The 144,179-nt window shown below is 36.0% G+C and overlaps 1 pseudogene; it reads left to right on the top strand.

Moving 5' to 3' along the window:
• The first annotated feature begins 46,844 nt into the window (after positions 1–46,844).
• LOC111758249 (ribosome production factor 2 homolog) lies at positions 46,845–141,281 on the top strand (annotated as a pseudogene).
• The last annotated feature ends 2,898 nt before the right edge of the window (positions 141,282–144,179 follow it).

The following is a 144,179-nucleotide window of genomic DNA, read 5'->3' as shown; positions in this document are numbered from 1 at the left end:
TTGAGATTCATACATTTTTTCAAGTACATAGATTATGGTTCAACAGTAGGTCTACAAATCCTGTTTGCTCTAATTCCTTGAGTTGCAAGTCATTCTGAGCAAGTTCTATCTGAAATTCTAAAATTGCTGATCCTCGAAATAAATTTCATTTCATTTGTGGGTTTTTAATAAATAGTGATGAATATGAATCCCCCATTATTCTCCCCCCAGGAACAGATAGCTCTTATTGAAGTATAGAAATACAAAGCTATCTTTCTACTCTCAAAAACATTTCTTACTAACATTTCTGGAAAAGCAATAAATGCTCCAAAATAATCTTCAAGATAGGCTTGCAAAGGCTACCCTGTTTAATATCATAACAACAACAAAACAAAAATGAAAAAACAAAGGAAAGAAAGAAAAGACATTTCAATATTTTAGGTTAAAATATGCATAAAAGACAGTAATGGTAGTTTTTTGGAAATGATGTAAATGTCCTATTCTTATCAAATAATGTCTTGCTTAGTAAATTCCACATTAAAAGCAAGGATTATTTCTCCCATTTTAGAGGTGATATAGTATTTCATGTACAACTGCCTGAGGTCTGGCAGTTTGAATCCATGTAATTGTGACTCCAAATTTGCTCTTCTGCTGTATTACGTTGATTCCTGGTCAAACTCTGTCTTTTTTCTCTTGTTCCAGCATTCTTCCTGTGTTCCTTCTTCATCCCTCCCCCCTCTCTCCCCTCCTCTCCCCTCCTCTCCCCTCCTCTTCCCTCCTCTCCCCTCTCCTCTCCTCTCCTCTCCTCTCCTCTCCTCTCCTCTCCTCTCTCTGTCTCTGTCTCTCTCTGTTTCTCTGTCTCTCTCTGTGTCTCTCTCTCTCTGTCGCTCTCTCTCTCTCTCTCCTCCCATCTACCTTTTTCTTCATTCTTACCTTTTTCATCATTTTCCTAAGTTAAAGAAGTATTTTTAAAGTCACTTTGTGATATTCATTAACAGATCTCAGTTCTAATACTTGGGAAAGGGAGCTAGGATACTTTCTAGATTTGGCATCATTGCTTTCTGAATTCTTGAAACTAAGGTGTTTATTTGAAATTGTTTTGGGTATGCCTTTGGATAAAAATAACCTAGTACATCTTTTGGAGACAGACTGGAGTGACAATTAACTACGTTCTTTTCTTTTCAGTATCAAGTCTTGCTAAAAACTTTTTATTGTTACTTAAATGTATTAACTACCTAATATTTTCATGCTCACCCAAACAATGTATACCCTTTTATGGTTGCAGAATTACAAAACACACCCAGTAAAGACCTAGTTGGGCTCATTCATCTTCATGTATCTCCGGCCCTCCCTACAAGTCAGCACCGTGCCCAGCATATAATGTGATCAATTAATTTATTTAATTTAAAGACTAGCTGATTATTGTGTAACACATGATAAGAGGATTTCAATAAGATAGATTTTATTTGTGCAGTACTGTATACAATTTTATACCAATATTATAATCTTAATATAAATGGTTCTTAACTAGTTTCACATTAATACACAAAACCTAACTGCGTTCCTCAATGTCTGAAGACATTTTATGCTTTAACTACTGGGAGAAGATTGCTATTGGCACCTAAATAGCACAAGTCAGGATGCTTGTAAATGTCTGGAAACAGTCACCCTACACAAACACAGTGGTGACTATCCAGGAAAGAGTGTTGACAGGGGAAATATGACTAAAGAAAACCTGATGTAAGTGCATTGCTGTAAAAGAACCCTGTGAGACTTTGGACTCGATCAATCCTGAGATTGTGCGTCCTGCACTCTGTTCCCAAGCACACTGCCTCTAGCCCAAGAGTCACTGGCAGGTGTTTTCCAGGAAGCACAGGCAGCCTCCCATATCCTCACTCATCTCCGAATCGGAATGTGACAGATGCAACAAATTTTGTTAAAAGCCCCTGGGATAAGGTGCCTGCCACATCTTCAAAGGGTACAGTAGTGCATTTGAAAAGTGTGCTCCCTGACACAGCTAGGTCGCAACCCCAGTGCTGCCACTTATTTAGCTGTGGAGCCGTGAGCAAATCAAAGCCTCTGAGTCAGAATTTCCATAAAATGGGAATGATATCCCCAAGGCTCCAGGATTGCCATGAGGGAAAAAGGAAAATTCAGGTGTCTGATACGAAGTAAGTATTTGAAAAAATGACAGGTAATATTTTATTTAATTCTAACATTAAAACGCACTCTTCTGTACAAATTGGCACCTGTGTGTACACTACAGTCAAGTTTAGCTCTCTAAAATTTTGTACGGATTTCATCTAAGTCACTGTGGTTGATTTTATTTTGCTCAGTATATTCACTGCCCCTTCTCAAAGCAGTGTGAAACATAAAACCGTGTTTATGCTGTGGCACACACTGGGATACGAATGGAAGGGATGAAGACCCCTCCCACTTTCTGGTATCTCCTCCGTGGTGAATCCCTGAGAGGTACCGTTCCTTCCGTTTAAGGCCTGATATACTGATAAAGTCAGCATGAAGTCCATAACCAGTCCATGAAGTATGCACTGTGAATGAAAAACAAATCTTTGTTGTTGCAAACATTGGAGGCTTCAGAATTATTTTTAACTATAAGACTAATTTGGCTAACTTGACTGATAACTGCCACCAGTTGCTCAACTGGAATATAAAATTCTGTTCTAGTCTGGGAAATTAGCCACTAGGTGAGTTTGCCACTAAATAGGTGACACTTTACTGTGAGCCTAAATGCCAAAGGCTGAAAGGGACTGATATAAAGTCTTCTCAGAGCCTAGGGTGAATTTTAAACTCAATTAATGGGAATAGAAAGGATGCTTTGGTATTGAAAATTTGGCTGTAAAGCCAGAATCTGAATCTGGCACACAGCTTTGTGACTGGTAGTTTATTCAGGAGTTTCATTTTTCACCTTCTCCAAACTTAGTGTTTCCCTTAATAATCCTTGTTAGTCCTAAATGGACTACAATATATGGAGTAATTTAAATAATTATCAATGACCAAAGCCAATATATTATGCACAACAACATCTGCATAATGTGTCTACTCCACATATCTGTGAGTGCATAATCCTCTAAGCAATCTGATCATTTGATTGTTCTCCAAAATACTTATTTCTTGAAGAGTCCTAATTAATTAACAAATTCTGAACTACCCATGATTGCCTCACAGAAAATGTCATTTTTTGTACATATTCCTCTTCCCAACATCCACAACATGATGAGGAAAAATAAGTTTTGCAGATCCCTTTTTCCCTACTCTCTTGCCAAAAAAAAAAAAAAAAAAAAAATCATTTTCCACTCTGCCAACTGATTATGCAGCCACGTTGTTTGAAAGCTTGCATAATTTACATTAGCATGCTTAAGATCTCAGGTGACTATGCCTTTGAGGCCAGCATGCTAACCCCAGTGGGCCGATTTGATATTCTTCCCAATATCTGACCCTTTTTTCCTTGTTAATTACAGGCAGACTTTCCTGGTCTGGCCCTGGATCTGCACCTGTTTCCCATCTTTGAGCAGCTGCTAATTAGGTTGAAAATGGTAGGGCTGGGCAGTGCAGGCCACACACGCCTCATCAGGCTATTGATCAGACTAGCATATCCTACGTGTAGTAGCATCTATCTGCACAACCCAATTCCAAAATAAAAGCCATTCGTGGAATCACATGTTTGAATCCAAGAATACTCTAGGACCTATGCTGCATGTTACAGCAAGTGAAAGAAGAAAAACTGGAGTTTTAAAGTAAAAACCTTTTCGTGAGATTTCAAGTGTGAACCCAAATACCCCATACTTCTCATTTGATTCTTTGTATTCAAAGTAGGAAAGAAAATATTTTACAAAAGACACTTATGCATGTGTATATGGAAATAATTTCAAAGATTATATTAGTTTGAATAATATGTTTGCTAACTATGAAAGCAATATCCCTGTTCTGAGTTCCCACTCAGCTTTTTACATCAGATAGTTAGAGTTTCATATCCCTTTGTGATTTATAGTTATGAACTCTAAAATACCTATTATCAAAAATAACATCAGAGTTATCTATGAACACTGGATATATCAATGGGGACATTTGGCCTTGTCATTATTGTTAAGGATTGTTCTGGCAATGGGCAGATGTAATATGTTCATGCAATAAAAATTTCTCCAACATCTCTTACAAATTACAAACAACAGACTAAGTTAAAAATCTTTTTATAAATATTTGTATCTAGAACCAAACACTATTTCATATATAAATAAAACCACTTTTGCAACTTTAATATACTGAAACTTAATATTTGGAAACATTCATGAATGAATATTCAGTGACAAGCTGGATATGGTGACACACACTTGTAATCCCAGCTCTCAGGAGGCTGAGGCAGGAGGATTGTTGCAAGTTTGAGACCAGCCTGGACTACAGAGTGAGCTGAAGGCCAGCCTGAACTGTATGGCAAGATCTTGTTTCAAAAAGCAAGCGAGCAGGGGTTGGAGATTTAGCTCAGCGGCATAAGCGCCTGCCATGCAAGCAGGCAGTCGTGAGTTTGATTCCCGGTACCAATAAAAAGGAAAAAGACAAAAAAAAAGAAAGTTCAGTGACCATTAAACTTTAGTTGGTCTAAAACCGCATCACCAATGCAACAATGTACCAACAATTGAGTTACTATTACAGATACTACTATCTTTGTATATTTATACCTCCTGTGATCTTGACCCATTTTTTGTTGCCCTGAAAAAATACCTGAATCATGATATTTGTAAAGTACAGAGATTGATTTCTTAGAATTTTGCAGCCTAGGAAGTGTAAGGTAGAGAGGCTCTCATCTGCGGAGGGCCTCCTTGTAATTTTACCCCATGCTGACAAGTGGAAGCATAAGATGAGATCTCTTAGTGCAGAAGAGTCATCCTTTCATCAGGAACCTACCCCGGGATAATAGACACATTCCAACAATATTGATACTAAACCATTCGCTTAGGCGGGAGCCCTCATGGCCTAGCCACTCTTAAAGATGCCACCTCTTCAACACTATAGTATTGGGGATTAGGTTTTCAACATGCTCAGGTGGACTTTGGGAGACAGATTCAAATCGTAACTGCATCTGTTCCCCTTAATGCATCAACTACATAGATGAAACTAAGCTTTAATATATTAAAATATATATGCATATATTTTTATAATTTATTCTTAATATCATAAATAAATTAATGTATTTTTAAAATGTACATGCATAGTTTAACTCCCTGTGACTTTCTGTTAAGTGTATTAAAGGACAAATGAGATATGCAAGCTTGAATATCGCATGGTTTCTTTTACATGAGAAACCCAAATTTTCAAGAACAAAATAAAAGATATATACTAGGAAATATAGAGATAAAGCTTTCTTGAATGTGAAAAGAATTAAGAGATGGCAGGCGGGGAAAATGGGAAGGAAAGGAATTTACATGTGTCATGTTCATGTACCAATTCCATTCAAGGAATACAAACATTATGTACTGGAAGCATGTACTAATAATAAAAAATACAGGATGTACTATAAAGTATGTGTTATGAGAAGAGGGTATTGGTTTCAACAGAGTAAGTAGCACTTTTCCAGGGTGATATGCATGGGTATAGTATTTATTTGTACATATTTGTCATTGACTTTGTGCCTTTGATGCCTGGCATGTGAGACTCTATGATTTGTTTTTTCAAGTCTATTCTAACAACAGCAAAAAAAATTCTATTCTTCAGTTCTCTCCTTGAAATTGTCACAGTTCTCCTACTGTCTGAAAAACCCATGACCCAACAGAGCTTCCGCAACAGCAGCAGCCAATGCTTTAAATTCAGAGAAGTCTCTGGTATCCCAGAAGTAGGTAATACTTTATGTAAGTGTGACCAAGGCCAAAGAGGTGAAGCATTCATCTAATCTGATACAAAAATCTATTACTCTTGAGCCTACTGAATTCTGCATAACTCTGTCTGATTATTTTCACATGGTTCTTTCAGTAGATAAAAAGAATTTACAGATAGCCGTTACATTCACTTTTTATGCTACACTTTATCTATAATGTGCTAGTTGGGAAAATTTTTAAATGGGATACTTACACATGGACACTTTTCTACAGCAAATTACACAATTTTCAAAGTTCTTGACTAGAGTTATATAATCTAGCACACAAACTGACTCTCCCTATATATTAAATATAACTTAATTGCATTATATTTTTCTTTAAAAGTATCACATTTTTACCTTTATTAAATATTAGAAAGTATTTGCTAATAATTTCTTTTTCATAGTCAGAATCTTGAATTTGATAATCACAGACATGATGTTTATATTAATAAACTATGTTATTAAAGACCAGACTGGTATTAAGAAACAATAGACTATTAGTTGTCAAATGAATTTGCTGATATATTTGGAAATGTGTAGGAAATGAGACTCAAGCATGTTCATAAAGATCCAGGCCTCCCTGGGTTGACATGGTGATGCCACAAAGAAATCATGAGTTTTCTCCATGAAAGCAAAACAGGTGAACCCATTCTAGTTCTCATGTCTCCCTACAACCTCACCATCCAGGTTTGACTCACTTATTACTCTTAGAAATGAAAGGAGTGCTCTCTTTCTAGAAAATGCATTTAACTGTCCTTTGCAGTCTGGGTTACTCACAAAGACCTCACTGTGATCATTGTTGCCAGGGAGAAGGACTTCAATAATGGCATCATTTTAATCAGGGTGCATCCCTAGTGTGGGACGTGCCTCACACCTAGCAACTCTTACTGCAGAGGAAGGGCAGCTTCCAAAAGAAAATTTTTGCTAAACAAGGTTGTATGAATGCTGACTGACAAAACCAACAGATGTTCACTGCAATGACTTTCTCTAATTGGATGATGATTGTTGTTTTCTCATGTTTCAATAAAACATGGAAAAAATCAAGAAAATACATAATTCATTCCCTAAAATATCTTTCCAAATTCCAAATAAAAACAATGCCTCTTTCTTCTTGAAATTTAAATGTCCAGAAATTCAAAGAATTTCTCAATCTTTGACTTTTATTAGCATCAGATAAATCATAGAATTTCCCCTTCACATACACTGACATTAATTATTTAAATATATCATGTCCCCCACTTACCCAGCTCATTTTAAAATTTCCCTATGAGTTCAAATAATAATGAATATTTTATAGTCTTTTTTTAGAATTTGAAAAAAAACTCTCACTGCAAGTCATGTTTGCAAAAGGCAGTATTTTTAATAAAATAGGATTTTTTTAAAAAAATGTATACCTTAACTAGCTATCAACAAATGCTTTGACCAGATCATGCATACAAAATAAGAAACTACTAATTTTCTCCTTCTATAGTTAAGAGTGATATTTCAAAATACATAATAGAACTTCTCACCATTTCTTTTCTAGATTATCATGAGTTCGTAACAGGTGCACAGAATATAGTCTTAAATATGTCCATTTCTTCCGTAGTCCTAAATTCATATCATCTCCTGCATTGGCCTTTAGCATTTTCCTCTATATTTGGGAAGTGATGCTCTAGATTTTGTCTCTTTATACTGGGATACCTATCAATGTTTATCATTCACACCAAATACACTTATTGGAAGTAGATATCCTGTAACACCATATAGTCATAGATTTGGAATCCTTCATTGAACCAAGTTAAGTCATATGGAAGACTTCCTAATGTTACTACCATTTATCCAGTCACATAAGGGAGGTACTACATAATTTTTCCTATGCACTCTTCATTTTCTTATTCTCTTTATGTCTTGTTATTTACTTTATGCCTCTTGAGTCTTTATTTCTACTATTATACTATATAAGTAATCTCATATCTAGTTTTTCTGCATCTCAGCTTGATCTGAGCATTCCCAATTCTTTCTACATTTTTGTCTAGCGTTAGGCTATGAAGCACAAACTTGAGCATAATAGGCTTTCATATTAAATCTTTCAAATCTATGCTAAAGGTAGGCAACAAATCTCTCTTTCTTGCCCAGCATCACTATTCTCCTTCCCTTTTTGGAATTAAAAAATGATTTTGCAGCATTGTAGAACTACTCACAAGTTCTCTCACAGAGCTGTAATCTGTTTTGCTTTTTTCTCCTGTTATTTCTTTTGTTTATAATGCTCTCAACCTACTGTTCTTTTACTATTAAGTTGTCAGTGTCCAGCTGCTGTCCACTTTGTCTTTGTTTGCTGCTATACCAGATAGTGGGTTATTTTAAAAGAGCAAAATTTTCTTCCTCATAGCTTTGAATACCTGGAAGTCTAAAATTTAGGTACTGGTTGATGAGAAACAGATCTTCTTGCTCACAAGATGCTGCCTTGAACTGAGTCCTCCAGAGGTGGTATGAGGGACCGAGATCTGTGTATTCCCAGACAGAAAACAGGGAATACAGGGAGGAATTCCTCCCATTATGCTTTTTTATAAAAGTACCTAATCCCATTCCGGTGGAAGAAACTTTATAGCTTAATCCTTATTAAAGGCACAACCTGCTAATAATTATAGGCAGCATCAGTAGTTTGGAACAGTCACACTAAAATCATAGCAATCAAAAAGAAAGAGACCAAGAAAAAGACCAAGATGGAGATTTTAAAAAAACTTAAGGAGTGTATTGTACATGTACCAACTCTTCATGAAGAATGCAGTAATTATGTACTATGAACACTAACAAAGAATAAAAACATAAAAGCATAGCAATCTTCTTGACTCTTCCTAACAGATTCTAGGTTTTCTTTGTCTCTTTTCATGTTATGAGATGTTATATTTCTTGTTCTGCTTGTCTGTCTTTTATTGGACTACAAACTGCGGGGGATAAGGTTTTTTCTTTCTTTTTATCCTCAGAACACAGCACAATGACTGCAGTATAAATACTTCATGGATGTCACTAAGCTGGTTGTATATAAAGATAGATATTACATCAAGTATAAATCTTCTACCTGGACTTGAAACTACCACATTACATCTTTTTTTTTTTTTTTTGGTTTGGTTTCGTGGGAGGAAACTGGAAATCAAACACATGACCTCATGCTTGCCAGGCAGGCGCTGTGCTGCTGAGCTCTATCCCCAGCATAGCTTATCCTCCATCTTAAGCATCTTAAGATGTAACATTTTTGTTTGTTGGTGTTTATTTTTAGTGACACTGGGCATTGAAACTGAGCTATATCCTAACCCTGTTTTACTTTTATTTTAAGATAAATTCTTAGTAAATTGCCCAGATTTGCAATCCTCCTGTCTCAGTCTCTCAGGTAAATGGGATTACAGGAGGGCACAACCAAACCCTGATAAATCTTGTTTTTTACCTTTCCTGATCACACAACTTGTGTTTAGTTGCAGAAGTTACAACTGTCATTTACCATTGCATTATAGGTTATGGTTTATATTTTGTCTAATGGTGATCTTCTAACTTGTAATGCCTCCCTCCCTAGAAATCTCCTAATTAAAATAATAATGATTTCCAAGTTGCAACATATGTGTTCCTCATTATAAAGATATTCTCAACATTAACTCCTGTGTAATGGTTTTCTTATGTAAGTTGTCTATTCTGAAAGAACAAATAATATCAAAAAATTACTAACAGAAATCTTAGGTCAAAGTTATTTTACTCTTCCTTAGCGCAGGTTACTTCACTTAAATAATATTATCATAAATCCTCTGCAGGGCTCTACTGAACGTATACCCTGTCATGTAATAGTAATTCTATATGTCTGTTCCTTTCCCATCCTCTCTTATCTACCCCTAAATGAGCAACCTGTAATAAATAAAGGCCATATTTTCTTTATATTTTCATCATTGTACACTACATGTAATATATAGCAAATGCCTAATAATTTTTTAGTGAAATGAATAAATTTTCTTATCTCTATAAATAAGGTAATAAATTCTGTTAATAGAAAATTTGTTTTGTTTTGTTTTTTCTGTTTCTATTACCTGGCATAGAGACAAGCGTACAGTAAGATAAATGGGTAACTATGAATGAATAGCATAATTATGTGTAAAAAAATTACCTATCAGTACTTCCTGTGTGTTTTCATGAGCTCAAGACCTTCCACATTCCATCAGGAAGGTGGAATTTAATTAATACCTACAGTTTTCATGTATATACAGACATATACATAGGAGTGGCTTATAAAGTGATGAGTATAGGCAGGAGAAAAACAGACACACCTAGTGAGACATACACTTTACTATTACAAAGTCAACATTACATGATTTACAGATAGGGAGACATCACACCTTAATAAGTGCAGTGACTCCACTTACCATTCCAGAGGAACATGGCATATTTCAATCTCAGCCTCCACTTCCCTGTCTTACGATAATATTTGCTTTGTCTTCCATGTTTCTCATCTTTATTTACTTTTTGAGCAATGTGCCCTTAAGAGCAATTCACTAACTCATACAAACATCAGTAATGAATAGGTTCAATAATAAGGGAAATAAGCTTATTGAGACATGGCATCTTGGTCTTCAGTATGGCATCTTCTTAGGAAATGTTCATGTGTAACTCTGGCTAGCAATAAATTTTTGCCTGAATACTGCATAGTATATTACCTATTTTTCATAGAGCAAGAAACACAGCATTCCTTAGAGAAAACTGTATGGATTGGGAAAGAGATGCTAACAGATACTTAGAGAAAATAATCAGAGAATTATGAGGATAATCAGAAAATACCTGCATTGTAAAAGATAAAAATGATTGAGAATTTGTAAGAAAAAAATAACTAGTGAGTTTCAAATATACCAACTGAGCAGTTAAATTCACCAGCTCTTATTCAAAGTAATGTTCTAATTTATCTCAGCAATAGTAGTATCAGTAAAACTACAGATTATTTATTTTGCCAATGCTAGAAAAATGAAATTAATACACATATATGAAAGAAATAGAAATTCCTGTAAAATTGAAGTTCTTCAGACCAGAAGATCTCAAATATAAAAAGGGTTTATTGAGCCTTTAGAGATGCCAACAGGATATGGACTACACCCTGAGATAGGGTCCCATAACTTTTAACAGCCAGTCTAGGAACCAGTTAGAAATGTCTGCTGGATTGAATTGAAGATATTTTCTAATAACACAGCTGTGAAGGTTGACTATTTACACTGAAACTGTATTTGTGATAGGCAGTTAAGTGTGAGATTCTGTCATGTGTGGAAAGCTTTGTGGTAGGAGCGCGGTCCACAGTGGAAAAAAATTGTTACTTCTGTTTTGGTTGTGATTGTAAACAAGATGTGATGACATCTAGGAAGTCAGACCAGTACTATAATTACAGTTTTAATATACTTTGGGAATGTCGAAAAGTTGTTTTTATTTTTTTATTTTTTGAAATCTATAAATAACTGATGAACTTTACATTACCCCGACCCTCCATCCTCTGATGCTCGTAAAGGACATCTCAGAATGCTTCCCTTATTATTCCTTAAATATAATACTTTGAAAGTTAATAAAAAATAGACTGATTTCTGCCTGGGGAAGAGTTTAAATTCCTCAAGGTAGGATTCAGATCAACTCAGAGACATAAGGCAGTTTCAGGGATCTATGGGAAGAACTGGACATGGTGCCAGTTGAGAACAGGAAACTAATATTGTAATGAGAGACAGTAATTTCTATTCTTGACACTGTAAAAATGTCTGCAGGCTTCATGATGAGAGGAAGTATAGAATTTAGGGAGTTGTACTAATGCCTTTTCATAAACTGATGTGTGGACCCCAAAGAATGGATTAGGTTTGCTAAAATGTTGGTTCATTGTCAGCACAGAATTTCAAAGTCACTTGAAATGACTGATGGGAACAAAAAACTGAAGGCAAAATTTGGACTCAAGCAGCCATGTTTTCTTATCTTTAGTCTTGAATGAATTGGTGTTTAAATTGAAAGTGCCCTGCAGGCTACTTTAACTTACCAGACCAGACCTCACCCTAGGGATTGCCTCAGGTCCTGCTGACCTAGGCAAACATTTGAGGGTCAACCCCCCAGGAAGCAAAAGTATTCAAGAAGAAGCCCTCCTGTGGATTCAAAGATACACAGCATGCTTTCCTCTCTCGGGGCCTTGTTTTCAAAATTGTTTGTTCTTCAAGAACTAAGATTCATTTTGTGCTCCGAGTAAAGCTAACTCTTCCAGAGGGCGAATTAGGGCAAGAATGTGGTGCTTAGTATTTCTCTCCCAGGCCAGTAACAGGTGCTTTTCTGTTTATTTATGACTTTCTTGGAGGTTATCTGCTAAAGTCTAGCTTTTTAACTTGTCAAATTGACCTTTAGTATTCTTCAAAATCAGCATACCAATTAATAGCACATTTTTTATTTAATGATCAATGCTATTGAGGTGCTTGTTTGATTGTTTGGTTGTCCTTCAGTGGGAGTGGGCAGTGGGCAGAGTGGAAAAGGTGAAAGAAAGTTATCAGGACAAAATCAGGCTGGGAGAGTCTGCAGTACAAACTCTGGCCCTAAAATACAAGGGTCATCCCCCTTGTGTTTTTATACTAAGCATTCTTAACATGAATTATTTATTAAATATACTTTTTAAGAGGGATAACATTTACAAATCTAATGCTATAACAGTCACTCTTGGAGTATGAGTAGAATAATAAAATTGATATACACAAAAAATCTTAATTGTAGCTATAACACAAAATACAAATTCTGTGGGGTATTGCACTTCAACAAGGAAAACAATAATGAACAGTTGTATTTCTTTGCACCAGTTACCTTGATTCATTCCAAAGGAATATCCAACACTTAATACGGCAAGTAGATTCATATACTCTTATTTATAAGTATGAGAATACAAATCTATCACCTGTGCTAACAAAAAGAAGACAAGTAAAATATTCCCAAATAAGTGTGAGAACACAGTGAAGCCTATCATTTCATGAAAAACCACTGTTTGTCCCAGTTGATCTGGGAGATCCTCAACTCACTGTCCAAATATTGCTGTTGATAAAGCCACTAAAATTTTCAAACATGATGCGATTTAGACAATGAATTGTAGCCTCGTCCTCCAAAATGCAGTATGCTCAAGTGACTATAGGCATCAAAACTTTCAAGAGAAATAAAGTGCACTTTGGGTCCATTATCTTTGCTTTCAGATAGTTTCCATGAACACTTTCACATTCTATGAGGTAACTTCTATTAATAAAAGTCATTGTGAAATTTGTACAGTTCTAAATTACCTTCATTTAATTTTTGAGTTAACAAGCTATTGCCAGTTAGTGTGGAGAAGACAGATTTTTGTGTACTGGTAGGAATGAAAAAACAATGATAAATTAACATATAGTCACTGTATAACTCCTGGTCAAGAGAGATTAAACCATGTGTCTGGGAGAGATGATTTGTAGTACTATGTATAGTAGGCAAATCACATTGTTTGCAGTAGCCAGAAGGAAGTTTCCCAAGTGCCTATTAACTGACGAATTTTAAAAATGCAGTATACATGTAATGGAATATTAATTATTAAGTCTTTATAATTGATGCAATAGCGTCCCAAAATGATGCAGCTGTAACAGTAACTCACCTTCTCCAGGACAAAGTGTCTGGAGCCTCAAAAACAATAGCTCAGAAAGAAACTGAAGAAAGTAGAGGTTACCTGGGAACTGTAAGGCAACTGACAGAGAATAAGAAAATAGGACTGCAGTTGTGATTGGTTCAATGTTTAGAGCTTGGATTGATGGGGTGGAACCAGAATGTAATGTAACGGCAGGAAGAATGTGTGTCTTGCTCTTTTGCTGGTTTCGGCCTAGTGTTTGCAGCTGCCATGAACTGCAGCCCCGCCATGCCACCTTGTCTTGGAGCCAACTGAGTATGGACTGCAACCTCCAAAAACTGAAAGAAATAAACCTTTCCTTTCCCAACTTTGGGCATCACGTATTTTGTCTCAGGGACAAGTAAAAAGTAACTAAGATAAGGACTAAGTGGTGCAGAAGAAAGACTCCTCAGAGGAAAGACTGTGCAGTATGGGAGGCAAAACAACACTGAAAACGACTCCTTTGCTTATGGAGAACTGGAGAACTGTATTGGGACTCAAAGAATCATCAGTAGTTGGAACCAGAAAGTGAAACCCAGGACACTGCTTCCAGAGCATGCTCCGCAGTCAACAGTTGGTGAGTAATCTTGGCACAAGCGCCTGCAGCCATGATCACAGGGCTAGAGGTGGCAGGGTTGGGAAGGGTTGAGTCTTTGAACTTGGGCCCCGGAGCAACTCCTTGGCTGCTACACACTGCCAGGTTCCCAAAGTGGCCGAGGGAAACACACGACTGGCAGTTCGAGCGCAGACTGGTGGAAATCCTGCTGAGGCAGGGGCAGGTGAACACACACCCGGCCCCACAGGCGGAGGCCAGATTAGCGGAGTTGCACAGAACTGGAAGCTCATACTGGCGATGTGTTCACACTGGAAGCAGGTGTCTACACAGGCAGACTGCCGCCTTAGACGTCCAGGATGAACTGATTTGAGCTCTACTCCTTAACTTCAGGCTGAGGAAAAGAGCCATACACCCGAAACAATAGAAAACTGAATTATTCTTTATTTGATTGTATTAGTTTTTTTCATTTTTTGGTTTTTTCTTTGCTTTTTCTTCCTGCAGTACATTTCCTTCCACACTTTTTTTCCATTGCTTTACCATTTTTCTTTTATGAGAGTGTCTGTGTATGTTTCTATTATTCTTGCCTCTTTTTCCTCCCAATATAGTTTACAGAGGGCAGGAAATTCTCCCTGGACCCTTTATATTCCTCCTATTTTTACCTGTATCTCTTGGTTTGATTTCTTTCTCCTGTATCTCATTCATTCTCAGTTTTTCTTTTCTTTCCTTTCCTACTTTTAATTTGTTTTCCTTCACTTTTTTTCCTAATCTTTGTATCACTCATCAGTACCTTTTCTCATCTCTGTTTTTTCACTGCCAATTTTATACCCAGTTTCCTCTGTTACCCCTTCTAAATTGTATTCCCTTACCATTATTAGCTTCCTGTTTCCTCCTTCCTATATCATAGAGCATCATAAACATTGATTTTACAAAGTATACTACTTTTTTGTTTTTTCTCTCTTCTCTTTCCCCTTCGGCATTATCCAGTTCCCAATCCTCACTCTAGGTTCTAAACAAATGATTCTGTAAGATTACTGTTCAGTGTAGTTTTACACCAGTAGAGGAGACACAGCCATCATAATTAATGTGAACCCACATTAACTGTGGGCCAATGCGTGGATTGTTATGATGCTTACACTAGAAATGTCAGTTTCTTCTCTAGGTTAAAGGAAGACCCAAACCAGGATCACATGGTGTGTTATTTATCCACCAACTCTGGAAGACACCACTGTAATGGATTAGCCTGTTACTACTGTAGCAAATTTGATTGCTCAGGAATAATCCTGACTCTGGATAATTCTGTGCCAGTGAACCTATCTGCCCAATCTATTCTCACACCCAGGGAGAGGGATAGCAAAAGTTCTTATCCCAAGAACTTGGACTGGATCAGACTCAGCAACCTGTGAGAAAAAGTCCTGGATGACAGTTAGCTTTAGTATTGCTGTGCAGGGATCAGAGAAGTTATTGGGGTGGTGGGCACTCAGACTCTGGAAAAGATTCATATACACACTGTCTCATTAGAATATTTAATTTGTGTCCCCATCAGATATCTTACAGGTTTAAGTTTTTGTGTGTTTTTGATTTATTTAGTAATGTGGAGCTATGTTATGTTCTTTTTATGCTTTGCTCTGTTTATCAGGTGTTAACTTTTGGCTATTTGTTCTTTAATTGGCTCAGAGTTAATAGATATATAGGTTCTCTCCCTCATCTCAGTTCTTATCTAGCTCTTCACCTCAAAGCCCTGAGATGATATTATTAACATTTTTCTTTATTCATTTCCAAACACATAAACTCATCCTCCAAACTTTTTAATTTCTTCATACTTAGCTCCCTCAGACACTTCTGTCTTCTCTCATCCTGTTCCTTGTTCCTCCCCATCCTAAGAGTTTGGCTCTTCCATATCCTACATAACTAATTATCCTCCCTTTCAGCAACTTCTGTCAATCATGTAGCTTTCTTTCCTCAATCACAAAGTAAAACTCCTTTTTCCCATATATAACCTTGCTCCCATAAAATATCCTCTGAAAACTAACAGTACTAACCTTTCAACACAACTAAAAGTACTCCAGTAAAATCAGGCTCCATATCAAGCTTTTCTTCTTATCTACCGCTATACTCCCCTTTAAACTCCCACTTGGTAATTAAGAATTGACTAACTTAATAAAAAAAATCCCAGGACCTGACAAATTCACTGCTGAATTCTACACAACTTTTAAGGATGCTATATCACCAATACTCTGCAAGCTCTTCAAATAAATTAAGAGATGGAGTACTCCCAGACTCACTTATGAAAGCTAGTATCACCTTGATCCCAAAACTGGATAAAGATCCAACTGAAAAACAAAACTCTAGGCCAAGCTTCTTAACAAACATAGATGCAAAAATCCTTATAAGATATTAGCAAACAGGCTGCAGCACATTATCACAAAGATCAAACTTTATGATCAGGTAGATTTCATCCCAGAGACGTAAGGATGTTTCAACACACATAAGCTAATAAGTATAATATATCATATAAACCTGAGCAAAGTCAAAAACCATATAATCATATCAATAAATGCAGAAGAGTCTTTTCATAAAATCCAAAAACCCCTTCATGATAAAAACCTTGAATAAAACAGGTTTAGAAGTATCATAAATGAATATGATAAAAGCTGTTGTGACAAACTATAGAATTCCGTTGAGAGAAAACTAAAAGCATTCTTCCTAAAATCAGGAACAAGACAAGGAAGTCCATTATCCAACATAGTAGTTACAACAACAGCAAGAGAAATTAATCAAGAGAAAGAAATAAAATGGATACATATAAAAAAGGAAGAATTAAAATTATCATTATTTGCAAAGAATATGATAGTGTACATAGAAGACTCAAATAATTCCACCAAAATCTCTTAGAATTATTAATAAACAACTCTAGAAATATTGCAGGACACAAGATTGACATACAAAAATCATTACAATTCTCTATACCAATAAAGAACTCTATGAGGTGGAAGGTATGAAAATAATACCATTCACAGTAGCACCATGACATATTACGAGTTAATCAAGGAAGTGAAAGACTTCTATAAAAAAAACTAAAGTACTCTGAAAGGGAATATTGAAGCAGACAACAGAAAATGGAAAGCTGTCCCCTGTTCCTGGTTAGGCAGAATCAATATTGTCAAAATGACCATACATCCAAAACTGCTATCCAGTTCAGTGCAGTTCCAATAAAAACATCAACAGCACACTTTGCAGAAATGGAGAAGATAATCCTAAAGTTCGTATGGGACCTGAGGAGACCCAGAAGAGCAAAAACAGTTTTGGACAATGAGAACAAAGCAAGAGAGGCCATACATGACCTGACGTAAAGCTATACAACAAAGCAATAGTGACAAAAACAGCATGATACTGGTACAAAAACAGATATGTGGATCAGTGGAACAGAACTGAGGATGTAGGAACTTCCCCTAGACACATTCAGTTCTTTGATCTTTCATAAAGTGGACAAAAGTATACATTAGAGGAAAGATAACCTGTTAACAAATAATACTGGGAAACCTGGTTAACTGTGTGCAGAAGACTGAAAGTGGATCCTTATCTTTCACTGTATACTAAATTAAAATCAAAATGGATTAAATGTCTTCACATTCAAACAGAAACAATAAAACTACTGAAGGATAAAATAGGTAAAACACTTGAAAACATAGGTGCAGGAAAAGATTTTCTAAACAGAACCTCAATTGTACAAGAAATAATAGCAGCAATCAACAAGTAGGATTATATCAGATCAAAAAACTTCTGTACAGTAAAAGAATCAATCAGTATTGTAAGGAGATGACCTACAAGATAGAAAACAAAATTTTCCAGCTATTACTCAGACAGGACTAGTATCTATTATACACAAAGAACTCATAAAATTTAAATGACCTGAAATTAAAGATTCAGTCAAGAAATGGACAAGAGAAATGAACAGACAATACAGAGGACGAAATATAAATAATCAAAAATACATGAAGAATGCTCAACATCTCTGGACATTAGAGAAATGCAAATTAAAACAATGCTAAGATTTAATTTAACTCCATCAAGAATGGCAATCATTGAGAAGTCAAAAAGTGACAAATGCCAGTGAGGCTGTGGTGAGAAAAGAAACACTCTTTCATTGTTGCTGGAAATGTAAACTAGTAAAACCATTACGGACATCAGTGTGGAAATTTCTTAACTGAAATTAGAAATTTCATATCACCCAGCAATCCTCTTGCTCAATATCTTCCCAAAGAATTTAAGGCATCATACTGCAGTGACATATGCATATTAATGCTTGTAGCAGCACAATACATAATAGATAAATCCTGGACACAGTCTTTGTTTTTATCAACAGATGACTCAGTAAAGAAAATGTGGGATCTATGTATAATGGTATGCTACTAGGCTATAAGGAATGACAAATTTGAGATACTTGTAGCAAAATTAATGCACCTAAAATGTATAATCTTGAATGAAATAAACTGGATACACAAACTCTCAAATGAACACAATATTTTAGTTTATGTCATATGAGAGATACCATATAGTATTTAAGACAAAGTATTAAAAAGGGAATAATAAAGAGTATATAGAAGAGGAAAGGGAGAGGAATCTATTGCAATAGAAATGTGGTCCAAGGATAACAGTGTGAGGAGAGTGGAGGGCAAGAGAAATAAATAAAATAAAGACATGCCATCTACAGAAACCTAATGACTCAATTAATGTAAACATTATAGGCCATAACATGAACTAAGATTAATAATATCAATGAGTGCAAAATAGCATTGGAAAATTGGAAGAGGCGAGATGAAAGGGATTTAAAAAGAAGCTGTGGTGTATACAACTAACTACTCTCCAAGATGTTTGTAAGCTGCATGAACTGCAAATACATACTAATAAAATTGAAAACTAAAAGATATGTAAAATAAATAAAATTGATGCAGTACTGACACATGCAGGATTAAACTTTGAAAATATATTACTAAATGAAAGGAATCAGACTCTCAAAATGTATATTATATGATTCCATGTATATGTTATATCAAGAATAGGCAAATTAGGAGCTTAGTGAGTGTGGACGAAGGAGAAAGAAGAATAATAGCTAAAGAGTACAGGATTTGTTTTTGAGTTTATAACAATATTTAGTAACTGTGATGGTGGTTATACATACCTGTGATTGCTCTTGAACTTTTGCCTTTAAATAGTGAATTGTGTAGTGTGCAATAATTTATCAATAAAGGTGCTTAAACAAACAAACAAAAAGAATAAAAAGATTTTACCAGTCAACGTACCAACTAATCATTACTCATAGGTAACACTTTGGAGAACTTACCCTCTGACAAGTACCATTTCTATTGCTTTATGTACCTTTTCCAATGAGTCATAAAACGATAATTAAATTGACCAAGGCACTAAAGTAGCAAAAAATGCTTTGAGTTTATGCCATTTGGAGATGATCAAAAGTAAGTTTTAAATGTGTCCCACTTACCTAGGGCCATCTCTGTGACTGAACATTTTCATACCTACAGAAATTTGCCTCAGATTGGAGCCAGCCTTCCAGCAGTAAGCATACTGAAGCCCGCTCTTGTCTCTGTAGGTTGGTGAGAATTTGAAGTTTCAGTGCACTCTAAACCTGAACTAAGCTCTTGAGCTAGCTTCCTTTATTTGCCAGAATGGACTTTAATCCACTGACATCTTCCATGGCCAGTGTCCTCAGATACTGTTATGGTTAATACATTGTGTCAACTTGAGAAGATTAGAAGTTTAACTAAGTGACTCAGCAGGAATTTAGGGTATTCACTTTGCAAGCATTCTCATCCTGTCCAAGAGGAAAGCAAGGAGATTTTGTGAGTGCTACACCTACCCTGGAGGGAGGGTTAACTGTGTACAATATAAAGGAGAAAAAGAGGCTTGCTGTGCCCCCATTTTTTCTCTTGTTGCTTTTCTATCTTCTGCTGCTTGAAGTGTTGCCTCTGTTCTATGCCACCTATCTTGGAGCCAGCTGAGTATGGACTGAAACCTCCAAAAACTGTAAGCTAAATAAATCTTTCCTTCTTTCATTTTGGGATTGGGTATTTTGTCTCAGCAATTTCAAAAAAAATAAATAAATAAGACACATACTTTATTGTTTGAACTCCCCGTCACTTTTTTTTTTCTGTTGCCCCTCTATTTGGGTTATATGGAAAACATTATAACTTAGGTCATAACTTTAGGCTTGGTCCTTGTATCAGGGATATACCCCTATATTAGGTAACATTTCAAATATGAATTTATCATAAATAAAATGAATCTGTCCTTTTGGTCAATTTAATATATATAGACCCAAGTGATCCTATTGCTCATCCTTTTGAGAAACTAAGACTATAAACACATGTATTGTGCCTGAATCCTTTGATTACGTTAAATGACAATTAACAGTAATGCAAAAAATAGAAAAGATACACTTGAAGAGGTTGCTCCACACATGACTTGGGAGAAATTCAGTCAAGTCACTTAGATTTATACAATACAAAAATTCACCTTTGTTGTTTTGGAAGCAATAATATACACACATTATAAAAATAAAATCAAGGAGGACAGGTGGTTTTTAAACAGCTAAAGCATCATTGGTGATTAAAGTATGTAAATGAGAATCTGAAAGGAGCAAGTTTACATACTTACTCAGTATGCCAGACCTCAATGTGATAGTCTTCAATCCCTTTAGAAATTGTTTCCCAAAGTGAGTTTCAATCAATAAGATGATCAGATATGAAAAGGATACTGATGGCCATTCTACCAGAAATGTGTGTGAGTATATGTGAACTATAGGGGAGGTGGAGAATGTATTTTTTTGAATACTTTTCTACTTGACAGTTATGTAACAGATTTTAAGTTATGGATCTAATAGTGCTGTTCAGCTGAGAAAATGACGCTTCCTTTATCAAGAAAAACTGATTAAGAATTTCTTGTAATATAAAACATAAATATACCTGACAATTCTGGTGGTTGGTGGCTAGCCAAGAAAATTAAATACATATATGCAAAGAAGTATTTGTACTGCAATGGTCATAGTAACAACCCTTATAACAGCAAAAATTGAAAAGAAGCTAAATTCTCACCAATTTGTGAATGGATAAACAAAACGTAATCATCCATACAATGTGATACTATTTAGTAATAAAGAAAAGGGACCCACAGAATTGTGCTACAGTGGGGATGAATAAAAAATCCCACCACAAAAATGCAACATATTATATGATTCATATATGAGAAATATACAGGAAAGGCAACTTTGCAAAGATATAAAATAGATTAATGGTTGCTGAGGTTTGGGTTGAGTTTAGGCATAACAGTAAGTAGGGTTTAGAGTTTTTAGAGTGTTGATGGTTGTACAACTCAATAAATTTATTTTAAAAATCACTGAATTATACACTCAAATGAATTGCAAAATATGTATTAATCTAATGGGTATGTTCAAAACTCAGTCAATAATCACTTAAAAAATAATCACTTAAAAAATAAAAGAAAAATTAAGAAAATCAGAAAAAATAAATGGTAAAATTCAAATGTTTATTGAGTGGTTTTCTTTTTCCCTAGGAACAAGATTCCAAGTGAGTCTGTCAGCTTTCCCATTACTGTGTTTCAAAGGAGAAAATGGTGTATTTGGTTTCTGGTTTCTTGGGTTTCATTCCATGGTCAGTCAGATCCTGCTGTGGGTCTGAGGTTTGGCAGAATATCATGATGATAGGCAGAGTGGAAAATGGCTGCTCACTTTGTGGCATTGCGGAAACAGAGAACATGGCAGAGCACCCTGAGAAAGGAGCCAGAGACCAGATTTGGTTAATCCATTAGTGAGGTTAGTGCCCCCACAAACCAATCACCTCTCCTGGAGTCTCGTAATTCACTTACATAACTGATATGTCATGCAACTGGAAGCACAGTCTACCCATTAGGAAACTATGATACCATGATGGACAATTTCTAAATCTGTGTCTTAGCAGAAAAAAGTCATTTCTCTCTCTTACTGCGTGGCCAGCAACTGTCATCAACCAGGCTTAAATAAAACGGTGAGGTGACATATGCTACAGTGTTCTAAAGCCAGGCCTCTTTTAGTTTTTAATTATTATTTTTTATAATAGAGACAATATGATATTTACAAATGTGCGTCTGATTTATTTCACTTATAAGGATATCTCAGGTTTCCTCCATTTACCTATAAAAGCCTTAAGATCATTCTTTTTATAGCTGAGTAATATTGTAATAATGAAAGGGAAAAAATGCTCTAAAGGATATAACTGTATGTATGTTTAAGTGTGCAAGGTAGATAACCATACTACTAAGCTTTTGTTAGTTTATCAAACAGAATAGTTTGTACTGTCATTGTTTGATTGTCCATTTTTATGCCTTGAATTTGTAACTTAAACAACTACTTCTAAGATATCAATATATAATTTATCAACTAGTGATTTCTTACTGTTATTTTTTGACTAGTCATTTCTTACTGTTTTTTGAAATTCTGTATTATTTCTACCCTTTTTTCTGTTTTGTTTTTTTTCTCTAAATAATTAAATAAAAGCCTCAAGAAGAAGCTATGTCTCAATATGTGTTTCTGAGATTACCAAACAAGAAAAAGGAACATGAGAGATCATTCCCTTTTTGAAGCATCATGTGTAACCACATTTCTTTGGCCAAAGTAAGCTGTATAATCATAGCTAATATTAAAACATAACAGAAAATGCAATGCATGAATGTATTCCTAACATGTATATAGAAAAAAGGGAAAAGAAATATTTATAATAAGGAGCCCATAACTGCCACGACATGATACACCCTAGCCCTTTATTTCATTGGCCATATTTTATTTAAGAGTGCAAAGGTAGCCCAGAACCTGTTAGCAAACATGGTAGGTTAAGAAAAGTAAAAATGGTGGGATTGAAGGCCAAAAGATCAAAATCTATATTTAACAAGTTTATACTTTAAAGGAAAATCTGAAAACCACCATGAGGTCCTAGATATTAAAGATTTAAGCGAATGTTTTAAGATGGACTTACATGTTAGAGCTTAAAAGTTATGCTCCAGTAGTTGTTAAGAGTCTAATGGAAAAAAAATTCTACAATATTAATGGGAAGACTAGTACTGCAGACAGTAGCATGCTTTTGCCCGGGCAAGTCCTGGTTAGACATAAAAATTAGAGTTGAAAAAATATGGAGCCAAGAATTTTTTAAATATTAAAACTATTTGTTAAATGTGTTTTACTTTACAATAGTATCTCTCTCAAAAAGTGAATATAATTTTGCACTCTTTTTTTTCTTTGTTACTTGATAGTGATGATCTATCTACTTCCAAGAACCACCTGTATGGAAAAGCATGTCCACTTGTATTTTTTTTAGCATTCAGTGGGAACAAAAATGCATTAAAAGAAAAAGAAGCAATGCCAAGAAATTTTCTATAACAGTGATGAAAGAGTAGAATACTAAGGGTAAACTTTTTAAAACCGTAAGTAAAATACAAATGAACATAGGGTACAAAGTGATATCAAACTGTCATATGCTCACAAACTTATTTTCAGTTAATTCCAAGTTTAATTCCAGGGTTTTTCTGTGTTCATTCATGTGAATCAATATTTCAGATGTATATTGATAGATGTAGAGTTAGGTTAACATAGATACCACTGGAGTCTTGTTACATATTTATGATCACTTAATAGTTCGATGGGTGTGTAGTGTGTGTGTGTGTGTGTGTGTGTGTGTGTGTGTGTGTATGTGTGTGTCTTTTCTTAAATAATACAATGTATAATACTAGTGCATCTTTTTTTTCATGTCTTTTCAGTACTGCATTTGAACTCAAGACCTTTACTCACATTATATCATATATATGTAAACCTTTTGACAGGGTCTTGCTAAGTTGCTCACATTGAGTTCAAACTCGCTACCCACCTCCCTCAATGCCAGGACAACAGGCTTTGTGCCACCAAACCTGTCTACTTTTAAAGTTCTTTAAAGATATAGTACATATCCAAAAAGTTTCTTCCAGACATTTAAATTAGAGAATATTTAAGACCAAAAAAAGTACAAGACAGTACGATTTTAAAGTCGTTGGGCAAACTGATTCTGTCAAGAAAACTTAGTTTCATTCTGCTTGCTACGATAGCTTTTTTTTTCATACCTCTCTTCTTCTTGTTCTTGTAATACATTTGGGAGGCCTGTCAAGGCCTATCCACTCTGTAAATAGCTTTGCAGATTAAATTTTTAACTCTCTTCTCTTCATGCAGATGTAGATTTCTGACAAAGAATTGCCCTGAGATGTCAGCTTCCATTTTTCTCACTGGAGAAAAGGCATATGGGTGCAAGTATGGATTCTTAAGTTTCAACTCATCAGCAAACACAGGCACATATATCGGTGCTCCTCTCTAGAACCAGCATCTGTGCCTGTGCCATTTCCCCTTGCTGAATTTCATATTTTTAAGCTTTTCTTCCTCATTTTTGAGGGGAGTTGAAATCTAATAGTTTGAGACAAAAATGAGAATTAAACAAAATTTTTAGTTTTAAAAATTAATAACCTTAATGAAGATGTGCCATGATTCTAACATAGTACCAAGAAATAGTGTATAATCAAGCCTGGGACTAAGTCATTGGCTACTTTTTGCAGGTGATGCTTGAGATGAACTTCAAAGAATAAGTTTATAGGAAGAAAAGAGAGAAATAAAGGAAAGGGAAAGAGTCATTTTAAGCAAAAAGCAACAAAAAAAATCCCAATAATTTGTAGAAACAGCATGACCTGTATAATGATCTTCTGAAACACAAGGATTGTTGAATGCCAAAGAATATAAAGAACATAGCTTGCAGAGACATGTCCTGTGATGTTCTGTAGAGCTGACTTGCATTCAGTCCCAGAAAGCATGTGAAATTCTTTCAGCAACTGGCAAGATCCTCTTTGGTCACTTCTTAGGCATTGTCATATATTTATCTGTTCATGAGGCTTAATATCTAGTTTATTGAAGCAGTCTGCAAGTCAAGATAAGCAGGTTAAGAAGCACTTCCATTATCAAGAGTTCGAAGTAGGCAGTGGGATTTTTGGATCCAATCTGCCTTTAATCTAAATTAAACTATTACCTAAAGAAGAACAGTGATGAAATGATCATTTGATTTATTAGAAGACACATAGTTTTATCTTAGCTTATTTGACAAACAATTGTAAGACCATAAACAAATAATTTTAATCTCATTGCTCATTTTTTCTATTTGTAAAATAGGTAAACTATATAATTTTCTAAAATCTTCCCATATAAGAGCTTTTGTCATCATGTGCAGTATAAGTATTTGACTAATGGTCATAGAAAAAGACATCTGTGCTAAAATAAAATGGAATGTATGTAGGTAATGAAACAAATATCAAATAAAAATTTGCATAATTTTATAAACGTCTACATGTAACACTACATGCTGATGATATGGTCTCTGTGTTTAATGAGAATCTTTTTCTGTTTAGCAACATGCAATGTGAATACTATGAATTACATTATATGATATCTGAAATTGATTTCATTAAAATCCAGCAGTGTTAGAGATGAATGGCAGTAGATAGAAAAAAAATAAATAACAGTAGCCATTAATTAATGGCTATTTAGTTAAGTAAAAGGCGCTAGGGAGTTCATTACTCTCCATATTAGAGTGAGCTTTAATGCCACATGAAAATGATTTAAAGTTTCTGTGAAGTCAATGATGGTGGTTTTAAAACATGCTTGGCATGCTTTTCCTGTCTCTGCTCTGTATCCCTCACTCTTTCTCTCCCTCTCTCCCTCCCTTTCTTCTCTTTCTCCCACTCTCTTCATCTGCTCCTCCCATTTATGGAAACCTCAGGCTACCATTTAAGAGCTATTTTGCCTCCACCATGCTTGTTCACCCCAGCTGTGTCAGTGTTTTCCTATACAACTATACAATTAATATGTGAGTCTAGAAAACTTTGGCATGAACCTCTCATCATCCCTACCAGCTACCACCTCTTGAGCACTCTGAGTCACCAATACTTGACTAAGCCCTTCCTGAATTCTTAACACTCAGCAGTGATACATAATGACTGCTATTTTAAGCACTGCATTTTGAGGTGAGGGGTGATGCAGCAATAAAAACCTGATTCCCAGAAAGGAAAGGAGACAGAGAGAATGGAAGTTGGGAGCAATTGTGCATTGCAGTGAATACAACCATCATACAAAGGATCATTCTGAGCCCCAGTGAGTCTATTCAAGACTCACAAATGTAGCTTTTCTACTATCCAGATAAAAGATCAGTTTGAAGCTGCTCATGTCTGACACCAGAACAGGCCTAGGCGAAGTGAGTAGGACAGTGATAGCAGCTCCTGAAAAAGCAGTCAAACTTCCACAGGACTTATAACCTATCTCAGAAGCTCAGTTATAGATGTATGAGAATCTTCATCCCTCTCTCCCCTGAAGCCTGGATCACCTTATAGCTTCATCACTTGCTAACTTCAGAAATTTAGGCAAGCTACTAATGATTTCTCTTATCAATACCTTTAAAAAAATGGAGATAATAATACCTATCTCACAAGTGAGGCTGTGAAGATTAAATGATTGTTCACATGAGAAATGCTTTCAAAGTGATCAGTGTATGCTGGGAACACAGTATGTTTAAGCCCTTTATTATTTTAACAGGAATTTGGGGTGTAAAATTAAGAAAGTCAGTCTAGGGAGAAGAATAGATCTCTTGGTAATTAGGTAATTTTTTCCCTTTTTTGGTTTTTGTTTTTGTTACCAGGGATAAAACTCATGACTTTGCACTTGTGAGGCAGGAAGTTACACCACTGAGCTAAATCCCAAGCCCCTGAGTAAATATTTTGATTTGGAGTACTGCTATAAATGTGGTTTTTTGTGAAATACAAGAGATTTTCTGGTTAAAGAAATTAGAGGAATGCGTATCAGAAGATGCACAAGACTTTTTGTTGCCTTCTGACAAATATTTGTGAAAATATAATCAATAAGCCTATGAAACTGGAGTGAAATGAGTACACATGCAACACTAATAAATATCTCAAATACAGTATTTTTATTAGTATCCACCTAACAATAAGCAGAAAATATCATAGTGATATCTCTAACTCTTACACAGAAAATACATAGTCATATATCTATCCTAAATAAGTAAGTAGGCACTCAGGAAAATGCTTAATATTATGATATCTTTAATTTTTAGAAAAATGTTAAATGAACAAATATTGACAATGTCAGAACCATACAGTTGAGTTCTATATTTGCATTAAAGGTAAGGATTTTCAGGAACTCCTAATGACCAGCAGAAATGTTCCTTTCATAAATCTCTGGTAGTATGGTTTGTGCTTAAATGTTCACCCAAAGACTCATTCTGTCATAAGGGTGACTTTTAAGAAGTGGCTGGATCCAGAGTGTGTGATGCTGGTATCAAAAGTGTGTGGTTACAAATTAGTTCACCAATTCATTTGTCACAGTTCTAAATAATCAGAACATCCTCCCTGGATGTGAGTGCTACTGTCTAAGAGTGAGTAGACTGCACAGAATTTAAGAGGAAGAAAGAAAATTGCTTGCTGCTTCCTTGCTACCTTCTTGCCTTTTGCCTGCCATGAACTATTTCTGCTCTGTGAAAAGCCCTTTGCCATACCACCCTACCTTGAAGCCAGCCAACTATGAACTGAAACTTCTACAAACTGTGATCCAAAAAAACCTTTCTTCTTTGAACTTTGATTGATAGGTATTTTGTCTCAGCAATGAGAAAAATAATCAAGACACCTGGGTACTACTGAAACCCAACAGTAAACACACAGCAGGAATGCACAAGGATAAGTGTTATTCGCTGTCTGTAGCAGGGACACTAAAACACAGGTGACATTTAGGAAGAGCATCTTGGGAAATAAATTTTAAGAGGCGATTGATAAAGTGTGAGCTGGTGCTGAAAGATTTTCAGGAAGAATGACAGAAGTAGGAACTTGTTCTGGATTGAATGCTGTCATTATTGAGGGTATAATTAGAAGTCACCACTTGTAAACTAGCAAAGGGGTCTCACTATACATAGCATCGTCTACATCTTGATCATTAACTTCTCAGCATCTAGCACTGCGAGAAATGAGTTTCTGTTGTTTAAAAGTCACTTACTTTTGGTATTTTATTGTAGTAGCTTCATCACACTAGGACATAAATACACAAATTTCATATCTTAACATATCACATGCAGCAAAAGACTTAAATGATCTTGCCTATTTTCTATGACTAGAAATGATCATATGTATTTACAAGGTTAGAGCCACTGATTTTAAGGACCTTTAATATTCCCAGCAAAAATGTTACTGGATTCTAATGTTAATAAATAAGAGAAAATTAGACTATAGTTGATAGGATTACAACATTCCAAAAGGAGGAAACAAAGCACAAGACAGGAACACATGGGGAAAAGTATGCTGATGTGAGAGATACAAGAAATCTAATGCAGTAAGAACAGGGAGACAAGAAGCATAATGAATTTATAATTAGTTTATTCCACAAGTATTATTTAAACTTCATGTGAGTTATGTTGACCAAAACAGAATTAGATAGTGCTAGAGGAGGAAAAACAAGAGTTTAACTAATAAAGAAAAATATATGCATTGAAAGATTGTAAAGATAAAAATATATGACCATATTTTTAACTTTCATTTAATAGAAATATTTATTACATTATGTTGCTATGCATGTTACATGAATACAAGTAAAATAAGAAAGTAGAAACTAAAGATACTATGCAGAACAAGGAAAGTATCAGAATCAGACATGAAGGTTAGAAATATGATTACTGCTTCAGAATATGATGCTACCCATGACATAGTAATAGAAATTCTTCCTCTTGCTAATGAGTGAATATCAGTGAAAGTTGCATGCAAATGAAATACACTATTAAAACCCTTGTAAGTTCCTCCTTGTTTCCCTGTATGAAGCTGACACAAGATGACACAGAGTTCACAATTGATGTTTCTCCCTTGGAATCAGCAAAAATAAAAGCAAGAGGAAGTGGGAAGATGACAGATCAATAAGCAGCAAAGCTAAAGCCTTTCTGAGAGAAACAGCTCAGATGCTAGAATATAGCATCCTGGAGAAGACCAGATGAAAGGAGATGGATCCTCTTGACCCAGGAAGGACCTAAAGTGAAAATAAAAGAAAGAAAAGAAAAGAGAAAGGTGGAGAGAGGGCTGTAGCCAGATGTGCTCTCACCAGAGCTGGTCTTACAGTGTGTGAGGTGCCACTGGAATCTGAAGACCTGCTGTCACGGTGAAGTTGGGGGTTGCCAAGCCTGAGGACCTCTGCCAGAGGATGCAGTCACAGAGACGAGTGGCAGACTGGAAATCTGCACCAACTCATGGTGAGTGTGGGGAACTCAGTCCTCCTGTGAGAGTGGGTGATTGGCCAGGTAACAATTTGGAGTTGGGTGGGATAAACTGGGAACCAGAATTGCGGCTAGCTTCGTTCAGCCACTCCTAGCACCGAGCAGATTGATGAGAATTTCTTGGACTGAGTCCTGCCCCTGTGTGTGATACAATAGTCAAGGACAAGGTTTTCTTGAAGCTATCTCTAATCAGTCCCTACTGTGAGGCACACACTAATGTGGTGGACACTCCCAGTGGTTGATCAGCTCAGAAGGGAAAAGCCAGCCTGCCTCACCCCTGCTTGTACTCCAGTGGTCACCAGCAGACTGGGGAGGGCAGCAATCCCTAGCCAGCATGCTTCAGAGTAGTTGTAACCAATACAGGAAGTGTGGAGCCCTCACTATCCACTTATCTGGAAGAAATCATAAACATGACAAGAGGAAGAAACAAAAGGAAGTCTCCAGCCTCCAACCCAAACAGTGTTGGCCCAAGAGAGGTGGACACTGGAAGAAATCAAGGGTTGCATGCCTGCAGTTTCTGAAGAGGCAGCATCTGACATAAAGAAATATCTTCGTGAAATTATAAAAGAATTTAAAACAGAAATATTAATATAAGTAAAGGAAGATATAAGAAAAATAATAAAAGAGATGCTAAGCACCTCCCAAGAGGACACAAATGAAAGAATGGAGGAGCATAGAATAAGGAGGGAAAGTTTTGATGAAGAATGTAAAAAAAATCTAGAATACATAAAACAGATTCAAAGAGATTACCAGGAAATTAAAAACTCCACTGAAAGCTGGTAAATCTGTTTGAAAGAAACTAAAAGTAGACTGTCAAACCTTGAAGACAGGTTTACAATGTGCAATTGCTAAAGGAAAGATCTTTTAAAAATAACGAGGAACCAAGAAGTTACAATACAATGGCTAGAAGATGACAAGAGGATCTTAAGAATTAAAACTTAAGAACTTAAGAATTAAAAATGTGAAGGAAGAAGCAGGGGTCAATACAAATGAAATATAAAGGCTATTTTCAGAAATAATTAAAGAAAACTTCCCAAGCATAGGAAAAGGAAATGATATTCAGATATATGAGTCATACAGAACGCCAGCAGTTATAACCAAAATAGATCTGCAGCCAGACATATAATAATCAAGATCCCAGAAATTCAACACAAGAACAGAATATTAAAAGCCATCAGAGAAAAGAAAGAGATCACCTATAAAGGAAAACCCATCAGAATCATGACAGACTTCTTGATACAAACCATCAAATCAAGAAGAGCTTGGGGTGAAGTATTCAAAGCCCTGAAAGAAAATAACTTCCAACCCAGATTGATGTACCCTGAAAAACTATCTCTCAAAATTAATGGAGAAACAAGATACTTCCACGACAAAGAGGAACTGGGGGAGTTTCATGACCAGCAATTCAACCCTACAAAAAATACTGAAAGACATTCTAAAGAGATAAAGAAAAAAGACCATGGCTTCAAGAACAGTGGCAGGGAGGTTCACTGAATGGGGCAGACATTGGAATGAAGGGGAAAAGTAGACAAACTGACAAAAAAAAAAAAAGCATGGCAGAGATGAGGCAGAGAAGGTGGGCTAAAATCACGAACATGGATGGCCTTGATACACTAATAAAAAGAGACACAGGCAGAGTGGATCAGGAGATAGAGTCCATCAAGATGCTCTACATTAAAAATATAATTAATCTGAAAGAAGGTTTGTGAACTGAAAGTCAAAGATGAGAAAATAATGCTTCCTATAACAAGGAACCAGAAAAAAGTGGGGGTAGCTCACCCGTCAGCTGCAGATTGATTGGAAAGATAGAAAACTTTTATAGAATGGAGAACTACTCAGCTATAAGAAAGAAAAGGCTTCAGGTAAATGGATACCACTTGAGATCAAACTCAGGGGTAAAAAAGTTCAGAATCACTTAAGTAAATAGCAGGTTGCCTCCCTAATCTAAAAACTAAAGGAGTTAGTGGGATAGAAAGTGTGCAATGCACCCTGTGAAAGTGAAAGGGGAGAAATGTCTAAAAAGGGAAGGCAGAAGACACTGTTAATCTTGTATCATGATTTGAAACCCATATTGTTTTCATTTCTTTGTTTATTTTGGTTATATTCTGTTCCAGTCTGTCTACTTGTACTAGATTTGAGAGCATGGACAGCTGTTCCAAAGATAGCAGGATATACTAAGGTAACCATTTTTAACTTCCTATTAACTTAATCTGAAACCCTATGTTGCTTTCACTATCTTGCTTTGACTGATTGTATTTGAATCTTTTTTTTATCACTGTCTTGTCTTGACTGATTTTATTCAAATCTATTGTGTTTGAGTGTATCAAATCTGAGAGTATAGTCAACTACTCTGAAAACTATAAGATTCACTATGATATCTATTCTGGTTTGACCATTACCTTCTTTTGAAATCCTATAATGTCTCCAATGTTTTGTTTTTATTGATTTTTATTCTGTTTTGCTATGTTCAGTTTTATTGTGCCTGATGATATGGGCAATTCTATTGAAGATCACAAGAGACATCATGGTAACCATTGTAGATCACATTGTATTTTGGTTTTAAGTCATGTACTATATCCATCCTTTTGTTTTGACTGACCTCATTTTTTTTTCTTATTTGGTTTTAGTCTCTTCAAAACAAAAATTTTTAAAAAGACAATCAATAATACAGAAAAACATCCATTGAGAAATTGCTATCTTCCAGACACCATTTTAAGCATTTCATATTAAAAATCATTTGACTTTCTAAACAACTCAGTGAGATAGCTATATTATGCTCATGTTTAGAGAAAAGGAGACCAAAATTCAGAGAAATACGTTTTCTTATTCGTCCAGCTTGTAATATATGATTCCAGATCACAAATAAGTAATATGCCTCCACAAATACATCAAATCTTTATATATCCACACGCATCATCTATATTGACTATGCCCTTCAGTTTGGGAAAGGAGACAATGCAGGACAGAGGTATCAGAAGACCTCTATTTCAATGCTGCATGTGGATCTTGGGATTCTTTTTTCCTTGATATTTTCTTTGTCTATGGACCTAGTTTCAGGACTGTTCTAGGAAGCCACATTTTTATCACAGGGCTTCGCTAAACTTCTGGCACCATCTCTCAGGAGCAGGCTAGCCTATCTATATGGAGAACATTTGTACTCAGGTGGACAGAAATAGATGCTCTTAGAATTTGAACCAAGGGACATGGAGACTGTAGTTAACACAACTAAAGAGCAAGAGCATATAAGGTTTTGCATTTGGACTGCTGACCATATACAAAGAGAGAAAATTGGAATGTTTAATGTTATTCTGTGATTACACAGAAACTGACTGGACTAGATGCTGAAAACAAAATTTATTCTAAAGATACTGAGTTGTTCATGGATTCAAAGATTTTAGAGTATCACTCCAAGGACTCAGGCATACTCTGTAAATAAAAATTCAAATCTTACAAAATTAGTACCAGAGGAGTTTATCGGATTGAATTACATTTTGTGTCACTTTATACAAAATTTAAATTTATAGGAAAATACAATATTTTAGCATAATTAGAATCCCTAATTTCTTGTCTGGAGCTGCATGTTATTGACTATTTCCAGAAGGGAAAAATAAAACTTAAAATAAGTAAGTGTGAGTGGATTTTCTTTCCAATACTTATAAATATCTTCATATTTATTCATCTATTTATTTAGTTAGTTTTGAAACAGGGTCCTGCTAAATCACTGAGTTGTCCAAGCTGGGCTCAAACTTGCCATCCTCCTGTTTCAACCTTCCAGAATGCTGAATATACGCATGTGCCACCATGTCTGTATCTTCTTTTATCTTTGTAAAATATTCTCCTCACTTGAGCAGCCCTGAGTAAATTTTTGGTTCTTGCACACAAAGAGGCTTGACTAAAAGAACCAGCAGGAGGAATGGAATAGTCAGAGATAAAAATGTCAGTATTTGAGGGACTCCCTCTTAGTGGAGAAAAACATTATAAATATCAAGATAAAAGTGAACTCAGAAATTTAATACAATAAGTTGAATTGTCTCTTTCACAGAAATTGGCTGGTCCAGGAAAGACTTCCTGAAGTAGTAATGGTTACTTTCAGTATTAGAGGTGGCTCAAGCTGAGGAGACACAATTGGAGCTGGTAGAGCACCAAAAAAAGAACGTGGAAGTAGACAAGAGGCTCAGCAGACTTTGGCATGTAGGGGGCACACAAAGTTCAGCATGGCTGAGGAAATGGTGTGAAATACTGGGGAAAAAATGGCTATGAGACGAGCCCACTAAGATGATTGATTAAATATTAGGATTAAGAATACAGGGGTAAGGTTCACACTTTAATCCCAATACTATGGGAGGCTGAGGCAGGTAGATTACAAATAGGAACCCCGCCTGGACAATTTAGAGTAAAAAAAAAAAAAAATTAAAAGACTTGGACTGTAACTGCATGAAAGCTCTGAGTTGTCTCCACTAATGGAAGAAAAAAAAAAAAGGAAGGAATTAAAAACCTTGGACCTCATTCCTTTTGAAGGTGCTCCTGTCTTTTGAAGATGACTAACCGCAGGACAATATCATCCCTATCAGGGGATAACAGGCATTTCCTGAAAGTGCTACATCATCAGTTTCTGGAACTTTCCACCCCTTTTAACTTGCATGGAAGCAACATGATGATGATGAGACATAAGGGACAAGAAATATGAATAAACTGACAATGATTAGGCACAGAAGAGTGACCTATATAGATCTGTTTTTGAGATAAGATGAATGGATCTAGAGTAAGAGGGTTTTAAGAGCTACAATAGATTTACAAAGAAAGTTCTGTAGCAGAATAGATGGAGATTTAATTACTAACTGTGATGCGTCAACTTGGCGTGAGTAAGAAGCACTTATCAGATTAAAGCTCTGGTGTGCTGGTGGATGACTGACATGAAGGTCAACAAATCGAGGACGATGTCCCACCCTGGATCTGTATGGTGTCAACCATAGGTTGGTAGCCTGGATGTAATAAAAAGAGAAAAATAGAACTATTCCTGTCTTTGATAGGATTTTAGTCTTCACTGTTGCTTTGAGACACTGATTTCCTATTTCATCTGCCTTCCCAGACCTTCAATTCTCTGTCTTTCCAGCCCACAGATGGCTGGTTTTGGATTCTTCTGCTTCTGATCCCACAGACAGCCATTGTGACACTTCCATTTCTGGTCCCATCTAATAAATCCATCTAATAAATCCATTTGTATAATTACACATTTACTTTATACTGATTCTGTTCCCCTACAGATGCCTAGCTAGTATAGAAAGAACGCTAATTTGTCCTTCTGAAAGGTATAAGAAAGAGTTCATTAGGAAAAACTCTAAAGAAGTAAGCCTTTAACTGAGTTACAATTGCGAGTTTTCTAGTTTAAAAATAGCATAAAAGTCAGTTTGGGCAAAATAGGTCACATTCATAAAGTTTTAAAAATATTACTGTAAAATAAGCAATACATGGAAATATTTTAAAATTAAGAAGTTATAATAGAGGCTATACTATAATCAGAAACACAATAATAAGGGAAGAATGAAGTTGGAAGATTGACAATGTGCAACTTCGAAATTTACTAGAAAGCCATAAGAATGCAGATAGTAAAAGAATGAAACTAATATAATTCTTCTGAAAGAACAAAACAATACATTACTGGAATGGAATAAAGAGCACAGCTGTAGGTCCATAAAAATATAGATAACTGACTTTCTATAAACCACCAAAGGTGGTATGATAAACTTTTCAGCAAATGGTGCTAGAACAATTGAACATCCACATGCAAAAAGACAAAAGAAGCAAAAATCTAGATACAAACTTCACAACACCCTTTACAAAAATTAACTCAAAATGGATAACATATTTAAATGTAAAGTGAAAACTATAAAACTAGAAGATAGCATCTAGATGCCATGAATTTGTTGGTGACAACATCAAAGACACAATCTCTGAGGAAAAGAAGAGTTGATAAGTTGGACTTCATTAAAATTAAAAATGTCTTGTCTGTAAAAGTCCTTGTATAAAGAATTTAAAAATGAACCACACAGCAGACAAAAATATGTACAAAAGTTAACACCTGATGAAGAAGTGTTATGCAAAATACACAAAGAACTCTTAAAATTCAGTAAGATGGAAAAAACAGGTCTTTTAAAAATGCATTAAAGGCCTCATTAGACACTTCACAGAAGATACATAGAGAAAAAAAACACAACAAATGTAAAATAAAACAATGAGGAAGCTCTGCCCAGCACACTAGAAGGCTGAACTCTAAAACACTAACAACAGCAAATGCTGAGCATGTATGGAGCAACTGGAACTCTCCAGTCGTTGTTGGTAGGAATCCAAACGCAGCCACTTTGGGAGACAACTTGGTGGTTTCTTAAAAAAAAATACTGAACATAAACAAATGGCTTGATACAAGCCTTGTTTAATTTTAGATATTAAATTTAAAATCATTTTCCTTCAAAGGTTTTGTTTCACTACCATTTACGTATAGTTTTATTTTGAAAAATTTGTGACTGTCTGATTCATATTGCTTTACAGACACAGATATTATATTTTGGTTTTATTTTGGGTAGGGTCTGTGATTGTGTGCAGTAAGGAGTTACCATACTGCATAAAACAAATATAGAGCCCTCTTATTTATCTCTTATTCCTTGAACAATTTCATTTTCTCAATTTTCCTCACGTTAGCTGTTACCATAACTCTTCTTCAGATGCTGAAATTTAATGAAGAATCCTCTAGAATTTTTAGTTTTTCTCCTGTTTGTCATCTCCTTGTCCTTTGGTCCATCTACTAATGAAACTAACAGAATTTTACCTACTAACTTTTTTGCTGAATTTTTAATTGATGAATAACTATGATTTTTTTCATGTCATGATTTCTTGGTTTTCACATGATTATTATTCAAAACTTTCATAGATAACTTTCCTTGCAATTTATTATGTGTAGCTTCCCTCATAATTTTTAACTTTTCATACTGAGGAATTTCCTCAAATGTTCAATAATCCTTTATTAGCTATTCATAATTACAGATGCTAAAGTATGATTGGGAGTAGTTTGTTTTTTATCCTGAGTTACTGACTTTGGCGCTTGGTTTTAGGATTATCAGTGTGCTAGTAAATTTGTCAAGGAAACACAAACTATATACTGAACACGGAGTACTCTGAGAGCATGCTTTTCCTCATAGAAGAAATTTCCATTATGCCTAAGGACTGGAAGAAGGCAACATCTCACTCGATTACTATGTATTTGGCATGAAGGAGAGGCTGGCATTCAGTTCCTCCATTTGTAGTCAGCAAACCTGCTGATTTTATTATAATTCCCACCTCGTACCCTGATTTCTTCTGGATCTAAACCTCTTCATTTCTAAGAAGTAAACTGACTCCTTTGCCCTTATTCTCCTTTGTGAATGTCAAAGTTATGCCTTTCTTTATCCTGCTACACAAATTGTAGCTCCCCTCTGTTTTTTATCTTCTAGAATTCTTGAAACCTCATTTCTGAAGCGTGCTGTCTTGCTTTTCAACTTTTATCTACTATTTTTTTTATTGGATTTGTATGTATTATTCCTTTTATAGTATTTTAGAAAGGTCTTTAGAAGTAAATATTTTCTCCATGTTTTATCTTCAATCAGAAGCCCCTAGTTTCGTTTCCAATTTTACTGTCCTGATGTAGTTATTATTAATTTCTAGGTTACTGTTGGTCATAGGTTACCTAGATGGCTTACAGTTTCCCAAGTACTCCCTTTTTCAATTTAATTGTCAACTTAAAAAATAAATCAAAAGAGAAAAATAACTATGCTTGGAAATGACTGCAGTAAGTGTTGAGAATATTTGCTTTTTTTTTTTACAAACACCCACAATGTATTCTAATAAAATGATCCTGGGGTAACACTGTCCTAGATAAAGTGAAATTTAACAAGAGTATTTCAAATAATTGGATCAGCAGAGGTGGAGGCTTCCAAATAGTTGAGAAAACTTCCACTGTTTTCTAAGTTGATACTAGTATCTACTTTTGTAATACAAAGAAATGAAGATGTGCAAAACTTTTACCTTTATCCTTTCTCTTTGAGACATTGTATGTGGTCACTTAAAAAGTTTCATGAGCATGTAAGAAAGGTTGCACTCTCTGTAGGACAAAGAATTGTAATGTACGCCTGACTAATAATACTATTTGTATTCATTAAAGTATTCAATGCACCTTATGACTTGTGTTTTGTGTTCTTGATTTATTAATCAAAGAATATATTCGTATTTGCTGTTATATTTATATACCCTATTCTTAAAATGTCAGAACTTAAAATATTTCTATTGCATAATTTAAAACAACTCATTACATTACATAGTGCCCTCTTTATTGTTACTTTTAAAGGGTTTCGTCATTTCTTTTTACATATCCTTGTAATTTGAACTCAACTTGCAATGTTATTAAGTTTATTACTATTAATCTAGTTTGTTGTATGTCTTATATTTATATTTGTAAACTGTCAGTTTGAATGGTAGTTTTTAACTTAATTTTACTGTTTCTTTTTAAGACTATTTATGAATATATTTTACTGTTTCTTTTTAAGACTATCTATGAATATATAATATTTGTATATAAATTTATTTCTATTGGAAAATGATTTATTTTAACTATCTTTGACATAGAGCCGTTAACTGCCCCTATAATAATCTAGACGATACAGATTTTTATTGTTAAATTTTAACTTTCAAATTTTGTATTTATTTTCAGTTAAGAAAATGAAATAGCACCTATTAACTTCTCAGAATGAGAAATATATAAATGTTAGCTTAGTTTTTGTTAAGATTCTTATTTTGCGTTTCATTGCTTGGTTAACCCTGTATGATACATATCTGGGCTTCTGCTATGCTATGTATCTACACTGATTTTTGGAATCCTAGAAACTTACGTTCAGCTACCACTATGCATAACATTATTACCAGAGAAGTTGTACAAAATCTATACACATTCATTTATCATTTATTTTAATTTACTGGATTTTAAGATTATTTTTTTCTTTCATCTATGTTCTGATAACGGTCTAGGATCTTCATTTGACTATGAAGCCCTGATTGTCATTGTTGATACATATGGCAAAAATCATGCCGTAAGATATTATATAGTATTTTTCATTTGGATTTTTTTAACTTGAAATTCTTGATGAAATCTCTAAAGCAGAATTGACAATGTTTAACATTTTTTCTTATTTCTAAGAAGGTTTAAAATCTGTTACTGATACCTAAAAACTGTACATCTAGAGGGTACCATGTGATTTTTCAATAGATGTATATGTGATACAATGTTCAAAACAAGCTAAATATATTCATGCCCTCAAACAAATATCACATATGCAAATGCATTCAAAAATTTATTCTAGGTAAAAAATGGAAACAATATCAATTTATAATTATCTATAGTCATCCTACTGTGTGCTGGAACATTGGAATTCTTCTACTTATAAAATATCTTTCTTTTCCATTTTTCTTATACTCTTTTTGTTGTTGTTGTTGTTGTTTTTGAGATAGAGTCTCACGATTTATTTCACATTAGCTTGGACCTCACTATGTAGTCCAGACTGGCTTTGAACTCTTAACAATCCTCCTGCTTCAGCTTCCCCCATGTTGAGATTACAGATGTGTGCCACCGTGGCCAGATCTCTTCTAACTATAATTTAGTACTCATAAATGAACTAATCTTTCCTCATTCCTTTCTCAACCTCCAGTAACCACCATCCTACTTTCAACTTTTATGAGATCAACATTGTTAGATTCCATGTATAAATGAGATCATGTGGTGTTTGTTTTTCTGTGTCTGGCTTATTGCTTAACATAAAAACCTTCAGTTCTATTCATATTGGGAATGACAGTATTTCAGTCTTGTATGGCTGAATACTATTCCAATTATACTGTATTTTCTTTACTCATTTATTATTTAGGAGAGCCTTGAGAGGAGTGGATATATTGTATTACAATTCATTTTATCTACTCTTCTTAAACTGCTCAGTAGTTTCAATGGATACACATATTTGGCATAAATTAATTAGCTGATGTGATACTGATATTACATTATGATAGTAAAAACTGCAATGTTTTAGGAACAAACAGAATGAACTTTTGGTAGCTACACTACTCATTGGCAAAAACAGACGCACATAACTGTAAACGTGAAAGGTATCAGCCGCTTTGTCAAGAGGTGTATTTCACAGATGAATGAAGATCTGGTTGGAGCCTAATTTTATATATATATGCATTTACTTTTGTATAACTGTGTATAAATCCAAGAGTAGAAATAAATCACAAAATTTAAAAAGGCATAACTCCAAACAGAAAATACAAAAAAGGACAAAAAGGAAAGGACAAAAAAAATATATTACTTGAAGGCTTCATTCAAGTTTTCTTCAACCATGGAGTGTGTCAGTGCATCCTATTATTGTTCTTGTTATTGTTGCTTAGTTTTCCCAAGCTGCTTATGTGAAAGGCAGCAAGGGAGTCATGTCACAGAAATGTTATTAAAAGCTGTTATTTGTGAAGGCAGCAATTTAGTTATAAAGGTCATGATATAATAAAATTACATCATCCACATGACCAAAAAAGAGTAAAACTTTACTGAGGCATCCTTTCATATTTCTTGGTGTTTCAGCTTGGTAAGACAATAAAAGTTCTTAAGTAGAGATACTATCTTAAATGTTATGTGAATATTTTGAGTGAAATTTTTATAGTAATTAAAACTTTCAAGTTGAGCAAAACATTGTAATTCTGATGATTATGCATTCTAATACAAATACCTATATTTGGCAAACAGTATATGCATCGCCAAATTTATCAAAAGGAAATTTCATATTTACCTTGACAAATGATAACTGAATTTCCTGTAGATTTCTAAAGTTTCCATACACCATGTGTCATGGTTTATGTCTATGGTCCCCAGGCCTCATGAGTTTGCATTGTGCATTTGTTATTGGCTCATTGTCTAGTGCTTGGATTGATGGTGCAGTGCTCCACCCACAAAGGGGTGGAGCCAGGATGTCATGTAATGGCAGGAAGAAGGTGTGCCTTGCTCTTTGCTGGTTCCGGCTTGAAGTGCGGCCCAGCCATGCCCACCTGTCTTGGAGCCAACTAAGTGTTGACTAAAACCTCCAAAAACTGTAAGAAATAAACCTTTCCTTTCCCAACTTTGGGCTTCAGGTATTTTGTCTCAGCGACGAATAAAAAGTAAGAAGAAAAAAAAAACACCATTGAGAGCCAATCTCTTAAACTAAATAAAAATAAGTAACTTCTCTTAAACATGGAGTAAGATTCCTTGTTGTTCATTACTACTGACATTATAAAAACAGTTATTGTTACCTATGTTGAGTTGCAGAGCTGTGGAGAAGTATATAGTTGATCCTACTGTGAATTCACTGAAAGTCAAATAAAAACACTCAGGAGAAGTTAAGAAATAACCCAAAATAACATGGAGTAATTACCAAGGCAAGCGTTCTAAAAATACAGTGTTAAAAAGCATACCTCTCTTACATTCTAACACACTCAAAATGTAAAATATAAATACACCTACAAAACATCAATGTGGATTCTCTTAATGATTTAACAACTTCATTTCTTAGTGATTTTGATATTGTTTTAGTGTTTTGCATTTTACCTGCATGACTCATGGAATAATTTACACCACCTCTGCGTGAGGCATAGATCAGTTTATGAAATAGCTATGTAAACAAACACGTACACTTCATTATTTGTGCCTGCTAGTCTTACGATTTATGGTCCTTGTAAACTAAGGATTTGAGTGATATCTTGACATCTTTTATAATAATAAAGGAAACAAGGTTCCAATTGACATTTTTCTGGGATTAATTTGTTCATTCCGTGATCTATATCTTGCTCTTATCTGTTCCGTGTCAGATCCCTTTGTTCTACAGCATTTCTTTTCTTGCAGTATTGATCTTTATTGATCTTAACCTAGTACAATAGTGAATAATTAAATATTTTCTCAAAGAAACAAGCATTTCCCTCTTTTCAATATGACCTTCACCTGATGTTCAAACAGTTCCAGCATTAGTGAGGAATCTTCCTGGTGCAAACTTGACCTCTGTTGTCCTACTTTGAAAACGTACTTGATTTCTAACAAGAGCTTTTAGAAATGTAACAGTGCTGATTTGTTAGATAATGAAATCCAAATTGTTCTAGAAAAAGGTGCAATTATACAGCATGTAATACACAAATAAATTGACTTAATGTTACATTATAATGAAAACTGTGCAAAATCCTCTACACAAGCACAATAAAATAATAAAAAGTAATAGAACAGGTAATAGATGTAAAATAAATGCTAAAAAAGTAGTTCAAATCATTTTCATACCAGTCAAAAGATACTGAGGAGGGCGCATCCAATCACAATAAAACATCAGAATGAAACACTTCTAAATAGTAATATAAATTTTTGTGGACACTTCATGTCCCATGATGTGGAATTGACATATAGTTTGATTTTCTTTTTCCTAATGTAAGCCACAGTTTTACAGTCCTAGTGAAAACATTTTATTGCTGGGGATGTATTAGACATGGTTCATTTCCCTTCTCAGTATGGCTTTAATTTTCCACATCCATGGCTTGACACAGACCCAAACACCAGAAGATGGTTGTCTGCTATAAACTGTTTGGTTTTCTTTGATTGCTTTACAATTTAATCTATAGTTCATTCCATTAACCCTTTCCATTTTAATGCTGCCAAGTCTTCCAGCTCCTTAATACAAAGATAAACTTCCCTCAAACACTTATTTTTTATTCTAGTTTCTTACGCCCAGTAAATTATGTGCTGCTGTGGAGAAAGAGGAAAAAAATGTTTCTTTCCTAGTTAACTTTCTTCCAAGCCTTCATTAATTGCGAAATAATTGACGTTTTACAAGGAGAAGGGTTTCCCCTTTTGCACCATAATGCATTCATCATTATTGATTTATTGGCTTTGGTTGTATTCCTCCTGATCTGCTGAGCCAGGAAAGTGCCACTGTCACTCTAACTTCTTCCTGAAATCCCTGTTCTTTCGCAGGGTGTGGGGTGGACTGCAAGGAGGGGGAATCCTTCCCGGCTGCAGTGTTGTCACATCCGATATCCTGTTCCTTCCGGCGGAGAGAGTGTATCTGGGAGGGTCACCGGATCAGCCTGTGCCTGGGGCGGCTTGCCTCTAGTACAAAAGACTCGACTCAACTCACGTTAGTCTTCGAGGTGGCCTATCGGCGGTGACGGACTGCCAGCTCGGGCTGTGGGCGAGCAGTGATGCCTGCCTTGAAATGCTAAGTGCTTAATTAAGGACCTTTCATATCAGTTATGGAGGCCTCCGTCTCCCATAGCCCTGGGCACTGTACTTTACCAAGGGCTCCCGGGAGCCAGAGCCAACTTCATCGCGGTGACAAGAAGAGGAAGGGAGAGAAACAAGTGGTTTCAGTCCTGTCACAGCATTCCCCAAATCGAAATGCGATCCGACAGCTGACTAGTCATAGTTGGCCGACTCCTAAAAATATATTTTTTTCATGTTCATGGAAATATAGCAAACGTGCTTCTCCCTAGCTGTGGTGGACCACAGAGCCAGCTCGCAGGAGACAGAGCAAATCGTCTGCCCAAAAGCACCTTGTAGGGGTCACAGTTTTAAAAGCTGCAAAGCTGGTTTTGGTGGATGCGTCTTCTACCCCATTTTCAGTAGTACTGATATTTTTCGGGTGTCTTAAGTAGGATACAATAGTGAACGATGCATGCACAGGCTGTAATGCTTTTGCACGTTCGCAGAGGTTACTTTAGCTACCTGAAAGAACATCTATAGGTGTCTGTGGCCAAATGAGTCTAAAGTTAGCAAATATTGTAAGACACGTAAAAAATAAAAATAAAGCTACAGCTGTTGTTATCTGTCATGATCATTAATAGTAAAATGATTGATTGCTGACAGGTGGAATGAAATTAATTGCTCAGTTTTATTTAGGTGTGATTGACAAAGAAAAATTTCATATAATCAGGGTTACAGGATGCTGTTTTGAAATGTATCTATACACTCTGAAATGATTGTCACCATTAAGGTAGCTAATGTATCCATCACCTCATATAACCTTCGGCATGTCTGTGAGAACATAGAAGATCTAACTACTTAGGACATTTTACTTAATATATATTTTGAACTATAGACACCATACTTTACACATATTAATATTGTCATTGAAATTTGTACCCTTTGTCCACATCTCCTCATTTTCCCACATTCCAGCCCCTGGCAAGCACCTGTCTATTCTTTGTTTCAAGTTCACAGTTCTTGGGATTTCACATACAAGGACGATTACACAGTTCAGTCTCTCTGTGTCTGGCTTATTTCCCTTAACATAATATCATCCAATTTAATTCATAGCTTTTTGCAAATGGCAGAGCTTCCTTCTTTTATTAAGACTGAATGACATTTCATTGTGTACATGTGTGCATGTCACATCTTTTTATCCATTAATCAATTCACAGATAAGTAGGCTGCTTCCGTATTTTGCTTTTGTGAATGATGCCACAATGAACATAAGAATCAAAAGCAATTATTTTAAAGCAAAATACAGAAGACGTATAAACTGCTTACACATCTGACAAGATTAAAACACAAAACTCTTGCTCATTAAAGAGAACAAATAGACTGCTATTCACCAGCAAATGTAGTAGAATTTACACACACACACACACACACACACACACACTTACACGACTATCAGCTAATGATTTTAATTGTGATTGACTCTAACAGATGCTAGCAAAAAAAACTATCTACAAAATAATGTGTTTGACATTACACTACAGTGTTAATGCATCATAGACAAAATTCTTGAACTAAAAGAATATGTGAAATATTTTGGGACCACTTTTTTATTCTCTGTGTTGAGACTCATGAAAACACTTTTCTTGATACAAAATGTCTCCAAATGAATGTCTCTTCCTAGCACACATTGTTTTACTTGGTAATTTATCTTTTCATAAAAGTATATGGGTATATATTTTGTTATAAATATGCATATTAATGTATACAAAGTAACTGTCCATTTGCATTGTATTTTTCAGGCAAAATAAATTAAGTTTCACTGTGTACCACAGTTAAGAAATTCAGGTTCTAGAGACAGACTGAATATTTTAAGGTTGATACTCTATTGGTTCTAAACAATCATGTTAATAGAAAACTTAAGGTGGAAGGGCATAACATTATCTGTTTCCAGAGCAAGTAAGAGAGGCTCTTTAGTGACTTAGCACACATGAGTCAGAAGTGGGTTTTAACTGTTAACATTTCATACCATATCAGCCTTTGTATTTCTACCTACACAGCCATCATCGTATTTCTACCTTGGACTACTCAACCAACTTTTGTCTAGCTCATGCCTTGACACTTATATCTCAGTCTCCTCTCCTCGCCTCTCCTCTACACATTTTGCTTGATGTTACAAGTATTAGTCATTGACATTTTGAATTATAAAAATGACCGGTGCCTATCAGTTCAAATCTTCTTCCAAACCAAGTAGTCACCCCACTTAATATCTTTTATATAGAATTCTGGATCATTATCCTGTAATTGACATAAATCTTAACTCGCAGAAATACCTGTAACTTGCAGGAAAAAGCATTGAACAGTTCTTCCCAGGAAATAAAAAAAATATGAAAAATATTAGAATATGTTTGTTTGCAGCAAACAATGTCTATAATGATGTTTAGTTTCTTAAATAGAACAGTTCAAAAATACTATAGTTTGAAAGTAAGCATAGGAAGTTATGAATTTGTGAAGACTTGAAACTATCGGCCTTCTAATGTAATATTCACATGACATGGATTACATTATGGCCTGTTGGGAAAATCAGGGAAAACAAAACATAGAGGATGCACTCAGGAAAACTAATCAATATTACTTTTTAAACTTCAAATACAGAGACAAATTAAAGCATCTAAGTTCTAATTTGATTTCATAAATTAGAGAAATGTGTAGTTAACCTCAAAACATTTAAGAAATATAAGTAGCATATTCAATATATAGACTTTGGGGAAATATTTTAGAATTTAGAAAACTCTTATTATATAGCTATTAGAAATTGTCAGATAATGGTTTGATTTCCTGCATCTCTTCAGCAAAATTTAAGGATACGGATTCACAGGGCTGAACACAAAATAGTAGTTGGTTTAGCCATGACTTAACTTTAGAGCAAAGATCAAAAATGTTAGTCTTGTTGATCACAGTGTCTTAGTAACAGTACCTGGGTGCGAAGTGAGCTTAGTCATACAAATGTTATTGGGGCAGCTTACCTGAAGTAAATGCCAGGTAGATTCAATTTTCTTTTCTATACGTAGAGAATTGGAGTTGGTACTAAGCCATAAGATGTAAACAAAACTTGATTAGAGAGACTAGATAATTAGATGGGCTCAGACAGTGCAAAAGCAATTGGACTTTCCAAGAAAGAAGATTTTATCATTTTAAATTTCTGTCAAAATTTCAGTACCTATTTTAGCATTGATGACTGATATCTGTGTGCTTGTATTATTCTTAGAAACATATGATATCTCTAAAATGAAGCTCACACCACAATCTGACATTAGATATTAGTTAGAATTTTAAAAAAGTATAGTGTATATGAAGAATTTAATTATTATCTTAAAACCAAATATACACAAAAATCAGAAATACTACATAATTTAATAGTAAATTATTATGTTGAAAAAAACACAAAATTCAAATATGACAATTCATAAAATCCAAGTCATGCTCATTTTTTCCATTTTCAATTGACTTGCTTCTCAATTTACAGGATGATAAAATATGTAAACCCAATGTACTCTACAAATTTTATTACATAGGTTTTATTTGTGTATAAAATGCTTACTAAAATGCTTACTACTCAGTTAAATTACTTTCATAAAATTTAATACAACCTTCCAAAAATAACCTGTGTTTATTTATTTGGAAGAAAACATCTTATTTTGAACCATTCATTTGTAAGTTGTCAATATTTGTAATCACTAAATGAAAAACTCAACTGTCTCCTATTCTTTACACATAAAACTTAATTAATTTTGTTCATAAGTTTCTCACATGTTCCAAGACAAAGAATAATTACTGATATTTTTGGTTATTTCTGTGGTTTTATTTACAAAGAAAGGTAGAATACATAAAACTATATCCAAAAAAGTATTACTTTCGAATCAAATCAAATTCTACTAAACAAATAGAATTCTGGGGTAAAATTTAATTCCAGAGGAAAGAGAGTGAGCGAGTTAGCAAATGACACATCACTAGAAAGATTATTGATAATTCAAAGACCCAGTGTCTGCACTCACGAGGCAGTGTGATACTGACAATTATTAACTACAAAACTGTGGTCACAGCGTAAGGGTAAATAAGCTATCACCACGGAACTGTGCGGAGGGATGGCGTCCACTGGAACGCATTTTCCTGCAGCAGCCTACCTGATGACAGCTACAATCAAGAGTGGCTGCAGGCAGCTGCTTTGCTCCAGGCCACATTCAATTATGTCGGACTGCATTAGTCCCTGGCGAAGCTGTCACCTTCTAGCCTGTGAAGTGAGAGCGTGAAGAGGCTCCCGAAGTCTCTCCAGCCCGCTGCTTCAGGTTGCAGGGGGAGGAAGGGAAACAACGTGGAAAAAAAAAAGACCATTAGTGCTCTGACTGCTTGCAGCATTCATTTTGCTTTCAGAGTAGAAAAAAAAATAGCTTAGGTGAGCGGGATTCAAGAAGTTGTCTGGTGTTGGATAATTGCAGGGTTATTTTTTGCCCTCTAACAAGTAGTTTTGGGTGATTTTGTTTGTTTGTTTTTGTTTTCTTTCATTTTCCTCTACAAACAATGGAAGGAAAGTGTCCTGTTTTCAGGATTTGAGAGTCGCGGTGGATCATCTTTCTCAGGAGATAGTAATACATTACAATATATTTGTTAGCATGCAATATCGCCAAGAATTCTTTAGCCGCCAAGATATTTTGCAGAGTCTGATTTGCAGATGTGGAATATTTAGGTATTTTTTTCTAAGAATTCTGGAACTCTAAGGTAGGATAGACTTTGAGATTACCTTCCTGAGGGATAACTTGACAAGAGGAACAAGCTCTCATTATTGCAGGTAGTTATCTGGGAGCATAATGTAGTTTTGATCATCAGTCCTTCCAGAACACTTTGTAACCTTTACCACAAGACAGCCAACGCTGTGAGATGATAGAGCTAAGGACCTCTGAAGGTTAAGTCAGTATTTTCACTTCTGCAAAAAGCTTAAAAATGCTCAAATGGAATTAACTAGGGTTATAGTAGTTCTATATTTCTTAAAATATCTAATTAAGAATCAACGCCCAATGAAATGTGCAGGGACCTAGGAGTTGTTCACTGAAGGCACTTGGTAAACTCCAGACACCAAGGTATTGAAATGTGATATCTATTTTCAAGATAATACAGAGCTGCAGAAGCAAGTAACTTGTCAAATTTGAGATCACCACTAGAACTACAGGAAACTTCCCGTGCGTCTCATGGTATGACACTAGGCCTTCAGTCTGAGTTTTCATGTTGGTAAAACAAATGGAAAGAAGTCTCCAGATAAGATTGTGAAAACGACACATTATCTGCTTTATAACACTTCCAAGTATATTCAATCAGAAGTACAGAAATTGTGAGTGTTTCAGGATATTTTGCTAGTTTAATAATCTCTGTTCTGCTTGCCCAAAGTTTTTTTTAAGATTATTATTCTCACTTTATGTTGATAACTTTGAGTATTCTGTGCCATTGTCACTACAGCAGACAATTATACAATGATAGTTTACTGGTGCTCAGCATCACCAAGGTCACGTGCATGGACATCTTACCACTGATGAACATCTATTATTACCACTGGCTAATAGGTACTAACAATAAATCGAGCACAGGAGGTAGCTGCCTTAGCTTTTGCAAGGCTGCTGAAGTATGGCTTTTCAGTGGCATAAATAAAAAATACAAAGAAACACCCTGTAATTACTAATGGGCTAAGGAGCCATTATCTCTGTAGCGTGCTCTGTGGACTTGTGCTGACCACATCCCTGCTGCACACACCTCTGTCAGTTGCATGTCTGGCCAAATGAGACTGCTTTCTGCTCTTGTCTTATACACTTGGAAGGAATCATCAATAGATGACCTCAATGAAGGACAAGAAATTCCTTGTGACCCCCTCTACTTTTCAAGATTCACAAGAGAAACTTCATTCATAATTCGAAAATTTTTGATGAGTTTCAAAACCAAAATCCACTGAAATTTTTTTACAAACTCTTTTGGCAGACACTAATATATAGATGTTTTAGTGAACTCTTCACCTTGCATTTTTCTCATATTCACATATGTATGCCTCCCTTATTTGGATCCATGATCTTAGAGTTTTGTTAGGGGTACGGGAAAGTTATATGCAGAACCTCACTGATTGTTCAAATTGAAAAAGCAAAAAAAAAAAAAAAAAAACTAGTGCCCCATCTGTGTGTAGAAAGAACAAGTGGTGATACTTGAGCCATTATGAACTCATATTGCAGCTGACCTACCTTGAATCTCAGTCACTGGTCCATACTTCTCAACAAAAATAACCCTATCAATTAGGATGAACATTCTTCCATCTTTCTCCCAAAGTGGACTTTACTAGCTAATGTACTCTGGATCTAATGAGCTCAGGCTAAAACAGATCTTCACAGTTTATCATTTTAAGGACATTAATATCAAAAGTTGAGCATGGAATTGAGTGCAGGGATACACAACAGAGTAAATGTTCCATGAATTCAAAACCTCCTAGAAGTGTGTTGATTGGCAGTGCCAGATTGGAAATAGAATACTTTTTCTTTTTATGTCATGGAGCAATTTCCCATCTAGTAGAAAAGGTAATGCCTCTTTAGCTCATAAAAACAAAACCAGTGCCATTGTTAAAAGAATTAGACTTTACTGTGTCTCCAAGATAACAAGTTCCAACAGTACACTGTTCCAGGACAGGGAAAAACCCATGACTGAAATGAAACCATGCTTAGTCTCTGAAACATTTTTCTCTTGGAGTCAAAGAGTGAAAACGAACAACAGGAAAAACTATTTTCACTTAGTAAAGTAAATGCTTGTTACTTAAAGACCAAGACTTCTGCTTTATTTTATCTTGGTCAAACAAAGACCCTTCACCTGCAATTTGAATGGATCAGCCTCTGTATACATCAAAGTATCTTGAGCTGAGGTTTACGGGCATTCTGACATGGACCCGAAAGAAAAGAAGAGCCATGGGAAATCCAGATACATGAAGCACTGCATTAAGGCAAAGAGCCAGGCAGAGCAGAGCAGAAGGATCCTGTCATTTTCAGTGGAATAGCTGTGATTGGGACGCTAACCCTGGTGGCTGTGGAGAGAAGGGAGGCAAGGGGACACTTACAGGCAGCTAACAAAAACTCCTATGACATTCCTTGAAATTATCTTTCTTTCTCATTTGCTTTGTCTACTTTTTCTTGTGTATGCCTAGAACTGCCTAGATTTGACAGGAGAAATATCAAGAGACACTTCAGAAACAAGAATGAAATGGCTAAACAGGTAGATGAATAAAGCAAGTATGGTATGTGTATATAGTGGAATATTATTTATCCATAAAGAAGAGGAAATGCTGTAATTTCCAGTGAAATGATTAGAACTGGAGGGCACTATGTTAAATGAAATTAGACAGACACAGAAAGGGAAGTAGCATGTTTTCTCTCATATATGGAAAGTAGGAAATAAATTGACCTGAATGTAGAATAACTACTACTAGAAGTTGAAAAAGAAGGGACATGGGTAAAGGGAGGCTGGATTTTATCAATGTGTTACTATGTACTAATGTACTATCAATGTACTAAAATGTCATACTGTGCCACGTTAATATGTATATTTCATGCATATTAATAAAAATTAAATAAAATGAATGTAAAAGTTTCAAAACCAACTGTATTATGACAACAATTGCTAAAATAGCATGGATATGTAAATACACATATACACATGCATAATGTATATGAATTATTCTATATATCCACACTTATATAGACCTACCACATATTGTAAATATGTGTACATACATGTTTATACATACTTAATGCATATCATACATGTTAACAAAGAGCTTTAGTCAAGATAAAGATTCTTGTCACTATTTTATCTGGAGAATTTTCATAATATTTAAAAATGTTAAATGTATATTTTTGTAGAATATATTAAATGTCTACATAATATAAATTTTTAATATACTGTGCAAACTTCAGTAATTAACAATAACGTGATTTCAAATTTAAACTGTTCCTGTGAAAGTTGTTTTTCCACACACACACGCAGTAATATGTGCTATAAACTCATTGAATAGCCAAATGTGAAGAACAGTGGGTTTAGGATCATGAAAATTCTTATTCCCTGGTTTCTTCAGACATATGAAGAGAGGTATAGATTCAGTATTGATATGTATCTGGAGTGAAGTATTAAGCTGAGCAAAGTACACAGAGATCAAACTCCTCTTGTTTGCCCAGATGAGCTGCAGTCAAATGTTTTCATCATTGGATTTTGTGAAGAGGCCCTTGATTAATCATGTGAAGGCTTCTATGGCCTTGGAAGGTAGTTGAAGATATAAGCCAGCATGATCACAGCCTTGTGCACTTTCCAGGGAATTTCAAAGGGCAGCCTGGACAGAAACTCCTTGACTAAAAGAGAAATAGTTTCAGCAACAGCTTTTCCTTTGGACAAAAGCAAAGAGATACATAATGACGTTTGCAAAATAAAGCAGCTATCAAAGTTTCTCAGGATGTTCCAATTTGTTTTTCCTTTCCCTTAAGACAGTTCACGAAAATATTTACTGATGATGATTCATCTAAAGTTTTTCTTGGTTATAAGAACATTGAGAGATATTACATTGTGCTGTAACCCTTGAAAATATTTCCCTTAGTGTTTAGTAGGAAAAAAATGCTACTTTTTTGTTTATTGGTGATAAGCTCATGATTTTTTTTTCCTTTTTGCATGTGCTTTATTTACTTTAGACTCCAAATAAGAACTACAATTCACTTTACAAATGAAATCCACAAAGATCTCCATAGTGCTTTATCTCAAACATGGGGCTATATATACTTTTTATTTCAGAATTTTTCAAAATTTTAAATGTAATATACTATATGATGTACAATGCTAAGTAAAATCTGAAGTTGTATTATCATTGAACACATTGAGATTTTCATAGTGAAATGTATGACTATTCATAATAATCAGAATTAGTAAAGGCTTTAGATAGCGTCCTGTCAATTTAGGTACTAAATTAACTTTATAATTCTTAGAGTTCCCAGAGGTTTCTATATTTGTAAGTTTCTTACCATTCTAAATCATTATCTTGTAAGTATTATTTATAGGAATAAGTGCTTTATGACTTATTATATCATATCTCTAGTTGAGTGCTACATTCTCAATAAGTATTTTCTATATTCTAATCAAATTATTTGTAGATTCTACATATAATATGAAACTTCATATGCATTTTAAAATATTTTTGCAGAATAAAATGCAGAGCCCAAAGGATATGTGCATAAACACTAAAAATACTTTACATATTGTTTTAGAAATGTTACTTTCATTAATTCATGTGATTTTGCTTACAGTTTTTTTCCTTCAAAGAGCAATTTTTGTTCTTAACCAAGAAATTGCCAAGAATCAGGGCTTAAAGGTGTCTTTGGACACCTTTAGATTTTAGAAGATTCATTTCTGTGAAGATTATGTTTCACTGCAGGAAGAAATAATAAAATGGAGAGCTTTATTAATTAAATTTAAACCGTATAATCAGTACTCCCATTCATGGTACCACTTGTACTCTGATAATTAGGCAAGTCCCAAATAATGAATTCTGGACATTTGAATATACCCACATAAAATGGAGATAAAAAGAGAAGACAAAAAGAAAAGATAGAGAAATGTCAGAAGAAAGAGATGGAGAGGGGAAGATATAAGGAAGAAAGAAAAGGACGACAAACACAGCCACTTCGGGGTTTGACACCTTAAACAAAACTTCACAGATCAAAATGGACCCAAATGTTCCCATAAACTTATTGGTTTGTGAAACCCAAGAAAAACTCAGAAATCAGCGCCAAAGAATTAGAGTTAAAATTATTCCTAGGTACAAGAAATAAGTGGCACTTGAAGTAAATATTTATAAAGCAAATCCACAGAGATTTGAAGGCCATGAGCACAGAGTAAAGGGAAGCATAAACTAAGAAACAAGTAGGTCAAATGAGGCGCTCTCAGCCTCTGCTTGGAAATCCAAAGCCAAAATGCAGGTTTTTCTCATACAGGAAGAATTCCAGGGCCACGGACATGACTGAGCTGCTCTCTTCCTGTGAAAAGTCACCTGAAGCCTCAAGTGCCTGGGAGGAGCTCATACCAAGTGCACGGTTGCACGTACACGCATGCCTGTCAGTGGATCACAGCACATAAACAGTGCATTGGGATTAAAATAAATCAGGGAGATAAGCAGAGTTCAGGAACATAACAGCACACGCCATGCACGTATTGATAGACACGTTTAGCACACGTGCATAGGCAGTGTGCTATGTCAGTTTATAAAAATACCACCAGTATTCTTATTTCTAGCATGCTTCAGTTTCTCGCTTGTGCCTCGGGTTCCAAAATGACTGTAGGAAGGAAGAAATTAGGAAAGGAAGACACAAATAAAAAGTACGAAAGAAGAAGGAAAAATAGTCCTTTAGGAGACTTTCAAGTTCCGTTACAAAATTTACTCATAAAAACCTTGTCATTGCCGTGTTTTCTCTAATTTCAGTAATCATCAATATCCTTAAAAAGCAAAATAATAATCGCTAGAGTACTGTTTATTCTTGGTTGCTGAGTTAATCGCAGTGCATGAATGTGATGGGATGTGGGCTGAGGACATCTTTCATGGGATGTTTTCATTTTTTGCCTTTGGCAAAATTTCCACCAGTGGTGATAAATAATTCCATACCCCAAAGTGGATATTATGATTATTTTCAAGTGTGCGCCACAGCTGGTTCCCAGGCTGTCAGCTCTCCTGGCAGGACCAGATGCTGAGTGCATGCATACCTGTTGACAGTTCTATAGGTAGAAAGAGCTCATCCTTCCCACTTCTGCAATGGTGCTCTTTCATGCTAATGGTGTCCCCTGAAAAAGGCAGTCGGGGAAAGGGACAGACCAAGGCAAAGGGGCAAATAGGCAGAGTAGATTCTGCCTGCAGGGTTAAAATGTAAACCTTCTATTCAGATGTTTTATTCTGTAGCCAATTCACTTATTATACTAGAGGACTGAATCAAAATACAGGCCTTTCACTACGTTAATGGGCTAGCAAAATGTCACATACACAGTAGGTGCTAAAACTTGCATGGTAAATATCAACACGAATGAGAACTAAGGTTTGTTTTGTTCGGTGGGTAATATATGGGCCTCCACTTCTCTGTTTTCCTAGTTCCTAATCCCTTTTGACACACGTATTTGCCCCATCCCCTGGTGCCTACTGCTTTCACAATGCCCCCTGGCTGGCCTCAATGCAATATTCTACCTGTCCTTGGGTATTATTTTCAACTTCGTACCTTCTTCCCTCTATCACACTGTGTTCTTCCAGCCAATCGTTCAAGGTCCTGAGACAATGTCTAATTAATTAATTGGGTAAGTTGTTGCATTTAAATGTTTTACCTAGCATTGGGTTATCCCTTGCTGTCTCCTAAAGTCAGCTAAGGAAACGTGTATCCATAGAAATTCTCCACATAAGCTATCTGGAGACCAGCTGGACTGAACAGTCACTGAGAATGGCCTCTGAAATCGCAGTGCCACTGAAATTGCTGTCCCCAGATATATAAAACTGACTGTCTTTATTAGGCCCCCAAAACCACACATGCACACACCTTTTGAAATAATATATCTCCAAGTGACTTATTGGTTTAATATTGACAACAACGTAGTCCATAGTTTTAGTGATGCTTTATGACTAAGAAAAAGGACTGGACTTTGGCTAAAGAAAAATTAAATCTTATTCTCATTTTTTCTCACTGGCTAGTTGTGCAACACTTGTAACAGAAGGATCTTTCTAAAAATACCATGTTTAATGAATATGTAGACAGGGCAGTGAATGGCCCTGGGCTAGTCATTTTAATCACTGTGAATCTATAACAAAGAAGGCTAAACATCTCCCTTGTTTCTAGAAATACTGAAATTCTATAGTTAACCAAGCTCACCCAGGGGAGTCAGTAGGTACATTCTGTAATACAGATGAAGAAACCTGGTTGGCCACAGAGAATGAGAGATCAATGTAGTATCTTTACCTTTACTTTCTTTCCCTCCCATAGGATCAAAGGAGTAGAGATATTATGTGTTGCCACATTGCTGACACTGCCCAGGCACCAAACACCACAAGTGTTCATGTCTATTGCAAACCTGAGGTCACAGGACAGCGGAACATAGGTGAAAAACAATAGCTATGTACTCTTCAGTGACAATTTTCCAAGGTGTGATGGTTCACCCATATTTGTTTAATGGTTTGCATAAAGAGATGTTAGCTTTTTCCTGAGTTGATAAACACATATAAAAGTTGCTGAGACATGCGCATATAAGCACACAGAAATATACTGTCATGTGCCAAGTCACCTTTATCAGCAACTAAACCACATTCAGAAAGGGGTTTAACTACCTCTGAAGTACAGTACTTTCTACCTACTCACAAAATCTGTGTTAACTTTCCAAATCTAATAAAATGACTAATTCTACAATTTAAATTATAAAAAATTTTGGAAAGAGAAGAATGGAGACACAATTTCAGTTATAGCTCAGAACACAGTTCTCCATGTGACCTTGGGCAATCATTGAAACCTTGTAGAACTCAGGTTCCATTTGCTTGAGGCATCTGTGCTAAATAATTCCTAAGAACATATTCTGGATCAAATGTTTCAATGACTCTGATGTACAGCACCTGATGATTATTTTCTTCAGAACTGTTTTTAAGTGACAATGAAATTTAGACTGCAAGGGAACTTAGTCTTTAATTTTCAAAAGCATACTTTTGACATTTGTAGCAAGTAACTGGCAGCTTACCAAAAACATAGCTTAAGAAGTATCAATCCAGAATTTTTTCTTGTTTCAGAGTAGAAAGTATCTTCAAGCCTGAAGTAACCAGTTTGTTCAAGAAAAATACTGTTGGAAAAGCAAGGACACAACTGAATAGAATACTAACAGAGGCACAAAACATGAAAAATCTAGATATCATATTCTCAGAAATATCAGAAACAGGAAATGAATAGTTTGAATGAATGATAATCACCCCAAAGATATTTCTTTTTTTTATTTTGTTTTTGTTTTTGGTAAATCTATTAAACACACATTCTTTCAGGAATTATAATAAGGATTTAAGACAGATGATTTTATTTAATATGGTATTTTCAACTAAAGTTTTCATCAGTGTTGTAAAGTAGGAGATGGATTTGCGCTTTGCCGAGGCAGGCCTTTCCTTGCTAAGGCAAGTCTCATGGACCATCAGGGAAGGACATGCTCTTGAGCTAAGCATGCAGCTCCCCTCAGAGCACTGGTTCTCCGCCACATTAGAATTGGCAGCTGTTAACTAGCTTCATTCTGTCACATAAATAAATATGGCTTACTAAAGAGAACTAATTGTTATAAAATACAATATTAAAACAATACTTATGATGTTGGCACTTGAAAATGATTGCATGCAGATGACATATTTTTCTATTAGCTGTTTTTCTATGACTAAAACAATAAACCAGAGTTAAAACTGTATCTCTGCCTTGGGTAAATTCAACCTGACAACTAATTTTCATCATTCAGTTCCTTATTAATGATTAGAGTCATTTTAAAAAGTCACATGGAAGAAACAGCTCTTCGTTAGACCTCACCTTTCAGCAGTCATAAATCAAATGTATAAGAGATCTATCTATATTTAACCAAGAATTTTTGATCATTTGGCTAATATTTGACTAAAACTTACTAACGTTAAAATTGTAAAAACTAAACTTAGAGGAAGCATTTTAAAGACATACTGATTCTTCCCACATGGCATCTTTAATGTTTCTGTATACATACTTCAAAATATTTCTGTCTAGGTCTGAGTGGAGAAGGGTGAGTTATTTTCCCCTCTTTGGAAAAAAGAATGCAAGTTAAAAATCTCGCTTCTTGTTTTACTAGTGCCCCCTCTAGTGGGATTTTTATAGTAACGCAGACCAAAAAAGGTGCAGAGATTTAAAACACCAAGCACATATTTTGTTTGCTTTTTTATATTTCTTTTTTAGAAACATTCTAAACAAAGTCATGTGAAATAAACAAACATAGTAGTGCATAATAGATGTACAATAGTTTCACCAGCAATTGTAATTAAATGGGAGAGATAAAAATCTGTGCTGTATTCAGAAAGCAAAACATTTTCAGAAGCAATGTGGCAGACAGACATAAAAACATATTTTGCCAGAGTTTACTGTCACTCATTTTATGACTTGACTTTGTTTCCTGTATCATTCTATTGGCTATTAACCTGAAACTTTGCCACCGTACTTCTTTCTCTTACTTCAAAACCTATCGTCCCCTCTGAAGTTTGTCATCATTTTTTATGGCATTAACAGGTATATTACACCTTTTGCCTTTGAATTTATAAATCTGCTACTTGAAAACTGTACCAATGCTCAGAACTAGGACGAATAAATGAATTCTATCTACAATTACAGACCAGGCTTTTTCTTATACTCTAGCTGTATTTTTCTTCCATTCAAATTGTAAGTTTGTGCCAGTAGGAAAAAGAGAAGAAAACCACCCTGCCCTAAATGAATGGTCTCAGCACTGCCGTATAGGATTCTTCCTGGAGAAGTTTTGAGTTTGGTAGGGGCATCGTGTTCTACAGGGATCTCTGTCAACTTCTCTTTTTATGCATTAATGTGCTTCCCTGGTGATAGCCTAAGGGTGCTTTCGCTAAACAATTAATGTGAGGCATCTCTTGGGAACCTAATGGGTATTTAGCAAAAAGTTCAATTCCAGTGAGTTGTATAATGTGATATTTTGACAACACATATAGAGAAGTTGCAGAAGGTGAACTTTACTCGAAACAGCTAATAAAATACTTGGCTATATCTCTCACCTTTTGTTACTGTTTGGGGACAAAAGAGAACCAAGCTGTAATGCAGAGGACTGTGGATGGGTTTTCTTTTACTATTGTGGTATAATATTACACTACTGCTCACTTTTACTAATGCAATGTACAAGTCTCAATCTATTAGTGAAAATAAGATTTACTGTGACATTTTGATTCCAAAGCCGCAAGCAATGAAAGGGGTAGCACTGTACTGGATATTCGTATTATATTAATAAAAAATGATACCACCATATGATACTAATGGTTTGTGGAGAACACTGATTAGTATTTTTGCAGACCAAAGTTACAGTCTAATTCTAGAGAGGCCAGATATCAAAGTTGTGGATTTAATTATCACATCATCTTGATAAATATTATTTTAAAATTTTGCTTGAATCACTTGTTAGACAGAAAACCTAAAATAATAAGCTAGGTATTGAATACTTTCTCCTTTTAAGTCATCTTAGAGATCAATATAATTTATATCTAAATAGGTTAGATAAGAATAATACATATCCCTCAGAACATCACCTATATCTATAACAGCTATAAGGAAAATAAGCTAATGCCATAGTATATTTCTAAGCAAAAAAGTCGATTTTTCTCACTGCAAAGTGGGAATTGATGCCACTTAACTTTGAAGTGGATTTTAAGCATTCCTCTAATTTTTATCCTGCTTTCCTGAGGAACTCATAAAATATACACAATTTTAATTATATGTTCATGTTTATACACATAGACACATACATCATATGGAGACACAAAAATTTATCATTTTTAATAAATCTGGCTATTTGCAGAGTTAATAGAAAGCAATAACCCTTTTCAAATTTATATAATTTAAGTTCACATAATAGATTTTTTCAGCTTTGTTTACTTTTCCAATGAAGTTTATATTTTCACTTTTATATTCTGATCATATCTCTTCTTTCTTGCTAGAAAAAAATAACTGAATAAAAACTTGTGATTTAATGCAGGCACACAAATAAAAAAGAGACCCCCCAAGGAAGGACAAACTACTATTGTATTATCTTTGCTGTTATTCCTTCTGTATTCCCATAGCGATCTGTAAATATTTGTGGCATAGCTAAGAAAATGCATTCAAACACTACAGATATCCTCTCCATCGGGATCCAAATAATTTTAGTGGCTATCCTCATAAAAAACTATTATTTCTCAATGAGTTCAAATGTGGACATTAGTAATTGAAAATAAATTACCATAAAGAATTCTGATTTTTGCTGTCCTTAATATCCTTGATGCTGTCAAATGATTTTTTTAGGCACACTCCCCTTTCCTGCCTGCTATGTTTATTAAGTGAGTGTGGCTGTCTGAATTATTATTGAATTTATATAGCGAACTCATATGTTGCAAGAAGAAATGTAAGCAGCTGTATCAATCTATTAAGCCTAGCGGTTGCATTATGAGGTCAATAAAAAATTGCAGGCAAGATATCTGGAAAGTAATTACTTCTCTTTAATGAATATATAGCCTAGTAATTTCTGAGTGCTGTAGGCATGACAGTGCTATATGTTTTATAGTTTATGAATAAATAACTTATTACCTTACACAAAGAGTAGAAATATATCTTTTGAAAAAAGCTAATTTGATGTGAAGAGGCACATTTCTCTTAAACTACCTGCATATAATGGATTATCAAGTAATTTCAATATGCTGTAATTGAGAATTACTTCTCTCAGTATGGAATATCCAAATGCTTTATGTACATCTAGAAGAAAACTGTATTTTCACCTCTGCTCTCCTCTTCTACATTAAAAACATGATTTATAGCATATATTTTATGTAGAGAATAATGGTAATACAAAGTCAACCTTATGCTATGAATAATTTAGAATTATTTCTTTAGTTTAAATATATTTGCATGTAAATGACATGATATAATTATTCTCACATAGCAGTCTGGTTTGCAGAATTTTTTACATAGAAGCCCATTTCTCAAGCTGCAATCTCCACATTTATTATCTCTTGCCAATTTAAATACTCATATTTTATAGGCCTTGTCTGTCTCCCACCTAAGCAGTTTTAAAATTAGAATGTTATGACATAGTACTATTTATTAGGTGATTATGAAAGATCTGTTCATGAAATAACTAATTCATCATTTTATCAAACAGTCATAATAAACTCCACGTGTTATTTAAATAGAGAAACTAATTTAAAAGATCTAAAGGGGATTTTGCAAGTGTCTGGGGCACTCTAATACCTTCACAAGCCTTGAAATGTTGAGCAGGAATCACAGGATGATAGGATTTTTTTCTTTTTTCTTTTTCTTTCTTTCTTTTTTTTTTTTTTTTTTTTTTTTTTTTTGGTAACAGAAGCGTTGGTAACACAGTATTTTACTTTAGGAGCGCTAGTTTCTTTAAAGACCCCAAACATCAACTGAGAAATCACTGAGGCTTGAAAGTTAGAATTGTCTTTTAGAAAATTTTGACACTGCCAAGAATGACTTTATTATTTAAACAGAAATTTCAGACACAAATTTCAGCTTATCTCCTTAGCTTTACCTATGTCGTACATGAAACTGAAAAAATGCTCCATGCATGTTTGATAAAGCTATCAAGAAAACAATTATGTACTTTAGTAATTCTCAGAACTGAACATTTTCTTTGGCTAGAAAATAGGATAAAAAAAGCAAAAGAAAAGAAACACCAATTTTATAGACATTTGTATCTGTTGAAAATTGACCAGAAATACTAAAACGCCAGTACTCAGCACCCCAAAATCACAAGCTGCTACACTCTGAGGTATGTAAAAGAAGAGAAATTTCAACTAACAGGCAATTGTTCTCACAACTGACAAGAAAAGACTGTGAGGACTTGTGAAAAGACATAAACAACTGTCTCATTGATTGGTGCTTTCCCCTTTAATGTCAATTTATATATAACATAATCTTACCTAAAAATAATGAACCAGAGCTCTACAAATTGTCATGCTTACCATTTCACAGAACAAACTTTACTTACCTAAATGATAGTATTTTTGTAACAATACGATTACATGTGTACTTCGTCATTAAGCATCGAAGAAGAAAAGAGTCTGAGAGGTTATAGTGAAAACAGGAATAATTTAGGAGTTTAAAACTATTAGTTCCTTTCCTAGATCCATTGTTAACAAGCTTTGAAAGCTTGACTAAGTCTCAGCAGTGACAGGTCTAAGTGTTTTCAATTATAAAATAAAGTCTTTATTCTAGTTTCTAATCTAGCTTTGTTATTCCATCACTGTTTTCATAACCCTATAATCATGGCAGAATAAGACCTTCAGTCCACCTTCTTGCTATTTTTTAACCATTTTACCTAACTCTCACCTGGCTCATTGGGTTGCCTTCGGTGTATTTTGGGGGTTTAGTTTCCTAGTCATAGTGAAAGTGCATACTGAGCACATACTTTGTATACAAATAAACAAAGTATGGTCCCTGATCTGAAATAAGTCTTATTTAATATAATTTAATGTGTAAATCATGTACAAAGCATTGCCCCATATTATAAATAAGCATAAACATTATTTTATCATCTACACCAGCATTACTAAATTTTATTTTGTACCCAAGAAGTACAGGGAAAATAAGTTAAAAATCTTTGCAGAGTCTGGGTTGTGCATGTAGCTTAGTGGTAGAGAACTTACCTATGTATGTGAGGCCATAGGTTTGATTCTGAACACTGCAAAAACAGAAAAACAAATGAATGTAGACTGATTAAGGTTTTAGAGCCCACATACTCCTGACAATTCTGAAGCAAACAATCTAAATTAGAGAAACACTAATCCAGACACCTGTTTAAAATGTGATTAGAAGAGATTATGGACAGCCAAATGTCATCCTCTCAGTGTCACTTAAAGTTTAAGAAGATGCAATTGGCAGACACAATGACTCTATTCACTCGGTCTAGAAATTAAGACGATGTTAAAGCTGTCTCCAGATCACTCCAACAATGACCAACCAAGACCTATTTATGTTGTGTTTAGGATAGCTACAAGAAGACAAATGTCGCATAAAAGGCACACAATTTGAAGAAAACTAAGTAACTAAGTGGATCTGAAGTATAAAAAGTGTTAGGTCAACAATTTCAAAAAACTTACAGTTTGAACAGTTTGGGGATGAAGCAAGAAGTCATGTTTCAATAATATTTCAAGCTCCAAAATTTGGTGAATTTATCACTTTTTTAATTTAAAGAAAAAAACAAAACAGAAAGAGGATTAGAAATAATACAGAATTTCAATAGAAGTTAATGCTAAGAAATCATTATTGATTAAATTAGATTTTGTCATCTTAGAAATAGTTGTTCAAGTCCCAAAATTAAGGCATAGAAAGTGGACAATCAAATAATGAGAGTGCAAAACATTCTGTTCAATGATCAACAAAAACTCAGTAATATGGTTATCTATGTTACACACTTAAAGATACATACAATTAGATCCTTTAGAGCACTTTCCTTACCTTTATCTTCTATAATAGCTATTACACATTTCAGAATTTATCATTTTTGATAAAGAATAAGGTTTAGGAGAAATTTCCATTAACATTTAATTAATTAACAGATCATAATTTTGTAAAACAAGTCAAAAAAGTCTTTCCATTTCTGGTAATAAAAATTTTTTCTCCTGGCAAATCTTCAATCAAGCCAGATTTTAGTCATTTTAGAGATGTCAGTTGTATCAGTTCTCTATATTAACAGGATAAAGAAATATGACACACAACAGATACATCATTTTCTATAATGTCCCTTTTTCATAATCCTTGCTGATTAATATGTTTAAAAATAATGACTATTATTTTGAAATCCCTGCAGGTATTACTAAAATTATTATTACTATTACTGCCACTTTTTAATGACTATTTCTCCCTTTCAAATAACTTTGAAATACAATATTTTGTTACATCTATGCATAAAAGAAAGTGTACTAATCACTTTTCTGTGGCTGGGGCAAAACACCCAACATCCTCAAGAAGGATTTATTTGTTTTGGCTTGTGGGTTTAAAGAGTTCAGTACATGTGTGATTGGTGTCAAGGCAGAAGTGAGGTAGGAAAGAATTTACTGAACTCATAGTAGCCTGGAAATGAGGAGAGAGGTGGGGAGCAGGGAAAGAAAGGCAGAGAGAGAGAAAGGAAAAGGGAGAGAGAGGGACAGGGAGATGGAGAGGGAGAAGAAAAGAGGGAGGGAGAGTGAGAGAGGGAGGGAGAGGGAGAGAAAAAGAGAGGAGAGAGAGGGGGCGAAAGGAGCAGGAGGAGGAGAAAGGAGAAGAAAAAGAGGAAGAAGAGGAGGAGAAGGAAATGGAAGAAGACAAAGAAGAGGAGGAGGAGAAAGGAGAAAGAGGAGGAGAAAATGATAAAGAAGCATAGATCCAAGTCAACAACATTCTTTTGATCATGTTCCCAGTGACTCACCTTTTCCAACTAGGCCACACTTGATAACATTCAAATATGAACTCATGAATGGATCAATATGGCCATGGGAATAACATCTCCCTGATCTAATTACCTTCCAAAAGCCTCATCTCTGAAAATATAACATTCGGGGTGAGCATTTTAGATCTAAGCCAAAATATTTCACCCTAGTCTACAAAAGGCTCATGTTCATCTCATTATGTAAAATGTTTTTAGTCTACCTCTAAGAATAACCAAACTCCCAATATTTCCAGCACTGCTGAAAAGACCAAGTCCAAAGTCTCCTCTAAGACTAAAGGCAAACTCTTAGCTGTGAGTTCCCATTAAAATAAAAAAATTTAAAAAAAAAAACATCAAATACTTCCAACATACAAAGGCATAGAGGAAAACTCTCCATTCCAAAATCAAAGGAATAGAAACAAATCAAGATTGAAAGCCATACCGAGAACACACTAAGTTCTGTATCTCCATGTCTAGCACATGGGTCAATTTATGGTGCGATATGAAACCCAGAGGAGCTGGGACACCCACATTTAAGGCCTTGCTGTATGCTGCCCATATGGCCTCTCACTTGAACTAGCTCTGCTTTCTTCCTGCAGAACTTGCACAGAAGTTACACTTTCCTAGCATCTCCAACTTCCTGGGGTCCCCACTGCATTTTGGACTTCACTTTTAGAACTTCACATATACCCTCTTACATTTCTGGCAGAATCTGTGACTCTATCACGCCACATAGTATAGCCTCTCAGGTCTCCCTCTAAAATCTAGGCAGGACCCACCATGACCCTGTAATTCTTGCATTCTGTATGTTCGCACAACCAACACCACATGAATAATGCCAAGGCCTGCCACATGCTCAAGTAGTAATTGGCCCCCTGGGCCATGGCTGCAGTGGCCTCTTTGCTAATCTAGAAATACTCTTTCTAATGTACTCCTGAATAAGCAGGGTGACCTGGAGCTGTCTTGTCAAGATAAAATTTTTCAAAGGATTTTGGTTTTTAACAGTCATCAGCCTATGATGGATCTGGTTTGGTCCAGTCTTGAGATGCCCTCACAGTATCTTATTGTACTGATCCAAAATAACTTGGTTCTTCTGCCTTTTATTTAGGTGCAGATATTTAGAATTGAATCTAAGACCTTTGCACTGGGCTACATCCTCAAAACTTTTCAGCAACCAGTTCTCCTTGACCCCAGCTTTAAAGGGGTTATTTTTCTGGACAAGCAGCATAATTTTTAAATCTTTCTTCTCTACCTTTTTCTGTTGATTCTCATGGTACATCATTTTAAACGTAGTCAGCACTATCCATGCCACAATTTGAATATTGGACTGCCTTGAAATTTCTCTGCCAAAAGGTTATTGTGTCATTTTTAAATTTAGCTTCATACAAATTCTTAGATATCATCCTGCATTGCCATACCTTTCCAAACTCCTGCTACAAATGAGTTGCAAAGGCTTCTGTACCACATGGTCAGGTACAGTCACGACCCTAATTCTCTGGCACTAATTTTTTCTATTAGTCACTTTCTTGCTGCTAAGACAAAACAGCCAATACCTGGAAATTAAGAAGAAGCAGTTTATTTTGTCTCTTGGTTTTAGAGAGTTCAGTCCAGGGTTGGCTGAGGCCTAAATTTACTGGATGTGAGAACATCCACCACCCTCCCAGTCTTTAGTATGTAGGGCAAGACTGTTCCACATCTTCATTCTCTTTTATAATTTAGAGCTCAGACATCATACTTGCTTTCACCAGTGGGAACCACAATAGATTAACTGAGTCCCTTGCACTTTAAAATTACAAAAGAAAGATTACTATATAAGGAGAGAACTGTATGTAACCCATATTTATTTCAGCTTCATCAATGTGTAGGTAACAAAACTAAGGTCAACCTGATCATGGGGCACACACTTATAATGCCATTTACACTTCAAGACTGAGGAGAGAGGATCACAAGTTCAAGTCCATCATGAAGTCAAAATGATTGTAAGTCAGGGGCCGTGTTTGTATGAGGGTAAAGTGCTCAGATCCCATGGACATACAGGTTCAAATTCCTGGCTCCACCACACACTGGCTGTGTGATCATTAAGATAAAAACTGCAAAATATTTGGACACTGTCCAGTGATGTAGGTACTAAGATGACAAAATCACATAATATTGTATGCAAATACTTTAAACATATATATTATCTTTCCCCAACTCACCTAAGATATTTTGTATCTAGGAAATTTGAGAGATGACTGATTTGTCATACCACCCTGCAGTGAGGTGAGCTACTCTTATGTTTACCATCTCATTATAATATTTGTTTGTATCCCATATATATAGACTTAAATACAGAAGAAATTAATCATGATTCTAGATCTGACATGTAGAAAAATTATTTTAGCATGATTAAATCATAAAGCAAATGGCTACTGTTTTCCTAATATTAGCATAACCGAAGTTTTGTACATTATTTTTTTTCAAACAATGTAAATCAAGTATAAAGAAATAAAAGAATTTTTCCAAGCTTTTTCACCAAGGTTGTCACAGAACCTAAACTAAGAGTCAAATCCCTTGTCTTTATCTTTTGCACAATTTCTTCAAGAATACAATATGGCCTTTTAAGTTGTCACCTTTAAGTTACATGTCCCTGGTGGGGGTCCTTTAGATGGAGAGAATAAAGCAATGCCCGTTATCAGGCTGCTTTTAAATATTGTAATATAAATCCCACACATGATAAAGATTCCCCTGTCTTTATAATAATTGCTAGATGAGCCATTTGAAACACACAAATGTGTCGCTTTGCACTGTTGGCTTTTGAGCTCATGAGTTTATGAAAACTTGCCTTTGTGCAAGAAGAAGCCTTTCCACACATCATTCACATCTTACGCAAGTCCAAGAAAGGCAGAGATCTAAAGCAACTTTTGACACCACTCAAGCTCTCAATTTAAAAACAATGCACTTCTTTTTTAGCTTCTAAAAGATGAATGTGGCCTCTGAGATATGTGTGATGTTTGTTTTTTAAGGCTTCCAATATCCATATTGAATAGTTCAATAAGAGGTAAATGCACATAGTCTGTTTCTTTGCTTCCTTCCATTATACGAAGTAGGTCTCTAAAACATTACAATATATCATCATTGTTTACTAAATTTCTGCCTATTTAAAAGAAACTTGACTCTTTCAACATGGATCCTCTCTACAAATATGTGAGAAGCAAAGTACAAGACTTTAGGAGTGTACGGTCAGTTGTATTTCCTTTCCTATTTTCTAGAACACTGTAGGAATAGTGGTGTGTACCACCCTTTTGCTATCTCACTCTAGAAAACTAATCTTTCAAAATACCAAAATTGAAGTCATTTCTCATAAAATGGAGGTTTGCTCCTTGTATTATCTACAAACAAGACCAAGTCAAGTAGCAGAATTAGCAACGGAAGCTCATTCACAGAGAATGTATCTATCAGAAAATGCAAGTCCAAGTGTTAGAGCCAAATCAGAAACCACAAAGCAGACAGCATGACCAATGAGATGGCACTGCTAAATATTTTCTTATCAGTTTTTGGTGTTGTAATTAACTTTTTCTTGTCCCATATTATAGTAGGTTTCTTCTCAGGTACATATTGAAAGAATCACTTAGATTTGGAAATATGGAAAATAGAAAGACAGTGAATGACAATGATGTGTATGTGTAGTTATGAAACCTGCATGCTGGAGACAGAGAAAAGGAACAGTGATACTTATACATAGATGGCACCTAACAGCATTTACAGAGAGCAAAAGCAGCCTTGAATTTCCCCTCGTTGGAAGTTTAGACCCAGCTTCCTCCTTACTCTTAAGCCTCTGACCTCATGTTATGTAGAGTATTTATTTTAAAAAATGTCATTATAAATTGTTCTATAGCCCCTTTAGTGTAAAAATCTTTTCAAAGTTTGTTACTGGTTTTATAACCCAAGAATATGTCTCTCAAATTTTTTTCAACATAATCATAAAGAAAACTAATCCTTCTTCCTGTGGGAAGATGGGATTCTAAATTCATTGCATATCCTGCTCTAAATTGTAATAAAACTTTCTGTTATAAAGATACGGCAAAGTTTGCTTCTTCTCTGAGTGATGTCTATTAACAAATACACGTGTCCTACAAACTCCCCATAAATACACACTTTAGCTCCTAAAATGTCTCAAATGGCTTTGGGAGTTGAAGGTAATAAAGACAGTAAAAGACTAGAAGATCACACAAACACACACACACACACACACACACACACACACACACACACACATTCTTTTTCCTCTATCTCTCCATTTACTGCCTTGCATTACCTTGAGACTCTTCCAAATAGATCAACACCAAATATGGCTCTGTTCACCTTGAATCTCCAGAACTGTGAGGAAAAATAAGCTTATTTTCTTTACTACTTAGGAATAAAAATCTCCAGCTCATTGTCTCAGTGATACTGAGTTGGTCCCTCCACACATTTGATTTTTTAAATTTATTTTAAAATTTTGTACAATTTAGGTATATACAATGCTTACATTCATCACAGGGAATTTGTAACTGTACATGATATACTTTGATTTGTCTTATTCCTCCCCATATTTTAGTAGAATCGAATAAAGCCTTCCACAACAGGTTAACTTTATCCAGCACAATTTTTGCCTTGCTTAAGAGCAAATAGAAATATATATTTTTAAAATTCATTGTAGTGAAAACATGAATTAAATTTACTTTTCCTGTTAAGTATAACTTTTCCTTCTGCTGAGCATAATTAAATTCCTAACCTAGAAGGACTATAAAAAGAATATGATGAACAATCTAGAGGCCCCAGTATTCAAGGAACAACATAATAATGGGTTCCCTTGCTTTTTCTTTTTGCCTTATGCCCAAGACTCTGGCTCAAGAAGTCAGAAAAATGGCAATGTCCATGGACAAAATAATTAAAAAGCCTTATTTTTTCATCCAAAGGGTTTAGAAAGGAGCATTCTAAAAAGACAGGTAATTATTGGATAATTATTGCTCTAACGCAGTCTATTAATGAGGAAATAACTGTAGGCCATCTCTGATTAGGATGGTAAACACTAAGCCAGGAGCTTAGACCCTAACCCATCCCAGAGAAAAACAAAGAACAGCTCAAATAAACAACTTAATGCTGAACCTCAAACATCTAGAAAAAGAACAAATCAAACTCAAAGCCAGTACAAGGGAGAATTATAAATACAAAAGCAGAAAATATGTAGTTGAGACTAAGAAACAATACAAACAGTAAATGAATTGAGGAGTTGGTTCTTTCAAAGATTAAGTAAAATTGATACCCCCCCATGCAACCTTATCAAAAAGGGAAAAGAAAAAACTCAAATTGAAGCAATTAAGAACAAAATGGGTAAAATCACAATGGATCCTATGGAAATTCAGATCATCAGTACCTACCATGAAAATCTCTAATAAGATGGAAAAAAGAGAAGAAATGGACATATTTCTATACAGATGAGTTGCCAAAACTATATCAAAAATATAAAAAGTTTAAATAACCCAATAACAGTCAATAAAATTAAAAATGTATTTAGAAACTTACCAATGTAGAAAATCCCTGAGATCCAAACAGATTCACAGTTATTTTCTAGCGGAAATTTAGAGAATTTCTAATGCCACTAGTACTAAAACTCTTTAACAAAATTGAAAGGAAACCAATATTTTCAAAATCATTCTTGGAAACATTACTCTGATACCAAACCAGAGAAGAACTCAGCCAAAAAAGACAACTAAACAATATCCCCAATGAAGCTAGATGCAAAAATCCTCAGTAAGATATTGGCCAACAGAATGCAACAAATCATCAAGAACATTCTATAACATGACAAAGTAAGATTCATCCTCAGAATGCAGGAATATTTTAATATTTGCAAATCAATAAATGTTATATACCGCATTAATGGAGACAAAGACAAAAACAAAAATTAAACAATCATCTCAATAGATGCAGATAAAGAATTTGAGAAGTCCAACACCTGTTTATGATAAAAATCATACAGAAAATTGGAATAGATAGTTTTAATCTGATAAAAGCATCTATGACAACCAATGACCAAAATCACACTGAATTTTTCAAAAAACAAAAGCTTTCATTCAGAAAGCAGGAACAAGGGAAAGATGTCCACTAGTACCCGTCCTATTCACTATAGTTCCAGAAATATTAGCCAGATTAATTAGACAAGAGAAAAAAATAAAAGCCATATGGATAGGAAAAGAAATTAAGTTATCATTATTTGCAGATTACAAGGTACTCTACATATTAGAACCAAAAGACTCCACCAGAAGACATGTAGATTGAATAACCAAATTCAATAGTATATCTATATACAAAATCAACACTCAAAAAATCAATAACCTTCATGTACACGAAGAACTCACTGAGAGGTAAACTAGGGAAACTACACTCTTCACAATAGCATCCAAAAAAATTAAATACTTAGGAACTAATCTACATAGGAAGTAAAAAATTTTTCTTAGTTTTTAAATTTTATTTAAAGAAAGAAAGAAAATGAAATTTAAAAACAAAGTATAAAAAGAAGAAAAAAGAATACATAATTTAAAAAATTAAAAATTAATATCAAGTCACTAGTTGATACATTACATATTGTCATCTTAACAATAGTTGTTAAACTTATAAAATCAAAGCATAAAAAGTGGCTAGACACTCAAACATTGGCAATGCAAACTCTTTTGTTCAATGATCTAACAGAAATTTAGTAATATGGTCATCTATCTTACACATTATACATACCGTTATATCCTTTAGAGCACTTTCCTTCACTTTTACAATATCTACTATACTTTTTGGACCCCATCATTCTTTCAGTTCTTATTATTTTTTACACTAGAGAGACAATGTGACATTTACTAATGTGACTTTGTTTATTTCACTAATGAGGATATTCTCAAGTTGGCTCCATTTACCTATAAAGATCTCAAGATCATATTTTTATAGCTGAATAATATTCCATTACAGAAAAATACCACATTTTTTTTCATCCACTCTGCAGTTGATGGGCATTTTGGTTGTTTCCAAGATTTAGCTATCACAAATTGGGCTGCTTGAACATGGGTGCACATACATCACTGAGACATGGACTTTTCAATTTTTCTGGCAAAATACCTACGAGGGGAGTAGCTGGATTGAACGGAACTTCCAATTCTGGCTTTTTGAGAAATCTCCATACTGATCTCCACAGTGGTTGCAACAATCTGCAGAGATGTTCCTTTTTACCCCACATCCTCACCAACATTTGTTATCAGTTGTTTTCTTGATGGCAGCCATTCTTTCCAGAGTGAGATGAATTCTCCATGCTGTTTCAATTTGCATTTCTCAAATGACCAGTGATGGTGAAGATTTCTTCATGTATTTATTTCCATTTGTGTATCTTCATCTGAGAACTGGGTGTTGATCTCTGATGCCCATTTTTGGAGAGGGTCTTTGAATGCGGGGGCTTGATGTTTTTCACTTCTTTGTATGTTCTGGATATAAGTCCTTTGTTTGAGGGATTGTTGGCTGAAATTCTTTCCCATTTTGTGGGTTTTCTTTTCACTTTGTTGGTGATTTCTTTTTTTTTTTTTTTTTTTTGTCTTTTTCTTTTTTCTTTTTTTTTTTTTTTATCTGTACCGGGGATCAAACTCATGACCGCCTGCTTGCAAAGCAGGTGTTTATGCCGCTGAGCTAAATCCCCAGCCCCTGTTGATGATTTCTTTTGAAGTGCAAAAATTTTTTAGTAATATGAAATCCCAGTTATTGATTCTTTGAAGTATTTCCTGTGTGGTTTGAATTTTACTCATGAATTTTCTGCCTACCCATATGTCTCCAAGATTTTTACCTACCTTGTCCTCCACTAAAGTGTTTCTGTTTTAGTCTTTAGGTCCTAGATCCATTTTGACTTCAGTTTAGTGTATGGTGATAGGCATTGGTCTAGTTTCAGTCTTTTGCATTTGGAAAGCCAATTTTTCCAACACCATTTATTAAAGAGGCTTTTTTCCAGGGAACATGTTTAGCTCCTTTGTCAAATATAAGGTGGCTGAGTGTCTTTGTAGTAGTGTTTGCATCTTCTGATCTGTTCCATTGATCCTCAGACCTATTTTGTTGCCAGCACCATGCTGATTTTAATACTGTGGCTTTGTAGTATAGTTTCAGGTCAGGAATTGAGATGACTCTTGTCTTGTGTTTTTCTGCTCAGAATCGCCTTTGCTATTCTAGGTTTCTTCTGTTTCCAGATGAATTTTAGGAATGTTTTCTCTAGACTTGTAAGGTATGTTAATGTTATTTTGATTTGGATTGCACTGAATCTTTTGGGAGTATGACCATTTTCACAAAGTTGGTTCATCCTAACCAAGAGCAAGGAATATCCTTCCATTTTCTAATATCTTCTTCAATCTCCTTTTATAGAGTAGTATAATTTTCAGCATATAGGTCTTTTATATTCTTGGTTAGGTCGATTCGTAAGTATTTCATTTTTTAGATCCTATTGTGAAAGGTGATATTTCTATAATTTCTCTCTCAGTGAGTTTTTTGTTTGTGTACAGAAATGCAATTGATTTTTTGTTGGGAGCCGCGTCTGTGATAGCTCGCCTTGCGCGGCGGACGTGCGGCCTGTGGTAAAGAGCAAAGCCTGAGGTAGATTACCCCTCCCATCGAATATGTTAGTTTCCTGCTTACCGCGTAAACAACCCGCTCAACAATATAGTCTGCCTGGCAACTGATGATGTTAGCCAATCAGCTTGCCTTGCTTACTTTAACATGATTGGACACTGTACCCGTATATATACCGGTGCCACCCCTGGGCGGAAGAAGAAGCCAGGTAGAAGCCCGGAAGTAGAAGCCCAGAAGGAGCCGCGGGGAGCGGACCAGAGGAGGCTTCGGCTGGGAGCGATCCCAGGGCAGGCTGTACGGAGAAGGAAAATAAAAAGAAAAGGTTGTCCACTACCAGACTTTGTCGTGTGTCCTTCCTGCCGGCCGGGAGCGGACATCGACATTTGGAGGCCCGCCCGGGGACTGATCACCCCCGAGACGTGGAAGTGGACAACGCTCCAGTACAGAGCTGCGGGACAGGTGAGTTGGGGATAAGCCTGGGCTCTGGGTGGCGCGCACCTACAGGGCTTTTAGACTCCCCTCAGGCTCACGCGTAAGTGGCGGATTCCTTGGGCCTCACGCAGTGAGTAACATATTAAAAGATGGGAAACATGTTAGGTAGCAACACTAAGAGCGAGGGTGGTTGTGGAGAAAGCTCTCAAGAGCTTACAAAAGTACGCAGGGTATCTGAGCAGGCCCAGTCAGGGAGCTCCCGAGAGGGGTCCGTCAAGGGGAACAAGGATGCTAAGGAGGAGGACGGGGCTCTAGCCTCGGAGTCGTCTGACTCCGAGGACGAGGGAAAGTTGAATGGCAAGGAGGCCAAAGAGACCAGCTGTCAGGAGCCTAAATCGCTCAATAAGGAGTCGCAGGGTTCTTTTCCAGCGTTGCCCCGCGAATTGCGCTCTGCTCAACCTGGTCTGCGGAGGAGTAGAGAGCTCCTGAGCGCTCCCCGGCGCGAGAGGGAGGCGAAGCCTTCCGCCCCACCTTGGGGGCCGTTTCCGGAGGCGATTCCTCGCCACGAGGCGGCCGCCTGGGAGCTCTCTCCCCTTTCGCCAGAACAGGAAGTGATGCACGGGCCCCCATTTTCCGCCCAATCAGGGCCGCTGTCTTATGCTCCGCCGCCGGCGGGTCGGTATTTTTACAGGCGGCTTTGGCAGGGGGGACGCTTGTCTCATGAGGTACATCCACCTGGGATAGATAGTGGCCCCTACGGGATATTTCCTGTACAAGTAGCTATGGGCCAGGGACGCAATGTATGGGAGCCTTTTGAGATAAAGCAGATTAGAGAACTTAAAAATGCAGTTACAACCTTTGGGCCGACTGCGCCTTACACCATTGCCATGCTGGAGAATCTGTCTTCTGGGCCCCTCACCCCCGCGGACTGGATTCAGCTGGCAAAGGCGTGTCTGCCCTCGGGCAGTTACCTGGATTGGCGAGCCTGGTACGCAGAGTTCTCTGCAGAGCAGGCTGAGAGAAACGCGAATCGGGGAAACCGGGGGTGGAACAAGGAAATGCTTATGGGAGAAGGTTGGCACGCTGATGACCAGACCCAGTTCCCCGGCGCTGTCTATGAACAAATCAATGCCATAGGGCTCCGCGCCTGGAAACAGGTAAGTGGTGCCGGAACAGCCTCCTTGTGTCTTTCAAAAATAATTCAGGGTACCACAGAGCCATTTGTTGACTTTGTGGCCCGAATGCAAGATGCTGCCGATAAGATATTTCCTGATCCGGGAGTGGCTCAACCGCTGGTAAGACAGCTGATTTTTGAGCAATGTACAAAGGAGTGCAAGGCAGCGATAGCTCCTCATAAGAACAAGGACCTCAACGCCTGGATTAGGATATGCAGAGAGATAGGGGGGCCGCTCTCCAACTCGGGAGTGGCTGCTCTCCTGGCCGCGGCTATACAGCAGAGGGGACCTCGCGGGTTAGAAGGGGAATGTAAGGCTAAAGGGTGTTTTGCCTGCGGGGAGCCAGGACACATTAAACGTCATTGCCCAAACAATGCAGATGCTAGGCCTCGCCCTAGGAATGAAGAACCATATGTTTGTGGGTGATGCAAAAAGGGATCACACAAAGCTGAGGAGTGTAGGTCGGTCTTTGATGCTCAGGGCAACCGTATTTGTGGACAAGATGCTAGAGAGCCAAAAAACGGCCAGAGGGGGCCCCCTTCACAGGCGAGCCCCCGCCCCAGAGACAGGACAGCTCAGGGTGGCAGCCTTCAACAAGGGCCACCCCTGGGTCAGCAGGTGTGGACCTCAGTGTCGCCTCAGGACTTATATTAGTGCCTGATATGGGTGTTCAAGTGGTTGAAACCACCTTTAAGGGACCGTTACCCGAAAATTCCGTGGGTCTGGTGATCGGGAGATCCTCCACGGCCCTTCGGGGTCTCACAGTAGTCCCAGGGGTCATAGACTCAGACTACACAGGACATATTAAAATTATGGTTCAATCTCTTGTGGGTACTATGGTAATCAATAAAGGAGACAAGATAGCGCAGCTCTTGCTGCTCCCCAGTCTCCACAAGAGATTTCCCTCAAAGCAGAAAATTAGAGAAAGTCAAGGTTTCGGTTCCTCAGGGGAAGTCTTTGAGGGACTCCATATGACACTTGGTAAAAGGCCCATGCTCTCACTTAAGGTCAATGGCAAGAATATAACAGGGCTCCTAGACACAGGAGCTGACCGTTCCATTATCTCCAGAAAGGATTGGCCTTCCAACTGGCCCACCAACACTGCAGATAACACGCTGCAGGGCCTGGGGATGGTGTCAGCTCCTCAGGTTAGTGCTTCAACCCTGCTCTGGTGCGATGAGGAGGGTCATCAGGGCCATTTCCAACCGTTTGTGTTGCAGTTGCCAGTGTCTCTATGGGGAAGGGACATCCTCACTCAGATGGATGTCACGCTTACGTCAAACTGCTCCCCCCAGGCTAAGGATATACTCAGGAACCAGGGATATACCCCCGGCAAAGGCTTGGGCAATGCCCTGCAGGGTCGGACATCCCCAATACCAGTAGAAAACAAAAAAGGTAGGCAAGGATTGGGTTTTTCTTAGGGGCCGCTGAAGAAGCTCTCCTACCCACTTCGATCAAAATCACCTGGAAATCAAATGATCCGGTTTGGGTACCTCAGTGGCCCCTGCCTAAGGAGAAGCTATTAGCCTTGTCAGAAATAGTCAGTACACAACTTAGATTAGGACATATTAAGCCGTCAACCTCCCCATGGAACACCCCCATTTTTATAATTAAGAAAAAGTCTGGCAAGTGGAGGCTGCTCCATGATCTAAGGGCGGTCAACGCGCAGATGCAGCCCCTGGGGGCGGTCCAGAGGGGGCTGCCAGCTCTCTCAGCCATCCCTCAGTCCTGGCCAGTTTATGTTATAGACCTTAGAGACTGTTTCTTCTCAATTCCCCTGCACCCAGAGGACACTCATAGGTTCGCCTTTACTTTGCCCACCATTAACCAAGAAAGCCCTGATCTCAGATACGAGTGGGTAACGTTGCCCCAAGGTATGGCCAACAGTCCCACTATGTGTCAGATTTACCTTGATTCCCTACTGGCCCCCCTACGAAAATCCTTTCCCAAGATAAGATGTATGCATTACATGGACGACCTTTTGCTCAGCGGCAGGGACCCAGACATGCTAAATAATATGCTCAGCCAGTTGGTCGAGGCCCTGAGACAAGCTAATCTGCATGTTGCCCCCGACAAGATTCAGGGAGGAGAAATGGTGACCTACTTAGGCGCGAGAATCTCCCCTATGCTAGTCTCTCCGCAGAAGGTCACCATTAGGACGGATGGCGTTAGGACCCTAAATGACATGCAAAAGCTATTGGGAGACATTAATTGGATTAGGCCATATTTACATATACCAAATTCAGATCTCAAACCCCTGTTCGACCTTCTGAAGGGAGACCCAGATATAGCCTCCCACAGGAGGCTCACTCCTGAGGCAAGAGCTGCCTTACAGAGAGTGGAAAAAGCCTTAGGTGGGGCTACCTTACACAGAATTGAACCAGGGCGACCCTTTGATGTCTGTTTGCTACAGACTAGTCTACAGCCTACAGCGGTGATTTGGCAGAAAGGACCACTACTGTGGATACACCCTAAGGTCTCACCTGCAAAAGTCATAGAGCATTACCCGGAGGCAGTCGCTTCATTGGCCCTTGAAGCGCATGATAGAGCTGTCCAACATTTTGGCTCAGGACCACAAGCCATCCGAGTACCCTATACCGCCAGCCAGATCAAGACCCTGGCTGCCTGCATAGATACCTGGGCCATTCTGAGATGTGTTTTCCATGGGGATATAAACAATCAATACCCTAAAGACCCTATCTTGTCATTTGTCACTCAGCACCCTATAATTTTTCCAAAGGTTACTGCCTCTGAGCCATTAGTCCCAGCAACTACAATATACACAGATGGCTCCAAGACGGGGATAGGCGCCTATGTGATCCTAGGCAAGCCCCCGGTTACCATACAATTTAAACCAGATCAGCCTCAGGTGGTAGAACTGCAGATCGTTAAAATGATTCTTGAACGGTTCTCAGAAGCCATTAACATTGTCTCCGATTCTAGGTATGTGGTCAATGCTATGCAAGTGCTTGAGACTGCCAGTTTAATTAGATCCACTTCCACAGTGGCTGGACTGTTCCTGTCTATCCAGACATTGCTTCAGAACAGACACCATAAGGTCTTCACCACCCACATAAGAGCACATACATCCCTGCCGGGGCCCATGGCACAGGGGAATGCGGCTGCTGACACTGCCACTCGCCCGTTATGGATTTTTACCTTACTAACACCAATCGAGCGAGCCCGTGCCTTCCATGATAAATTTCATGTTAATGCCAGGACACTAGCAAACCATTTCCATGTTTCTAGAGCAGATGCACGAGATATCGTGCGACTATGTGACTCCTGTGCCACATACAAACCTGCCATACCGATGGGAGTAAACCCTCGAGGTTTGATCCCTGGTGATGTTTGGCAGATGGACATCACACATATACAGGAGTTTGGGACTCTTAAATATGTTCATGTTTCCACAGACACCTGTTCTCACGTCATATTTGCAACAGCAGAAACAGGTGAAAAAGTGTCTAATGTGATCAATCATTGCCTGGCAGCTTGGGCCGCATGGGGCAAACCAAAAATATTAAAAACTGATAATGGACCAGCCTATATAGGCAAAGCCTTCAATGAGTTCTTCAAAATGATGGAGGTTCAATTAAAACATGGTATCCCATACAATCCCCAAGGTCAAGGAATCATTGAGAGGGCTCATAGAAGCCTCAAAGAAATTTTACAAAAACAAAAAGGGGGAGTAGGCCAAGGCCTGGCCCCAAAGGCACGATTATCCATGGCACTATTCACACACAATTTTTTAAATTTAAATAATGATAATCGCTCCCCAGCCGTGGAGCACTGCAACCCTTCCCCCAACCATAAAGGGTGGGTGAAGTGGAAAGATGTCCTGACAGGACAATGGATGGGCCCGGATCCAGTGGTCAGCTGGAACCGAGGCGCGGTTTGTGTTTTCCCACAGGAACCGGGACGAGAACCACTGTGGATACCGGAGAGACTGACACGGGCAACAAAGCCCTCGACTGAAGATCAGACCTGCCCTACTGGAGATCCATCACAGACCAACCAATAAGATGAATAGAAATAGCGGTAGCCCGAAATGGACAAGAAGATCCTCAGGCATATGCATGGCTTGCTCAATTGGCCCACGACCGAGTCTAGATATGGCGGGCATCCCTCATTCTCCTCCATAAGGTGACAATACACAGCAGGGTAGGTGAGTCAATGACGGGTAAGAGCGTGCCTCCCCAGCACGACTCGACCTAAGCCAGGCCCTACCCCATCCTGCACGTAAGCCGCTGGACTGTTAGATGCTGCCCAGGTCTAAATTTCTCTCCGAGGGGATTTCTTTACGGAGAGGAAATGAGTGCAAGCTTGTGTTCATCCAGGTTCCGTCCAGTTTGTGCCTGGCCCTAGAAAAAGGACGAGGGCCTCAGGGCCTTGGCAGACCATGGCATGGCCAACCAGGGTCTAAGCCAAGGACCTACGATGGACCTACACATAGGGCATAAGCCTCTGCACCCAGTCCAGGAAGGGCTACGATGCGCACATTCATAAAAAATAAAATAGGGGGAGATGTTGGGAGCCGCGTCTGTGATAGCTCGCCTTGCGCGGCGGACGTGCGGCCTGTGGTAAAGAGCAAAGCCTGAGGTAGATTACCCCTCCCATCGAATATGTTAGTTTCCTGCTTACCACGTAAACAACCCGCTCAACAATATAGTCTGCCTGGCAACTGATGATGTTAGCCAATCAGCTTGCCTTGCTTACTTTAACATGATTGGACACTGTACCCGTATATATACCGGTGCCACCCCTGGGCGGAAGAAGAAGCCAGGTAGAAGCCCGGAAGTAGAAGCCCAGAAGGAGCCGCGGGGAGCGGACCAGAGGAGGCTTCGGCTGGGAGCGATCCCAGGGCAGGCTGTACGGAGAAGGAAAATAAAAAGAAAAGGTTGTCCACTACCAGACTTTGTCGTGTGTCCTTCCTGCCGGCCGGGAGCGGACATCGACAATTTTTGAGTGTTGACGATCGAGTTATGCTGCTGAATTTGTTTATTACCTCTGGCAGTTTTTTTAATGGACTTTTTTGGTGTCTTCTATGTAGAGTATCATGTCATCCGCAAATAATGATAATTTAACTCCTTCTTTTCCTATTTTTATTCCTTTGATTTCTCCCTCTTGTCTGATTGCTATGGCTAATATTTCTAGAACTATATTGAACAGGAGTGGTGATAGTGGGCATCCTAGTTTTGTTCCTGATTTTAGAGGGAAGGCTTTCAGTTTTTGGCCATTTAGTATAATGTTGGCTGTTGGTTTGTCATAGATGGCCTTTATGAGATTGATGTGCATACCTTCTATTCCAAGTTTCTGTACTGTTTTTGTCATGAACAGATGTTGGAGTTTATTGAAAGCTTTTTCTACATCTATTGAGATGATCATGTGATTTTTATTTTTGGTTCTGTTGATGTGGTGTATTACATTTATTGCTTTGTATATGTAGAACCATCCCTGCATTCCTAGAATAAACCTCACTTGGTCATGGTTTATAATCTACATGAAATGCCAAGGCAGTTGTGCTGCAAATTGATAAGAAGCACACTCCTGCTGTTGTTCCAAATCAGAGCCATTCAATCTGTTAAGGAGTCACTCAGTTCATGGATCACTTCATGTATGATTTTGAAGGGAACTATTCAGGGGGTTTGACATATTGTGTCTCTTGCTAGCAGTGTCTAGTTATACTAGAATGTGAGATTTTCCTATATTCTGAGGCACTGGAGACTACTATGGAGATGACCAGATTGTCTCTGGTGTCCTCTGAGTCCACAAAGTTGCCAGATGATATCACAAGCTTCATCTTGCTAGGTTCTTCTTTGGCCTGGTACATCTGTAGCCTAGCAGCAAGACCTACAATGCAGAGGAAATCAAGCTTACTCCATGGGGCACTGGTTTAAACGCAAGTGGGGTTAAGAAGTAGGGGGCGGGTGCCACTGTGGACAAGCTTTGTCCTTCTCACTGCGGTCACTGCCTGCTACTGTCTTGTGTATCCCCTTACACAGAAACTACATGTCACTCACCCATCATAACCTAAAAAGCTGCTACACAAGCAATTGCTTGTTGTATAAAGGAGCAACAGTTTCCTTTCATTTTTATGACATAAATCCTGCTGGGAGGCATTTCTAAGAGCCCCTGTATTTTTTTTTCCAAATTGTAACAGATATCTCTGTGATTGGCTACAAATATGTAGACTTTTCTTCAGAGAAATTACAAGGGGCAACAATCCTGCTTTTGGAGACTGTAAGCCACAATGTCACATAAACTCTCAAAAGTAGTGTGTAGCCAGGCTGTGTACACCAACAGAATTTTTTTTTCAGTACCAGAAATTGAACTCAGGACCTTGTACTTTCCAGGCAACTGGGATGCTGAGTTGCATTCTTGGTACAACAACAGGTTTCTGAATAATCATTCTTTGGAGAAGTGGCCTTTACAAAACTCTGAGACTCAGAGAGCAACATTTTGTAATAAAAACACATTGACTAATACTGCATATAGAAATCTATTTTTCTTTGGCTAGATTGTATTTACTTTTGGAAAAGGTAGCCTTTTCTAATCTAAAAATTACTGCACTGATTGTGTTACACATTTGTGTACTATTTGAGATTATCCATTTTGTATGCTAATCTTAAAAAGTTCTTTTTTATGAGCTCTTGATATACTCTTGATCTACTCTGTAGGGTAGCCCTCTGTCAAAGAAATAGCTGGCAAAAATCCCCCTAGAGCCACCCCCCCCCAAAATGGGCAAGTGAAATGAACAGAAACTTCTCAGAAGTACAAATGACTAATAAATATATAGAAAAATGATCAACATGGTGGGTAATTAGAGAAAGGCAAATTAAAACTACATTGATGTGTCATTTCATTCCAAGAAAATAGCTATCACTGAGAAATAAAAAATTAAAAAATGTTGGTGAAGATGTGGAGAAATGGGAACTTGTCCACATTGTTTTTGGAATGTGAACTAGAACAACTACTGTAAAAATTAGTGTAGACATTCCTCAAAAAACTAAAAGTAGAAATTCCATTTGACAAGGTTCCCAAAAGAGTTAAATTAGTCATGCTGCAAAAATATATACATACCATTATTTAGAGCAGCACAATTCTTAATAGTTAGATTTTGGAAAGAATCTATGCATCCATTGAAAGGTAAACAGAAAAAGAAAATGTGGTATTTGTATATAGTGGAGTACTACTCTGCCATAAAAATAAACTTGAGGCACGCATAGGCAAATTATGCAACTTTAGAGCACAACATTCTGTGAGATAAAACAGATGCATAAGCTTAAAGTATTGATTTGGGCAGGCCTTGCGCCTGCCTGCCTACCCAGAGTGATTCTCTCTCTCTCTCAACCCAGGGAATTGGGCAGCTAGAGGTGAGTGTCTGCACAGCCTAATCAAGCCCCAGGAGTTTAAGATCCTCGCTCCCACTGGCCAAGGAACTTCTCAGCTTCCTGCCACACATGACCAGCTCCACAGGTCTTGGGTCTGCCTGTATTACCCGCAGTGAACTTCTCTCAATCTGGGGAACTGGGCAGCTAGAGGCGACTGTCCATCCTGAGCCCTGTGAGTTTAAGATCCTTGCTCCCACTGATCAAGGATTGTCCCAGCTTCCTGCCACACTCGACCAGCTCTGCAGGTTTTGGGCCTGCATGCTCCACCTGCAGTGACCCTCTCTCAATCTGGGGAACTGGGCTACCAGAATCCCAGGAGCTAAGGACATAGAAGATGATTTCCAACAGGCACAGGGGAAGCCTTGGAAAACACTTGAAACAGGGAAATAAAAGAAAATGTCAAAATGAATGACCAAAATGCAATCTCAAACCTCCAGCCCATCCCAAGAAACCTTAGGATCTATGTACATAGAAGAACATATATGCCATACACTTGAAATAATATCAACTGAAATAAAGAAGCAACTCCAGGAAGCTTTAGAGTAATGCAAACTAGAAATAATCTCCCATGTAAAAGAAGAAATGATAAAAGTAATGAAAGAGATGTTGAACAAATCTAAAGAAGACACAGTAAAAAAAAAATTAGAGGAACAAAACAAAAAGATAGAATCCCTGGATGAAAAATATAAGAAACAAACAGAATACATGAAGCACATTCAAAGAGATATACAGGAAATCAAAAATTCCATTGAAAGTTGTCAAAACCACCTCAGAGAAAGTGAAGATAAAATTTCAGACTTTGAAGACAAGATTGCAGCTAGTGAACAGGAAAGGAAAGATATTTTAAAAATGACAAGGAATCAGGAAATAACAATTCAACAGCTGCAACATGATGCAAAGAAAAACAATATAAGATTGATAGGGATAAATGAAAAAGATGAGGACAACACAAATGATATAAAGAGGATATTTACAGAAGTAATAGCTGAAAATTTCCCAAACATGAGAATGGAAACTCAAATTAGGACTAGAGAAGCATATAGAACTCCAAATAGCCATAACAAAAATAAAACTACACCCAGGCATGTAATAATCACCCTTCCAGAGATACAACATAAGAATAGAATATTAAAAGCTGTTGCAAACAAAAGACAGACGACCTATAAAGTAAAACCTATCAGAATCACAGCAGACTTCTCAGCACAAACAATGAAGTCAAGAAGAGCATGGAGTGAAGTATTTCAGATCCTAAAGGAAAATGATTTCCAATCTAGAGTGATGTACCCTGAAAAACTCTTTCACTACAGATAGAGAAAGAAGATACTTTCATGACAAAGGACAGCTGAAAAACTTCATGATCACAAAGCCAACAATGTAAATAATACTGAAAGACAGTTTAGATACACTTAGGAAAAAAACCCACTAAGCAAAGCAGACAATTAAATGAAAAGATAAAGATGCAACAGGAAAAAGATAGCATGTCAACAAAAACAACTGTGATAACCATTAACGTAAATGTTCTCAGTTTACCAATTAAAAGAAACATACTGGCAGGATGGATCAAGAAACAACATTCAACCATATGCTGTCTACAAGAAACCAATCTAACCCAAAAGGAAACTCACAGACTGCAACTCAAAGGATAGAAAACAATACTTCATACAACAGGAACCAAAAAAAAAAAAAAATGGGGGTAGCTATTCTGTTTGCAGTTAACATGAACTTCGAACCAAAAAAGATCAGAAGAGATAATGAAAGTCATTACACACTGGTTAGAGGAAAAATTTCAAGAGGAAGAGATAACAATCTTAAATATATATGCACCAAATTCCAGAGCACGAAGTTATACAAAGCAAGTACTTATAGAAATGAAAAATTAAATTAGCAATAACACAATTATAACAGGAGACCTTAACACATAATTGACAGCAAGGGACACATCAACCAGACAGAAAATCAGCAAAGAAATAACAGAATTGAATCACACCTGTGAACAGATGGACTTGATAGGCATATACAGAGTGTTCCATCCAACGACATCAGAATATACATTCTTCTCAGCAGTAATGAGACATTCTCTAAAATAGACCATATGCTAGCCCACAGAACATATTTAAATAAAGGCAAAAGAGTTGAAATTATCCCATGCATGTTATCAGATCATAGTGCCATGAAACTAGAAATTAATGATAAAAGAAACTGCAAAAATCCAACAAACACATGGAAGTTGAATAACACACTCTTGAACAATCAGTGGGTCATAGGGGAAATTAAAGAAGTAATTAAACAATACCTAAAAGCCAACGAAAATACAAATACAACTTACTGGAATCTGTGGAATGCAATGAAAGTGGTCCTCAGAGGAAAATTTAGTGCACTGAGTTCCCACATAAGGAAAACAGAATGAATACAAATAAATAACCTAATGCTACACCTCAAACATCTAGAAAAAGAGCTTGTCAAGCTCAAAGCCAAAGAAGGGAGGAAATTATAAAAATCAGAGCAGAAATTAATTTAATAGAGACTAAGAAAATAATCCAAAGAATCAATCAATCAATCAAAGAGTTTGTTATCTGAAAGAATAAATAAAATTGATAAACCCCTAGCCAACCTTATTTTAAAAAGGAAAGAAAAAATTCAAATTCATGGAATAAGGAATGAAGAAGGTGAAGTCACAACAGACTCTTTAAATACAGATCACCAACACCTTTTTCGAAAACCTCTACTCTTACAGGTTTGATAAAACAGAAGAAATAGACAGATTCCTAGAAACATATGGATTACCAAAGTTAGGTCAAGAAGATGTAAAACTGATGAATAACCCAGTTTCTATTAATGAAATTGAAAATGTAATTAAGTCCTTATCTACAAAGAAGAGCCCAAGCCCAGACAGATTCACTATGGAAATCTACAAGAAATACAATGAAGACTTAATGCCCATACTCCTCGATCTCTTCAATGAAATTGAAAGGGAAGCAATTCTTCCTAAGTCATTCCTGGAAGCAAATATTACTCTGGCACCAAATCTGAGAAAGACCCAACTAAAAAAGACAACTACAGTCCAGTCTCTGTAATGAACACAGATGCAAAAATCATCAATAAAATATTGGCAAACAGAATGCAGCAAATCCTCAATAAAATATTGACAAACAGAATGCAGCAAATCATAAAGAAGATTATGCACCATGACCAAGTGGGATTCATCCCAGGCATGCAGGGATAATTCAACATACATAAATCAATAAATGCAATCCACCATATCAATCAAGCCAAAAGTAAGAATCACAAGATCATTTGTAAGATGCAGATAAATCTTTTGATAAGGTGCAACATTTGTTCATGATAAGAACCCTACAGAAAATTGGAATAGATGGTCTTTATCTCAAGATGATTAAGGCCATCTATGACAAACCAACAGCCAGTATTATACAAGATGACCAAAAACTGAAGGCCTTTATCTTAAAATCAGGCACAAGACAAGGATGTCCCTTATCACTGCTCCTACTCAATGTAGTACTGGAAATACTAGGTAGAGCAATTAGACAAGAGAGAGAAATAAAAGGGGTAAAGATAGGAGAAGAATGAGTTAAATTATCATTATTTGTGTATAACATGATACTCTACATAGAACACCACCAAAACTCTGTTGAAATACTCCAAAATATAATAAATAAATTCATCAATGTAGCTGGATACAAAATCAATACTCAAAAATCAATAGCATTCCTATACACTAACAAGAAAATCACTGAGAGAGAAATAAGAGAAGTCACAGCCTTCACACTAGCATCCAAAAAAGTGAAATATTTAGCAATTAATCTCATGAAAGAAGTGAAAGACCTATACAGGGAAAATTATAATATACTGAAAAAATCAAAGAGGATCTCAGAAATTGGAAAGACATCCCTTGCTCATTGATAGGAAGAATGAATATTGTTAAAATGGCCATTCTTTCAAAACTGTTATACCGATTCAATGCAATCCCAATAAAAATACCATCAACATACCTCGTAGATCTCGAGAAATCACTCCTAAAATTCATCTGGAGCAAGAAGAGACCTAGAATAGAAGACAGTTCTAAGCAACAAAGACAAGGCAGGAGGCATCACAATCCCTGACTTGAATTTTTACTACAAAGCAACTGTAGTAAAATCAACATGGTACTGGAATCAAAACAGAGCCGAAGAACAACAGAATAGATTAAAAGATACAACCACAACTAAAAACACACTCAACCACTTTATCTTTCATAAAGGGGCCAAACATGCTCACTGGAAGAATGGCAGTCTCTTTAATAAATGGTGCTGTAAAAACTGGCTCTCCATATGCCGAAAACTAAAACTGGATGCATGTCAATCACCATGTACTAAATTAAAATCTACATGGATCAAAGATCTCAATGTTAAAACAGAAACACTAAATCTATTGGAAGACAAACTGGGTAAAAATCTTGAAGACATAGGCGTAGGTAGAGAATTCATGAACAAGAATCAAACCTCATGTGAAATACTCCTCAGAATCAGTAATTGGGGTCACGTCTTATTAAAATGTTTCTGCATGTCAAAAGAAATCTCCAGCATAGTGAAAAGAAAACCCACAAACTGGGAAAAAAATCTTAGTGAACTGTCCCTCAGACAAAGGACTTCTGTCTAAAATACATAAAGAATTAAAAAAAAAAATTAGACCCCCAAAATTCAAAGATCCAATCCAAAAATGGCCATCTGAGATGAATACACAGTTCTCAGATGAAGAAATACAAATACAAAACAAATACATGGAAAAATATTCGTCATCATTACTCATTAGAGAAATGCAAATTAAAACCACACTGAGATTCCATCTCACTCATGAAAGAATGGCCAGGATCAAGAAAACCACCAACAACAAATGCTGGAGAGGCTATGGGAAAAAAGCAACTCCTGCACTGTGGTGGGAATGTACACTGGTGCAATCATTGTGGAGATCAGTCTAGAAATTTCTCAAAAAGCTGGGATTGGAAGTCCCATTTATTTCAGCTGTTCTACTTTTAGGCGTATTCGCAGAAGAGCTGAACACATCATACCACAGTGATATACGTGCATCTATGTTTGTAGCAGCACAATTTGTAATATCCACATCTTGGAAACAACCTAAGTGTCCATCACCTGAGGAATGGGTAAAAAAGTTCTGGTATTTTTATACAATGGTGTATTATTCAGCTATAAAGAATGATCACATTGAGATATGTATAAATAAATGGTCGCAGCTTGAGACCATACTCATAAGTGAAATAAATCAAACTCACATGTATAAATACCATATAGTCTCCCTAGTGTAGAAATGGTAAGAACACATAAAAGTATGTGGTAACCATGATTCCCCATTATATTGATTTGAAGCCTTATAATGTTTTCATTCATTAGTTGAAATGGTTTTATTCTGGGTTATTTGATTTTATTATCTGTGATGATATTAACAGTTATTTTGAAGAAAACAAGACATTATAATAGCTAGTGCTGATTTAGTACCATCTTGTTTTGAAGTCCTACGAAGCTTTTGTTCTTCTGTCTCCATCAGTTTTATCATGTTACATCTTATTGGATTTTATTATTTGTGATAATATAAACAAAATTTTTTATGGACAAGGAGATAATATAGTAACTATTGTTCATTTTCTGTTAGTTGCCTCTGAATACCCTGTAATATTTTCATTCTCTTGAATGGTTTTATACTGTCTTGTCATGTTTGATACTATAACATATGAAGGTATACTCAAATATTTCAAGGAAAGAGACACTATGGTAGCTACTACTATGTCGGGTTGTCTTGTGAAACACTATGTTGCTTGAATTGTTCTCTTCTGATATGTTATGTCCTCTTTTATCTTAATCTTTTTAAAATAAAAATAAAGTATTGATTTGTTTCCCTTATAAAAAAATAGGTATAGATATAGACAGAAAGAAGGAGGAACAAAATAGATGATAGGTAAATAAGAAACAGATATTTTTCAGATGGATGGAGGAAGACAAAATAGAGATAGGGGAAGGGAGAGGAGGAAAAATGTATAAAAAGTTGAAGGGAAAGTGAGAATGAAAATAGGGTTTTGATTAATGGAAAAGGGGAATTGAGAATTGGATAAAAGAGAGAGGTAAAGGGTTAAGAGAGAGAGAGAAAGAGGATTGAGAGTTATGGTATACATATACCAACTCCCCGGATACATGCAATCATTATGTACTGTGGACATATACGAATACCTAAAATAGTTCCTTTTTTGTCAAAGACTTATGCTGAAGAACAAACAGCTGTAAAAATATCAAAGACAAGGATGTCAACTCCAAGGGAGTGGTTCCTGCCTCTTTCTATCCCTCCTTACATATGAACAGTTATTCCTGAAAGAAATTACATTGTGAATCAAGAAAACATAGATGTCGTCCTCTCTACCGAGTCCTTATGGTGTCATGTGGCTATTCAGGAGCCTCCCATGTCACCCTGACACCCAGCAGTGCTGGCAGGCCCCAGGTTGCTTTCACAGACTTTCCCAGACCACGGTCTGAGACAGAAGAAGGCTGTGGTTTCATACACAGAAGCAGAAGCACATGGAGGGTGCATTTCTGCATATGTATGTATGTATGTATGTATGTATGTATGTATGTGCAAGTGTTTCAAATTCAGTTGCATTTATATAACTGACATCTTTTTTACTGAAAACAGTGTGGTTTGGAAACTACACTTAACATGCTTTTCAAAGCTAAATAGATTGTTCCTGTGCACAGTAATTTTGAACAGTTTTGTTCTTTGTGTAATGTAAGAGACTTGATTTGGGGAAACAAAGAGAATCATGTACTTTACATGTCAGTAAGGATTCATTTTCTGGCATCATTACATTTTCTGGTAGATTACTAATGGGTATTGAAGAAATGCTTTAAGTGTTCTGACCACTTTTAATATATTTCCAGCTGAGCCCTAACTTTTAGTTTCTGCCTATCTCCAAGGATTTCTTAAGAGAGAAGCACTGACAGTAAGACATGCTCTTATTAAGTCAAAGTCAATTCAAAGCCTGGGGTCGCCCCAGTCAGTTTTATACAGCTTGACAATCATTTGATCAAATATATGTCCTGGATAGAAACCCTTAGATTTCCAGGTGCTTTTGAAAAGTTGTAATATACTTTTTAAAAATACATCATCTTTGGCCTGTTGGAATTTATATGTCCAGCTTAGTTTTTATTCTCAGACTTCTGAGGTCTGCAGAGGAAGAAGTCCACAAATACCCTCATTTTCAGCTTGCCAATTTTCTTCTTAATTTAGGTCATATATTCTATTTGGAAAGGAAAAAATAGCAAAAAGATTGTGCTATTGTGGATTGTACATGAATTTCAGTTAGGACTGAATATCTGTCTCTGTTTCTCTTCATTTCTCTGTATCTCTCTCTCTGTCTCTCTGTCTCTCTGTCTCTCTCTCCCTTTCCTTTCGTCTTCCCTTTGATGCCCTCCAAAAATGATACCATAACAGTTTGATGAATTTCATTTGTTCTTTCTTTAATGTTCCAGATTTTTTTCAATTCTGTTATGATTTCTTTGAAATAGCCTTAGAGCCAACTGCTAAATTATTATCATGGCTAAACTGTGTTACTGCAGTAGACTCTTAGCAAACATAAACGATACTGTTTTAAAAATCTAGAGATGAAACATTCCTTGTCTGTGACCTGAAAACTAGAATTAAGGTGGTAAGCAATTGACAAGAGTTTGCTTGGGACACTATGTGCATAATTAGTTTTCATTACATCTGTTAGATCTGATTCTGTAGTTGAAAACACACTGCCACCATCACCACTAGTAAATACTTCTGACTCATGACAGTTGAAGTATGGCCAACAAGATTGCTACAACTTCATGGGTCTTTTTCCTGAATAATTACCAAAAAGTTTTCAATGTTATTTGAATGATTTCTTATAAATTCTGTAAATAAATATTTGTTGTGTTATCTTAGGAGTCAATATTTATTGTTTTGTCTAAATATTAAAATTAATTTGTAAAAAAAATAGTAAACTTCCATTCTGGCTTATAAACAAAATTGGGATAATGCTATACTTCGATCAAGAATCAAAAGGGGCATGCACTGAGGACTGTGCCACTCAGGTCATCTCTTTCCCAAGAGATCAACTGCCTAGTAACCCTAATCACATTTCCAAAATCTCTTTGTCACATAACACGACAGGAATAATGACCCACAATAGTCAGATAAAAGGAAACAATTTAAAAGTAATATCACTCAGCTATAAAGAATAATAATATTGAGATATTTATAAGTAAATGGGTGCAATTTGAGACCACACTCCTAAGTGGAATAAATCAAACTCACATAAGTAAATACCATATTGTCTCCCTAGTGTCAGAAATGGTAAGAGTGCATAAGATACAAAGTCCTCAATAAATACGATGAAATGGTAAGAATCTCTCAAAGGAGAAAAAAATAATCTCTCAGGGGAAAAGAGGGGGGAAAAAGAAGGGAAAAGAAAAAATATCTAAATTTGTATAAACACCCTTAGGATAGCTAAGATGATTGTGCTACAAATTCTGTAAGTTCCTGGAACAAAATAGTTAGCATTCATAGAATTGGAATAATTTTTCAGGCTTGTGTCTTGTGATCTGCAAAACTCTTCTGAAGATCACTTTATAAAATAATAACCCTAGTTATGCTCCTGCCACTTTGTTTGGAAGGCTTATATCATCATTGTTTTGCGCTCTTTGATATTGCTATTTATTTGTCATTTTGTTTCTTGTTTTTCTAGTAATTTGTTTTGTTTTGTTTTTCCCTCTAATGCAGAGAGGATAGGTATACATGTAGAGGTTTATACAACAGTAGAACTTCTCTGAAACAGTTTATGAGAATTGATTATATTATGTGTGATGAAATGAACAGCTACTTTGAAAAAAAAAAGAGACGTTATGGTATCCATTGCTGATTCTGTACTGTTATGCTGTGAAATCCAGTAATTATTTTATTATTTGTTTGGAGTAGTTTTAACCTGTTTTGCATTGTTTAATTTCAACATACATGAAGGCATGAACAGCTATTTTGAAGAGAACAAGAGACATTATGGCAGCCATTGTTCATTTCCCTATTGTCTGGTTTTGAAGGCTTTTAGTGCCTTCATTATTCTGTTTTATCAGTTTAATACTATTTTGTTTTGTTTGAATTCATTGTGTGTGAAGATATAGACAACAATTTAGAAAAAAACAAGAGACATTATGGTAGCCACTGTGGATCTCCTTTTATTTTGCTTTGAAATCTATGTCACATTGATTTCTTCTAATCTTCTGTGTTCTGTTTTGTTGTTTTGTTTTACCCTCTTTAAAATAAAATAAAAATAAAGTAATATCAGCAGGATCTAGTCTTAGGATTCTGCCTCCCACACAATGAATATTACGAACAACTTTGGCCATATATTTGACAATTTAGATGAATTGGATAGATTTCTTTTAAAAAATAGGAAGTACTAAAGATCATGTAGCTAACTTGAATATTCCTATATCTATTTAAGAAACCTCATTGATAGTTTCAACTGTTTTATAAAAGAAAAACTGTGGTGAAAATTTAATAATATATTCTACCAAACATTTGAGGAAGAAACTGTAATAAAGTCACAAATGTCTTCAAGAATATAAACAAAGGGGTAAACTATATGAGTTATGTAATGGTACAAATAGTCAACTACAGCAAGCCAGATAGAAACATAGGAAAATAAAATTATGGACTAATATCTGTCATAGTTATACATACTTACCTTCCATAAAATACTAGGAACTAAGCCTAGCAGGCTAATAAAAGGATATTAAATCTCCTTTGAGTGGGTGTTATCTTGAGAATGCAAAGATGTTTCAATTTTGAAAAAAAAAACAATGTAATAATTCATCTAACACAAGACTAATGATTAAAATACCATGAATATCTCTACACGGGCCAAAAAAATGGCAAACTTAAATTGCTAATAAAACTTGCTAGCAAACTAGGAACAGAAGGGAACTTAATTAGTCTGATGAATGACATTTCTATATCTGACTAGCAAAAGACTAAATACGCTTCTTCTAAGATTAAAAATAAGACAGACATTCACTTCCAACAGCTATGTTCATATCACACTTGATATTCTTGCAAATGAAACATGTTAGACAAGAAGAAAAATAAAGGTCATACAGGTATTATTTCTTCCATTCTTCCCATGGAAGAAATTTTTTCTTAGACGATATGTTCCTTTGTATTAAAAAAAAAAAATGTGCACGGAATACACAAATCTAATACAAATAAGTGACTCAAAACATGCAAAAGAATTTCTGCATGATAAAAACTGAAGAAAACAGGTAAAGATGGGTCAAATTTCAATTTAATACTATTTATAACAAGTCAACAATCAGCATTATACTAAATGGAGAAAAAAAAGCATTAACTCTAAAACTAGGAACAAGACAAGGACACACACTATCTCCACCTATATGAAATACAGTACTTGAAATATTAGTCAGAGCAATCAGAAAAAAATAAATAAATAAAAAGAGATACATATAAAAACCAGAAAATATTATATGATACTCTCTCTATATACAGAAAAATCGAAGAACTCCTCCCAAAAGCTCTTTGAATTATTAAACAACACCAACAATATAGCAAGATACAACACACAAAAATTATTAAAATTTCTATACACCAAAAATAATCTCATAGGTCTGGAGGACTGTGAATATCTCTACAAGCAGGGAAGGATCACAAGTTCCTGAGGCACCTCAGCCTGTGCCATCGGTGTGCAGAGGAGGAGCTGGGCGGATCCGGAGTGCCTGCATCAGCCCCTTCCTTTGTCTGGAGGACTGTGAATATCTCTGCAAGCAGGGAGGGATCGCAGGTTCCTGAGGCACCTCAGCCTGGGCCATTGGTGTGCAGAGGAGGAGCTGGGTGGATCCGGAGTGCCTGCATCAGCACCTTCCTTTATCTGGAGGACTGTGAATATCTCTGCAAGCAGGGAGGGATCGCAGGTTCCTGAGGCAACTCGTCCTGGGGTGAGTGCTCAGCACACTCTGCCCAAATCTCAGACTGTTCCGGACCCCCCGGGGTTCCAGGTGCAGTGAAGGGGAGCAGTGGGTTAGAGGCCACTACATCCGCCTCCCCATCCCGGCTGCACTTGGAGGTCTGCTGAGCTTCAGACTGGTGGGCGAGCCTACACTATCCCCCGAGCCCAGCTTGTTTTGCTGACACACCTAGCCTCTGGTGTGCAGAGGAGGAGATGGGCGGATCTGGGGTGCCTGTATCGGCCTCTCTGTGTCTGGAGGACTGTGAATATCTCTGCAAGCAGGGAGGGACCACAGGCTCCTGAGGCACTGCGGCCTGTGGTGAGTATCCTAACCCGGCTGCGATTGAAGAGCTGTGGAGCTTCCAAGGGCAGGTGGGCGCACAGTTTCCCTGAGGCCCAGCTTGTCTGGAACTGTGGAGTTCTGAGCAGGCAGAGGAGGGCCATTGGTTCTGCAGGCCCAATGGCTTGGGGTAGCGTGGTGCCAGAGTCTCAGTAGCTGTAAACATAGAATGGGATTTTCAACAGATCCTGAGGAAGCTTTTAACACTTGAAACACAGAAATATAGGAAAATGACAAAATGAAAGACCAAATTACAACCTCAAACCTCTAGCCCATCTCAAGAAACACTAGGAGGAATGTATTTAGAAGAAAATATATCCCATCCACCTCATATATCGTACACAATAGCTACTAAAATTGACAAGCAACTCCAGGAAGCTTTAAAGAAATTCAAACTCAAAATAATCTCCCAGAAAAAAGAAGAAATGATAAAAGAAATGAAAGAGATTCTAAATATATCTAAAGAAAACACAGATAAAAAATTGGAGGAACTAAACAAAAAGATAGAATCCCTAGACGAGCAATATAAGAAACAAAGAGAAAACATAATGCAGATGCACAGAGATATACAGGAAATAAAAAACTCCACTGAAAGTTGTAAAAACCGCCTTAATGAAAGTGAAGATAGAATTTCAGAACTTGAAGACAGGGTTGAAGCTAGTGAACAGGAAAGGAAAGATCTTTTAAAAATAACAAGGAATCAGGAAACAACAATTCAACAACTGCAAGACGATGCAAAGAAGAATAACGTAAGAATGATAGGGATTAATGAAAAAGAAGGAGACAACATAAAGGATATCAAGAGGATATTTAGAGAAGTAATAGCTGAAAATCTCCCAAGCATGAGATCAGAAACTGATATCAGGATCAGTGAAGCATATAGAACTCCAAATAGTCATAACCAAAATAAAACTACACCCAGACATAAAATAATCACCGTCCCAGAAATCCAACACAAGAATAGATTATTAAATGCTGTCAGAGAGAAAAGACAGATCACTTATAAAGGAAAACCTATCAGAATCACAGCAGACTTATCATCACAAACAATAAAGTCAAGAAGAGCATGGAGTGAAGTATTCCAGATCCTAAAGCAAAATGATTTCCAACCTAGACTGATATATCCTGCAAAACTATCATTCAAAATAGATGGTGAAATACGATACTTCCATGACAAAGAACAGCTGAAGAACTTCATGAACACCAAACCAACCCTGCAAAAAATATTGAAAGACAGTTTAGATACACAAAGGAAAAAACCACTAAGCAAAGCAAATAATTAAACAGAACAGAAAGATAAAGATGCAACAGCAGAGAGATAACATTCCTACAATTAACCAGCATTTAACAGTAATAACCATTAATGTAAATGGTCTCAATGCACCAATCAAAAGAAACAGACTAGCAGAATGGATCAAGAAACAAAATCCAACCATATGCTGTTTACAGGAAACCCATCTAACCCAGAAGGATACTCACAGACTGAAAGTCAAAGGAGGGAAAACAATTCTTCATGCAGCAGGAATCCAAAAAAAGGCAGGGGTAGCCATTCTGTTTGCAGACAATGTGAACTTTAAACCAACAATGACAATAAAGGACAAAGAAGGTCACTACATACTCCTAAGGGGAAAACTCCAAGAAGAAGAGATAACTATCTTAAATATATACACACCAAACTCCAGAGCACCCAGTTATATAAAACAATTATTAACAGAAATGAAAACTCAAATTATCAGTAACACAATGGTAACAGGAGACCTTAATACGCCATTGACATCAAGGGACAGATCAAGCAGACAGAAAATGAGCAAAGAAATAACAGAACTGAATCATACCTGTGAACAAATGGGTTTGATAGACATATACAGAATGTTCCACCCAACAACATCAGAATACACATTCTTCTCAGCAGTACATGGATCATTTTCTAAAATAGACCATATATTAGCTCACAGAACATACTTAAACAAGTGCAAAAGAGCTGAAATTATCCCTTGCATGTTATCGGATGATAGCGCTCTGAAATTAGAAATTAATGATAAACGATATTGCAAAAATCCCACAAACACATGGAAACTGAATAACACACTCTTGAGTAATCAGTGGGTCACAGAAGAAATTAAAGAAGAAATTAAACAATACCTAAAAGAAAATGAAAATGCAGATACAACTTACTGGAATCTGTGGGATGCAATGAAAGCCATCCTGATAGGAAAATTTATTGCACTGAGTTCCCACATCAGGAAAACAGAACGAATACAAATAAATAACTTGATGCTACACCTCAAACAGCTAGAAAAAGAAGAGCAAGTCAAGCCCAAAGCCAAAAGAAGAGAGGAAATTATAAAAATCAGAGCAGAAATCAAGGCAATAGAGACTAAGGGAACAATCCAAAGAATCAACGAATCAAAGAGTTGGTTCTTTGAAAGAATAAATAAAATCGATAAGCCCCTAGCCAACCTTATTTAAAAAAGGGAAGGAAAAGCTCAAATTCATGCAATAAGAAATGAAAAATGAAAAATCACTACAGACCCAATAGAAATACATAAGATCACCAACACCTATTTCGAAAACCTCTACTCTCAAAAGTTTGATAACACAGAAGAAATAGACAGATTCTTAGAAGCATATGAAGTGCCAAAGCTAGATCAAGAGGATGTAAAACTGTTGAACAACCCAATCTCTGTTAATGAAATTGAAAATGTAATTAAGTCCTTACCCACCAAGAAGAGCCCAGGCGCAGATGGATTCACTGTAGAATTCTACAAGAAATAAAAAGAAGACCTAATGCCGACACTCCTCAAACTATTCAATGAAATCGAAAGGGAAACAATCCTTCCTAAGTCATTCCTGGAAGCAAATATTACTCTAGTACCAAAACCTGAGAAAGACCCAACTAAAAAAGAGAACTATAGACCGATCTCCCTAATGAACACAGATGCAAAAATCCTCAATAAAATATTGGCAAATAGGATCCAGCAAATCATCAAGAAGATTATACACCATGACCAAGTGGGATTCATCCCAGGAATGCAAGGATGGTTCAACATACGCAAATCAATAAATGTAATCCACCATATCAATAAAGCCAAAAATAAGAATCATATGATGATTTCTATAGATGCAGAAAAAGCCTTCGATAAGGTCTAACATTTATTCATGATAAAAACTTTACAGAAAATTGGAATAGATGGTCTTTAACTCAATAAAATAAAGGCCATTTATGACAAACCAACAGCCAGCATCATACTAAATGGCCAAAAATTGAAAGCCTTTACTTTAAAATCGGGCACAAGACAAGGATGTCCTTTATCACCACTCCTATTTAATATAGTACTGGAAGTACTAGCCAGAGCAATTAGGCAAGAAAGAGAAATAAAAGGGGTAAAGATAGGAAAAGAAGAAGTTAAGTTATCATTGTTTGCAGATGACATGATACTCTACATAGAAGACCCCCTAAACTCCATTGAAAGACTCTTAGATACAATAAATAAATTCAGTAATGTGGCCGGATACAAAATCAATACTCAGAAATCAATAGCATTCCTATACACAAACAACAAAATCACAGAGAGGGAAATAAGAGAAACTGGACTATTCACATTAGCAAGCAAAAAAAATGAAATATTTAGGAATTACTCTTACGAAAGAAGTGAAAGACTTATACAGTGAAAATTATAATACACTGAAAAAGGAAATTGAAGATGATCTCAGAAAATGGAAAGACATCCCTTGCTCATGGATAGGAAGAACAAACATTGTGAAGATGGCCATTCTCCCAAAATTCTTATACAGATTCAATGCAATCCCAATAGAAATACCATCAACACACCTTATAGATCTAGAGAAATCACTCCTAAATTTCATCTGGAACCAGAAGAGACCTAGAATCGCAAAGGCAATTCTAAGCAGCAAAGACAAAGCAGGAGGCATCATAATCCCTGACTTGAAGTTATACTACAAAGCAACAGTAGTAAAATCAACATGGTATTGGAATCAAAACAGAGCTGAAGATCAGTGGAATAGATTAGAAGATACAACCACAACTACAAACACACTCAACCACCTTATCTTTGATAAAGGAGCCAAGCAGGTTCACTGGAAGAATGACAGTCTCTTTAATAAATGGTGCTGGAAAAACTGGCTCTCCATTTGCTGACAACTAAAGCTAGACCCATGTCCATCACCATGTACTAAATTAAAATCTAAATGGGTCAAAGATCTGAATATTAAAACAGAAACACTAAATCTATTGGAAGACAAATTGGGTAGAAACCTTGGAGACATAGGAGTAGGTAGAGGATTCATGAACAGGACTCAAACCGCCAGGGAAATACTTCCCAGAATCAATAACTGGGACCACTTCTTATTAAAAAGTTTCTGCATGTCAAAAGAAATCTCCAGCATAGTGAAAAGAAAACCCACAAAGTGGGAAAAGATTTTAGTGAACTCTCTCTCAGACAAGGGACTCTTGTCTAAAACATATAAAGAATTAAAAAACTCCGACCTCCAAAATTCAAAGATCCAATCCAAAAATGGGCATCTGAGATGAATACGCAATTCTCAGATGAAGAAATGCAAATGCAAATAAATACATGAAAAAATGCTCATCATCATTGGTCATTAGAGAAATGCAAATTAAAACCACACTGAGATACCATCTCACTCCTGAAAGAATGGCCAGGATCAAGAAAACCAACAACAAATGCTGGAGAGGCTGTGGGGAAAATGGAACTCTCCTGCACTGTTGGTGGGAGTGTAGACTGGTACTGCCTTTGTGGAGGTCTGTCTGGAGATTTCTCAAAAAGTTGGGATTGGAAATACCATTTATTCCAGCTATTCCACTTCTAGGCATATTCCCAGAAGAACTGAAAGCATCATACCACAGTGATATATGTGCACCTATGTTTATAGCAGCACAGTTTGTAATCGCCAGATCTTGGAAACAACCCAAGTGTCCATCAACTGAGGAATGGATAAAAAAGTTGTGGTATTTCTATACAATGCAGTATTACTCAGCTATAAAGAAGTTTCACATTGAGATATTTATCAATAAATGGGCGCAGCTTGAGACCATACTCATAAGTGAAATAAATCAATCTCGCGTTTATGAATACCGAATAGTTTCCCTAATGTAAGTAATGATTCAAATATATAAAAATATGTGGTAATCATGATTCCCCATTATGTGGCCTTGAAGCCTTATAAAATTTTCACTTATTAATTAGAAAGGCTTTATTCTGGGCTTCTTGATATGGAAATATTTGAAGCTATAGTATATGAAGTTTTATCCAAATATTTCCAGGAAAAAGACAGACACTATGGTAACTACTATTAAATCGGGTTATTTGGTGGTGAAGCATGAGGTTGCTGAAACAGTCATGCTTTGACCTCTATTGTTATATTGTTATGTCCTGTTTTAACTCAATCTCTCCCTTATTCTTTAAAAAAAATATTTAGTTATTTCTTATGTTTGTTTTAATTAAGGGGAAAAATTTTAAAAACTAGGATATATAATAGTAACTCTTTTTGATTCCCTATTAACTTGTTTTGAAGTCCTGTAATACTCCCACGATCTTGTTTTGACTGATTAGACTCTGTTCCATTCTGTGCGATAGTATCGTTTGAGGCTATAGGCAACTACTTTGAAGGCAATAAGATTCACTAAGATCCCCATTCTGGTTTGACTATTGTCTCCTTTAGAAGTCCTGTAATGTTTACAATGCCTAAGTTTTATTGGTCTTGTTCTCTACTGTTTTGTCCAACTTTATAATATCTTATGAGATAGACAATTCTTTTTAAGGAAACTAGAGACAATGTTGATAACCATTGCTGATAACCTTGTACTCTGTTCTACATCATGTGCTATGTCTATCCTTGGTTTTGACTGACAGCTTTGTTTTGCCATATTTGACTTTATTCTCCCCCCCCCCAAAAAAAAGTAATAAGAACTAAGGAGTAATAAAATCCAAAATGTGTAAATTTTGTTGTAAAAAAGAGAGGGGAAAAAAAAGAGCTCTAACGGATATAACAGCAAGTGTGTTTAGGGGTGTTAAATAGCTGACTATATTAATGTTTTTGGATCATTGAACACAGCTTTTTGCAGTCTCTCTGTTTGAATGTCCACTTTGTATTCTTTGATACTGTGATTTGAGCAACTATTTCCGATATGATAATATGTAATCTATTTACAGGTGATTTCTTACTGTTATGTTTTGTTTTTGTAGTTCTGTATTATGTGTACCCTTACACTGCTTTGTTTTGCTTTGTGTTTTTCTCTTTTTCCTCTTAAATAAAATTTAAAAAAAATAAAAACATAATCTCATAATAAGGAAATTATGAAAATAATTCCATTCATAGTAACTTTAAGAAAACCTGGAAATTAACCTAACCAAGGAAGTTAAAAACCTCTACAAAAAACCTAAAATACTCTGGAAAAGAAGGCTGAAGAGGACATTAGAAAATAGAATAATGTCCTCTGCTCCTGAATAGGCAGAATTAATATTATCAAAATGGCCATATTCCCAAAACTATCACCCAGATCCAGTGCAGTCCCAATCAAAATAGCAACAGCACACCTAAAAGAACTAGACAAAGCAACACCCAAATGTATACAGAACCAGAAGAGACTCAGAAGAGAAAAAGCTAATTTGGACAACAATAACAAAGCAGGAAGACTTACAATATCTGACTTGAAGACATAAATGTAAGGAAAAATTTTCTAAACCCTCAAGTACACAAGAAATAAGAGCAACAAATGGGATTACATCAGACTAAAAATATACTGTATAGCCAAAGAATCGATTAGTAGAGTGAAGAGGCAACTTGCAGAATAGGAAAAACATTGCCAACAGATAGAGGACTAATATCTAGAATGAATATATATATATATAATCGACCACTTAAAGACCCAGTCAGAAATTGACAAGTGAGACAAACAGATTCTTCATGTAGGAAGAAGTACAAATGGCAAGCAAATATGTGAAAAAATGTTCAATACCTCAGGGAATTAGAGAAATCCAGTTAAAACAATGCTAGGATTTTGTCTTACTTCAGAATGTATGGCAACCATTAAGAAGTCAAACAGTAACAACTACTGACGTGGTTGTGGTGAAAAGTAACTGTCCTACATTTTTGCTAGGAAACTAACTAATGCAACCATTATGGACATCAATATAAAGATTTCACAAAAGCTAAAATTAAAAATTCCATATGACCCATTGATCTTACTTCTAGGTACTCTCAACAGACAGCTTTAAACATCATACTACAGTGATATAAATCAATTAATAATAGCAAAATCCTAGAAAAAAAGCCTGTATACACTTTAACAGATGACTGGATAAAGAAAATGTGGTATCCACATATAATGGAATACTACTCAACTATAAAGAAGGAGAAATTTGAGATATTTGTAGGAAAATGTAACACGTGCAAAATGTATTGTTGAGTGAAATATACAAGTTTCAGTGCCATACTGTTTCTCTCATTTGAATATGACAAAGTGAAAATTAAGAGAAAAATAAAGGCAAGATAGAAGGAGACAATAGCATGAATCTCTTGCCGATGAAAAGGGATCCAGGGGACCAAAAGTAAGGGGAGTGAAATGGGGAAATTGGTTGAGAGAAGTGCTGTCACATACAAGGAGCTAATGAATGTGAACATTATATGTCATAAACTAAGATTATTAATATAAATAAGAACAAAATGCTGAAAGGGGAATTAAAGGAGGCAGGAGGGCAGAAAGAAGGAGGGAAAGAGTTACGAAAAGAAACAAGCTATGTTATGTACCCAAACCAACACCCCCAGATGATTGTAAAGTGCATGTACTAGAAGCATGCATGGGCTTAAACAATAAAAGAAACACAAGGCTAACCATCAATATAAGAAAAGCAATCATCATCTTACATACTTGTGAAATGCTGAGAGTACATTGTAAGTATTCTCTTTATAAAGAAGATGACTATATTACTAATGCATACATAAATTACCTTAATTTAATCATCCTAAGATGTGCAATAGTGCCTCTTACTCCATACTAACTTTCTATTATTTCAGTTGACCTAATCATCCTCAGTTTAGCATTTACCCATGAAGCCATTATCATGAACCAATGGCCCAGGATTGCCTGGCAGAGATGATTCTCCTTCGGATACATTGTCAGAAAACCAATATTAACTTCACGCTACATCACAATTCCCACATCACTCGCTTCTACTTGAATCTCATAGGCACTGTATCATCTCACACCACCTCAGGTAGAAGGGTGAATATAAAGGGACAAAATCTTTTTATATAGAGAGAAAAATTACATTTATATAACTTTTATTACAGTGTATCATTATTCTGATTTATTTTTAGTTATTGCTAATCTATTTCTGTGACCTATTTATAGAATAATTCTATAAATTTCACACATAGACTGAAAGCTTTAGAATAGATCCCCTAACAGTTAAGAGAGGACTAGTGTAGACATATAACAAAACATCAGTGGGACTCATGAACACATACAATTTGTACTTCTCAATTAAGATAAATAATCTCAGTTATATTCAATAGCAGTGAAAATTTGGTTTTTAAATTTCTAATCTGTGACAATGTTTCATCACAATTTCATGTAATAATCAAATATTTAAGTATAAATCTTATATGGCACTGGATTACATTGAAATAGTGAATAAATCTAAGAAAATGAAAATACTAAAGAGATAAATATTCATGGAAAAGGTAATGTAATATTATAAAAATGTCAATTGTTATATACTGTGTTAATGAAATAAAATTCCATTCAAAAATCTAAGTGGAATTTCTTTTCATAAAACCTAACAGCTGATTCTAAAATTTATATGGAAAAATGGAGAGAAGAAAGGTCTAATGCTTTTGAAAAATAATAAAATTAAGCAAAGTTTTGAAAGCAAGTTCTGGATGTTTAATATGTACTAATGTAACTCTAGTTAATAATATAGCATTGAATAACTGAAATTTGCTAAGAGGGTACAATTCAAGTGTAATTACCATGAGAATTAATGAGGAAAAATAATATGTGATTGTCAGAATCATATAGTAATTGTGTCATAATGATGAAAAATTAATTTGTCTTTCTTCTATGAGCATCAACTGAAAGCTAACACCTTTACAGAACTATAAAGTGCATATTTATGTTCAATATTTCAAATTTCCCTTTAAAATTCCTCTTTATCAGTTTTTTTTATAATCATAATGTTCCACCATGCCCACTTACGATTCCTTCCAGCCTCCATCTATAGGGAGGTTATGTCTGAGAACTTTCCCTTATTACATAGTCCAGAACTGCACTTTCCTCATGGTTATGAATCCAGTTATTTCTGAAATAGCAGCACCACCATCATGCAACAAAATAACTCTCACGTTACTAGGGAACCCAGAATAGGATTTTTCAGACTTTGGACTTTTTCTTGAACTCAAATTGTGCCATACATGTAGGCAATCTTCATTAGATTAATGTTGTATCAACTTTAAGAACAAAGCCTACAAAGAAAAGATTTACAACAAATAGTTTCTCAAGTGAAGCTCCTTTTGTCTACCCAAGTCTTTGCCATACTTCCTTCTTTTGAAATCACATTTGCTTATGTTCAAACAGATGTGGATTACAAATCCCAGATTTATTCTTGCTAGCTTTCTGGATTCAAACTACTTTTCTTCTCTATGATTTAATTCCCTCATATTAAAAGGAAGAAGTTTCTATCTCATGAAAGCATTTTGAACGTTAAACAAGTTCTTCAGATGATCTGATGATTAGTAAACAAGGAACAAATACTAACTACCCCTGCTATTATTACTATTGCAATCCTTACTCCAGTTAAGTAACAAACTACTAATTTCATGTATACACATATTTATGAATCTTACTAAATGAAGATGGAACTACTGAGCATATAAAATGTACAACTTGTATGCAATTTAAAGGGATTTCAATTTATAAATTCTGTTCTAATATATGTAAAATACCTAAGTGATTGTTAGTGTGACTTCCTTAGATACACACATTACTGGTCACTGAAACTTAAACATGACACTTGCAAATGTTATATCATAGACAGAGTGACAGCTCACCCAATTCAGTATTTACATTACTATTACCCTGATTTTCACACATTTTATAGTATAAATTTCATCATATTCATCAAAATTTTGTTTACCCAAACAATATGATATCTGCAATGCTATACTTCATTCATTTCCTTAGAAACTGGGCACTGTGCTCTCAGCTCAGCACCACAGGCCATTGCCAGGAGTGACTATGGTAACCACATCAGTGCCCCAATCCTGACAGTTTAACAAAAGCCATCATGACAGGAAGTATCAGGAGGTACTGTTGCCACATACGCTCGCAGACAGCTACTGATTTCTTGGAAACCTGCTCTGCTGTGTGGGGTTAGCACAAGATACAGTGCGGTATGAAGGGGAATTGGCAAGAATTTATACAGACTCCTCAGGAGAGACAGAAATGTTGTGATGCTGCCTTCCCTCTTCAAGAAGGAGACGAGCTCAAACCCACTAGACCCAGGTTATTATAATTTCTGTCTCCATCACTTGTAAAACATTCTTTTGAGCTTTTGTTACTGAAAAGAGCACCTTATAAAATTAATTTCCAAAGGTTATTTTTTAATTTACTAATAAAGATTTAATAGCCAATTAAATATTCCCTGAAATTCTCTTATTCACATATACATATGATTGCAGTAATTAGCGACTTCTGATATTGACTGATTTTCTGAGAGCTGTGATTTATTAAATTTTACTTATAAAAACTCAGAGTACCAACATCTACAGTTGAACAGCCTTTGGTTAATGAGAGAGTATATTAATATCTAAATTCTTAGCAAGTTTTTAATCATATTTGAATCCATCTAGTCATATTACTTGTAACATTAACAAGCACTGTTCTTAAGAGTCTGTCTTAAGGAAACTACTTTTTGATAAAGAGAATTAACAAATCCTTTCAAGAATATTAACAGTCATCAGAAACCTAAAACAGACCAATAATATAAGCCCTACGGTTCTTCATCACTTATAATTCAAACCTTCTTAGGCAAAAAAAAAAAAAAAAAGAAAGAAAGAAAAAAAAAAAGATTTCTTTGCTCCTGAAAATGTTTCTGCTTTTTTGATTCCTTCTTGTTGCTAATTTTACCCTAACTATTTAAACTTACACTCCATAATACTCCTACTGTATCTACCTAATTTTAGGGCTCAAAATATCCTTGCTCTGGCTCATAAATTTCTGGAAGTAGTTGGAAAAAAAAGGAGTGCACTTGGAAAAGAAAAGTGACTATATGGGCTATTCCTATCTGTGTCAAAGTGCAGTCAGCCTACTTCAAAAAAGAGAGTGGTGGGAGCAACATTAGCAGTATTTCTAAAAGAAGAAAAGGGCACCTGAAAGCACTAGGGGCATCTTAGCATTAACTGGAAGAAAATATAAAATTAGGGTTGCAAAATACTTTTACTTGATTTTGTTCACATAAGCTTGAAAAAAGTACTAGAAATAGTGGACATTTCACGTGTAAAATATTATAAATTACAAAAGAAAATACACTTAAAACCATCTATGCAGTTTTGCTTGAAATATTTATTACAATATTTTTATGTGCTAATATGTGAATATACAATTACAAATTTTTAAATGAAAGTATGTGATAATGATTCCTTACATTTATGGGTACAAAATAAAATAACTAACTGTAAGATGTGTCCTCAGGTATGTGCCCAGAAGATATTGGACTTCATTCTGGGACGAACCTTTAGTCTACCTTGATATACTGAACCATATAATTTTCTTCTATTCTGCCTGACTGCTCTTTATTGAACTGTACTATTATATGTGTTCACTTCTGTCTTAGGTGCATGCAGCACCTTGTGGGAAGCTCTGTAATTGGCTGCCACCTTATATCTACTCTAGGAGTTAAGTTTCCATTTGGTAGTTAGGCGTCTCTCCTTGCCTAGCCTGTTTCTCCTTAGGTCACATGTCCCTGTGGATTGGTCCACTCAGGGATTATGCTAATCACCCCGCCTTATGAGCCCATGGCCAGAGATTGAATTACCCTATAACCCCAGTCTTGCCACTGTTGCTAAGTTACCTGCTGACTCCCTCGTCCCCCAATACACTATATATTCATTACTCTTTCTTTGAATAAATGAGACTTGATCGAGCACTCTCTTGTCTCCATTCTTCATGTCTCTTGTCTCTTCTCATCCCCACTCCCCCTCTAACATCCACATTGACTCACCCACGGGCAGGGACACACCTTAGCCCATTTGCACTGCCAGCTGATAAGTCAGTCCAACTCAAACACTGACATATTTTCAGAACTGTAAATACATGAGAAGTTTTATAAACCTACAATTTAGAAAATGGAGGTACACAAATCAAAAACTCTAGAGACAGAAGTTAAATATGTAAGATATTAAAGACAGGGAAAATAAACACATAAATGTTAGTTTTTCAGAATTCCTTAGAAATATTGATTGCTTTGCTATTAGATTGTACAATTTTAATGAAAATTGCTGAATTTAAAATTGATAAATAGCAGCACATACTCACATCTCTCTCACTATCCTGTTGAACCAATAAGAATTTTAGTTTTAGTAGAAAAGTTATTATTGATGAATTATTTTTCTCTCAAACACATATAAACACACAGTCTTTTTAAAATAGATACCAGCCTTTTTCTATGAGTCAGTACCATTTGAGGACTTCTGGAGAAGAGAAAAGAAATCATCAAGAAGTACATCCTCCCTGAGAATCAGTACCATGCACAGGTTGCTGGAGGAACAACCAGATGCCAGCTTTTACAGTGTGTCATCACCATTCTCAGACTGCAAGGGGAAAAGAAAGTCACTAAGAAGCAAGACTTCCCTGCAAATCAGTGCCATCTGAGGACTGCTGGGGGGTTAACCAGACACTAGGATCTTCCCATGAGTCACTGCCATTCATGTACTGTAAGGGATGAGTACAAGAAGTCACCAAGAAGCAAGCCCTACCTGCAAATCATGGCATATACAGGCTGCTGGGGCAGGAGAGACCCAGATTCTAGTCCTTTCCCACGGGTGGGCTGGCAAAGAAGAGGAGCCAACATACCCCATCACCACCACCATAAGTGACCAGCTGATCAAAAGAAATACAGGCTATGATGATAGCTACTGAGGTAAAATACGGTTTAACATTTGTAGTGTTTGGTGTTTCACTGACTTTGAGGGTCTAAAGCCAGCAATCTGATCATCTATTCAGGGTATAACAATACATAGTATAGAATCTATGAAGTATCTCCTTCTGATGGTGATAGTCATTGTTAATTCCCTATCATATTGTTTCAAAACCTTGTATCATTTTCATTATTTTTTGGGTTGAGTTTTATTCTGTTTTTTATTTTATTTTATTATATCTAATGGCATAGGCAGCTATTTTAAAGATAACAAGATATGTTATAGTAGCCTTTTTGGATTTACTCATCTTGTTTTGAAGTTCTTTATTACATTCATTGTTTTGTTTTTATGGGTTCTATTCTGTTCTCTTTTTTCTGAGTTTTACTAAGTCTGAAGTCTACAGCTACTTTTCTAAGTCTACAGTTACTTTGAAGACAAGAAGAGGCATTATGGTAACAATTATTGATTTCCTATTGTTTTGAAGTCCTGTGTCACACTGGTTTGTTTTGATTAGCTTTATTCTGTTTTATTTTGCTTGGTTTTATTCTCTTTAAAATAAAAAAGTGTGGTATTTTAGTAATAGAATACCACTCAGTAATAAAGAGTTATAAACTCTGGGGCTGGGGATTTAGCTCAGCGGTATAAGCGCCTGCCTTGCAAGCAGGCGGTCGTGAGTTCGAACCCTGGTACCGATTTAAAAAAAAAAAAAAAAGAATGACAAACTCGAGGCTTTTATGGGTAAATGGATGCAACTAGAAACCATATTCATAAATGAAATAAATCAGACTGGCATGTGTAAACACCATATTGTCTGGCTAGTATAAAAAAGTGAAAGAGTACATAAGATCCAAAGCTTACAATAGATATACTAAAAGGGAAAGAAATTGTTCAAAAGCAAATTATATTGTTTGATCAATTTTGCATTCCTTTATTTGGCAAACTGAGCAACTATTTTGAGGATAACAATATGCAACATTACCATTTTTGAATTCCTATCATCTGGGTTTGAAATTCTATATTGCTATTGTTTTTTGTTGTCATTATTTTACTTTTGTTAGGCTTTTTGTTTGCTTCTTCATTTTTCTGTGTTTTTCTCTTTAAATAAAATTTAAGTTTGTCGGTACAATTTAGATATACACAATGATCACATTCATCATAAAGAATTTGTACCTGTACATGATATATCTTGATTCCTCTTTTTCCCCATTCTCTTCCCCTCTGTTGAACCCCTTTTCCTCATCTCAAAGCTTTGTCTCCATTTATGTTTTTTTTGTCTCACTTTTTTTCCCTTTGCTTTCTTTCTCCCTCCTGCTCTCCCTAATTCCCCTTCCTTTTTGAACAATTTCTTCCTATTTTCTAACAATATCTATTATACATTTCAGCCCATCCTAGCTAAATGGATGTACCTTGAGACCATACTATTAAGGGAAGCAAATCAAACACTCTTGTTTAAATTTCTCTCAGGTGTGAGAAATTGAAAGTGTAAATAAGTACACAGACTCTTAATGACCTAAATTGGGGGTCAACTTTGGAGTAACAGTTTAGAGCCATAGTTAGTAAAGGAGACTGTATCACAAATGTGTCAGTGATTCTTTAAAAAATGCAATGCTTATAATTTCAAAACAAATTTCTAGCATTTTATGTAAGATCAATTTTTATAAATGTTTGAAGACCATCATTTTTTTAGTTTTTTTCTCTTAAAAATTTTAGGTCAGGAAATTCTTGAATTATTACTACATTTATTATTTCATTCATATTCACATTTATTATATTGATATAAATATAGCTTTAAAAGTTATGTGTCTACATCTCAAGAATAAATAAATGAATAGCTACAAACCATGTAGTTTGGTATACCTTTGTGTACTACTTGGAGCTCTTCAGAGAAAAGAACAAACAAGATGTGTATATACATATGTACTGAGATTTATTTTGAAAAAAATTTTTGCAAGGTTGTGGAGGCTTGAAAAATCCCAATCTGATGAGATAGCCTTATAGCTGGGTACAATGGTAACACCACAATTCTAGTCCAAAAGCGTCAGCTGACCCAGTTCCTTCTTATCAGTCTCTGACATACTAAGATTTTTAGCTAACTGGATGAACCCCATTCACATTATGAGTGATAAGTTGCTTTACTCAAAATTCACTGACTTACATGCCAATGCCATCTAAAAATAGCTTAAGTAAAACAGAATAACAGTTGACCAAATCTCTGGGTACCTTGATTCAGTTAAGTTGGGATGTGAAATTAACCATCATAGGACATTAATTCTTTAATAGTCTTTGGCGATATCATGTAAAGGACTATCCCACCCAAGAATTTCTTTTTTCTTCCAGCCCAAATAACAAGGGAAATTATGGCAACAAATTAGACAAAAGTCACAAACACTGTTGGTAGCACTTACATCCCTTGACTAGGGAACACATAGAAACCATAGGAACCCAGAGGTCTCCTGTTTAATTTATGTTTTCCCATTCAGATACAGTCATTTCACTATTAATGAAAAGAACAAATATGAATATAATGTAGACAAAATGTCCCTTTCTGCTGACACTTCACAAGAGAGGTTAGTCAGGATGCAGGGCATGGAACTTCCATGATACCCAGTGCATACTTTCACAGAGCTTTGATTTGGACCACCACCTCTTCCTCCTCCTCTACTTCTTCCTCTTCTTCTTTCTCATCCTTTTTATGTTTTATTTTATTAGCATATGTTTTAAATTCATGCAGCTTACAGTCATCTTGGGGAGTTGATACATGTACATACTACTTTTTTCTTTTTTATAATTCTCTTCCCTCCCACCTAACTCAGTTCTTGTCTAATTTCTTATCTTGATCTTCATCCTTCTTCATGTTATTGATCTTTAGCTCATGTTATGCCATATAATGTTTACATTAAATTTGACGTTATTAGGTTTCTCTACATGACACTCTTCTATGTAAAATATTATGTCATCTTCAAATAATGATTATTTGAGTTATCTTAGATGTATCATTTTATTTCTTTTCCTGGCCTTATTGTTCTTGCTAGATTTGTAAGTACTGTGCTTTATAGAAGTGGTGATAGTGGTCATGTTTATCTTGCTCCTGATTTAGGAAGAATGCTTGTAATTCTTTGCCATTTTGTAAGATGCTGGCTGGTTGTTGTTTTTTGACTTCTAGGATTTTTAAGACATTAGTTTTAGCTGAACATAGTGATGAATACCTGTAATGCAGTAGTCTCAGAGGCTGACAAGGAGTATTACAATTTTTATTGGGGCAGTTTAACAACTTAGTGAGCTTCTGTCTTAAAATTTAAAATAATAATAACAGTGACAACAATAACAATGACAATAAAATATGTAGCTCAGTGCAAAAGCCCTGGGTTCCATCCCAAATACCTCCAAAATCAGTTTTACTTAGGGAGCCATCTATAGAACTTTTTGTATATCTCCAGTAATTATCAACCTCAGCTTCCTGGCATACAGCAAAGGAGGAGAGGGAAGAAAAAACCCTCAAAATTAAGAGGTGAGAAAATGCATTAATATATTTTGAAAACAGGCACAGTTATTTAATACAAACAGCAATTCATGTTGTACATATATTAAAATTATTTCTACATGCTATACATTAGTCTTTTCTTTCTTGTAATAGGGATTGAATCTAGAGCTTTTTCCCTGAAAAGTATTTACTACTTTATTTTTTTGAGACAAGTTTTATTTAAGTAGCTTAAATTGTACAGGCTCGCCTGAATTTTCAATCTTTCCTCAGCATCCCAGAGTGCTGGGATTGCAGGTGGCATCATCACACTGGGTTTGTCTTTGTTAAGGTTAGTTACAATGAATAATATTTGATAGAGTGCCCGTGAAAGAAAATTCAGAAATTTCTTAAGCAAGTGTGCTAAGCAAATTAGGACAAAATCAACTTTGGCTATGCATTGAAGGAAAAGTAGAATTATGACAACTTAAATTCATTTTAATACCTTCTATGTTGAAATATTTTATTTCTTTGAGTGAATATACATTATTTGATAATAGATAATTCAATTTATTTTCTTTATTAAACCTTTATCGCACAGAAGTAGTAATATGAAATGATAAGATAGAATAGCAAATGAACATTTAAAAAAAGTTCAGAGAGCAATTTATCCAGTGGCCAGCATGAAGAGATTTTCAGTAATCTAGCCTGAGGACGCAAAGGCAGAGATGAGCTTCTGGGAATCTGATGTAATGACACAGATGACCAAAGCTGAACCTTAACAGAAATAAAGAATTTGCTTCTTCTCCCCAAATCTCAAGCTTAGAGGTTTAGTAGCTTAAAAGTAAGCTTCAAAACATAAAAAAAAGGATTCAGTGAAACATCAAAGAACAACATAGATCTTCAAAACACCACCTTTGTGACTAGTCCGAGTAGAGGCTACTTTATGAAATTATATGCCCAAACCTCTAGTTCATATGTTTAATCCTCAAGTCAGAGAACAGATACAGTCATATTAAGTGAAAGCCAAATGCATGTGAACGAACATAAATACATTTCCTTTTATTCAAATAAATCATTTATGTCCAAGGAAATTCAGTGATAATCATACAGATATTACTTCTGATTCTCCAAAATTTCTGCATCCATTTTTGTTATAAGAGGTAGTCATGAGAACCTGTTGCCCAGTTAGGAAGAAGTTTTTTCAGGGGTTTTGTGTATAAAACCATCATGCAGCTGCTTTTTCCCCTTTCTCTCTTTTTGATGATATATTTATCATATTAGCAGAAATAGTATGCCCCTCTTCCAGATGGTGAAGAGTAAATGTGCCATTTTTCCTTCACTACTCTCATTTCTCTCTTGAATGTAGAAGATTTTGAGATCCCAGGAGATAATAGAGGCACAGAATGATAGAAGACTGGGCTCCTGAGTCACAGCATAGAGGAACTCTCCCTTCTCCAGAAATCAGGAGCGCCTATATTAGAACGTTATGTGTTCAAGACAATAAACTGTATGAAAAAACAGTTCTTTGGAATCATCACATGAGTTTGTTACTCACACTAGTCAGGTCCTGTCTAGTATAGATTTATATATGAACTATTTTGGTTTCCTAATATCATCTTGGTTAAAGCAAATATTTTTTCCAAAAGTCTATGAAAATCACTAATCCATCAGTGTCTTGAGTAAAGACACAAGAAAATCTTGAGTGAAAAGACTTCAAGATGTATTAAATTTGTAAAAGGAATAAATTAGAATCATGGAGAAATTATTTTGGATCACAAGTTGAATTAAAGCACCTGGATACTGAAGTGAAAAATTATGGAACTTGACTATTTTCTAGGAATAGCTATTACAAGACAGTATATAATTGGATGCTGCTGATGAAACCTGTACTCCTAAATACATAAGATTTGAAAGCTTCTATTTTGGTTTATCCTCAGTTTCATTGTAGAATGACTTTTCTCCATATTTCACAATGACATGTCAACATTACCTTCAGATAGGCAAAGGTATTATGGAAAGTAGAGCCAGAAGCTGTATTTCTAACTCAGAGATAGAGATAGGGATAGAGACACAGATACAGATACAGATACAGATACAGATACAGATACAGATACAGATACAGATACAGATACAGATGATAGAATACCTTATCTCACTTCTTTGGAGACAAAGAAAGTCAGTACATACTTGTTCAAGAGGAAGGGATAACAATCATAATTCTATGTGTGCCAAATATAATCATACTCACCCATATAAAACACATGGTAGTAATTATGAAAAAATAAAATATGCATGAATGTAGCTCACACTCTATACACTTCAAAACACCACCTTTGTCACAAATAGACTGATCAACTAGACTAAAAAAAAAAAGACTATCAGAGCTAACCCAAGCTTTTGAACAAATGGACTTAGTAGATATTTACATAGTGTTCCATCCAACAAAAAGAGAATGCACAGTCTTCTCAGCAGCATGTGGAACTTTCTCCAAAATAGACCACATACTATTTCATAGAATATCCTTCAGAAAATGCATAAGAATTTAAACTATTCCTTGCATATTATCAATTCATAGTGCAATGAAATTTGAAATCAGTGTCAAAAGAAATCACAAAAATTACACAAACACATACAAAATAAATAATACCCTCATGAACAATCAATGGATCACAGATGAAGTTAAACAAAAAATATTAGTTTCTAATATTAATCAACAATGCTAAATTATATTCTAGGTCCTATAGGACATTGAAATGGCACCTACAAGGAAAATTTATAGCAAGATTTCCCATATTACAAAAAAGCAGGGCAAGTTCAAATCAATAACAATATTGAATCTAAAACTTCTAGAAAAAGAAGAACAAAGCAAACCGCAAAATATATGAGGGAAGAAATTATAAGCATAAGGAAATTAATACATTTGGGACTAAGAGAGCATTATAAAGAACGGATGAAGCAAAAAGTTGGTTCTTTAAAAGATTAAATAAAATTGACAAACCCTTAACCAACTTTGTCAAAATAGAGGAGATAAAAGACTCATAAAGGTAAAATTACAATAGACCCTGCAGAAATCCTGAAGATCATCAATATCTACTTCAAGAACTTGTATTTTAATAAGATTGAAAACACCAAAATAGTTAGATTTATAGGTATTCATGAATTACCACAGCAGGATCAAGAAGATGTAAGAATTCTAAATAATCCAATATCAATCAAAGAAACTGAAAATAAATTAAAAAGTTACCAACAAAGAAAGTCCCAGGTCTTAAAGATTCACTGTTGAATTCCACATGAAATTTAGAGATATAATGATGCTACTCATCAAACTTTTTAATTAAATTTAAAGGGAGGCAATATGGCTCTTAGAAGCAAGCTTTACTCTGATAGCAAAGCCAGAAAAATATTCAACCAAAAAGGAAAACCACGGGCCAATCTCCTTAATAAACATCATTGTAAAAATCCTTAATAAGAATGTTACATACAGAATGCATCAAATCATCAAGATTTTCACAACATGACAAGATAGGATTCATCCCATGATTGCAGGGATGGTTCAACATATGCAAATAAATAAATATAACATACCGTATCAAAAGAGCCAAAGACATATACCACATGACCATACCAATAGACACAGGAGAACTATTTGACAAAGTCCAACAGCCACTCAAGATTAAAAAAAAAAAAGGCTACAGAAAATTAAATTTACACCGACAGCAGCGGGGACCTGGGGAGAGTTTAAGATCATCAATCCCAGTGGTTAAGTACCCACCCAGTTTCTAGCCACACTAAACAGGGCTCTTCAGGTTTCAGGTCTGCCTGGGCCATGCCCAGTGACCTTTTTTCACTCCGGGGAACTAGGCCGTCAGAGTCCTAGGAGTCAAGGAGATAGGAGATGATTTCAAGAGGAAGCTTTGGAACATCACTCGAAACACGGAAATATAGGAAAATGACAAAAAGAACAAAATGCCATCTCAAACCTCCAACCCATCCCAAGAAACCTTAGGAGTCATGTATGTAGAAGAAAATATATGCCATGCACATGAAATACCTGTAATAATAGCAACTGAAATAAAGATGCAACTCAGGGAAGCTGTAAAAGGATTCAGATTAGAAATAATCTCCCAGGTAAAAGAACAAATGATAAAAGTAATGAAAGAGATGCTGAATACATCTAAAGGATACACAGTTAAAAAGTTAGAGGAGAAAACCAAAAAGATATAACCCCCAGAGGAACAATTAAAGAAACAAACAGAATACATGAAGCAGATTCAAAGAGATATACAAGGAATCAAAAATTCCATTGAAAGTTGTCAGACCTGCCTCAACAAAAGTTAAGACAGAATTTCAGACCTCGAAGACAAGATTTCACGTAGTGAACAGGAAAGGAAAGATCTTTTAAAAATAACAAGGAATCAGGAAATAACAATTCAACAGCTGCAAGATGATGCAAAGAAAAATAACATAAGATTGATAGGGATAAATAAAAAAGATGGGGAAAACATAAATGATATCAAGAGGATATTAACAGAAGTAATAGCTGAAAATTTCCCAAACATGAGAATGGAAACTCAAATTAGGACTAATGAAGCATATAGAACTCCAAATAGCCATAACAAAAATAAAACTACACCCAGGCATGTAATAATCAACATTCCAGAAATGTAACATAAGAATAGAGTATTAAAAGTTGTTGCAGACAAAAGACAGATAACATATAAAGTAAAACCTATCAGAATCACAGCAGACTTCTCAGCACAAACAATAAAGTCAAGAAGAGCACGGAGTAAAGTATTTCAATCCTAAAGGAAAATGATTTCCAACTTATACTGATGTACCCTGCAAAACTGCCTTTCAAAACAGATAAAGAAATAAGATACTTCCACGACAAAGAACAACTGAAGAACTTCATGATCACCAAACCAACCCTGCAAAGAATACTGAAAGAAAGTTTACATACACATATGAAAAAGCCACTAAGCAGGGCAGACAATTAAATATAATGAAAAGATAAAGGTACAACAGTAGAAACATAACATGGCAATAATAAACCAATAGGTAACAGTTATTACCACTAATGTAAATGGTCTCAATTCACCAATTAAAAGAAACACACTTGTAGAATGGATCAAGAAACAACATCCAATCATACGCTATCTACAAGAAACCCATCTAACCCAAAAGGAAACTCACAGTCTGAAAATCAAAGGGTGGAGAAAAATACGTCATGCAACAGGAACCCAAAAAAAGTGGGGGTAGCTATTCTGTTTGCAGATAATGTAAACTTCAAACCAAAAATGATCCTAAGAGATAAAGATGGTCAGTACATACTAGTTAAGGGAAAACTTCAAGTGGAAGAGATAACAATCTTAAATACATATGTACTATGTTGCACAGCACCCAGTTATACAAAGCAAGTATTAACAGAAATGAAAATGAAATCAGAAATAACATAATTATATCAGGAGACCTTAACACACCATTGATACCAAGGGACAGATCAACCAGACAAAAATCAGCAAAGAAATAACAGAATTGAATCACACCTGTGAACAAATGGGTTTGATAGACATATACAGAGTGTTCCATCCAACAACATCAGAACATACATTCTCAGCAGTACATGGGACATTCTCTAAAATACACCATATACTAGCCAACAGAACATATTTAAGTAAATGCAAAAGAACTGAAATTATCCCAGGCAGGTTATCAAATCATAATGCCATGAAACTAGAAATTAATGATAAAAGAAACTACAAAACCCCCACAAATACATGAAAATTGAATAATGGACTTGAGCAATTAGTGGGTGACAGGGGAAATTAAAGAAGAAATTAAAACCTACAAGCAAACAAAAACACAAGTACAAATTATTGGTATCAGTGAGGTGCAATAAAAGCAGTCCTCAGAGGAAAATTTATTGCACTGAGTTCCCACATCAGGAAAACAGAACGAATACAAATAAACAACCTGAGGCTACACCACAAACATCTAGAAAAAGAAGAGCAAGACAAACTCAAAGCCAAAAGAAGGGAGGAAATTATAAAAATTAGAGCACAAATCAATGCAATAGAGACTAAGAAAAACAATCCAAAGAATCAATCAATCAAAGAGTTGGTTTTTTGAAAGAATAAAAAAATTGATAAGCCCCTAGCCACCTTATTTAAAAAAGGAAAGAAAAAACTCAAATTCATGAAATAAGGAATGAAAAAGGTGAAATGACTAGAGACTGTTAAAATACAGAAGATCATCAACACCTATTTCTAAAGCCTCTATTCTCATAGGTTTGATGACACAGAAGAAATGGACAGATTCCTAGAAACTCATGAAGTATCAATGCTGGGTCAAGAAGATGTAAAACTGCTGCATAACCCAATTTCTATTAATGAAGTTGAAAATGTAGTTAAGTCCTTACCTACAAAGAAGAGGCCAGGCCCAGACATATTCACTGCAGAATTCTACAAATAATATGAAGAAGACTTAATGTCGACACTCCTCAAACTCTTCAATGAAATTGAAAGGGAAGCAATCCTTCCTAAGTCGTTCTTGGAAGCAAATATAACTCTAGTACCAAAATCTGAGAAAGACCCAACTAAAAAAAAACAACTGCAGTCCAGTCAACATGGTGAACACAGATATAAAAATCCTCAATAAAATATTGGCAAATAGGATGTAGCAAATTGTCAAGAAGATTACACAGCATGAAGTGGGATTCATCCCAGGCATGCAGGGAAGGTTCAACATACGTAAATCAATAAATGTAATCCACCATATCAATAAAGCCAAAAGTAAGAATCACATGATCATTTCTATAGATGTAGAAAAAGCTTTGGACAAGGTTCAATATTCATTCATGATAAGAACCTTACAGAAAATTGGAATAGAAGGACTTTACCTCAATATGATAAAGGCCAGCTACTACAAATCAACAGACAACATCATATTAAATGGTCAAAAACTGAAGGCTTTTACGTTAAAATCAGGCACAAGACAAGGATGTCTTATCACTGCTCCTATTCTGCATAGTACTGGAAATACTAGCCAGAGCTTTTAGACAAAAGAGAGAAATAAAAGGGATAAAAACAGCAAAAGAGTAAGTTAAATTATTATTATTTGCAGATGACATAATCCTCTACATAGAAAAGCCACAAAACTCCATTGAAAGACTCTTAGATATAATAAATAAATTCAGCAATGTAGCTGGCCAGAAAATCAATACTCAGAAGTCAATAGCATTCCTATACACTAACAAGAAAATCACTGAGAGGCAATTAAGAGAAGCCACACTCTCCACTCTATCTTCCAAAAAAATGAAATGCTTAGGAATCAATCTCACAAAAGAAGTCAAAGATTTATACAGGGAAAATGATAATAACATGAAAAAAGAAATCAAAAAGGACCTCAGACAATGGAAAGACATCCCTTGTTCATGTACAAGAAGAATAAATATTGTAAAAAAGGCCATTCTCTCAAAACTGTTATACAGATTCAATGCAATCCCAATGAAAATACCATCAGCAAACCTCATAAATCTAGAGATATCACAACAAAAGTTCATCTGGAACCAGAAGAGACCTAGAATAGCAAAGACAGTTCTAAGCAGCAAAGGCAAGGCAGGAGGTATCACAATCTCTGACTTGAAGTTAAAATTACTACTGTAATAAAATCAACATGGTACTAACTGCAAATGTGTTTATGTGTGTTAAGAATGATTACTAAGTTTTTGTTGGATCACTGAACACAACTGTTTGCAGTCTCACTGTTTGGATGTCCACTTTGTATGTTTAATCCTGTAACTTGAACAACTATTTCTAAGATGACAATATGTAATCTATTAACTAGTGATTTCTTACTGTTTTTTTAAAATTCTGTATTACTTGTAACTTTATACTGTTTTGTTTTTTTTAATAAAAAAAATCAACATGGTGCGGCAATAAAAACAGATCTGAAGATCAATAAAATAGATTAGAAGATCCAACCACAATTACAAACACACTCAACCACCTTATCTTTGATAAAGGGGTCAAACATGTTCACTGGAAGAAAGACAGTCTCTTTAATAAATGGTGCTGGATAAACTGACTCTCCATATGCTGAAAACTAAAACTGGACCCTTGCCTATCATCATGTACTAAATTAAAATCTAAATGGATCAAAGATCTGAATATTAAAACAGAAACACTAAATCTATTGAAAGACAAAGTGAGTAAAAACCTTGAAGACATAGGGGTTGGTAGAGAATTCATGAACAGGACTCAAACTGCATGGGAAATGCTTTCCAGAATGAATTACTGGGATCACGTCTTATGAAAAACTTCTGCATGTCAAAGGAAATCTTCAGCACAGTGAAAAGAAAACCCACAACGTGGGAAAGAAATCTTAGTGAACTGTCCCTCAGACAAAGGACTTTTGTCTAAAACAAACAATTCAAAGAAATCAGACCCCAATACTCAAAGACCCAATCCAAAAATGGGTATCTGAGATGAATACACAGTTCTCAGTTGAAGAAATACAAATGGGAACTAAATATATGAAAAATGTTCATCATCATAACAACACTGAGATTCCATCTTACTCCAGAAAGAATGGCCAGGATCAAGAAAACTACCAACAACAAATGCTGAAAAGGCTGTGGGGAAAAAGGAACTCTCCTGCACTTTCGTGGGAGTGTTGACTGGTGCAACCACTGTGGAGTTCAGTCTGGATATTCCTCAAAAAGCTGGGATGGGAGGTCCCATTTGACCCAGTTATTCCACTTCTGGGCATATTCCCAGAAGAACTGAAAATATCATACCACAGTGATATATATGCATCCATGTCTATAGCAGCACAATTTGTAATAGCCAGATCTTGGAAACAACCTAAGTGTCCATCAGCTGAGGAATGGATCAAAAAGTTGTGGGATTTTTATACAATTGAGTACTACTCAGGTATAAAGAATTATCACATTGATACATTTATAAATAAATGGACACAACTTGAACCCATATTCATAAGCAAAATAAACCAAACTCACATGTATAAATACTGCACAGTATTTCTCCGTAGTGTAAGAAATGGTAAGAATACATAAGAATTTATGGTAATCATGATTCCCCATTACATTGCTTTGAAGCCTTATAATGTTTTTCATTCATTACTTGGAATAGTTTTATGCTGGTTTGTTTGATTTGAGTATCTGTGATGGTATGAACAGCTATTTTGAAAAAAAACAAGACATTATAACAGCCAGTGCTGATTTAGTATCATCTTGCTCTGAAGTCCTATCAAGCTTTTGTTCTTCTGTTTCTATTGGTTCTATTATGTTATATTTTACTGGATTTCCATATCTGTGTTAGTATAAACAAAATTTCTCTGGAAAATGAGATAATATAGTAGCCATTATTCATTTTCTGTTATTTGGTTCTGAATGCCCTGTAATACTTTCATTCTCTTGAATGGTTTTACACTATTTTGTTATGTTTGAGTCTATTGTATATGAAGTTATGCTCAACTATTTCAAAGAAATAGACATTATGGTAGTTCCTGTTAATTATGGGTTTTCTTGTGGTGAAATATTGTGTTGTTTATATTGTTCTGATCAGATCTGCTTTGTTATGTCCTCTTTCGTCTTAATCTCTTTTTATAAAATTAAGAAAAGATAACTTAAATCACTTGTAGTAAAATGGATACACCCCAAGACCATAATCCTAAGTGAAACAAATCAGATATAGAACTTTAAATACAACATTTTCTTTTTGAGCTACTCAAAATATAAACATGGAGTATAATGAATGATGAGTATTGTAGACAAGAAGAACATGTTCAAGGGAAATAAGGGAGGAGAAACAGAAGTAGGAAAAAAGCAAATGGAAGGAAAAATGGAAACACAACTTGTGTGAGTGGGGAAGGGGAGAATGATTGAAGGAGAAGGGAATGGGGGAAAAAAGAAGAATTAAGATATATTGCATACAGGTAAAAAATTTCCCTATGATGAATGTGGTGAATATGCACAACAAAAATGTACTAAGAAAAATAAAATTAAAAAATGAAAGCAAAAAGAATTATCAAAAATTAAGGTCAGACTAGTTTTATACAAAAGAGGGTGAAGTAGCGCCAGATATAAATTTTTCTGATACTGAATGGTGAATGCAATGGAATTTGTAGGAGATGGTGGCTATTTTTTCCATAAAGGTAAAGAAAATTGGAGAAGGAAGTGGGGAAGGTAAAGACTAGCATGAGTTTTACAGATACCAGAGAAATATGAGAAACAGACATTCTGGGAAGAGAGTGAATGAGTGTCATCATTATGGCTGATCAGTGTTAGTGGTCATTTGAGATTACGACCTTAAGTGAAACCAATTTATTCCTATTGTGGATTCTCAGCTAATTTTTGTAGAAATAATTTTGGCAAAAGTATAAGGCTGAGATTTCTGTAGAAAAATCAAAGAAAGAAAGAGAACATCAAATAATCACATGCCATCAACTATTGGTTGCTGAGATGACAAAAATAATGTGACTATAAGTTAAACCTGAGAAAAGTGGAAATAGAAGGCAGCTGACAGGAAGAAAACTCAGTGATCAATACATTATAGGTCACTGAGATACAGATATCGGGTAATAAGTAAAATTGAACAAGCACATAGGAAAAAGATAAATATTATGTCCAGGAGATAAAATAGTGATTTTGAAAAAAGAGAATTTGCATCTGTTTATAAGATGCAAGTTGTGGGACCAGAGGTTTAGCTTAGTGGCACAAGTGCCAGGTTGACAAGTGCAAGATCGTTAAGTTCAATCCTTCATACATTAAAAAAAAAAAAAATACAAGTTGTGATCTAAGCAAGATATGAGTGCCACTAGAGATAAAGTGTTTGTGCAACTGAAGTTAAAAAATTGGATGAGCCATTCACAAAACATTGAATTTCTAGAATTATAGCTGGATGCTTTATGAAAATGATTTGAAAATTACAGAGCTTTATATAAGACTAGCAAATTAAAGTCTTCAGTAAGTGAAGTGGAAGACTGCATAGTGAGTGTGAAGTGCATCTCAGAACTCCAGGGATGAATCAGACGGTGGAGTTATAATGACTGAAAGAGACAGCAGGGTTCAATGGGCATGAGACATGGTAGAGTCCCCACCTGGAAGAATACTTAAGACTTTGGTGCCTTGCTTCAATTGGGAGTCAACTGAAGCAGGAAAGGAAAAGCTCGAAAAATGAGGCCGTGAATGCAATATAGTGTACGAGGCAAAGAAGCACAGGTACAGGGGGTGGAATAGTCAAATGCCAGAATTGGAAGGAATAATGATGATCACAGAGTTTGAGAAATAATAGTGCAGTAACATAAGAAACTCAAAGGTGTTACACATTTGTGGTTGATTAGTACAAAGAAAAGTGAAGGGTTTGAGAATTACTTACAATTCTATGGGGTGAGAGGGCACTGGTCTTTGGAACAATCCTGGCCGCTTATTACTATGAAAAGTTTCTAGAGCCTCTTTCCTTTTACTCAGACCCAAACAGAGCAAAGAGATTAACCATGAATATTAACTACTGTATTAACTACACGTAGGATTTGAGCATTTTATCATTAAATGCATTGTACATGTCATCTTAACTAGAGCAAGGTAAGTCACCACAATACAATTATAGTAGATTCGTTTAACTTTTACCTTCTATAATTAAATTAAATTTTGCCACTAATTATGTCACATGTATATGCACTTACTTGAAAGGTAAATGTGAAGGCAAATATCAGTGTCTCAAAAGGACATAATCAAATAAATCACTCATTATTTGGTCTATAATTTTACTGGAAAGGAAGAAAACAGCTCATATTTGAAAAATGTGATTGTTTTTAATGATATAAAACAGGTATAAATTCACCATTTTTCAACGACGTCAGTCACATGTTGAAAATAGAAAATATGTTCCCAGTCTCTTCTGGCTACCCAGGAGGAGGAATGCTAAGAAAATGTATTGAACAGTTTTAGGGCAGCTCCACTTTAGTGAGCGAAGCAATCATAAGAAATCAGCAAAATCACACACTTTCTGAAGCCTGAGAAAACAAAGACTACAGCATTAAACAAGCACAATAAACGCTTTGAGAGGAGAAATTACAAAAGAGAGCAATCAATATTTATGTAAAAGTGCTATGTTTTAAGATGAATGTCCTCAACTGTCTGAAGATCCAATTTGCCAAATTACAACATTTGAGAATTAACTGATCTGCTATCATAAACACTGAACACTGATATGTACAGGCCCTGAAATGTCCTTCTGATGCCTCTGTTTTTTGTCCACTGGCCTTAAGTAAGCCCTCAATAATCTACACTCTTCTTTGTCTTCAAAGACCTCTTAAGGTCTAAAGAAATGAAATCCTTGGAAGTGTTCCTGAGAGACATAATATATGCAAGAGTGAATTTCTGATGTGGAAGTGTGTAATACAGCCATCTTTTAAAGATGTAAATAAAGAGCATCCCTCCTCTTGCTGTACACCTGGCAGAGCCGAATCCTTGACTTGGATCTGACAGCATGATCACAGCAAGCAGGAGTCTGGCTACTGGAAGGGGTGCTTCCTAATTAATGCCACAGTGCCAGGAATCCTCTCAGATGCAGCACTGTAACAGGATGTGGTTTTGGCAGTACTTTTCTGAAAACAAAAATGGGAGGAATATGGTGTCTCTGACTGTCTGTCAACTCTCTAGGTAACACATTGAAAGGCAAAAAAGACTGGAAACTCTGTTTTAGGTACCCATCTGACATCCAAAAGAAAAAAAAAATCAAATGGTTCCATAGCCTAAAGTCATATCACTTTTCACTGTGTCCCCAGCAGAACTCAAAAACTAATCCTTCTCACTTAGGTTCTGTATTTGCAAATAATCTCTAAACAAAGTCTCCATGATAATTTAAAAATTATAGAGTCAGCTGTTGGGAATGGGGATAAGACCCCAAGGAAAATAGACTGTCTACTTAATTTTGTTTGTGTCTGGGAAAAGACAGGTTTTTTTTTGTTTGTTTTTGTTTTTGTTTTTGTTTTTCAGATGGCTATCATTGTGTGAGTCATTTTTGAAAAAGAAGATACTGAGGTCTATGGCAAAAGAAACTACTCCAGACCAAAATGAGAAAATGAAGTCAATCCTACAGAAAGGATGGAAAGAGCCTTGGGCCTTTGTTATTTTTCTTATTGCTGAAACAAAGTGCCTGATATCCAAAGTAAAAAGAAAGGTTTCTTTTGGCTCACAGATTGTTGAGGTATCAGTTCATAGATGTCCGGCTGCAGGACAAGGTGATATGGCAGAGGAGCATCTAAAGGAAAAAGAGTTCACGGCAGGCAGAAGACAGCAAAAGCAGGTAAATGATAAACCTCTTTCTTGCTTTTTACCCAAGCCATATACCCTTAGATCAGGTAGCACTGACACCCTTAATCCTAATGCCCTCAATGCTTGTACTACACCATGAACCAATCCCCGTATCGCACACTCTATGTCTATCCTTCTCTGAAAAATCCCACCTATGACATGAAGCTTTGGGGAGATCCAGACACAAACCATAGCGTGTTTACTGAAATAAGCCTTTTCTCTGCTCCATATTTCTTCCCACAAATTTGAAACAATTTTTCCCTAACCTATAATCTCAGTTTATTCTAAAGATTAAGAATCGGTAGTGGTATTAGACCCTGTAAGCATAAGGAGTTCTAATTTAAAATTCCAACTCAGGCTTATGTTAACATTGTTTAATCTGTCCTCTTGTGTTTCCAATGTGACAACTTGCCAAATTGGCCACTTCATGCCTTGATTCCCTGCTTGTGAATCCACATTCTGAAACAGCTGCATTATGTAATAGCCACATCATGAGATGTGATATATATAAAACAATTCATATTAGCCCATGAGAGCTACAAAGTCAATTGCAGACCTAAACACACACCAAAAAGAAAACTTATAAGCATTTTGTAAATTTTGTTTGACAAATTAAGAATTTAATCAAACTAGATTTATTGTAGCTAAGGAAGATAACAAAGAGATAGCAAACATGTTTTAACTACAGAAAGTCATTTTAAAAAGATATCAACTAAATTACTGTTTAATTTTTACCACAGTATATTAGTACAAAAGAGAATTAGGCTAGATTGAACAATTGTTTAAAATAATGCAAAGTACACCTGCCTAGATATAAAGTCACCCAAATTCCATGTACAAGCAAAAGTATCGCCCTCATAGCCAACGTAAAGTATTAGAGAAGCCACTAAATATCTTTTTTCATCTCATTTGTATCCACAGCCATATGACAAGAGAATGAAATACATGTTCTTCAATACTAAATGTATCATACACTGTTCCTGATCATAACCTTACCTTCTAGAACATCTGACCTAAGTATAATTTTGATATTTTCACTTAATTCTGAGTTTGCCTGTTATTTTATTCACAGTGTTAACTTCGAATTTTTAAAATAAAAATAAATTTATCTTGCTTTAGAGTACATTAAAATTAATAGGCAAACTATAAACAAATGAAAAACTTAATTTTTCATTCAAGTAAAACTATAGTTGGTATAAAACACAGTTAAAAACAAGGAAGAAAGAAGAGGGTCAGAGGTGCAGGTTTGTGAAATTAAAGTTGTCTTCCACATGTAGCTCCCACAGCTGCCCTGGGCATCAGCAACCAAGCAGCATTTAGAGGAAAGAAGATAAATGAACTCTCACACGCATGTTGTCATTAAGCAACTGGTGAAATTATAAACAGTCATATAAATGTGGACAAACAGAACTTACAGTTTTTCTGTTTAAACACATACCAGGACTTATGGATTGAAAAATCCATCTTAGAGATACTCAAGGATTTCTACATTAGGAAACAAAACTAGCAGAGAAGACTTGTGCAATGAATAACTGTCTCTTATTTTGTGATCATGTTGCTTATCACATCACAAATAAATGTTCTCACCTTGAAACTGGAACATTTCGAGAGATCGGGAGAACATGGCGGACAGACAACAGCAACTTCTGAACGCTCTCTAAAGGCTCGGCTCAGAGGCCAGGAATGATGCGGACTAAGGAGATACGAACCAATAGAGATATGCTCTGCTGACTCAGGAACAAACTGGGCTGAGAGAATCCAACTTGGAATACAGTCCTGGCGCTAAAATAGGAACAGAAAAATCTCGGTGTGGAGGCTCGACTCCGCGCCATTAGAAACCGCGGTTTGGATTTCCCGCCGCCGCCCGGCGGCCGGCTACCTCCACAGCGGCTCAGCAAGGAGAGACGCGACCCCCGAGCTCTGGGAACGGGAGTCTGGGAACGGAGTTTCCGCGCCATTGGAAACCGCGGTTTGGATTTCCCGCCGCCCGGCGGCCGGCTACCTTCACAGCGGCTCAGCAAGGAGAGACGCGACCGCCGAGCTCTGGGAACGGGAGTCTCCAAACGGAGTCCCCACGCCATCGGAAACCGCGGTTTAGATTTCCCGCCGCCAGGCGCCCGGCTACCTCCAGAGGGGCTCGGCAAGGAGAGACACGCAGAGGCTTGGGAACGGGAATCTGCGAACGGAGTCGGAAACGCAACGGCCAGGGAGGAAGGCTGACTGGTGGCGAGGTGAGCGAGGAACTGACTCCCTACCGCAGTTTGACTCCAGCGGAGGTTTTTCTGGGCGCGGGCAGTCCTGTAAGAGCAGGGCGCGGTGGCAACTGCAGCCGCACATTTCCCTCTCGGACGGGATTGGTGAAAAGTGCCTGGCCTGAGTGACGCTGCTGGCGGACTCCCTAGGCTGGCCTAACCCAGATCCCAGAGCCTGACGGTGGCCCAGAGGAGCGACCGACTTCCGCATAGGCTGCCTCCTCCGCAACTCCCTGGGGCGCAGCGGTGAGCAGGAACAACTAGCCAGCGCAATTTGATCAAGCTGTGGCTGGCAGGCAGAGAAGCCGGGCCTCCTGTGTAAGATTACATTTTATAAGGAACAGAAAATATGGGGAAGGGAAGCAACAAAAAAGGCTCCTCGACCCCCAATCCTGAGAATCAGGCAATTGTGGACACTGCACCATTATACATTAAGCGCCATTTAGAGAGCCTCATAGACCAATTCAGGAATGAAGTTATCAATGACCTGAAGCTAGAAGTATGCAGAATAGTTAGAGAAATGCTAAGCACCACCCAGGAAAAAGCGGATGGTGGAATGGAAGAACAGAAAAAGAGGGGAGAATTGCTTGATGGAGAAAACAGAGAAAGCATTGAGTATGTGAAGCAGGTGCAAAGGGACTATCAAGAAATTAAGAAGTCTACCCAAGACTGGCATAACAGCTTGAAAGAAACTAAGGACAGACTATCTGAATTGGAGGGCAGACTTGAAACATGGGAGAATGAAATGAAAAACTTCTTAAAAATAACAAAGAAACACACAGCAATAATACAAAGACAAGAAGATGATAAGAGGAGCCATAACTTAAGGATTAAGAACATAAAAGAAGAAGTAGGGACACAAACAAGTGAACTACAAAAGCTACTCACAGAAATAATCCAGGAGAATTTTCCTAATTTAGCAAAAGGTAAAGATACTCAAATGTATGAGGCATACAGGACCCCAGCTACCTACAACCCTAACAGAGAAACACCCAGGCATATAATAATAAAAATTCCAGAAATTCAATACAAGAACTGAATATTGAAAGCTGTAAGAGACAAGAAACAGATCACTTACAAGGGAAGACCCATCAGAATTACAGCAGATTTCTCTTCACAAACCATCAAATCACGAAGAGCATGGGGAGAAATAATTCAAGCTTTGAAAGATAATAATCTCCAGCCAAGATTGAGATATCCTGCACAACTGTCCCTGGAAATTGATGGAAACACGAGGTGCTTCCAGGATAAAGAGGAACTGGGGGAATTTGCAACCACCAATTCAACCCTACAGAAAGTATTGCAGGATATTCTAAAAAAAGAAAAATACAAAGAACCCAGAAATAGGGGCGGGGAGGCCACAACGAATGGAGCAGAGAACAAAATGAAGAAGACAAACTGACAGCTACTGACAGAAAAAGAGCTCAACAGAAATGAGACAGAAGATTGGATGATAGGAACAGCTTTTTTTGGAGAAAATGACATCTTAATAGGTAATACTGATTTAGTACCATCTTGTTTTGAAGTCTCATCTAGCTTTTGTTCTTCTGTCTCCAATGGTCTAAACAGGTTGTATCTTATTGGATTTTGTTATGTACGATAGTATAAGAAAAAACCTTTTAAAGACAAGGAGATTATACAGAGACCATTGTTCATTTTCTGTTAGTCGATTCTAAATACTCTATAATGCTGTCATTCTCTTAAATGGATTTACATTGTTTTGATATACTTAATGCTACAGTATATGAAGTTGTACTCAAGGACTTCAGGGAGGGAGTCAATATGGTAACTATTTTTGGGTCAGGATTAGCTGGTGGTGAAACACTATTTTGCTTAAATGGTTATGTTTTGATCTGCCCTGTTTCGCTGTTATGCCCTCCTTTTTCTCAATCTCCACTCCATTATTTACTTTTTTATTTTTATCCATTTAATTAAAGGGAAAAATATAGCAGGATATAATATAGTAACCCACTTTGACTTTCTATTATCTCGATTTGAAGCCCTGTATTACTCTCACCATCTTGTTTTTGACTGAGGTTCCCATATTCTGTTTTGCTGGATAGTATCAGGTTCGAAAGTTTAGACATCAGCTGAGAAGATAATGAGATTCATTATAATGCCCATTCTCGTTGACTTTTATCTACTTTTGAAGACCTACAATATCTCCAATGTTTTGGTTTTGTCGGTTTTATTCTTTACGGTTTTGTTCAATTGTATTACAACTAATGATATAGGCAATTCTATTAGAAATAGCGGGAGGCATTATGGTAACCATTGTTGATCACCTTGTATTATGTTCTTATATTATCTATTATGTCCACCCTTTTGACTTGACCGATTCTGTTCTGTTATGTCACATTTGGTTTTACTCTCTTCCAAAAAAGCAACAAGAACCGTGGGAGCAATGAAACCCAAAATGTGTAATAGTCACTGTACAAAAGAGAGGAAAAGAAAGTGCTCTAAACTATATAACTGCATGTATATTTAAATGTATAAGATAGAAAATGATATCACAGAGTTTTATTGGATCATTGAACAGAACTGTTTGCAGTATCATTGTTGGAATGTCCACTCTACAAGCTTTAATTTTGTGACTTAAACAATTATTTCTAAGATGGCAATATGTAATCCATTAACTAGTGATTTCCTACTGCGCATTTTTTTATTCTGTAAATCTGTATAACTTGTACCCCTTCACTGTTTTTTTTTTCCTTTCTTTTCTTTTCTCCTTAAATAAAAATTTAAAAAAAAAAAAAAAAAGAAACTGGAACATTTCTTCAAATCTCAGATCAGGATGTAGTTGTGAAGTCTGCTGTGATTCTGACAGGCTTTCATTTATCAGTTTCTTTTCTCCAACAGCTTTTAATGTTCTGTTAGAACATGATATAGTATATCTACCCTGCCTCCAGGTGGTGGTCTTTTCTGTATGTGCTGTGAGATATAAATTAAAGATAGAAATGACCTTCCATTTAATTCACTGGGATATACCTTTCTATATGCTTACCTTTGACTATTACAATAATCATATTGAAGCTGGGGTTAAAGTATCTCTGCCTCCCTGTTTGTATTTTAAAAAAGCAAATCTTTAAATCTATTGTATTCATTTTTTCTCAGATTTTTTTTTCTCTTTACACTTTTATGTCTGTTATGATTTGAGTCTGCAGTGTCCCCCAAAAGGCATAATCTCAGTCAGCGATGCATGAGATGGGGCTTTTGAGAGGTGAGCAAATCATGAGGGCTGTAAGTTCAGCAGTAAATTCCTTCATTTGTAATTCAATGGCATTACTAAGAGGCAGTAGAAATTTAGGAAGTAAGATCTAAATGAAGAGAGTACATCATGAGGACATATCCTTAGGCAATGTATCTTGACCTCATCCTCTTCCTTTCTGGACATTTTCTTCTCTGTTTCCCTTCTGCTATGAAATCAACACTTTTATTATATGCTTCTACCATAATTATCTGCCCTTACCTTAGGCCCACAGAAATGAAACTAGCTGAACATAGACTGAACCTCTGAAATCATAAGCCAAAATGTATCATTCTTCCTCTAATTTGCTTTTTTTGGTTATGTTTTTCACATAATGAGAATGTGAATGCTCTCTAATACAGAATATTAAACCAGAAAAGGACAGGGGGTTTCAGTGATTGAAACTAACCTATGGTTTACAAATCTTCAGAACTAGTTTGTGGCAGGACTTTGGAAGGGTTTGGAGAGTAAAGTCTGTGTTCATGAAGTTTCAGATGGGAAGAAGGACTAGTGACCATTCCAGTTACATTCTAGCAAATAGCTCATTGATGTTATGTCGATATCTGAAGATTTTATGGAAAGTGGAAATTGAAGGAAATTGACTGATTTAGTTAAAACATTTTCAAGCATTCAGTCTGTAGCATGGTTATTTGAAACTCTTTTTATCCAGATTTATAGTAAGAATCAAAAGTAAGTAGCGGAATGCGAAGATTTGAAAAGCTTGCAATTTGGCTACTAAAAAGTTTCTGTAAACATGGAACTGAAAAAAGTGTGATTGCTGAAGAAATTAGCATCTTTAAAAAGAAACTCAATATCTTGCATTGGGACAATAGAAAACATGCCTTCAAGGCATCAGAGATATTGACAGGATTCTACTCATTACAGACACCAACATATAGAATTAGAAATTCCTGGCTTTGAGAAGACAGCCCCAGAATTTTTAACTTGCCGAGGTGCATGTAGGGAAGGGCTTCCCTATGTTCAACTATCTAGGCCCACAAAGGTCATAGCAGCTATAATCCAAGGCGGAGTGTCATCTTTTCAAGCTAGTGGCAGACCTCAGCATCATCCATGTGGTGCTGGTTTTGCAGAATGCAAGAGTAATTGAATCAGAGAGACTTTTTACATACATTTTTTTAAAGGCCTAGGAAGCCTAAAGATGTGACTGTCAGCCTGGGAGAGGTGGTCAGGTAGCTATGAGAATGCAACAAAAGCTGCAATGGACATTCCACCGAGTTAAACATGTCAGATGTGGGGAGAATCTGGCTGAAGGAGTGGTTGAAACGAGTGTAAAAGTGAAGGGACTCTGGGAACAACGGCAGAAGTCTCCCAGAAAGCGTGTTTGGTTTAAGATTAGAGCAAAACTGGAGGATGACAGCCAAGTTGAATTAGAAACAAAGTTACTCTTATAGATGCACACACATTGTGCACCTCACACTCTAATAAGGTTACTTATCAGACTTTTTCTTTCCTTTTCCTCTAACCAAAAATTCAATATAAATGTTTTTCTTCTGTACCATGGCTCTCATGTCCTTAGGTTACAAATAAAAACTCAGGGTCTTCCCAGATTAATACTGTTTTCCTGAGACTTGCTCATGCTGATAAGTTTCAGTGAAGTAGTCCTTCCAGGCTTCTTGAAGTTTAAACTGAACTTCAGCTCTAAGTAATTGTTCATCCTCTGCACTGCCACAGCCACACACCCTGCATAGAGGACCATCCTCCCAAAGTGTGGAAAAGCAAGTAAGATGGCCAATTCTTCATCCAGGTAAGGGAGTATACATGGCCACCCAGAAGCTTGGCAATTCTATGGTAGGTTAAAGTCTAAGGTTTTTATAATTCAAGGGTCTCTTAGCTGTCCAACTGCTAACTGAATGGGAATGGTTTGTTAATTTTTCTTTGTATGATTTTATTTATATTTCTTTTACTTTGCCTATGATATGGTTCAAATTTATCCAAAGAAGAAAAAACACTTCAGCAATATTTGCAATATTAAAACCTTCTGAGTGTAAAGTTCCTAAACTTCAACTTTGTTGAACTCTTTTTTTCTTTTTGTCTTTTTCTTTATTATCGGTACCAGGGATCGAACTCACAATCACATACTTGCAAGGCAAGTGCTTAGGCCGCTCAGCTAAATCCCCAGCCCTATTGAACTCTTAATAATGTCCTTGATTTCATTTAGAGAGAAGTCTAGAAGGAAAAAAATTAAGACAATTTTTAGGTCCTTTAAAAATTGTGTACCTTGCTACATAGTTCAAAAATTTCTCAGATCAGTGAAGCTTTTCTGACTTTCTCTTATTGATGAGTCTTGATGAAGCAGTCTCTCTGGGCTTTCTGAAATTTAAACTAAACTTTAAGTCTGAATAATTTTTCATCCTCTGTATCATCATGGTTGCACACTGAAATAATCATGAATTTGGAACATCTGCTGAGAAAAGTTGCAAGCAGCAAGAGAGAGGCCATTAGGCTGCCACCATCAGGGACACAGGAACAGGACTGTACAGCCTTTGGATCTGGTACATTATATCACCATGAGCCTGGTGAGCTACAGGACTTGGTGCTACAGACATGGAGCTACTGCATTTAATGTTTGTCCTGAGGTTTCAGTCTTACTTTGGCCTAATTCCTCCTTGCTTTTGTACTGTTCCTCTCTTTTGAAATGGAATGTTTACTCTGCATCTTGTGTTATGTAACTTGTTTTCTTTTTTTGTTTCTTTGTTTGTTTTTTTTTTTCTTGCAGTGCTTCTCTGTAGAAGTGAAGGATTTGCCTAGAGTTTTAGAGGAGATTTTGAACTTTGGCTTTTGAGCAATTCTGGAACTGGTAAGTCTTTGGCAACCCTTGGAGATATATTACTATTAATTTTAATATTAATATTAATTTTATATAATGAGATCAATTTCATTTTATACAATAAAACTTAGAGTGACAAATACTATTTTTAAATTTTATTTTATTGTTTTTTTTTATTTTAAAGAGAATAAAACTTGACAAAACAAAGCAGAGTAAAGCCAATTCAAAAAAAGCAGTGAAAGTGGTACAGAATTTCAAAACAGGATAATAAGAAATCAATAATGGCTACCATAATATATCTCGTTATCTTCACAATAGCTGTCCATTCTACCAGACATAATAAAATCTAATAGAATAAAACCAATCAAAAGAGAATGTTGAAGAAAATAAAACACTAAAATGAAACAAAAACAAAGTAGTGAGAACAACATTAGATTTCAAAAACAAGACAGAACGAAGTCCCCCATATTTGCTGTATTGCATACTGTAGTCCTCCTAGTAGATGCTGGGCTACTGGCCCTTGACCTGCAAATTCAGCCAAACAATACAAGCATTTAGTTTTACTTTTGTTCCTCGGTTGCTATCATCTCAGCCCTCCCTTAGAACCAGCCAGTGGCTTACAGGGCTCACAGTGGGGGAGTTCTTCATTCTCAGCCCACACTCTTGTCAGCTAATGGAGAGGGTGATCTGGCTTCTCTCCTCCTGGGCCCCACATAGTTCGCACGGTTCACAAGAGGGGCAAATTGGCTTCTGAATGTTCTCCTCCTAGATCCAGCATGGCTTCTCAGAAGTTAATTACTATTATTTGGATTTAAGACATCCTCAAAGATCAGCCCCTTGGCTTTTGGTGAGTGAACAGATCGTGAAGACACTAATTTAATGGTCTTTTATAAGATATAGCCTTGTTGAGGGGAGACAGGCATGGAAGTATGATGCTGAGATTGTATCTTGGTCCCTACTCCCTTTCCTTCTGCTTCCTAGATACAATGAGATGAATAGCTTTGGTCTGCCACACCTTTCATCCATTATATACAGTCTTACAAAAGGCCTAGAAACATTGGAGCCAGCTGATCATGGAATGGAATTTCTGAAACTATGAGCTAAAAATAAATCTTTCCACCTTTAAATTGTTTATTTTGGGGCCAGGAATGTAGCTCAGTGGCACAGCACCTGCTTTCCAAGGGTAAGCTTGATTCTCAGTACAAATAAATAAATAAATTGTTCACCTTCATTATTTTGCCACAGTAACAGCTAATTCACACAATGTTACTGTCATGATGCAATTAAATGTTTGATGTAAGCCTTTGCTCATTTGCTCCTTACATGTAAATACTTTTTTCATCTTCCATATCTATTTATAGAAATCCTTTTTTGAGTATTCAACTTGGAGAGGCTGGGGTTTAGCTCAGCGGTGTAAAATGCCTGCCTGGCATGCATGAGGTCATGAGCTCAATCCCCAGTATATAAAAAAAAAAAAAAAAAAAAAAATCAACTTGGATACCACTTTTTTCCTTATTCATCCAATAAAAAGTAACATCCATCCCCGTATCAGTACCCAAGTGCAGGAGGAGGCCAGGGTGTGGCAACATGACTGGAGCAGCTGGTTACAGTTAATCCTAGGAGACTTAATAACTCGGGCACAACAGCAGCACCTAAGCCCAAAACAGTATCAAGTGAAACCCTGTACCTGGTACCAATATTCTTCTATAACAACACACCGAAACTGGCACCTGAGATTAATCTTCTAGCATGAGGTCAAGTGAGACCAGCTAGATCAACTCTCCAAGAAGACATAAAAGGACAGAAGTATTTGTCTTTCCCACCGCCTTCTTGTTCTTGCAGTGGTCAGTCTGCCTGCAGGACATCTCTATTTTCCAAAGCACCCTCTTCTCCCTGAAAACTTCTTTTGTGCTTCCTCTCTTTTTAATTGTCTTTTCTTATTTTTGCTCTAAAATAAATGATAATCATTCACAATTGTCCTGACCAATTCATTGACTGGAACAAATAAGAACCTGGAAAACACTGCCGGTCCCTGCTCCATCCAAGAACACAAGCATTGTTATATTTTTAGCACAAACAGAATTCTTTTGCATGCATCAAATTGTAGCTCTTAAACTTTATTTCCCTGTCTTAGTTTCCCATATTCCTTAAGATAGTTTTAGCAATTCACTGAGTATAAATTGAATGGGTATATTTTAACAACATATTTTAGGGAAAAACTTTGAAAAGGAAATGCAGAAAATATACCTCGTTTTTATCCACCTTTCAGTTGTTGTAATTTTATCTTGAATTCTAATTTTAAGTTGAATTCTTTCCATTGTAAATTAAAAACTACTGAGTTTCCAACTCCAAAATTTGAGTGCTCTGATATCAATACTACTTGAGGTATTATACTTCAGCCTCTTCATAGGTTAAAGAACTCAGAAAAAATGAGTTGTTTGTGCATTTACTATGTGAATCAATTAAAAAGATTCTTCTTTCCCAATAGTAGCCATCTCTGTGCCCAATGAGTATTTCTTCTTTCTGTCTAAGCTTACTTTTAACATCTAACACTGGAATCCTTTTAAAAAATTACTCTTTTTTCCTTATTTAAAGAAAATGTTATGGATCCTGTTGTGTTTTTTATTCAGTAGAATTAGTATCTAAGTGACCTTGAACTATTATGTCATATAGTCTCCGTTATATATATATATGTTTCAGAAACTTGTAATAAATTGAATCCCTAGTCTGTCCTAATACAGTTTCCAAAGCAGTTTTCTTAAAGATTTTGTGTTCTTCTTAAAGAAAAGAACATTTTTAAAATACAACTATTCTAAAATGAGGTTTGAGGATGGAAATTTGAAGCAGTTTCATGACAGTAACATTTATCTCTTTTGGCAGTTCTGATATTTATGTATTGGGTTATCTCAAAGCTAGGTCACCTTTCTCTGCAGTCATTTGGACTATTTTAGAAAGTGATTTCCTGAACACCAAAGACTACTGTATTCTATTTAGAGCTCAGTTTCACATTATCAGAACTTAAAATTCTCCAGACTTTCCTGGAAAAGCTGCTTTGGGTCAAAGTACAGCTGGATATAACTGCCCAGGATCTATTCTCACAAAGATCCCAGTTTTCAGAAGATGTCACAGTGTCATGTATGACAGATCATAACGTTTCATTTTAATTAGCTTTGCAAATACTCAACTGAATATGTATTTACTCAACATGTACTATGTGAAAAATAGAGTACAATGCTCCAAAGATACAAAGTTAATCAAGACATTATATCCAACTTCAGGAATTTTATTGTAGTTTGGTAATCTCTTTACCAGACATTTCATTTTCATTATGTTGTTCCAGATCCTTGACATCTAGTTTAATGTTATTTAAGTAACTGATTTATTGAACATCCTGCATCCTGGAGGACTCAATATTAACTAATACCATGTTCTGTTACCAAAGACTATTCTTTTAGTCTTAATCCATTAAAATATGTCACCTACCCAATGGAAAGATTAAAAATGCATAATAAATGATGTAATTCCTGAACTAACACTTAAGGTTACAGATTTTCCAGAATAAAAAGAGCTGTGAGGAATCATCTAGGACAATACTTTCCACACATTGCAACATGCACAGTGACCCTATAGGAATCCTATTAAAAATGCAGATTATAAATGCAGTCATCATGACAGACAACTCCTAATGACCCACCAAACACATGCTTATCACATAATAAACCCAAGCCCCTGGCCATTTCAGCTCAGTAGAGCTGTAGCAGACAGGTGTGGAACCAAAAACTCTACATTACAATTTTCTACTAACATCATATTTGCTGGACCATAGGCTGTGTTTTAAGTAGTAAGACTCTAAGGCAAAGCGATGGGAAATGAACAAGATTCAATGTGTTCTTTTATCAAACATTATTAATTATTATGAAAATAATAAATAAAATATTAAATGAATTTATTCATCCAGTATGAAAGTTAGTTTTTTTAAAACTTTGATAAGAATGCTCTGAAAGTGTATAGTTCACTCTAACTAGTCAAAACATAAAATTAAAGGAGATTTAAAAATAGGGTAGTTTTTAAATAAAAAAATAAAGCAGAATTCCCATAGTATTCCCTAATTCCACTCCTAAGTAAGAGACAACTGAATGAAACAACATTTGTGCATGATTTTTACTAATAGTAAGTAAAAGAGAAAGCATTCCCGCGTCTATAAACAGATGGGTGGCTAAGTACATGTGCACAGTATAGTAGTTCTGTTAAATGGAAGGAAATTTGACATTTATAAAACATCATTATGCTAACTGAAATAAACCAGTCATGAAGAAACAAATATGATGTAATTCATTTTACCTGATGTACTTAGAATAGTCAGACTCAGAAAGAAAAGGTACAATGATATTGTAATAAGAATTACCGTGTACATCTGTGAGAATGCACATTCTCTGGTCTTACTATTTCAGACTTGTAAACCATAGTTCTCAGAAAGATATAGCTGTTCCCCCACGGATAAATGCCTTTTATTCCAAGAAACCTTCAAGCCAATTTATTAAGTAAATCCAAGCTATGTTAATTACTTTGTCCAAAGTTTGATATGCAGTCTTGGTATTTATTTATTTATTTATTTATTTATTGTCTTTTTCCTTTTTATCGGTACCAGGGATGGAACTCACGACTGCCTGCTTGCAAGACAGGTGCTTATGCCGCTGACCTAAATCCCCAGCCCCATCAGTCTTGGTATTTAACCAATAATTTCTTTCTTTCTTTCTTTCTTTCTTTCTTTCTTTCTTTCTTTCTTTCTTCCTTCCTTTTTTCTTTCCACTCTTTCTATCTGTTTTCTTTCATTCCTTTCTTCTTTACTAGCTTTCTGGTACTCATTTTGAACTGAGGGCCTTTGCACTGAGCTACATTCCCAAACATTTTTTAGTTTTATTTTGAGGCAGGGCTCAACATGAACTTTAGCTCCTTCTGCCTATGTTCCACAGTATGAGGATTATAGGCATGCACTACCATCCCCAACTTAATTAAATAAATGACCTCAGGCTTGGGATGGTCATAGTGGTACTCAACTATAATATCCGCTAGTCTGGGGAAGACCAAGGCAGAAATACTACAAGTTTTAGGCAACCTGACAAAATAATGGTGACTGCTCTCAAATGTAAAAAGGGTTAGGGATATAGCTCAATAGTAGGGTGTTTGCCAAGTGTGGATGAAGCCCGGGACTTTATCGTTGAAACTGTCAAAAAAGAAAAAAAAATTATTCAGCCTTTCAATTGAAAATGTAAATGTATGCTGGGTATGACGGCTCATGCCCATAATCCCAGCACTAGGGAGGCTAATGCAGGAGGATTATTTGAGTTCGAAAACAGCCTGGCTTACAAAGTGAACTCAAGGCCAGTTTGAACTGCATAGTGAGACCCTGTATCAAACAAAATGTGAATGTAGGTGTTTAATTATATATGTAATTACATAATTGACTTCAGCTTGCTAATTTCAAGTCAAAAGCTTTGCAAACATTCTGGAAATGATTAAAAGAAAGACATTCACTGCATTTAAAGTACTAATTATGAGATATATTAGATTTCAATACCTAAGAAGATTTGTTATATCGAGGTCTAAAGTCCTTGTAGTGAAAATTGAATATATTGAATTTATAAATGTAGTTTTAAATGTTTTGAGAAATTTAATGAAATTTGAATATTAATTATTAAAGGCATTTATTCTGTTCTTACTTGCTTCAACATTGATCAGAAGCTTCCTTAGAAAAGACTGTTAAAATCCACAGCACATGAAAATCAAAAAAGTTAAGAGAAATAAAATTGTGAACTTCATACTATGATAAGCTGACTATCAATTTAAGAATAAGGAAATAGGACTTCCGGGAGAACATGTTGGACAGATAGCAGGAGCTACAGAGGCTTGCTGAAAGACCCAGCTTAGAATTCAGGAATGGTGCAGAGTAAGGAATCGTAAGCAAGAGGAGATATGCCCTGCTGATCCAAAAATGAACTGGGCTGAAAGAAACCAACTGGGAATGCAATCCTGGTGCTATAACAGGAACAGAAAAGCCTCAGTGTGGAAGTTGGAGCCCGCGCCTTTGGAAGCCGTGATTTGGGTTTCCCGCTGCTGCGTCTACATCGGCTCAGCAGGGAGAGAAATGTGCAAAACCTCTGAGAATGGGAATCGGTGAACGGAGTTGAAAGCAGGACAGGCGGGAGCTGTGCATTGACCTGCAGTGAGTGAGAGAAACTGGGACTCTTCCACGGTATAGGAGACTCCAACAGAGGACATTCTGGGACCGGGCAGACTTGCGGGAACAGGGCACTGCAGTGACTTCAGTCACGTATCCCCCTCTCAAGTGGCATTGGTGAGCAGTGCCTAGCCTATGTGATGCTGCTGGCTGAGACCCAGTAGGCTAGCACAACCCAGGTCCCAGTGCCTGAAGGTAGATTGACCTGGAGGGGCAGGCCCTGTATAGGCTGCCTGGTCTGCAACTTCCTGGTGTGCTGCAGTGGGCTGAACACCTAGCCGGTGCAATTCAATCAGACTGTGGCTGACAGGGAAGGAAGCTGGGCCACCTATATACGCTTGTATATATAAGGAACAAAGAATATGGGAAGAAGCAGCAACAAGAAAGACTCCTCGGCCCCCAATCCTGAGAAAGAGGCAATAGCAGACACAGCCCCAATAGATATAAAGCGCTATCTCCAGAGCCTCATGGACAAGTTCAGGAATGAAGTTATAAATGACCTGAAGCTAGACATAAGCAGAATAGTTAGAGAAATGCTAAGCACCATCCAAGAAAAAACAGATGGTGGAATGGAAGAACAGAAAAAGAGGGGAGAATTGCTTGATGGAGAAAATAGAGAAAGCATAGAATACGGGAAGCAGGTTCAAAGAGATTACCAGGAAACTAAAAAGTCTTTCGAAAACTGGCATAACAGCTTGAAAGAAACTAAGGACAGATTATCTGAACTGGAGGGTAGATTTGTAATATGGAAGCATGCAATGAAAAACTTCTTTAAAATAACAAAGAAACAAACAGCAATAATACAAAGACTAGAAGATGATAAGAGGATCTATAACTTAAGAATTAAGAACATAAAACAAGAAGTAGGGACACAAACAAATGAACTACAAAAGCTACTCACAGAAATAATCCAGAACAATTTTCCTAATTTAGCAAAAGGTAAAGATACTCAGTTGTATGAAGCATACAGGACCCCAGCCACCTACAATCCAAACAGAGCAACACCCACGCATATAATAATTAAAATTCCAGAAATCCAATACAAGAACAGAACATTAAAAGCCATCAGAGACAAGAAACAGATCACTTACAGGGGAACACCCATCAGAATTACAGCAGACTTCTCAGCACAAACCATCAAATCACGAAGAGCGTGGGGGGAAATAATTCAAGCTTTGAAAGATAATAATCTCCAGCCAAGATTGATATATCCTGCACAACTATCCCTGGAAATTTATGGAAAAACAAGGTGCTTCCAGGATAAAGAGGAACTAGGAGAATATGCAACCACCAATTCAACTCTACAGAGAATGCTGCAGGATATTCTAAAAAAGAAAAATACGAAGAATCCAGAAATAGCGGCAGAGAGACCATAATGAATGGAGCAGAAAACAAAATGAAGAAGACAAACTGACAACTAATGACAGAAAAAGAGCTCAACAGAAATGAGGCAGAGAAGATTGGATGATAGGAACAGCTATTTTGGAGAAAATGACGTCTTAAGAAGTAATACTGATTTAGTATTATCTTGTTTTAAAGTCCCATCAAGCTTTTGTTCTTCTGTCTCCATTGGTCTAAACAGGTTGTATTTTATTGGATTTTATTATATATGATAGTATAAGCAAAAAACCTTTATAGACAAGGAGGTTTTACAGAAACCATTGTTCATTTTCTGTTAGTTGATTCTAAATACCCTGTAATACTGTCATTCTCTTAAATGGTTTTACATTGTTTTGATATATTTGATGCTACAGTATACGAAGTTATACTCAAAGATTTCAAGGAAAGAGACAATATGGTAACTACTTTTATGTCGGGATTATCTTGTGGTGAAACACTATTTTGCTTAAATGGTTATGTTTTGATCTGTGCTGTTTTGCTGTTATGCCCTCTTTTATCTCAATCTCCATTTTGTTATTTACTTTTTTACTTTTATCCTTTTAATTAAGGGAAAAATAAATAAAAAATAGCAGGATATATTATAGTAACCCACTTTGACTTTCCATTATCTTGATTTAAAGCCCTGTACTGCTCTCAACATCTTGTTTTGACTGATGTTCCTCTATTCTGTTTTGCTTGATAGTACCAGGTTCGAAAGTTTAGGCAACAGCTGTGAAGATAGTGGGATTCATTATGATGCCCATTCTGGTTGACTATTATCTACTTTTGAAGACCTATAATGTCTCCAATGTTTTGGTTTTGTTGGTTTTGTTCTTTACTGTTTTGTTCAATTTTATTATAACTGATGATATAGGCAATTCTATTAGAGATAGCAGGAGGCATTATGATAACCATTGTTGATCACCTTGTATTATGCTTTTACATTATCTATTATGTCCACCCTTTTGATTTGACTGACTCTGTTCTGTTATGTCACATTTGGTTCTACTCTCTTCCAAAAAAGTAATAAGAACTGTGGGAGCAACAAAACCCAAAATGTGTAATTGTCACTGTACAAAAGAGAGGAAAAGAAAGTGCTCTAAACAATATAACTGCATGTATATTTAAGTGTATAAGATAGATAATGATATTACTGAGTTTTGTTGGATCATTGAACAGAACTGTTTGCAGTCTCACTGTTGGAATGTCCACTTTATAAGCTTTAATTTTATAACTTGAACAATTATTTCTAAGATGACAATATGTAATCCATTAACTAGTGATTTCCTACTGTCTATTTTTTTCTGTAAAACTGTATAACTTGTACCCTTTCTCTGCTTTTTTTTTCTTTTTCTCCTTAAATAAAATTTAAAAAAAAGAATAAGGAAATATCAAAGTTAATTTTATGCACAAGAACTACTTTAAAACCATCAGAAATCTCACACTGGCTAGCTACATCATCTTAGACAGATACTTATTAGCCACCAAAACCTTGTTTGATACCACTACAGCAGCTTTAAACATTTCATTGTGGGAAGCCCTGTAATTGACTGCCACCTTATATTTGCAGGCTGCACCACCTTAGCTCCCCCTAGGAGTTAAGTTTGGTAGTTAAGCAGCACCTTGCCTAGCTTGTTTGGCTTATTCAGGAATTATGCTAATCGGCTCGCCTTATGAGCCCGCCTGTGGGAAATTTGAAAATTTGATATAATCTATGACCCTCAGTCTTGCCACTGTTGCTAAGTTACCTGCTGACATCTCAGAACCCAACTCCCTCCTCCTCAATACCCTGTAATTGATACTTTTTCCTTGAATAAACGAGACTTGATCAGACTCCTGTCTTGTCTCCGCTCTTTGTGTCTCGTTTCCTTTTCATCCCCACTCCCCCTCTACGGTCTCTGTGGACTTACCTGCAGGCCAGGACACTTCATTGCTCTACTTATGATTTTGCAACGAGGATATCAAAAGTCTTGAGGCAAGATGGACCCTAGTAAATCTGCCTGGTGGTTCCCTATCTAGCAGAAATAAATCCAGAGAAATTCTGAGAAATTGTCAGTGTTGAACGTCAGTAACCAAGTGTAAAGCATGAAGGGGTTGAGAAATCAATTATGTAAATCAGGACTGAGCCATGGATAGTCAGTGACAGAGCTTGCAGTGTGATGGAACCTAAGCAGATGTAGCTGAACCTAAAGTAGACAAGAAATCCACTGAGAGCATGAAAAATAGTGCTTCTGGTCAGGGCTCTGTCAATAAGCTTTTAAGGCAGAACACATGTCTTATTTGTATATCACCAAAGACTGTTATGGTTCCAAGAATAAAAGCAGCTACTGAAATACTTGTTGAGTGAATGAAAGGTAAGACAACAAGGCTTAAAAATAAACCAGAGTGTAGCTCAGTGACATAATACTCGTCTATCTTTGCAAGGGTTCAATTCTACTACCACAACAAAACAAGCAAACATTGGTGCATTTCTGTAAGTCCAGCACTCAAGAGACTGAGGCAGAAGCATCCATATGAGCTCAAGGCCAACCTGGGCTGCATAGTGAGTTCAAAACCAGCCCAAAATGCATAACAAGATGCTATCTCAAAAAAAAAAAAAAAAAAAAAGGCGAAAAGGGATTCAGCAAGTTGGGGCTGTCGTGATGGATGATTTGGATAATTATAAAGTCTTAAACAAAAAGGCTGAGAGATTTGGGATAGAACTAAATTTTAGTGAAAATGTAAAAAGAACCACATCAATACAAGGGAAATATTCAAATATAACATTGACAGAAGTACTTAGAAATATGTATGCACTGACAACACAGCACTCTGTGTAAGAAAAGAAAAATATTACACAACTGTCTGAATATCAAACATTGCAGACATTTTTCTCAAAGAACCTACATTGTTCTTTATTCATGTTTGTTTCCCATAATAAGTGACAAATAACCGAGTAACAGACATCTGTAAGACCCTTATGTATTGGATGTGAATGAACTAAGTACTGAGACATATGTGTCTTTAAGAGATAATAAGAACAGTAACTGATCTCAGAGAACAAAAGCCATGCTAATATTTGTTGGAGATTATTTTGATGTAACAGAAAACTAAAAACTTTCTTATTGATGTCTTTAGAGAGATCATAGTTCTAACTATCTGCCTGGTTGGATTATAGCATATTCTGCACTTTTCTGAGCTGAATGGCAAGATTTGCTTTAAAAGCTATAAATTATCATGGCAAAACCAAATGATTGCCAAATACCATGGACTGAACTGGAAGAGACAATATCTTCAGTGGATCTGTTCTGAGGAGCACATAGCTGGCTAAAGATGGTCTTTACAAATTATATATGAAAATGTCCAAAACTCTCAAGTCAAAGACGAAAAGTATGTCTTATGACACAACCTATAGAAGGATTCATGTGCAGAAACAGTATTGAACAAAATAATAACTAGATAAATGAAGGAGGTATAGAAGTGACCTACAGAAGGGATGATAGGAAACCCAGAGGAAAGTATCAATGAATTTTGTTAGATGGTGGAACTTAGTTCACAGTTTTATTGTTGTCTCTTTACTTAAGGATCCCTTAAGTTTCAAAACGTTGGCTAAACAAAGTGGAATAAATGTGTTAGGTTTGGTCCATTAAGTTTCTCAGAATTTTTGTATTTTTTAACATGATAACTTAACTATGTATCTGTACAAGCAGTACTTACAAGTGTATTTTAAATTAAGAGTTTTCACTTGTTCCATTAGATATTGCAGTATGTGATACCCCTGTCCTTTCAAAAGCATTCTGTCATTTGGTAAGAAAGGATGAATCTCCATCTTTTTAAAATATTTTTTTGGCATTAGATGAAGAGAGAAAGTTATGTAGATCTGTCTGAAATCCTACTTAACACCCTTACTTTTTAAGTTTTGTATTTTAAAACATAGATCTCTGAGGGAGGAAAAAAATATATATAGGCCATAATGATAAAACAAAGTAAACATAATGTACTGTGATCATATTTGAATAACCAGAGGGATTAAAATTCAGTCTGCTGGTTTGCCTTTCACTGTGATCAGCATAGATTCAACAAGTAGTTGAATATAAAGGTTTGATTAGGAAGGTTTACAGGCAGAAGCTGGCTTCTGCTCAGCAAATGTTCCTAAATAATAAGTAAATTATTATTGAAGGACTTGGTAGAACTTCAACAAGCCAGATTTCTGGGCAGGTAAGAGTTGCTACTCACTTAGACTAGCATATCTAAAAACTTTCTCCATTTATGTCCATACCTTAAGGCTAATAGATGTGACTTGAGGAAGACTTCCATACAAGATTGCTTCTTCAGATTGTTTCCTAAACCTAACACATTTATTCCAATTTTTTGAAATTAGCCAATTTTTTGAAACCCATTAGAAGAGGCTATCCAAGCGTTTTGTTTTTGTTTTGCTTAGGTTTTGAACAGGCTTCAATAAATGATGCTAAGAAATTCTAGGTTAAACAAAAATAAAATGACTTTTCGTTACAGGACAGTGTAGTCAATAATGCATTTATATCCATTATGAATTTTAAAGGTAAACATGAAAGGTGTTGAAAACTTCTTGACCTTCTTGGCATAAGTAACTCAAGGAAATAATCTTTACAGAATCTGTTCAGTTGTTTCAAACCAAGCCCGGATCACATGTGAAACATAACTAGCGAATAATTGTTTGTTTTTTTTTTTTTTGTCTTTTTTTTCGTTTTTATCGGTACTGGGGATCGAACTCACGACTGCCTGCTTGCAAGGCAGGTGCTTATGCTGCTGAGCTAAACCCCCAGCCCCACTAGCGAATAATTGTTAACGGACTCTAATAGAAATGTGGTTCAGTAAGATGTCATTTTATATTTGATTTTTATTTCTTAGCTTGTGCAGTTTCATTGCTGTTCAAATTTTCTTTTCCAAATTACAGCTATAATAAGTAAACACGCACAGAGAACTTTTGAGCACGACATCAACTTTTAAGGACTTTACAATTATAGACAAAGTATGCATGATTTTATCTTTTTCAACCTCCACTCCTTAATGTATCTGAATCAGTTTTGTGGAATTGTCTTGAGTCATGTGTACATTAGCAGTAGAAGAACTAGATAAGAGTCTTCTTATGCTAAATGGCTTTTAAGGCCTATTTTCTTGAATTAGATGCTAGATATGCTATCTTCTTTTGTGTTGTGCTTACTTATTACCAGCAGTGAAAATACTTATTCTCTTCACTTATCATGTATTCTGTAAAATAAACATAATTATACCACTGAAATGCATATTTGAACTAAATTTATATTTTAAAAAACTAACAAGTACACCCAATAATCAACATGGCAGCGTTCATTATCATTTTCCTGAAGTTAATGTCATTAAGAGTTATAAAGCAGTGTTTTACCACTTATGTGTACTTTGTTTTCTAAATCAGTTCTCTTGATACTCATCTATCAGTCAGTCCACTTTTTTAACACACATTTAATTGCCAAGCTAGGCAACTTGTTCAATAAAACTAGAACCGACATGATCTCAGTAACTTCTCCAAGTTTGGACCAAATTTTAAAAAGGATAAGACTTCCTAACATAGTCTGACAGGATCAGAAGCAACAATCTTCATAAATTCTTGATGCTGCAGATGACCAAATCTAAACCAACCACTCAACATGTCTTTTGTATTAGATATTACAGAAAAATTTTCATTCCTGGAAATCCCAGTCAAGTTGACAATTCAGAGAGAGAACCAGGAGAAGGCCTGCTTTTGCCTACCAGGTGCTGCTGCCAGAAGGCCTGTTCTTCACACACCCCAAGCGGGCTGAAGGAGACAGAAAGATTCACCTCCACCAGCTGTGCCCTGCCACCAAAAGGCCACATCCTACATGTGAACAGCCTGGGCAGAGAGAACCAGAAGATCCACCTTCACCTTCAGGGAGCTGCTACTGGAAGGCTCCTTCCTACAGGCAGCCAGCAGGAGCAGGGACACACAGCCAGGGGCAGCCAACATAGGAAGTGCCTGGGACCCCCACAACCAGCTTGTTGGGGGAAACTCAGGAGAATGTCAAGATGAAGAAACAAAAGGCAAACTCAGAACTTTAGCCCACATACAATAAGTCTGGGAGATATGGTCATGGAAGAAAACAAAAGTCACATACCTTGAAATCTCTGAGAGGATAGCAACTGAAGTAAGGAGACAACTTCATGAGATTGTAAAAGCAGTCAAATCAGACATAATGTCTCAGGTAAAAGAAGGAATTACAAACATACTGAAAGAATTGTTTACCAGGCCTAAAGAAGATATAGACAATAAAGAGGAGCATAGGAAAATGAAGGAAATCTTGAATGAACGTAGAAAGGAATTACAATGCATGAAACAGAT

This window comes from Cavia porcellus, unplaced genomic scaffold, assembly GCF_034190915.1.
Source record: "Cavia porcellus strain 051 isolate PalLab524CR breed Dunkin Hartley unplaced genomic scaffold, mCavPor4.1 scaffold_22, whole genome shotgun sequence".
NCBI classification, from domain to species: Eukaryota; Metazoa; Chordata; class Mammalia; order Rodentia; family Caviidae; genus Cavia; species Cavia porcellus.
Note: the sequence above shows the minus strand (reverse complement) of the source record. Positions and strands in the feature narration are given on the sequence as shown.